This window comes from Orbicella faveolata, unplaced genomic scaffold (assembly GCF_042242905.1).
Source record: "Orbicella faveolata isolate gen_17 unplaced genomic scaffold, um_ofav_v1 contig_14, whole genome shotgun sequence".
Lineage (NCBI taxonomy): Eukaryota > Metazoa > Cnidaria > Anthozoa > Scleractinia > Merulinidae > Orbicella > Orbicella faveolata.
Genome location: NW_028301541.1, coordinates 2,166,827 through 2,288,722, shown reverse-complemented (window position 1 = coordinate 2,288,722; position 121,896 = coordinate 2,166,827). Strand labels below are relative to the sequence as shown.

General features: G+C 36.8%; 9 protein-coding genes, 2 long non-coding RNA genes and 1 other non-coding gene across 20 annotated transcripts in view; 6 read left to right on the top strand and 6 right to left on the bottom strand.

Annotated features, from left to right (window-relative positions):
• The first annotated feature begins 587 nt into the window (after positions 1 to 587).
• On the top strand, positions 588 to 31,492 carry LOC110055651 (low-density lipoprotein receptor-like). Of its 6 annotated transcripts, none has more exons than XM_089286190.1 (19): positions 5,774 to 6,039; positions 9,567 to 9,671; positions 10,131 to 10,244; positions 12,958 to 13,083; positions 13,512 to 13,628; positions 14,579 to 14,710; positions 15,601 to 15,840; positions 16,325 to 16,441; positions 16,886 to 17,014; positions 17,165 to 17,290; positions 17,801 to 17,926; positions 18,849 to 19,239; positions 19,861 to 20,261; positions 20,695 to 20,850; positions 23,207 to 23,291; positions 26,530 to 26,657; positions 27,123 to 27,216; positions 27,432 to 27,552; positions 28,621 to 31,492. In XM_089286190.1, exons 2-19 carry the CDS (start codon positions 9,596 to 9,598, stop codon positions 28,657 to 28,659), a joined length of 2,718 nt encoding a protein of 905 aa, XP_089142316.1. In that variant the 5' UTR covers positions 5,774 to 6,039; positions 9,567 to 9,595; the 3' UTR covers positions 28,660 to 31,492. The 6 variants fall into 6 exon arrangements, with proteins under 6 accessions (XP_089142315.1, XP_089142314.1, XP_089142313.1 ...); XM_089286191.1 differs by having other exon boundaries at positions 5,775 to 6,039; positions 14,594 to 14,710; XM_089286189.1 differs by lacking the exons at positions 5,774 to 6,039; positions 28,621 to 31,492 and adding an exon at positions 588 to 606 and having other exon boundaries at positions 27,432 to 28,415.
• Positions 4,632 to 7,357, bottom strand: LOC149113623 (uncharacterized). Its single transcript, XR_016206312.1, has 2 exons — positions 7,249 to 7,357; positions 4,632 to 6,896 (listed from the first exon to the last, which is right to left on the bottom strand). It is a non-coding gene; the product is annotated as an uncharacterized LOC149113623 (long non-coding RNA).
• Positions 31,493 to 33,168: 1,676 nt separating the features above from the next.
• Positions 33,169 to 43,612, top strand: LOC149113622 (uncharacterized). Its single transcript, XM_089287367.1, has 6 exons — positions 33,169 to 33,229; positions 33,799 to 33,871; positions 34,427 to 34,496; positions 34,699 to 34,745; positions 34,947 to 35,018; positions 43,137 to 43,612. Exons 1-6 carry the CDS (start codon positions 33,169 to 33,171, stop codon positions 43,393 to 43,395), a joined length of 582 nt encoding a protein of 193 aa, XP_089143493.1. The 3' UTR covers positions 43,396 to 43,612.
• Positions 43,613 to 44,552: 940 nt separating this feature from the next.
• LOC110055672 (uncharacterized) lies at positions 44,553 to 54,638 on the bottom strand. Its single transcript, XR_016206540.1, has 8 exons — positions 54,114 to 54,638; positions 53,617 to 53,690; positions 53,464 to 53,530; positions 53,144 to 53,213; positions 52,824 to 52,886; positions 52,536 to 52,592; positions 52,021 to 52,093; positions 44,553 to 44,696 (listed from the first exon to the last, which is right to left on the bottom strand). It is a non-coding gene; the product is annotated as an uncharacterized LOC110055672 (long non-coding RNA).
• Positions 54,639 to 54,718: 80 nt separating this feature from the next.
• LOC110055671 (N(6)-adenine-specific methyltransferase METTL4-like) lies at positions 54,719 to 62,846 on the top strand. Of its 2 annotated transcripts, none has more exons than XM_020762057.2 (9): positions 54,719 to 54,961; positions 55,220 to 55,285; positions 55,685 to 55,793; positions 56,196 to 56,297; positions 57,087 to 57,251; positions 57,836 to 57,911; positions 58,698 to 59,623; positions 61,975 to 62,063; positions 62,641 to 62,846. In XM_020762057.2, the coding sequence occupies exons 1-9, from the start codon at positions 54,719 to 54,721 to the stop codon at positions 62,713 to 62,715; spliced, it is 1,851 nt and encodes a 616-aa protein (XP_020617716.2). In that variant the 3' UTR covers positions 62,716 to 62,846. The 2 variants fall into 2 exon arrangements, with proteins under 2 accessions (XP_020617716.2, XP_020617715.2); XM_020762056.2 differs by having other exon boundaries at positions 61,972 to 62,063.
• Positions 62,847 to 73,936: 11,090 nt separating this feature from the next.
• Positions 73,937 to 75,203, top strand: LOC110055674 (transcription factor atoh7-like). The gene has a single exon (XM_020762060.2). It carries the CDS (start codon positions 74,008 to 74,010, stop codon positions 74,491 to 74,493), a length of 486 nt encoding a protein of 161 aa, XP_020617719.2. The 5' UTR covers positions 73,937 to 74,007; the 3' UTR covers positions 74,494 to 75,203.
• A 7,075-nt stretch (positions 75,204 to 82,278) lies between these two features.
• Positions 82,279 to 83,472, top strand: LOC110055643 (uncharacterized). The gene has a single exon (XM_020762021.2). It carries the CDS (start codon positions 82,508 to 82,510, stop codon positions 83,054 to 83,056), a length of 549 nt encoding a protein of 182 aa, XP_020617680.1. The 5' UTR covers positions 82,279 to 82,507; the 3' UTR covers positions 83,057 to 83,472.
• A 4,895-nt stretch (positions 83,473 to 88,367) lies between these two features.
• Positions 88,368 to 121,896, bottom strand: part of LOC110055645 (spliceosome-associated protein CWC27 homolog) — a 33,992-nt gene continuing 463 nt past the window's right edge. The window contains exons 2-15 of the mRNA XM_020762023.2: positions 121,158 to 121,293; positions 119,421 to 119,462; positions 118,633 to 118,664; positions 118,010 to 118,153; positions 116,926 to 117,024; positions 116,681 to 116,781; positions 115,742 to 115,811; positions 114,817 to 114,906; positions 96,695 to 96,745; positions 96,055 to 96,188; positions 93,897 to 94,015; positions 91,177 to 91,283; positions 90,248 to 90,357; positions 88,368 to 89,365 (exon numbers count right to left, since the gene is read on the bottom strand). Of these exons, the coding sequence (XP_020617682.2) occupies positions 89,209 to 89,365; positions 90,248 to 90,357; positions 91,177 to 91,283; positions 93,897 to 94,015; positions 96,055 to 96,188; positions 96,695 to 96,745; positions 114,817 to 114,906; positions 115,742 to 115,811; positions 116,681 to 116,781; positions 116,926 to 117,024; positions 118,010 to 118,153; positions 118,633 to 118,664; positions 119,421 to 119,462; positions 121,158 to 121,293 (1,392 nt within the window). The 3' untranslated portion in view covers positions 88,368 to 89,208. The remainder of the gene's footprint in view (positions 89,366 to 90,247; positions 90,358 to 91,176; positions 91,284 to 93,896; positions 94,016 to 96,054; positions 96,189 to 96,694; positions 96,746 to 114,816; positions 114,907 to 115,741; positions 115,812 to 116,680; positions 116,782 to 116,925; positions 117,025 to 118,009; positions 118,154 to 118,632; positions 118,665 to 119,420; positions 119,463 to 121,157; positions 121,294 to 121,896) is intronic.
• Trnag-gcc (transfer RNA glycine (anticodon GCC)) lies at positions 91,772 to 91,842 on the bottom strand. Its single transcript has one exon. It is a non-coding gene; the product is annotated as a tRNA-Gly (tRNA).
• LOC149113621 (uncharacterized) lies at positions 98,971 to 102,033 on the bottom strand. Its single transcript, XM_089286170.1, has one exon. The coding sequence runs from the start codon at positions 101,828 to 101,830 to the stop codon at positions 99,701 to 99,703; it is 2,130 nt and encodes a 709-aa protein (XP_089142296.1). The 5' UTR covers positions 101,831 to 102,033; the 3' UTR covers positions 98,971 to 99,700.
• LOC149113620 (uncharacterized) lies at positions 105,647 to 108,416 on the bottom strand. Its single transcript, XM_089286171.1, has one exon. The coding sequence runs from the start codon at positions 108,200 to 108,202 to the stop codon at positions 106,103 to 106,105; it is 2,100 nt and encodes a 699-aa protein (XP_089142297.1). The 5' UTR covers positions 108,203 to 108,416; the 3' UTR covers positions 105,647 to 106,102.
• The window catches only part of LOC110055644 (lipoamide acyltransferase component of branched-chain alpha-keto acid dehydrogenase complex, mitochondrial-like), an 11,784-nt gene continuing 8,015 nt past the window's right edge, over positions 118,128 to 121,896 (top strand). Inside the window, exons 1-2 of one of the 3 annotated variants that reach the window (XM_089286172.1) lie at positions 118,128 to 118,233; positions 119,108 to 119,488. In XM_089286172.1, coding sequence (XP_089142298.1) covers positions 119,398 to 119,488 — 91 coding nt within the window. In that variant the 5' untranslated portion in view covers positions 118,128 to 118,233; positions 119,108 to 119,397. Of the gene's footprint in view, positions 118,234 to 118,292; positions 119,489 to 121,896 lie in introns of those variants that run through there. The other 2 variants (XM_089286173.1, XM_020762022.2) reach the window with 2 other exon arrangements.

The window sequence follows — 121,896 nt, the reverse complement described above, 5'->3', positions numbered from 1 at the left end:
AATGCAAAGCAAACAATGGAGTCATGCCAGTTTGCACGGAAACTTGAGCACGTCTGTGTTTCGATAATCAGGAAATTTAGAAAAGTGGACACTTAAGAAATTACAAAGAAAAATGAAAATCTCTCATTAATTTATTTCTTATAAAAACAAGTCTTCGTTCCTTTTTTTGGTGGGGAGGGGAGGGGGGTAAAATCGACCATGGCCTTGCACTATGATCAGATAAACTAACAACAGATACTTAGAATACAAGAACTGTTATTTACGGTGATGCTGAAGATTACACGATCTATAGACAGAAGCCTTTTATGTTTGATCTCAAGATTTCTCGTCACATCCTCTCGAGTGGGGTCGCTTCTGGGTCGCTTTCGATCTGGAATTAACATTTTGTTCCATAGATATATGTATTTATTCTCCTTATTTGTGATGCGAAACACGTTTTCCAAGTTTTAAAACTCCTGAACTAACAAACAACCAATCAATACATAGACATAAATAAATAAAATTTATCAGTTGTACATAAATTATGTTCTAAGTATATTAAGTCTACTACTTACGTTGCACTTAGATCGTTTTGGCACAGCTCTGTTTCACTCGAATTCCGAACTGGTAAGTTGTTTTCTCTGGTTTTTGCTCTCGTCCACGTCCCTGACAAGGCCGGGGAAAGGGGCAGCTGAGGGAAGGGGGATTTATCCCCCTCGGAGAAAAGCTGCCAATCCCCTTGATGATGGCCTTTTACATATTTTTTTGGATACATGTCCCAGTCAGTTCGGCCATTTTCAGGGGATTTTTGAATTGCTTAATCGAAGGGGCTTTCGTTTTGTTTTGTGCTTTTAATTTGTTTTGTTTTTCTCGCTCGTTCGATTTTCATGGTCGACAAAAACCTTCGTGCATATATCTATTTTCCTTACTGAGATTTCTTACTAAACGTGTTTAAGTATATATTTGGTTTATAGACTCATCAGTAAATAATGCTTTGAAATCCGATATTTTAACTTATCGTCTTCCTCTTGTCCTCGCGCGATAAAACTGATATTGTTATTTCCAAAGTATTTCCGCCTTATCACTTACACAGAGGCAAGAGACGACTTGCACGCTGGTAAACAATGAAAGAGCTTCCTTTTTGCACTTGAAAGGAATGGGGAAAAAATGCTTAAAATTTCGAATGTTTACACATCTAGTCTTTCAAGAGCACGTACCTTGCACAGACAAACTGAAACGACGGCCCGACTTTGAAGCCCTGATGTCAAAATTCAATTTTTCCCTGTTGTTTTTTCGTAGGTTTATGTAGTATCGGTTGGAGGCATTTTCTTTTAGTCCATGATCGCTTTCCAGGTTCTCGTAACTAATTATTCTTGATTATGTATTAAAATTGTGAGGCGAATTTCAATGTTGATCACTTTAAGGTTATCCTGGTTTCAAAATCACAATTAGCTGCATTGAAAAAGATACAATATATTGATAATTATATTTTTGGTTCTTCGCCACCATTGTGATGAGATCGGCGAGGACGAGAAGTTATTTTGTTCAATATCAGCGGGTCAAGAGGTGATGCGTGACATGCACGTGCAACAATGAGTGCGTGACTTGTAGAGGATTAACGTGACGCGTGGATGTGCGAAAAAACAGTCGTGAAAGTGGGATCAGCCAATCCCCGCTCGTCCGCTCCGAAACATACTGTCAGACACATAAAGCGACCGCGAGAACAAATGTCATGAAGAACTACCGTGAAGTTCAGAAACTAACTGATCTCTTTACTTTAAGATTTAGTCGAGTTTTTCCAATCGCTCCTTCGCTTGTTCTCGACTGACAACTTTGAAACTGAGCTAAATGACTAACGGTACGCTATCCCATTGCAATTAGGGGAAAATTTTAAAAAAAGCCATTAAACTTGGTCGTTTCTTTGGGAGGTCGATGTATACTCTTGCATTTGAAAACAACTGTGAAATTTTATCACTCCTTTCAGAGGCCAGCGACGTTACGAGCTTTTAAAATAAAACGGGTCGATACTTTCGACAGTTCACGGCATATCGTCACAAATACAACATGTAGAGCTATAAAATTGTTGGAATTGCACCGCCTCGGAAATGAAAGACATTTATTCAAAGAGTTTTCGGGCTTTTGCAGGACTCAGAGTTTTAAAAATAATAAAAATACAAGTCTGTGGTAGAAGTTTGTTGTTTGTAATCTGAGAACTCATCTTCCTTTCACGCCCTTGACGCATGGTATTGATGATCACGTAGAATATTTACGCCCAGGTCACTCAGACACGTTGGCGGAAGTCCTTTCTTAGTGTCTTCAAATTACAACAGAGTTAGTCGAGCTTCGTCGTTCGATCAGCAGAGCATTCAAGAATCAATTTGCGTAGGTTCTTGATAGAAAATCTAATCCTGTCTGTCTACTGCTGATCCTGGTAACGCTTCAACTCCCAATTCCAGTAAAAAACATGAAGTAGGATGCCTAAAAACGAAAGTTCTGCATAAATGGTCACACACTAAGGTCTTAAAATTTGACTAGCCGAGCCACAGACAGTGAAAGCTAGGACCACCTTATACAGCAATGATAAACTGTACTACATGACAATACTGCTCAGTAGCTTTCTTTTCTTTTAAATGGGCACACATCGGGGTTTGAGCCTCAGACGGAAGTTATAATTTATATAAAGGGACTAAAAGCAAGATCACCCTGAACAACATGAATAAAGAGTACTACATGACAGTATTGCTCAAGGGTTTGAGCCTCAGACGGAAGTTATAAAGGGAATAAAAGTAAGATCACCTTGAGCAAGATGAAGAAAGAGTATTACATGACAGTGTTACCCAGTAGCTTTCTTTTGAGTGGTCACGCACTAGGGTATAAGCAAATTAAGATCAACTTGTTCCACACAATTAAACAGTACTACATGAAAGTCCTGCTCAGGAACTTTTAATGGTTCATCCCAGCACATAATTACTTGTTGACAAATCATTTTTTAAACATATATTTGATTAAACAGGCTAAAAAGTAAGTGACGACGTTTTCGGGAAATCTATCACGTTTAAACGTTTTAAAAATAGAAACAAAATTAGAACAAAGCAAGCAATGTTGGGCAAGACTAGTGAGGCTTAAAAAATCCGTCTGCGTGGGTTCAAAAAAATGTCCAACTTCCTTCAACGGAAATCTCTGTTTAATCTGGTATTGAGTTCTATAATTGGTTCAGAAATGCTCCGTCGTTGTTTCCTATTGAGCTATAGCACAAAATGACTATGTTTCATCGCCGTCTTCAATGGTGTTCCGGTTGCTAAAACGACCTTGATCTGTTGCAGGATTGAAGGTCTAGTGTTTCATCAGTGTCAGAGCTGTTACTGAGATGTCCTGAGATGCTATCGCCGGTTGAATGTGTTCTGTGGTTTCAGTATTACCAAGAGAATATGATCTGAGGATCATAATCTCTTTGTTTTACTTTGCAGTTGGAGCTGAAAGGAAACCCCAATATGAGAATCTGCCAAAAAATAGCGTAAACCAGTTTGCCTAATAAGTCTTCCTGTTATTAACCGTAAACCCGTGGAATACAGAATGTTTAACGAGTATATTTTTACTAGCTAGGTTGGCAAAAGTACTCTCTTCATTTCTGACTAGCTATTAATTAATTGCATCCAAATTGTCCAAAGCTCCGAACGTTTGTTGTTGTTCAAAATTCAGGTGGAGATCCCATAGTTGCCATGATAATGAGAATTTCCTTTGTAGCAAAATTCAGGCTTCCAGGTGAATTTTTTGGCATTTTAATTCTGTGTAGTCCTCCGTGCTATTATCACTTGCTCTTTTTGGTACAACTAACTGTCATAAACGGCTTCGGTAAATGCTGAAATAATTTTGATGCAAATAATTAGTTTCTAAACTAATTTATGTCACTGGAAAATGCATTTCCTTCCAAGAATTTAAAATGATATAAAATTATTAAACACAAAAGAGCTACAACAATGATTTATAGTTTCAAAATTGTGCAGTTTTCGAAATGTTAAATTATGTAAAAGCAACTTTATGCCCAAATTCTGATGATAGAAATAAGTACTCCTTGATTTAATTTAAACATCACTAGGTTCTTTTTTTTAGAAGCATGTCGTTATATTACTATATTAACTTATTTCCAAGAGACCGTTGACCGTTGCGGGCAGCCTCGAGCCATGCGCGAACGACAGGAAATACATTCCAAAATTTGCCCGCCAAATTGGCGCCTACACAAGGAAAACCCTCATGTTATTGTTTCCCTCGCACGAAACCCAAACACGAATCTACTAAATCTTAGTCACATTGTACGGAATATTTTAAACACAGCTGAGTTAACAAATCCGTGTATTGGCTAAAATTCTGTCTCCTGACTTCTCGATTCAACCGAGTTGAAGATACGCCCCCGTTTTTGCCCCCGATCTGCTCTGTAAATTGGCGATAGATCTCAAATTCGAGAATCGCCTTCCGCAGTGATTTAGATGTAACAGTTTCCGCCTAAACATACAGCAGAGAAGAAACACTGTTCCACATTTAGTGACAACATTCAAGTTTGGCGAAATAAGGCGTAAGTAATTCGCTCTTGTGTGTTATATTGGTAATTTAACGGCACTAAGTGCTTTCAGACCTAAACCTTCTTGTTGAGTACATAAGTTTTTACAAATAATATTTATATTTTTCTTACGTTAAAGTTCAACAATACATAACTCCGAAAAATCTATTTTAGAAAGTCCACCCATGTAGATCCCCATATTTTTAGTGTGTTCTATTTGTTTTAAAAACTGTCGGATAAAGAACACGAATTGTACAGTTTTCTTTTACTGTCGTTCAGATATTTTTTATATATACAATTAATATTTTTTTATCTCGAAGAATAGTTTGATCAATTTTCGATAAAGAAAAATAACAAAGTGCTAGGGCTTTATTATTACTACCCTCTCTCTGTCCGATTGCGAAATATTGGGTAGAATCAAGCTTGAGGCTCTGATCGCTTGGCGATAAGACTTTTAAAAGAATAAACCATGGTGAGCCCTTTTGTTTTGATAAAGATACACAAAGAATTGTTGGTCGAAGAGCGTTGAAATTCTTTAGAATCCTTTCTACACTTGAGCGCTTGGGACAAATGAACTCGACTGACAATGGCTGGTCTCTGATCGTGTATGCAACGACGTGAGTTGATTTCAAATAAGACTGAATGTTCTATTGTTAAACAAATTAACGGCGTCATGCATATTTATATCAGCACATGGTCCTTGCTCGAGCGTGTGTTGTAAAGAAGCAAATACTCGAGGATTTTTCAATGAATTAGCAGAATTAAGATGCGTTAAGACTCGTAGAATAACTGATCGAACATCTGTGCTCTAACAGAAGTGAGGAAAACCTCGCCATAGCAAGTTCCGCTCGCGTTTTCCATTCGCTCCGGGTTGCGGATTGGACAAGGACTACCAACAACAACGCGTAAGTCACAAGTTTCTTTTCGTCGTTTTGAGACTGTTTATCGATTTTATCCAAGTGTTCTGACACGTTTTCGATGCTGTTCATGCACAACTCTATAACTCAAAAAACCTGATGCTGAAAACTACTCAAACATATTCTGAGCAACTCATTCGAAGTCGCATACTACCCTAGAGGATTCCGTGTTTTCCATCAAGTAAGGCGCAAGCCTTGAGTGGCGTGTACTTGGTTTTGTTATCAATATTCTGACCTCAAATGTCATTTACGGAATACCTTCTATATTCGTAAGTATCATATCATGTGAAGCTTGCGTCATAAACTCCTAATACCGGCCCCCGGGGAAGTGAACCAGAAAAGCCAAGAATGTCATATTACGTTTCATGTTTATGAACTGTGCGCGTTTTTCGTGGATCAAGCGGCGTATTTGTTGCAAATTCAGCGTCAAATCCATGATTTCAGCTGTTTTTAGCGTTAGATCTTGAATCTGGTGTAGTCTCCAAGTGACAGATTCTTTTTATAGCGCTTTCGTGAGCGCACGTGATTTCCAAATCTTGTTACATCTCGTCCAAGAACGTTGCCGAAAATCTACAGATCTCCGCTAAGGTACGTACCTTGCTCGTTAATAATAACTGTTAAACGCAATTCTAGTTGTATAGACGGCTATATATAGCTGACTTATTTTAGTCGAGCAAAATCGTTGTGTACAATTCAGAAGTTCTTTGCAAATGTTAGAAGCCACTTGAATTCATTTGAGCCATCTCAGTGCAGCGTAACGAATTCGAACACAAGTCGCTTGCAAAGAACCGTGTTGCTGCACAGACCAATTCAGTCTACTTCAAGAGCCTTAGCGTGTCTTTTATTTAACGTCTTTTATTAATTAAACACAGAGGTTGATTATCTTTCTGACGAAGAGCTATTTCGATCTGAGGTCCGAGACAGTCTAGAGATGTGAAGATTTGATAACTGTTTGAGCCATGTTTGATATGTGGACGTAATTTTAGTGAGGCACGTACTTAAAAGAAGTAAATTGAGCACCGAGGAAGGTTTCGTCGTCTTCTTTCCTTCACTTTCGGTGGTCTTTTTCCTTTCGATTGGATAAACGTGCTTGAGGAAGAGCTCCCGAATTGTGTAAACAACATTAACATGAATTGTTCTCACGTGATGTGAAAAAGCAGGTATTTAACAGCGTCCAAGTAATTCAAACTTACCTAGTTTCACCTTTGATACGCCAGTACAAATAGAATAATTTGTTCTTTCCGACTGATTTTTCTAAATAGTTATGCAGGTTCTCTCTTTTATTTTTTATTATTATTTTTTGGAAGTGTACATATTTACACAAATCATAGTTTGTGCCATTTAATTTCTTTTTTGTTGTTGTTCACGCAATCTGCTGCTGTGACATCGATTCTTATTTTCACCCATCAAGGACAGCCAAGTCTGTGAAACTGGATCTTCTTCTTCTGTTTATTGAAATCGATAAGAATTGAATCATTTTGTTGTTTATTTACCTATTGTTTTCTTTTAAAATAACTGATAAAATTTGATTAAGAACTTTCTCGAAATTAGTGACATTATCTTTATATCCTGGTTTCAAATTCTCTTAACGTGTGAAAGAAAGGCCGGTTTTTTTTTTTCCTTTTGATCACCAACATCTTCCCAAATTTTCCATACCTTGCGGCTTGTTCAAGGTCTTTAACACAAAGCGTGCGGTAAAAAAAAAACATTAAAAATGTTTCAGTTGTGGATAAATTTATCGAAAAGACCACGGCAGGGAAATTTGCTATGTTACATCGATTATCATTGACGACATACCTTTGAATTCTTCCGTTGTGTTTGTCGAAGTACTGAGCCTTGCAATAAAAGCTAATAAATTGGAGGGATTTACATAAAACCGCATACACGTATTTCCGGTACTCACTCTATATTCATGTAAACAACATTGTTAAACCGGTCAAGCCGGTACAACAGGGATAAGCGCTCATGAAGGAGAACTCGAACTTTGATTCTCGTTTGTTCGAAGTTAAAATTTTCAACGTCTTTTAAAAAATATTTTTTTCGTTTTTCTTTTTTTTTTGGAAAAGTGCTACGCCATTTCACAATTCGTGGCTGAAGTTGACAAACACAATTTTCTTTCTCCAGATGAGAATAGTCGAAAGCGACTCTAATAAGCGAACTCATTGCAGCAAGAGGATTACTTGCATTATAATGATTACAAGCGATCACAAGAAAGCTTGTTTTATGAAAACTTATGCTCAGAAGTTATACCCCGATGTCAAGTTACTGTCTATCCCTATAATTTTTTTTTTTTTTTTTCACAACGCAAATATTTTTTTCTTATCGTTTTTCATCGTCAGAGCAGAAACCTTGGCATCAAGTTTCGTAAAATAACACTGAATGACGACTTTTATGAGAAGAATTTCTTTTCACTTTGTGTCTGACTTGGTCTGGCTGTTGCTTTTGAGTTTCACACACGTTTCAAGACAGCAAACTGATTTTGGAACACGTTGTTTGAATTTCAAAACACAAAGTAGAAATTGTGACAGAACGCACGGTCCTCTATATTAAAACTCGAATGGGTTCCTTGCATTAAGTGCATAAAACTTGAAGACCACCAACAAAAAGTTGCTAATATCTTTTTCTCGTAAAAGTCGGAAAAGTCGGAAAAAGTAAGGCAATGGAGACTTGATATGATCAGTGCTACAGTTTCCTGGTTAAGTTTGAAGATGAAACTCTGCCCTCGATGCAGAAAATATCTTCGTGACGGACACCGAGTTGTATTGGCTCGAAATGTTTTAAATGCTATGACGGGAAATACTTCAGTGCAACTATTAATATACTGCTTTGGAGAAAAAAGACGAGGGTTATTTTAATATAATGAGTAGAAGGTCCTTGTCGGCTAAATTGGTGCTTTAAAAATGTAACGACATCACTCCAGGGTAAAAAGTAACGCAAGCGATAGAAAACGTTCAAAATTAATTTTCTGGCTTCGGTTGTTTACTTTGTGGTTTAGCTAGGCGAGACAATAAATTTTAAATTTCATAACAAGAAATTAGAGAACTTAAGATGAAAATTGTGCCCTTTTTAAAACTGCGTATTAGCTTTCTTATACAAGGGTGCCAGTTCATTGTGCAAAACGACAACCTGTTTAGTTCTTCTGATGGAAATCCCCTTCTTATATTCAAAACAAAAGTCTTAGTTAGTTCAGCTTTGGTATGTACGTTTTAAGGGGGCTGGGAATTTGAATATATATATTTTTTAAAATTGGACGACTCGGGTTTTTTCTTCATTAATAATAAAATAACATCATTGGTGTAAATATCGCTGATGTTAGAGTCACAAGACACTGCTAAAAGAAAGAGATCGTCATTACATGTAATATTTCGGGAAATATAGTTATACATTTTTCTAATCGTACAATTATCAGAATTTATTTTCGCCATTTTATTATTCGTTTTAAATAAATCAGGACATGTGTGATATTAAAAAAAAAAATTGGCCAAAGAAAGAACAACAACATTTTAATCACGGGAATGAGCTTCCTGTGGATACACATCCGTCTGTCATTTGCGAGAGAATTTAGCAGGCCGGGTGCAAGGAGAGACGATTGTATTCTTAAGCTAAAGCTTCAAAGAAGAACTTTTTTAGCACCTGGTTCACTTCCAAGCATGAAAACAAAAAAAAAGTAGAGTTTATAGATGAGTCCTGTTGAAGCTTGGAGATCTTTGGGTCGAAAAATCCTTGCTAAATTGTCATCCAACTTCGAGAAAAGTTGTAACAGATAGTAATATTATATCACCTGGCTTACTTTATGTCATGCGCAAATCACAATAAAATTGTTTACTTTGGTTTTCACGTTTTCACATATCTTCGGTCTCCGAGGAATTAACGAGATTATTCCGGAAATACCAGTGACAAACCGCCATTTATTTTCGATGTTGTGATTGGTCACTTATAATCACATGACTCCAACTTTACCTTATTTGGAATTCAGTCGTCGGCTTTGGCATTTTTCCCGCCAACAGGTTGGTATGTGTGACAACAACACAAACGTCAGATTCTTGGATGGAGTTCTTGTGTTATTGTGCGGAAATAGTAGTTAAATGTGGTTAATTCTGTTTCTTCGCCTTTAGAATATATCTTCCTCAAGGGAATCTTGGATATGGCAAGATTCAGAGGGGCTTTGTTTGGGATTTTGATCTGTCTGCTGGCCGCTTTGGATTTTTTTCAAACAATAGGTAAGCGCATATCTTTCAGCTGCGTAGTGTGCTAGTTACGTTGTGTTGTGGTTTTCGTTGTCGTAAAATGTAATGTTGACAACGATCTCGATCTCTATTCCCCATACCAAGAATGTACTATCCCCTACTTTCCTGCGTTTAATTCACGATTTTTGTACAAAATCTTCCGGGATAGGCTGGAAAGTGATTCAGTTCGACAACATGCGTGCGACAATCTTGTCGACATCTATTACTTCCCTTGGCTAATCGTGTTTTGGTTTCAAAACATCAGAAAATCGCCTTGTTGTATTTCCTTATTAAACATAAAGACTAAGACAATAGGTCTTGAAAAGTATTTTCGTTGTTTTGAACGACTCGACAAGCTTCAAACCGTGTTGAATCTCTGCTATAAGCGTACTATGTCTAAGCTTGTAAGAACCCTCATATTACCGTGTACTAACGACCATCCTTTTATTTCAGCGTTTCGTTGCGGTGAAGATCAGTTTGTCTGCGCGAATCTCACATGCATACCAGAAAATTGGCGATGTGATGGTGATGATGACTGTGGAGATAACTCCGATGAGCAAAACTGTCGTAAGTATTTCGATCCCTGATGATGTGTAATATAGAACCCGCTTGTTGTTGTTGTGAAGGAGAGCGAGACGGAGCAGTTTTGTTGGTCGTGTTTTTCTCTGTTTTCTGTCCCATCGCGTGGTTCTTTTTATTTTTATCTGTGGTGATATGTCTCTTAGATTTTATAGATTTGCTATCACGGCAAATTTGTGCTTTGAATCGAAGTTGAACAAAGAACAGCAAATGTTGGTTTACGTGTCGATGTGTTTATGCGTGAAGAGCCCGCCATTAAGCTGAATACCCGATGAATGAAAATCGTTCGAAAATACTTTTTTAGAGGATAAGATTGAGACAAATGTAATCTGGAACTTATTAATGGTATGTACTGGCGAAAATGCCGTTTATTTGAGGAGACACAGGCAAAAACATCAAGAATGATCGTGAATAGTATGGACGCTTCATTCCGCTCGCTTATGGGTGCGTGGATTGTACAGGCATCTATTTGTGGTTGTGTCTGTGTTTTTGCTAGCCATATTACGGGCTGGAGATTTTTTTATATTTTCATCTCATCTTCTACAATTGTCCTCAAAGGTTTTGTGATCAATTTTGGCCGGACATAAGCAATCGCGATTAAACTGAGAAATTTTTAGTGATTTTCAGGTTTCCGAGTCTTCGCTTGTTTTTGTTCGTCGTGCTGATTTGCATACATGACTAGGAGCTTAGGCGGAACATAACACGATTGGTTGAGAGAATGAAAAACATTCGTAAACAGTTGAACCAACTTGTTTAATTTTTTCTTTGCCCAATGGGATTTTTTGTTCTCACGCCAAATGTGCGAACGTAACACAAAGCCCCGCTGCCCTCGCTTATTTCATAAACCGAATTTGTGCGCTGTTTCGTCTCCGCTCATCTTTGTTCCCACGCCATATTTGCGCTCAAATTCAGTTGTTGTGGTAACATCGGAGTCGTTTTCGAGGCGTCGTTTTCCGTTTTTAATTCGTCTCCATTAACAAACTTATAAATTAAAGCTGGAAACTTTTCCGAGGCTTCAATCTTCTTGATGGACATTTATACTTTTAGTTTGATGTGTCCCGTACAGTAACTATATTACCTGTCGAATAGCCCGCGACTTGTCCAATACCGTATTTATTTTACGGGGGATAAATTTGTGATGTGCACGTGAAAGTCGCTGGTGGTAGGTACAAAGGTCCTGTTCTGTCGTAGATCTGTCCACTTTCTGTAATGTGTGCTAGACACGTTTCAACACACTTTCTAATTCATTCATTCATTTAATGATCCAGACGAAAAGAATGTCAGTGCAAACAATGGAAAAGAGTGCTTTAATTTTGTTCTGTGTCGCTTTGTCATTAGCCAAATGTAACTCTAGGAACCTGCTCTTGGTATACCATTAGTTTTCACTTGTATTTTCAAATTTCCATTTCAAATAGTCCTATTTTTATCCTATGGAGCGGACAGGAACAAGAAGTTCATCAAATTTAATGACAACATGTCAGTCACTTGACCAGACTGTTTGTAGCAAGGCGATATGAATGCTCTATTTAAAATGTAAATTTGCCATTTTCTTGTCCGAGTGGCCCACAAAGTCATTTTCAGGTTTATCCTTTCTGTTCAACCTAGTCCACATCATCTTTCTTTTTTTTTCTTTCTTTTTTTTTTTTGCGGAAAAGCGGGGAGAGGTCTAAATAAGGGTCAGCTTTTTTTTATTTCTATATAAAACCTGTACTGTGGCAATGATACTACATCATTGATTGTCTTTGAAGGAATGGGTATGAAGGCCTCACACTGAGTAAGGGAGTAAGACATTAGGTGAAACAGCAACATTTTTAGTCCAAAATCCACAGGAACCCTCTAAATGTCAACTGCGGCACAAATAGTACTTTCAACTCTGAGAGCACATGGCAAATATGGCAGTGCATAAAATAGACTTTTCTATATGTTGTTTCACTGGGTTCCACAGCATTAAGCATACCTGCTTCAATTGTTTTTCATTATAAGAAATTATAGGGGGTAGACTACACAAGTTTGTAATGTTATTTGAATAACCTGGCTCAGGCAAGTGGTTTGTCTCACACTACATGCACAACAGTAACTCACCATGGACAAGTTTTCTGTCTTGTCTAGTGTGAAAATAGGAGGTACAAATAGAACAGTTCAAATTAGACAAGTTGGCTGAGTTACCCCTCTCTGGTGTGAAGTGGCCAATGGGATGTGCTCATCATTCACTTTCTGAGAAATTAAATCCTTTAATCAACTGTCGCTCACACATACACCCTGTAGTGGGTTGATGTGGGTGAATTAAGTGCTTTAACAACTTTGAAAAGTTGACATTTCAAGGGACAAAGTGATGTCAAAAGGTTAATGGTACAAATGTCAGCTTTTCAAGTTTACCACTGTTGTACCTTACCCCTATCAAAGTTCTCAGAGATGATGGTAACATTAGCCAAGTGCTCCATGTACCCGCCTCTGCAGCACAACAGTTTTGTCAGATCCTGGCAGTTTTATGTTAGAACCAGGTGGCTATATTCTTAGAGTGTTGCTTTCCACACAGTAATACAAGTTGCTATTGGGAAGCTGTTAGGGAGGTTGAATTGATACTTATGAGCAGTCCAAAGGGAGTGTCAAACTCCTACATGTAGCCGTTTGACAATGCTGTGGGTATGGAAATGGAAGTTAAGCAATTTAAGTGTAACTGTGTGTTTGCTTTCATTTTTAGCTGTTACAAAGTGTGATCTTTCGAGCAATTTCCAGTGCAGAACTGTTGATCGTTGCATTCCTCTTAGATGGGTTTGTGATTATGACAATGATTGTGGTGACAATTCTGATGAGCCCCCGAATTGTGGTATGTGAAAACAGTGTCTAGTAAATTTGTTTTTGATTGTGATCACAGAAGGGTCTTGTCATGTGTACTTTTAAAAATATTTGTGGAAGTCTCAGAATTTGGCTTGGTTAAGTTGATCTTAATATAAAAGCTTCACAAGTCACAATGCATCTTAAAGTTTGCACTGTGTGATTTAAAAATTGACTTGTTTCATGTTCTCTCCATTTTGTCTGTCATGTCTTCGACTTCATTCATGTGTTCAGCACGAAGGCAACTGGTATTCACAGGCAGGCAAAACGTTTTGAACTGAACTTCTTTATACATGTACAAATAACTTTTGTTCAGATGATCAAATCAGGCAGGCAAAGTAAGTCTTACAGTGGTCAATTTGCGGGGTACCTGGCCTTTAATGAAACCTGTGATAATGCTTAACATTTGTTTCCTTCTAGCCCAAAGAACTTGTTCAGACAATGAACATGCATGTGGCAATGGACAGTGTGTTCCAAAACGATGGCTGTGTGATCGTGACAGGGATTGTGAGGATGGTAGTGATGAACAAGGATGTGGTAAGGTGTTGAAATGACTTGTTCACCAGGCATACGAGAGGAGGATGACAAAAATGAACAATTTTAAATGAATGATCTAAAACTTGAGCTTAAATAGGAACACAAATCTTGATTTTTCTGGTTTGAAAATTCTTGCTAAAATATTTCCACTGATGTCATAAATTCGGTCAAAGCAGCTTTTATTTCAGATTTAATCAGTCTGAAAAAAAATTGCAAAAAATAACCTCCTCAGTGCAATAAATACATGTAACTGTAAAATAATTGGATTAAATGTATCATTTAACCAGCATTTTTCATTTCTCAATGACGTTACATGTACATGTATTTAGTGATTTATTTTCCATAAAGTAGTATTGGACATTTAAATTAACTAGTGTTGCTTATGGATTTGTAATTCTTTTCCTTGAAAGTTAACTTAATATCTTTGTTGTGTTTGTCATGTTAATATTGTTTTTTTAAAAAATAATAATTATAACTATTATGTTCAGTTATTTTGAAATTAAACCCAGTGTTTGTTAGCAGTGTCAGAATTTTAGTTAAGATATCAGCCCATTATTGTTTACCAACCTTTGCTCTTCTGAATAAACAGGATTAAAGCAGTTTCACTTAATGACATTCAAGAATAATCAATAGCTAGGGAACTTTTGCTCAGAGGGCATCCTTGTAAACTTTAAACATTATTCCCCATAAGGTATTCTGTGCATTACAATTGAAATTGTTATAAAAAGAAAACAAGTGACTTTTTTCCCCAAACTGATTATTTAATTTTAATGACGCAGCAATATACTGTAAAATATTGACCCCTTTAAATAAAAATTAATCCCCTAACATTATGGTAATAAATACTAAAACATTAGGGAAACGTCCTCTCTGTGTCTGGTGTTGGAATTTTCATTAATTTGTTGTTTTGTTTTTGCTTTTATTTTACCCTACTATTCTCTGAAAAAAAGGAACAATTTCTTCAGGTAACAAGACGTGTAAATCCAATGAGTTTACCTGCGCAAATGGCAAGTGTATCACGCACACATGGCATTGTGATTTTGACAATGACTGCGGTGATAACTCTGATGAAACCCATTGTCGTAAGTGTTTTTTATTATTATTATTATTATTATTTATTTATTTATTTATTTATTTGTGCGCTTTAGTTGTCATTTACGGCCAACAACAGCTGTTTAATTTTTTATGCACAAGTGGTTTATGGCAATCAAGTCATGTACAGTTGAATTCCAATTTTGTGAACTTCCAAGAGAAATGAAAATATTGGTTTGAAAAATTGGGTAGTTCTAGAAATCGGGAGCGCATATAGTATTGGAGTGAGGGTAGGAAAACAACTTTTGGTTGGAGTTATCAGGAAGTTTGAGAATCAAGGATTCAAGAAACCAGGATTGCACTGTTTATGAAGATTGCTATCAACTAGCATTATTTTCCTGTTTTGTTCTGGGATCCAATTTCTCCTCCTCACGAATAGTTATTATAATAATGTACTTTTTTAGAGTTTTCTTCTTAAAGGTCATCAATAAAACTTCTTTTCATTGACTAAATCTGGGTTGTCATAAAGTTTTGAGTCACCTGTTGTCTGAATCTTTACACCCAGATCAAACTTGTTACATTGTGGGTGAATTTTATCAACTGTTGGCAAGTTCACCCATAACGTTAAGCGCCAATTTATATAGCATGCGCAGTTATAACGGGTGTTACAGGTTACAGCTGTTAATCACTTTTTCAGAATGTTTAAAATTTCCTTCAGCTTGTACATCTGTCTATAAACTGGCTACATAGTTAGAAAATTTTGTTGTCCTAAGCATGTATACATGCATGCGTTGGACAAAGAAAAAGTCTTAGTTACCTGACTTGTTTGAGAAACCAGAACAGTAACATGCCAATCTTCTTTTCTTTCTCATTCCACGCGCTTTGCTGTGCCATTACTGAGGAAATTCTGGAAGCTTATTTTACTCTCTCCCATTTGCAGCTAACAAAACTTGCAGCCCAACAGAGTTTACCTGTAATAATGGACGGTGTATAAGGAAGGCCTGGCATTGTGATGGTGACAATGACTGCCAAGATAATTCTGATGAGATGGGCTGCTCGAATGGCGTTACCAGATGTAAGCATGCTGAGTTTCAATGTGACGATGGCGGTTGTATCCATCATAGTTGGAAGTGCGATGGAGAAAATGATTGCAAAGATGGCTCAGATGAGAGAGGATGCAGTAAGTGTTGAGTGCTTCAGGTGTAATGAGAAGCAGTTCTAGTTTTGTTTTTACTCTTTTTGTGTGTGAAAGATTCGAAGGTTTCGTGCCAGATAAAGGACTGTGCTGTGTAGTAGCCAAGTTTAGTGAAGTGCAGATGAGACATATAATTACTTTGTTCCCCTCTGACTTATTTGCATAACATGATTGAAAGCCTCAAAGTGATATTGATATTGTTTCCTATCTCACCACTTTGAGGAGTCAAGAGACTTACTCCCACAGTGCCTCTCTCCACCCAGGTGTATAAATGTGTACTGGAAAACTTAATGCTTAGGGTAACCTTGCGATGGACTAGCGTCCCATCAAGAGGGGAGTAGAAATACTGCTAGCCACTTTGTGCTACAAAAACTGGAGATAAGCTCAGCTGTATGGGCTTTACTCTCTTTACTGTTGCATCAGCTTGTATGTTTTATCTTCTGATTGTGTTCCATTTGCTGCTTTACAGATCTTACCTCCTGTGGTACCAGTGACTTTAGTTGCACCAATGGAAGGTGTATCTATTTATATTTGAAGTGCAATGGAAACAATGACTGTTTGGATAACTCTGATGAACGGGATTGTCGTAAGTTGATTAATTAACCTGATGGTTTATAATTCTTGCTTTTGAATGTTATTTACCGGTACCTGATGTTTACCTGTAGGTAGTCTGCATGGTTTGTTTATTTGACGAGGTTTTGTGCATTGTAGCTATTTTTGATACTTGTACAACTGTAGGTTAGTTTTTAAGGAGGTTTGGTCAGAATTTTCAACTATCATTACATGTACATACTAAAACATTTTGTAGAACCTTGTGAAAAGTTAATTCCCCTTGAAATATCGACACTTTCTCAAGGTGACAGCTAGGGAAAGTAAGGAAATGATGTCTTGATGTACCACAAAATTGATTTTTTTTTTTTTGAAATGTCATTGAAAGATGTTGACGACAATCTCAAACATGAAAGTGGATTCAATAATTTTGTTTTGAGTATTATAAGTAGCAGTTCATGTATGTTTTCTGTTATTGTAGCTGAACCCACAAAAATTTGTAAAGATGACGAATACCGATGTGGAGATTCACGCCAATGTGTTCCGTACAGTAAAGTTTGTGATAAGCGCTACGACTGTGCTAATAAAATGGATGAGCCCATGTCTTGCGGTTAGTTCTTTTCTTAGTGGATTTGTGTATGTAGGAAAGCGGAAAACATAACCCATTATGTGCTGAAAGAATAGAGTGAATGTTTGCATTGTTAACTGAAAATTTGTATCGATGTTTCTTTTTTAAATGTAACTGGTTCTCTCGTTTCAGGAATTGATGAATGTATTGATCACAATGGGCATTGCCAACAGTTCTGCAATGACACAAAAACATCTTATGTCTGCTCCTGTCGTGAAGGCTTTGAAATAGACAAGGACAACCACAGAGTTTGTCAAGGTACATGTTTGACAAACAAATGTTCATCAAACAACTTTTGATTGGTACCCGGTTTGATTGGTCACTGTGGTAAATTAACATGGTAACTGTGTCCTTCGGAGTTCCAGATAAGTTTTGAAAGCAATGGGAATTAGGAATGGAAATAGATTAAAAGATAAGGACCAAGTCAAATTGTCCTGTAAAGCCCCTCTAGGTTAATAAATAGTTACTCATCCAGGGCTCAAAAAAACTTGAATTCCAGCTTGCCCTTGGGACTAGTATCTCTCAAACATTGCTTGCCCTGGGCAAGTCTTAGTTTGCTCTTCTAATGACTTAGTTGGCAGACGACTTGCCTGATCCCTTGCCCATTGGGCAAGTTAGAATGAAAAGGTACTTGCCCAGAAGGAGCATCTACTTCTCCGGGACAACTGGAAGGCACCTTTTTCTAGCCCTGTAATCTAGAAGTCACACAATGATCAATATTTCAGACTGTGTACCCTTGGTAATATTCTCTGATTGTTGTTCTTGTAGATGTTGATGAGTGTAAAATCCCTGGAATGTGCAGCCAGTTGTGTTTCAACACAAAAGGAAGCTTTAAATGTTTTTGCCGAGCAGGCTATTTCATGGAACCGGACAAACGCAGCTGTAAAGCAATAGGTTGGCAGATGTTCATTTGATGCATCACAATTAGTTAATAGTTAACTTAATTGTACTTTTATGGTCGACATAAAATACATACGATTTTGTTTCTTTCTCTGTGACATTGCAAAGTATCCTTTGGATAGCATGTAATAAACCAGACACATTAGAGAGCCTTAGTGTTCATGCAATGTGTCCTATGTGAAGGGTTTGAGATTCGTCAATAAGCTCTTAATGACTGGCCCCAAGGGAAACAGTGAGTTTTTTTTTTTTTCCTGAGACCCTCAATGTTCCTGGAGGCGAAAGCCGAGGTGACAGCCAAGGGGAACATTGAGGTTGAGGGGAAACAAAACTCACTCTTTCCCACAGGACCAGTCATTAAGTGTTTTGTTGAACCTCCCAACTCAAAAATAGAAAAAAAAACTGCATAGAAATTGTTTTCTTGATGTAGGCCGGCTCACAAATTTGCCTCGGTTTCAAGGAGCACAACCTGATCACGTGGGAGTCCAAACTTGTTGTTTCCTTAGGGAGTTAGTGAGTTTTGACTCACGACACATGGCACGCTCTCCTCTAATCGAAAACGTATTTGAGTTGGGAGGTATAACAATATATTTTGTCATGTTTGATGTTTTCATTCTAGTCAGGAAACAATCAAAAAACTTGTTCCTCTATTCAAGAAGGCATTCAATCATTTCAATCAAGTTTGCCTTTTTCTTTCACATGAACAGATTTATCTCAACCATGTGATATGCTGCTTTTCAATTTAGTTTGCATTCAGTAAGTGTGGCCAAATTGTGATGAGTAAAGGAAGAATGTTTGCTTAGTATTCAGAGGAAAAAAATTTTTTCGGGGGAATTGGCATTGGTATTTGGGGTTGGCTGAATGCTGACATTCATTTTGTTGTAAGTTAACTCATAGAGTTGGATCCTTGTTCCTGCAGGTGAACCAGGGTATTTGATATTTGCAAACCGTCAAGATATCCGGCGCATCCTGTTTGACTCTTCAGACTATACGGAACTAGTACCAGGACAGCGAGGTGCAATAGCTTTGGATTACGACTTTGAAAGTGGATACATATTCTGGACAGATGTCAGTAATGAAACTATCAATCGTGCCAAGATGGAGGAGAACCCCAAAGTAGATGTTCTGGTTAAAATAGACTTGGATACTCCAGATGGAATTGCAGTTGATTGGGTTAACAAGAAACTGTACTGGACAGACACCGGCACAGACATGATTGAGGTGGCTGATTTCAATGGCACCAATCGTCTTGAACTGATTACGACAGGGCTGGAGGAGCCAAGGGCTATTGTGGTGCATCCTGCTCTTGGGTATGTTGAAGTGATCTGTTCCTGGCAATCTTCAATTGACAACACTGTTTTCAGTGCGTAGGGGTAGATTCCTTAATTACTTGTGTTTGCCTTCCTCAGCACTAAGTTAAGTGATGGGTATGTTGGTTGGTGCATTCCAGAGAGCTTTGAGCCCCCCCCCCCCCCCCCCCCTCTCTTTCTCTCTCGTCCCAGACCTTTCTGAGATCATTGGTGTGAGCAGAGGTGCATGTATGAAGTGGTCCTTGTTTTGTGACCCATGTCCTCCATTATCAAGAGGAGTGTGTATACTAACTGAATGTGTTTGCTCTTGCACGTCTTTTTCTTATTTTCTTTTCTTGTTTGACCCAAATAAATAATTAGTTTAAATCACTAAGGATGGCTGCTCTGTCTTATTAGCCCATTAAGGTTATTTTGGGCAGCCATGTACTCTTTTTATTTTGACTATTTTTTTTCATCTAATTTCTAATTTCTAGCTGAGTGCAAATAAAGTTGTTGTTGTTGTTGTTTAACTGAAGATTTCTAAGTGTACTATTTAAGCAATGGAAAACATATCCCTGTTTTATTGAGTTGAAGAAACATGTGCACTTTCTTACAGACTGTTTTTTTAATTCTGTTTTGCAGCTATATGTTTTGGACTGACTGGGGTGAAACTCCCAAGATTGAAAAGTGTGGAATGAATGGTGATACCAACACAAGGCAGGTTTTGGTCAGCACAAACATCCTCTGGCCCAATGCTCTGGCCGTAGATTACACCATAGACAGAATCTGGTGGGCAGATGCAAAACTTCACACTATTGAGTCATCAGATTTACATGGAAAAAATCGGCGAATCATTCTGAGTGAGAATATCAACCATCCATTTGCCCTGACAATATTTCAGAGCCACATTTACTGGACAGACTGGCATCACAATGCAATCAACAAGGCGAATAAGTTCACTGGCGAAGAGCGATCTGTTGTGATAGAGAATTTGTTTTCACCAATGGACATTCATGTTCATCATCGACAGAGGCAACCAACAGGTAGAATTCACTACTAACAATGTTTTTAATTTTGATTTGCTTGTTCATGCATACCCAAGTTTCCAAATTTTGTTTTGCTGCAACATTATTTTGTCCCTGTTCACTAAACTATTACAGTTGTTTTGGCCTTTTTTGTGACTGTGTGTGTAATAAAATTATCAGGTCCATGGTCTTACTCCTTTTTGGGACGGAGTTTTTCCTTGTTTCATTCATGTGCCAAACTGGACTCAGTTACAGTATGACCCAACTTAGAATGTGTTTTAACCAGAAATGCTGCAAAACCTTGTATCGGGTGCTGATGTCAGTGGTGTGACATTTCACTCATTTTTGTTTAATAACGAGTTCACAGCTACAAATGTAGCTGTGAACTCAAGGGACAATCCAAATGGAGCTGTGATGCTGATTATTTACTGTTTTGCTCACACAACAACAGGAGAGAATCCATGCAGTCCCACGTCAGAGCTTGACAGCTGCAGCCATATCTGTTTGTTAGCCCCTAGGGATATTGAGATCTATCAGGATGGCTATTCTTGTCACTGTCCCCCTGGTGTTCAGCTGCTTTATGATCAGAGAACCTGCAATACAACAGGTACCAGTTGGGTTTGTTGATTGATTCTCAGCAAGCACAGTTTATATACATTCATTGTTTCCATGATGAAGATTCTGTCTCTGTGTGCATTCGTTGCCTCCTTCTCTTCTTTTAAGTGTGGTAGGTATTTGAGTAAAATGCCTGGCCTTTCTCCATTTCAGTACACATTTGTACAAAAAGGTACAACAAGCAAGTGTCTTAAAATGTGACAGAGTTACGTCTTCAACTCTGCTACTTGTGTCACTGTGGTTTCTCTAATTTTCAAACAACCTGACCTTCGCTCCATACTATCCCACTAGACAGTATTACCTGTGTTTCTTGCAAATTAGGGGTTTATTTAGGTTTCAAATGAGCAACAGAGCCAGTGCATGTTCAACAATAGTATTCTCTTTCTAATAGGGGATCTAGCTAATGCCATTGTTTACATTTAGCTTCATTAGCGTATGCCTTTTAAGGTGGTTCAATAGGGGAATCATTTATGGCGTTGCTTGTGGAAGTGTTATGTTTTGGATGCTGTTCTTGCATTCGCTTTCACACCTACATTTAGTCCTCTCAAACTTATTACATGTAATAAGCAATGTTTAAATAATGTTTTGCTATCATCTCTGTTAAAATTTTGGGATTTAGTCTTAAATTATAAATGCCCAAACAAATGTGCTTTTTACTGTTTTTACAGCTTTATTTGTGATTTTCATGAATTTCCTTCAGTGAAATCTTCCAAAATTTTTATATCAGATCGCTTCCAGCTGGATACGAAGTTTAAACATGAAAAAAGTAGGGTTTGTAAAGGCAGTTTTTGCGATATTTTCAAATTTATGTCTTTTACCACTGCAAAAAATCTGGTCTTATAGATTTCCCTGAAAAACGAGGTCCGACTAAAGTAAAATATTTACTAGCAATCTGCCAAATTTTACAGAATTTCACCAAAGGAAACACGAGAAAATTCACTGTCAGTTTTGCTTTTTGTGCTCATCTTGATGTAATAAAATATTGAAAAACACTGAAGTTTTCTGGGTTGCAAAAAGTGTAGCCTGTGTACATCTGCTCCCTCCTCTCAAAAAAATCGGGGGGTGGGGGAGACATTTGTGTAGTGGCATTGTTTATGAGCTGTTGTAAATTTGGAGTTTGGAGTATTTAATATATCTTTGGACAGTTCATACTGCCATTCCATCTCAATGTTCAGAGTCGAAATTCTCATTACTTGATCAGAAACTGAAGCAAAGATTGTAGACAGTGATTAGCGCATTCAATGACTTGGCAAGGTCTCCAACTTAGCATTGTTTTCTTAAAGGTATACAAAATTAAGATAAATAGATCTCATGATTCATTCATTTTTTAAAAGTGCTTAATTATTAAGGTAACCAATTGTCTGAATGTGCCGCCTCTTGCTGTCTCTTTGCTATTTTTGGGTGAAATAAAAGTTCAATTTTCCAAGTTTTGTTATGCACATTTGTGACAATTCATGAAAGAATTCAACAGCAGTGAATTCATTTCCCTCAAGACAAATGGGATTTGTTCTAGACCAAAACTTTTTTTTCCATCTTTTCTATTTCAAGTTCTAATTTGCTGCTTAATTTATCAACCTTCTAAATAACCAATATCGCATGATAATATTCATACAACTCCATAATAAGTCCCAGAAAAAGTTTTCATTACCAGTTATTTTTAGCTATACACCACTAAAAGTAGTGGCTTGCTAGATTATTTTTGTTTTGATTGCTTGGAAGCTCTGACCTCATACTTACCGAAAATAATGTATGCTAAGGAAAGCCCTGAAACTGAAAGAGCGAATATTAATTTTAAAACTGTTGATGTGTGGATGAATTACTGACAGCTGAAACTGAAATTTTTTTTTTTCGACTATTGAAAAATTATCACACAAGGATGTCACTAAAAGCCTGCTGCCAGCTAATTTCACAGGCTAAAAAGGAAAGTTGAATATGGCTGAAATTTCACATTCGGTAAACTTTGGAGTTGCCAATAGGCCACAAAGCCAGTTGGGCTTGTTAATGAGCCGGCTTAGTGTTTTTGTAGCTGCATCCCTGATCACGTTATTTACAGTGGACCCTTACTTGTACCATGACATTTTAAATAACTTTGAATAACACAAGTAAATTATATCTTAGTGTTTAGATTTATAATTCTGGGTCATATTTAAACAAAATATGTATAAATGAGGCAGCCATTTATTCTGCAGATAATTACAACTTCCTGTCCTAATGTACTTCCTCTCAGGAAGTTCTAACTCTTGCTTTGTTGTCCAGCTGTTAAGCGTGTATTTGCCACTTCACTGCCTATCATTTTGCAATGAAACCCAGTAAATTAAGTTTGCTTCCTTTATGCTTCCTCTTTACAGATGCTTTTAAGTGCACTGAAAATACTTGCCTTCATGGTGGAACCTGTGTACCTGGAAAAGAGAATGAAAAATTACCCACATGCATGTAAGTTCTTAACATTAAACCAATTTTGGTAAAGACAAAGCAAGTTGAAGGCCGCATGACCTAAGAATAATCCTCTAGTGTTTTTTGAACCACATGTGGACACTAGACAGTAAGGTGTACAGACACATTCAGTACCGCTCAAAAGTAAGTTACCACCTCTTGTCTCGTTTCTCGCGAGACGAGTCTCGTTTCTCTCGAGACGTTTCTCGTTTCTCTCGAGAATCACTGAAGCGTTTAGTATGGCGTATATTACGCGTAAGAAACCGGTTACGGGTAACGATTGCCGCTCTGCAGTTCGTTGTCAAATCGATGGGACCGTCCAACATAAAATATGCATCGATTGTTTGCTCGATTCATATCGAACAAAGGTAATATCAAACATCGAACGTAACTACAAGTAGAGTTACATGCGTTTCAATTCGTGCGATCACGGGGGCAAAGAGTTGATTTTGCGAATCTTGCTCACTCTGAATGATTCAGTTACCTACATTTGCTCGCTCTGCAATAACCGCTAACTCAAACAAACATTTAATTTTGCATAGGAGAAAAACGTTCCGGCTTTCGGCATGCGCCAGCGAGTCAATTGTGAATGGGAGTCATGAAAGCGTCACGGAAATTGTTGAAAAAATGATATCTCCGGTTCTATTTGGCATAAATCGTTCATTCAAACGCTGAAATACGATATCTTTGAAGACAGGAGTTTTTATCAAGGTTTCTGAGATACGCCGTAAACATTACATGTAGTTTTAAATTTTTCTGCCAGCGCGAGTTTTGTCTAGCGGCACGCGTCAACAAGTCGACAACATACAGTAATGAACTTTTATTGTTCTCCAAAACGTCAAGGCAAACACTAAAAATATATTTCCAGTTCTATTTGGCATAAATCGTTTATTCAAACGGCAAAATACTATATCTTTGAAGACAGGAGTTTCTAATAATGTTTATGTGATGCGACGTTTACAGTAACTCAATGTTTTTGCAAGGGAAAGTTCTGTCTAGCGGCAGTCGATTTAATACGCAAATGAAGTTTGTTTTGCAAAGCGTCGCGGCAAAAACATCGCCGGTTCTATTTGATATAAATCGTTTTTTTCCAATGGCACAATACACTCTCTTTAACAGATAGAATTTTTGTTGCTCGACAACGAAGATCTCGAGCGGTATGTGAATAAACATTTTATATATCGGTCGATACAGCGGTCTAGGCCTTCCATAAGATACATGATCCGACTTCTGAACACTGAAACACACTTTTATTACCACATTTGCACATAACTATTATTATCATTGGCCAGCTAGTCTAAGAGTCGTGATCTTTTCTAAATTACATTCATGACAACAGAAACTTTCTCTTCGAACGGCAATACTGTACTTGAGCGCGCTCAAATCCACGAAACTATGTTGTTATCTCTCAGTCTTTCTTATATGAACTTGAACACGTGAGAATCTCCGATTTTAAGACTGATGAATAAAAAGTTAGTCGAGGTTTCATGATCAAAACGTGGTTTAGCATTTTTACGAGTATGAATAAAAAGTTAGTCGAGGTTTCATGATCAAAGCGTGGTTTAACATGTTTAAGAGTATAAATAAAAAGTTAGTTGAGGTTTCATGATCAAAGCGTGGTTTAGCATGTTTACGAGTATAAATAAAAAGTTAGTCGAAGTTTCATGATCAAAGCGTGGTGTCGCATGTTCACAAGTTTGAATAAAATGTTAGTTGACGTTTCATGATCAAAGTGTGGTGTCGCATGTGTTCACAAGTTTGAATAAAATGTTAGAGGTTTGATGTGGCAAAAAGCGTGTGAACACAAATATGGATAAAAAGTTGGTCGAGGCTCAGTGATTAAAGTGTGTGTTCAAAAGGTAGTCGAGATTCCTTATGTTTACAAAGCGTGTGTTGTCAAGCGCACACAAGTATGAATAAAAAGTTAGTCAAGTCGGATTTCATGTGCAAAGCGAGCGTTCACAAGTTCGAATAAATTAGTTATTCGAATGTAAAGTGAAGTGAAGTATGATCAAAGCGTGGCGTGCTCGCAACTTTTGAATAAAAAGTTCGAGGCTTACATGTATGTGCAAAGCGTGTGCTCGCAAGTTTGAATATTAAATTATTCGACGGAACACTTAGCGTCGTTTCGTATGTTCGCAATCTTTGGATAAAAAGTTCGTCGAGTTTCCCGACAAATCAGTTGGGAGCGATAGTTGGCAAAACATAGGCAGCGCTGCTGTGTTGACTTGGTGATCTCGATCGCTGCTTTAACTTCCCACACGTAGATCGGGTGACAAAACTCCACAACTTTTATCGTGAATGTATTTACAAAAACTAAACGTTAAGCAAGTCTGGCTGGAATAAAAAAAGGTTTGGCCGATGTATATGAAACAATACTGGACGCTTGAGAATTTATAATAAACACATGGTACACACGCATTGCTGATGAAAATGAAAATCGTGTCTACCACGCTAATCGATACGATACGATACGATACAGACGTCTTATTAACAAAACAGGTTTCGAATACCGACGAATGCGTAGCATTGGTACTTCCAGTGCACTCGCGAGAAACGAGACTCGTCTCGTTTCTCTCGAGACGAGTCTCACGAGAAACGAGACGCGTCTCGCGAGACGGTGGTAACTTACTTTTGAGCGGTACTGTATATGTGTGTAATTAGAAATGTTGTAGCAATCCAATTAGAGTATTTATCTGATAACAGTCTAATTTTGTGTCTTGAAATCCAACTACAATGACAAGAATTTCGTATCTCAAGAACAAAAATTTTATGAACCACTTTTTGGCGACCAAATTTTTTTCATTTGGCGATTGAAAAAAATTTTTCAGTGGCCACTTGGCACCTGCATAAAAAAGTTAATTTCGGACCCTGTTGCACAGCTTTTTAGCACTACTGCCTTCTGTTTACGTGTATAATTATCTCAAGAAAGTTCTATTTATCCAACTTGAGTACAGTAACAAGACATCAGGAATTGTTTCTGATGTCTGGTAACCATCTTATCTTCTTTTGAGAGTTACACGTCTTTAATTAGTGTTCTTGCCTGCTAATTGAGACTCAATTTATTGTTACCTGGTAGTTTAAGACGAGCACAAGTAACAAGTAACTGCCATGTGAACTCACTACAGAGAATGCTTCCGATCAGATCTTCAAGAAGTCTTGTGGGGAATTGATTGAAAGGGGAAGGTGTAGTACGTCTGATTAGCAACGCTTAACTTGGTCTATTACTTCTTTGCAGATGTTCACGGTATTACACAGGAAGACACTGTCAAGTAAATCGCAACTTGCCAGTACCTCCAACGCCAACCACTTCTGCAACTAGCGATGGTCTTGGATGGCGACAAGGCCAAGAGGAAGAGGATATTGGTGAGTGAAGTACACTGTTGGGAGGAATGAATGTAGCAATAGTTGTAGTTGTATATGAATATTTGTGGGTAAGTTAGTAAAAGAACAGAGAAATGAATTCTGGAGGTGGTGTCTTCAAGTCCCACCAAGCTCCAATATCTTTTCATCATATGGTTTCACTCTCCAGCATGCAAGTGCTGTCTAATTGAATTTGAGCAGATGCAGAAGGAAGGGGGTATTTGGTAAGCCCCTATGGTAATTGAAATATAGTTTGTTCCATTATCATTCTGATGCAGCTTAAAGACAACTGCATGTAAAAAACACTTTTGCAGATGTGTTTGATGTTTTGCGGGGGGAAATATAGTTTTGTATGTTTAGTGAGCTAGTTTTATTTGTGGCTACATGTACTGCATGCACAATAGCCATTATGGAAAAAAAATGATCAAGTTGTTTAATACTGACTCTTTTTTCTGTCTAATTCTTCAGGTGTGACTGTAGGTATTTCAGTAACAGTTGTGATACTCATCTTAGCCGTTGGAGTTCTTGTTGGATGGCTGGTATACAAGAGAATACAAAGAAAGTAAGTGATTGTAGAACATTTAGTTTTCTTTTGAGATCTTGTTTGGCAAAGTTGGTGTCATCATTTTCTGTGCATGATGAATGTCTGACATGGTAAAGTCCTAGCAAAGCCCTGCTGCTTCCAAGGTTTTGGATTGATTTTATTGTTGATTTTACAAGTGTGCCCACAAAAATGTTCCCCTTCACATAAATAATTACTCTTTCTTCAATTTGCAGCAGTCGTAGATCAATGAACTTTGATAACCCTGTGTATAAGAAAACAACGGAATCTACTAGCTCACTGGATAGAATTAGTATACACTTTGGACATTCACATGGAAAGTGTCAGTCATTATTGGTGAGAAGTTATTGTTTGTCTTTAGAAAACAGTCCTAAGAAAATGGGCGCTGATTGGGTAAAAATGGTACGTCTATAACTCGATAGAAACACAGAACTAGCATGAGCTGTTGACGTAATGATGGCGCGAGCAAAGAGAATTTACATAAATTAATAAAGATGGTGAATTTTTACATTTTGATAATCAGAGTTAACAAGTTGTTTTCCTTTTTTGGTCGTGGTGTTTTCTAAAATAAATAGAAAACATGTTCTCTGTGTTTCTATTGAGTTATTAAACACTATGAAAGTTTGGGAGAACTCAAAAAAGCTATGGAAACACTCGCCTGCGGCTACTTTTCCCACAGCATTTCTCATTCTCCCAAACTTCCACTTGTGTTTCTATTAAACAATTAGATTATGAGCTCAAGATTTCTTTTGCGTGATAGTTGACAAGGGCGCAGCCCAAGTCAACTACCACGCATAGAAATCGAGAGTGAACAATCTAATTGTTTTAGTATAAATCAACTAGTCCTTCAAAACTTTATCTAAATACTCTTCATAGACACCTCGAACACGCCAAACTAAAATTTAATATTCACAAATACATGCAGGAGCATGCATGAAGGTTGGAATAAAGCTTAGAGTTCAAAGATGACAGTTCACATTTTCTTTGGTATTTGTAAATACTTTATTTCAGTTTGAGCCAGCACTGTACAGATTCATCTTCAGTGTTTTTATTCAGGGGTCTTGTTTAACTCGGCAAGTGGGCTATTGTGAGTTTTACTGCTGACCTATTTTTTAAAAGGAGAATTGGTTTGTTTGTGGAAGAATATTGATTGTTGATGGAAGTAGACTCTAACTGGCAAAATTAGAAAAAAAAGACAATTTGTTACCTTCAGTAAGTGCTCAACAGGTAGCTCCAAGTATATTGTGAGATTTGATTTTTTTTTCTCTTCATCTTGCCCTAAAACAGAGCTTGACAAGAAATAATAGTTGCTCATACTTTGATATCCTTTGTATCGTTTGATATTGTTTATATCTGAGTAGTTCTGAGTAGCCTCATGTTGTTTTTTCTTTTTTGTTTCATCAGGGATCCTTCAGAAATGAAGTAGAAGTGAGCAATTGCTAGCATTTCCATGGATATCCTGTCAGCAAAGGTCAATTCAGTTGCATGAAACTGTCACAAAGTTTGGTTTCTCATTTATTTATATGCTCTTCAAATATTGGATTGACTGACACCTTGTGAGCAGAAGTTTTTCCTCATCTGTCACCAATTATCCAATAACCATAGAAGAGTGGGAGCGTTTGGAGAAGCACATCACTCCTGTCAGTCTCTTGAAATAAAGAAGGAACCTTTGCTGACTGGGTAACAATTCTTGTCCTAGGTTATCAAATTGAGAAGTATATATAATATTATGTAACTAGTTATATAGTTTTTCATAAGCCCATCCTGGTGATGGTATGGCTTCACATTCAGATGCGTAATTATATTTAAATTATAATTCTACATTTAGGGTCTCAGTATTATTTGTCTGTTTAGAACCTTTCATTTAGGGTCTTTCTGATCTTCATGTAATGTGGTATTACATGAATTTGCTTTTTTTTTAATAATCTGGTTTGTTTCTTCTTGGATGTGGGAAGGGTGGGAATGGAGTATTCATTGAAATAACCGCTGTTGCAAAAGTGAAATATATGGTTCATACCAACAGACAAATAATGCTAAAGAACTGTTCAGTGAGTCGAGATCCAAATCAGCTTGTGCACGTGCAGAATCTTGGTTGTTTACTGTTGTTACTCGAAGAAGCCTGCCTTGATTAAGCACCACCCTTGTAAATATCAAAGCACTGTACATGGTAGCTCCTGGATATGCTCCTGGATCAGATAAACAGCGTACCACTGAAAAACAACGCAGTGTTTGTGTGTACAGAGTATTGGATCTTGGCTCTTTCCATTGACAACTTTCAAAAAACCTTCCTTAAAATAATTAATAATTGATCTAAGGAAATTTAATTATCCCTCGGTTTTCCCTGTTTCTGCACTTCATTTTATCTGTCTTGAAACTGTGTAGTTCAAGCAATGCTTTGAACGTTTTGGCTGTACAAAGTTAGAGTTTATATCCCTGTTACACATCTACCCACACAAAAAAAAAAAAGTTTTGTAAATTTATGTAATTTTGCCAGCCATGAGATAATTTCTAATGATCAAACCCCCTGAATATATATCTATACATATATAATAAATATTTTGATGCGGTTGGTACACTGTATTCTAATGTCAAATTTATTAATGTAAGTGCTGACTTTGAAAATGTTTGAGGAAGGTTGCTGTGTTATTTATTAAATGTATCGTATAAGAGGATTATATTGAGCAGTAGCCTATAGCAGGCTGTATTTTTGTTTTCTACATGAATATTTTTCAAGAAAAATTATACCGCATCAATCATGTCATTAAGCGCATTTCAGTGTACCTGTATACAAAAGAAAATCTTTTCCTCTATTTTTGTTAGTTTTGCTGAGCTGTAAACCTGCTTGAAATCTCCACAGAGCATTTTGCATTCGAAATGTGTGCTGCATTCATTTTGTGGATAAAATATCAGTTAAATTGCACCAGATGTCAATTTGTGTGCAGTTTTCCAGAGGAACAGACTTGAGCATTGGGAACAATGTGACACTGGTTTGGGTTATTCGAGATTTGTACTCTTGGTTATTATTATTTCATTCTAAATGTCCTTAGAAAAAATGTTAAGCAGGTTTTAACTTTGCAATTGTTCTGTGCACATTTTTGACTAAGAAAAGCAGACGAAAAGATTATTATGCGGTCTACACTAAACATGCTAAACTGTAAATGTGTAAATAGAAAGATGAATAACCCTGACATTTGGATGCCATTTGTATATTTTGCTAAGAAAAAAAGTGATTTTGCTTGACATTCTCCAGTCTTAATATTGTGGAGGACGTTTGACATTGTCATAATTTAATGTTGATAAGAATCATTGTCATCAAGACCATATCATGTTAATCGCTTGATTCTGGTTTCTGTTTTGAGATTATTAAGCTACTCATAAGTTCTGTACATTGAAATTCAGGATTAGTTTGTCCCAGGTAATGTTTGGTAGTTAATATCCTCAGGATAGAGTAATGTTAGACTTTGTAATTGCACAGATTCACTATTTCTTTGTTATTTGAAACTCCTTTTCATGTTTATAGGATTTTAACAATAGTCATGTTAGAGAAACCTGAAGCTCCAATATCACCATCTGAATTCTCCTTACCATCCTATACGTTGCTAACAGCATAAGTCGGGAGAATTTGTAAATAGTGCATGGTCTTTGGAGCTGAAGGGATTCGAAACTTACTCTTACAACTTTACCTTACTGGTTAAATCTTAAGCTTCTGGAGAGACAGTAACTCTCTTGAAAGGTTATTCTTAAGATCAACGTGAAGTCTTATTACGTTTTGGCAATTCGGGTTATTTTGGTCTGTGAAGTTAGGTCAGCACTTTATAAGGGGACTCAAAAACTGCAGGAGGTCCCTTCTTTTGTATGAGATTTAATTTTTTTAAACCTACTTCAGAACCATCTGTAGATACTGGCTTAATTTTCATTCGCAGGATTAGGTTGTAGTCTATTCAATTAAAATTTTGTAACACGAACTCTACATTCAGCGTGTAAAGTAGGTTTTGTTCAACATGATCAGTTAAAATGTTACTTCATGGTCTTTTCACTGAATTGACCACTTAACATTATCTTTAGAGTTTGTTTTGGAATGTTTTAAGCACGGTAATTTGGATGTTAGCAGTAAGAAACAAATAACATATAATCTGCTCATATTTAAAATGTAGAAAATTTGTTCTCTTTTTTCCTGTTTGTACAGTAGATATGTAAATAGTCCAGAGAAGTTAAAAATTGCCAATACCTTTGTACTTTGGCAAGTATCTAATAAAATTAATGCTATTTATAGAAACGATGTGTTGTGTGAGTTTGATAGAAGCAATATGAGTTTCATGTACGTTATTTTGTGGACAACTCACATCCCTGTTTTCAAGAAACAGGACGGATCAGATTTCTGTTTTTTTGTGTACTTTCTATGAATGAAACGCCTGATATTTAAAAAGCAAGAACCGATTAATCAATATCTTGGAAAAGTTCCAAGACTCCATAGAGTGAACTTAGACCCATCAGAATTAAGGTGGCTCGCACTAGCTTAGACCTGCCATCTTTTGAATCTATTTCAACTTGTGACGATGGAATGAACAACAATATTTCACGAAGAATTTATCAATAGCCAGACGTAGACGTTGAGAGTTATTGTGAATGTCAAGTACATTCGAACCTCCGGTTGCGACCACCTTTCATAAGCGACCAGTTTTCCAAAATACCAAAATTCGCCGAGTCAAATCACTATATTTGGAACCTCTTGTAGGCGACCAGCTCTAGTAAGCGACCGCGACCACCTCACAGATAAGAGTGTGGAAACTGGATAATAAGGTGTTGTAACATTATCCCGTTCCTGGATAGTACAGGGGAAGGAAATGTCTTGATGGGAAGAATCGGATTTTTTCTCGAAATTAACTTTTCCAGTAAATAAAGCATTTAAAACATGGGGTAAGTCTCTGCAGTTACAATATGCTAATGAGGCAAAATTTTGACCCAGTATGGTCTAAGCTCTCGTAAACGACCACCTAGGCTTGACATTTTGGGTGGTCGCTTACGGGAGGTTCGACTGTAATTCAAAGTTTTCCCTCTGAGTACATTTTGTCTCATTGGAAAAAAAAAAATCAGTTGTACAATTTGCTCAAATACGTTTGCGATGGAGTTCAGAGCTACCGTAAGTTTTTTATGGAGTTAACTTGCCCTTTAGGCCTTAGAATGTTCAAAACGTTTCCAGAAATGCCTTTTGCGTCGAGAACAAAGTTTATTCGTTGCTGCTGTAGTATGGCAAAGAAGGGGAGGTTTAAACTGGTATCAGCTCCTTAAAAGCGAACGTTCGTATCACCCCTCCCTCATGTACCTACCTCTTTCCTCTCCCCCCCCCCCTCCTTTAGTTTTGTATGACTGGCTGACGGACGGACAGGACTCTGCAAAACAATAGATGTTGTCAACTTTCTTTGTCTTCGATTACTTGGAGGTGTAAATCCAAACAATGCATTTTGTTTAATTTCTTCACCAAACACCTTGGGGTGTTTCGTTATTAGTAATTAGCACATATCACACAAGTAAATACTGCAATTTGTGCGCGCTTTTTGGCTGCAAGAACTGTTCACCTCCATCCACTTCGGTAAAGAACTGTAATTATTCATGTGAATTTAGATTTGCAAATCAATTAATTATGCAGGCAACTTTTCATCTCACCATACGTTCACTCGAAGAACGTTGCCGTTGAAGTGATTCAAGCTATGGACGAAAAAATATCACAAAGCTACGGGTTTACAAACTTGGATACCTTTGGTTAGGAGCAGTACTTGGAAAGTCTACTAGTAGGTAAGTTCAAACGCAAACCGTTGAATTTCCATTTCTCTGTCTTACTTTAAAGCCTCAAGTTTATGTACAGTATTTGATTTGCTACATTATGTGCTTTTGAACAAAGTTTTAATTTTTAGTTTAAGAATGTCTGGGTTTGCATTATTTTGGAGATGAAATATGTCGACAACTTTCAAAGCTGTAGGAGTTGTATTCGCAACAGAATCTCCCGCAAATGTCGGTCTTTATTGAAAATACTTCAGATATACTTTACAGATTTCTTCGCTCTAAAACAATAGCGTTATTTTTCAATGAAGACGCTAACATTGAACTGTTGTTTTGTACACATGTATCTTCTCTATCGTAGGCTGTGTTGTACACATTCTTGGCGCCGTGAAATTCTTCATTACTGAAGAATCGGTGAGTGCTGCATTTGTTCTTATCCCTCGAACAGTATCATGTTAACCGTGATATTTTGTACACAGATAAGTATTTCCAGTATCTACCAGAAGACATTAACCATTAACACTAAGAGATGTTTTGGGGTTACCTATTTAAGAAGCAAAACTTCAGTATGATTTTTTTTCTGATTTTATCCACAAACGGGATTTAAAGGCTTTTAGCTGAACAGAAATTACTGATGCAGGCATTTAGAATGAAAGAAGAAAACTGGTGGAAGAAGGCTGTTAAAATATGAAGTTTAACACAATAAATTGAGTTCTTTTTGATACCATGTTATGCAAGGTCTGTACTTGGCTTTTTTTCTCCTTTATCGTGATTGTTTTCAATTTGATTCTTTCTCCCTTGTAGTACTCAAGATCATCTTCGGTGATAGTGCTGGACAGCGGCCACAATACATAATCAAAATAGACACATCATTGCGGTGAGTATGCTTACAACTTCTTCTGGTAATCTTATTTCAGGAAAAACAATCTAAAGGAAAACTGCAAACTTTAAGACGGATAAATTTCAACTTTGGATCAGTGACCATGGATCGCTCCACATTGTATGACCCACCTTTTGCAGTTCAAAGTCCAGACCTTCTTGAATTCATTCCTGTTCAGGAAATCAAAAGTGGTATGATATCTTGCTGAATACTATTTAGAATTTCAAGGCTTTGAGATTAAAGAATTGTACATTGAAAAAGCAAAGAAATTGCTTACAGTTTTTATATCCTCTGGTACATATGACCGAAAGATGAGATTGTAAAATTGAAGCCCGGAAGTTCAGAAAGGAATCCGGGTTTATTGGATTTATTTCGAGTCAGGGTTTGCAGGTTAAGTTCGAGTTCCGAGTTCTAATAAATGGAATTATAAGACTGAGTTGCGTTTTCGAGCTTGAGTTCATAACGTATTCACTTTTCATGGAGGATAAATGCATTCAGGACCCCTTGCAGATCAACTTTGTTTTCATTTGAGTTTTGTTGTTTTATTTTCAGGAATACTCACCGTGGCAATACGAAGAAAAATCAGGGGAGCATTACTATCAATAATATAAAAGGGTACAATGTAAGTATTTGAACAATTTCTATTCTCAATTTTGATTCATCGATCGTGCAGTTGAACCTGCCGTAGGTGACTAGACGTTTTGTTAAATCGAAGTTGTAGTCTATGGGAGGAATGGTTTTACGGACTGATATATTTCACTCAATTTTATTTGGCTACAGTGGAAAACGTCTGTAGTTAATCACTTTCTTTGCCTTAATTTCAGGAATGCACATTGCAGCAATGCAAAGAAATATCAGGAAAGCATACATTGTAAGTACACCAACAATTTCTTTTTTTATTGATTCAATGTAAAGTTGAAACTCCCATAGTTGACTAAATATTTTGTTAAACCGAAGTTGTAGCTTACTAGAGGCGGTTAAAGTTTTGACATTTACTAAAATTTTCAGTCAATACTATTTGGTCATATTGGAAAAAGTTTAAAGTTTAACTCTTTGTTTGTCTTAATTTCAGGAATACACATCGTGGCAATGCAGAGAAATATCAGGAGATCACTGTTCACAATCAAACAGGAAAGGATAAATTGTAAGTACAACAACTTTACAATTTCTAGCTATTCTTATGCATTCATTTTACAGGTGAACTCAGCAGTTTTGTTAAACTGAAAACAGTAGCAAATGGGAGGCGGTTTTGGTATGGACTAAAATTATCACTCTATATTATTTGGCTACGCTGGAAGAAAAAGAGTGTGGATTAAAATTTTCAGGGGAGGGGGTTGTTTAATGGAGGATCGACTGTATGTTTACCCAGGGTGGGTGAGTGGGGGAGGGAGGGTAGTACTCTTAATTTTTTCGACGCTGTCGTTGTTAAGATTTTCATAAAGTTGAGAAAATGCACATTTTAAGAACTAGGAGAATTGTCTGCTTGTCTTAAATTTATTACTTCACAAGAGAGGAGGAAAATATTCTTCTATCCCTGGCATCATGAAGTCTTTTCATTAGTACAGGGGACCTTTGCATTTTCGAAATTTTTTTTTAAAAGTCATTTTGAATTTAGGTACATGATTTGAAACCTTGAACTAGAATTACATTAAAAAGAAACTGTTGATGCAGCGCAGTTTCATGAATACTTCAATAATCGGCCCAGATTTCTTTTCAGTTTGATTTTATCCTGACTTAGGAACTATTGTTTCATTTTTTGTTTGTGATTATACCAATTGTCTTGCAAAGATTCTTAAGAATATTCTATTTAAATTCCGGCCTGCAGAAATGGTTGACAGGATGCACATTTTGAGAAATAAGAAAATTGTCTGCTTGTCTTCAAATTATTACTTTACAAGAAGAGAGGACGGAAAGATTATATTTAGTCTTCAGATTAGTGCAAGGGACCTTTGCATTTTCGAAAATTTCCAAACATTTCAAAATTTTCATGTTGAAACACAGAGCAATTTCATTAATACTTGAAAAATCGGCCCGGACTTCTTTGTAGTTTGATTTTATTCTGACCAAGAAACTCTTTCAAACAAAATTCATTTTAGTGGCGTTTTATTTTTTGTTCGTGATCTGACCAATCATGTTGTAACAGCACGAATTTTCTCCATTGGAACAGGCAATTTTGATTGGCTGCTGATACGTTCAATCGCACAACGTAACAAACGAGTGATTGACACTTATCATGCACTCAGCTGGGTTCAGATTTGTTTTGTGGTAAGCTTGAAAATTATTTTGCAGGGGATATTAGAGGTTGTTTTGCTGTTGTTGTTAAAAGAACTATTTGTGCCTAGGGTTAAAAAAATTCTTCACGCCGCTGGGTTGCGAGAAGTACGATACTTTTACTGTTGTTTGTTGAGAATTGCTGACTGAAAATTTTCTGTTCGTTCAAGATTCGAAATTATTGTATTGCTGGGATTTGAAATTGTTTTTATCACTGGAATGATCTTTTTAGTTCGTGTTCAAAATTATCCTTTTTTTCGCTGTTCCATGATGTTTCCTATACGTTTTCTTTTCACCGATGTTTTTTACGCGCTGGGTTCAGGTGAGATTATTTTCGGTTTGTTGGACTGCTCTTGGCCACGAAATTTCTACGTAATCAGCAGCCAATCAAAATCACCTGATCCAACGGCAAACAGTGACACTGCTGCAGCATGGTTGATCTGATCACAAACTAATTCAGATTTTTTGTTCCAAAATCGAGTTGTGATCAGTTGAAAACTTTAAGGTGGCTGCGGTCGACGTCGTTGCACTTTAAGGGCGATTTTAACATTTAGTAAAATGTATTGTCAGGCATCAGCAGTTTGCAGACTGCAAACCTAATTAAACTATGTTTTACCAAAATTATTTTCCGATCTTCTTTGGTCAGTCTTCATGTTATTTTAAAAAGGCATACAAGTTTTAAAGTTAGAGCTCTTTGTTATATGTACAACATAAATTAATTTTGACCAAGTTGGCAGAAATTCATTAGTTTTCCTTGAAAGTTCTGTTAGGCAGAGATTTTTAAGAATGCTCTATTCAAATTGCGGCCTGTTGAAAAGGTTGAGAAAATGCACATTTCGAGGACTACGAAAATTGTCTTCTTGTCTTCAAATGATTACTTTACGAGAAGAGGGGATGGAAAAAGTATTTCCTTCTTGTTATCCTGAAGTCTTTAGATCAGGACAGGGGATCTTCAAATTCTCGGAAATTTAAAAATCTTCATTTTTATTCCTGTTAATGTGAAACCTATCAATTGAAGATATCAAAAGATCGACTCAGCGTTCCTTTTAGCTTGATTTCAATTGAAACAAAATTATTTTTTTGTACGTGATCCGACCAGTCATGTTGAAGCTGCGTGAATGTTTTCCATTGGAACAAACAATTTTGATTGGCTGCTGATTACGTTCACATTTCGCGGAACATTAAGATAACCATGTATGACACTTGCCATGCACCCAATCCGGTTCAAATTTGTTTCGCCGCAAGCTTGAAAGTTAGTTTTGCAGGGGATATATATCAGAGATGTTGAAAGAGTTTTTTCTGCCTCTGACTAAAACTTCTTTTTGTCGCTGGGCTAAGAAAAGCACAGAGCAATAAACACTAGGGAGCAAAATTATTAAATTTTCTGTTTACGCAGGATTCGAAATTTTGTTTTGTCACTAGAATGATCTTTTCAGTCTGTGTTCAAAATTATCACTTTTCTTGCGGTACCGTGATGTTTTTTATACGTTTTCTTTGTATCGCTGTTTTGTACGCTCTGGGTTCAGCTTAACAGGCCTTTCCACAAATATCCGCCTATTTTTGGGATAGTTAGAAGTATTAACTCTTAGTTATTTGGGGGCTTAGTCCTGTGTTTTGCTCGCTATTTTCTTTAAACAATACTCGGCTCTTTGCCAGAAACAATCCAGCTCAGCGATTTCCTACTAATATATATTACTAAAAGTAGTAAACCAGCAATTTTCTAAAATGGCGGATCGATGTTCCTGAATCTTCTTCCTGAACTCCTACTACTGCAAGAAAATCTTGTACATTTTATAGAAGTGATTCAAAATCGGTTTATTTTCAAAACCAAACTAAGAGATATCTTAAGGGTTTTAGGAGAACATGATATTCCTGGAAAGGCTTATAAATGAAATTATTCCATTTTTTTCGTTGGTTTGTCGGACTCCTCTTGTCCACGAAATTTTTACGTAATCATCAGCCAATCAAAATCACCTGATCCAAAGGCAAACAGTGACACTGCTGCAACATGGTTGGTCTTATCACAAACTAATTCAGATTTCTTGGTTCAAAATCGAGTTGGGGTAAGTTGAAAACTTTAAGGTGGCTGCGGTCGACGTCGTTGCACTTTAAGGGGGATTTTAACATTTTGCAAAATGTATTGTCAGGTATCAGCAGTTCGCAGACTGAAAATCTAAATCGACTATGTTTCACCAAAATTATTTGCCGATCTTCTCTGGTCAGTCTTCATGTTATTTTAAGAAGGTATATAAGTTTTCAAGTAAGAACTCTGTGTTATATGTACAACATAAATTAATTTTGACCAAGCTGGCAGAAATTCATTAGTTTTCCTTGGAAAGTTCTGTTAGGCAGAGATTTTTAAAAACGCTCTATTGCGCTCTATTCTATTTTAAAAACGCTCTATTCAAATTGCGGCCTGTAGAAAAGGTTGAGAAAATGCACATTTCAAGGACTACAAAAATTGTCTTGTTGTCTTCAAATTATTACTTTACGAGAAGAGGGTATAGAAAAAGTATTTCCTTCTTGTTATCCTGAAGTCTTTAGATCAGGACAGGGTATCTTCAAATTCTCGGAAATTTCAAAGTCTTCATTTTTATTCCTGTTATTGTGAAACCTATCAATTGAATGATATTAAAAAATCGAGTCGGCTTTCTTTTTAGGTTGATTTCAATTGAAACAAAATTCATTTTCGTGGCTTTTTATTTTTTGTTCAACCAGTCATGCATGTTGAAGCTGCGTGAATGTTTTCCATTGGAACAAACAACTTTGATTGGCTGCTGATTACGTTCACATTTCGCGGAAAATTAAGAAAATCATTTAAAACACTTGCTATGCACTCAATACGGTTCAAATTTGTTTTGCCGCAAGCTTGAAAGTTATTTTTGCAGGGGATATATATCAGAGATGTTGAAAGAGTTTTTTCTGCCTCTGGCTAAAATTCTTTTTTGTCGCTGGGCTAAGAAAAGCGTAGAGTGATACACATTAGGGAACACAATTATTAAATTTTCTGTTTACACAGGATTCGAAATTTGTTTTGTCACTAGAATGATCTTTTCAGTCTGTGTTCAAAATTATCACTTTTCTTGCGGTACCGTGATGTTTTTTATACGTTTTCTTTGTATCGCTGTTTTGTACGCTCTGGGTTCAGCTTTACAGGCCTTTCCACAAATATCCGGATATTTTTGGGATAGTTAGAAGTATTAATTCTTAGCTATTTGGGGGCTCAGTCCTGTGTTTTGCTCGCTATTTTCTTTAAACCATAATCGGTTCTATGCCAGAAATAATCCAGCTCAACGATTTCCTACAAAAATACATTACTAAAAGTACTAGACCAGCAATTTTCCAAAATGGTGGATCGATGTACATTTTATAGAAGTGATTCAAAATCGGTTTATTTTCAAAACCAAAATAAGAGATATCTAAAGGGTTTTTGGAGTTAACATGATATTCCTGGAAAGGCTTATAAATGAAATTATTCCATTTTTTTCGTTGGTGTGTCGGACTCCTTCTTGTCAACGAAATTTGTACGTAATCACCAGCCAATCAAAATCGTCTGTTCCAACAGGAAACAATCATATTGTTCCAACATGGTTGGTACGATCACTGACTAATTCAGGTTTCTTGTTTCAAAATCGAGTTGTGATCTGCTAAAAGCCTTAAGGTGGCTCCGGTCGAAGTTTTTGCATTCTAATGGTAATTGTAAATGCAATTGCCTGATATCTGGTAAAATATCTTGCCACATATCGTGAGGTTACAGACTGAAAGTCTAAATAACTACATTTAATAAAAATTCTTTTTCGATCTTATCTGTCAGTTTAGATTACCCATGTTATTTTGTTAAGGTCTATAAGTTTTCAAGTTAAAGCAGTTTGCTATGTGCAACATAAACTAAAATTTCTGCAAGCTGGCAGAAATACACTTGTCTTCTTTTAAATTAGTGTTGCTATACTCTATTCAAATTCCGGACTGCAGAAAAGGTTTTACAACATGCACGTTTCAAGAGCTAGAAAAATTGTCTGCTTGTCTTAAAACTGTTACTTTACAAGAAGAGGGTACGGAAAGAGTATTGTTAGTCTTCAGATTAATACTGAACACCTTGGCATTTTTGAAAATTTCCTAAAATTTCAAAATTTTCATTTTGAATTTCAGATAATGTGTAAACTGTCATTTAAATGATATTGAAAACAAATTGTCTGATGCAGCGCAATTTCACTGATGGTCGAAAATCGACTCAGATTTCTTTGTAGCTTTATTTCATTCTGACCTAGGAACTATTCAAACAAAATTCCATTCATTTTCGTGGCGTTTTCAGTGTTGATCTGACCAATCATGCTGCAGAAGCGTGAATGTTCTCTATGGGAACAGACAATTTTGATGGCTGTTGATTACGTTCACTTGCACAGCGGAACCAACGAGTTACTGACACTTGTCTTGCACTCAGTTGGGTTCAGTTGGCTTAGAGTAGTATAGAGCAGTGCAGACAGTGAAAAAAATTGTTGCAATACTTGCAGTACTGTGGAGACAGGATGCGAAATTGTTTTTGTGACTGGAATGATGTTTTTAGTCCGTGTTCAAAAATTATCATTTTGTTCACTGTATCGTGGTGGTTCCGGTTGAGGTTGTTGCAGTCTAAGTACGATTTTAAAGGCAGTTGTTTGACATCTAGTAAATTGTCTTGTTAGACATTATCAGTTTGCAGGCTGAAAATCTTAATTATTTTGCTTGTCAATTTAATTGTTTCATCGAAAATGCTATTTTTTTGGCAGACTGTACAACTAATAAATTTATATCTATTGCTAAACTGGTCGCAATATTTTCAGTTCACACATATAAGCTTAGTTTGTTGCCATGAATACATGATTAAATAGGGGAGAGAAGTCATGCTTAACTGCAGAAAGCCTTTTTTTAAGTAAAGTAATTCCAGGCTGTTCTGTTATTTTAAGAGTTGTGTCCGAGAATAGTTAATTTTTGTGATAGTTTTGTTGCGGCAGATAAAGGACCTGTATGGGTTTTCTCCAACGTATACTTGAAAATTGGTCGAAATTGTAAGTTTCAGCTGAGAAATGAATTCCAATTTTTAACCGCTAGCCAAGAAGTCGTCCAAAAGTTAATTGATAACTGATTCTAGTAGTTTTTTGTTCTTGCCATTTTATCCAATGTAGCTTTGTGATGCTTATAAAGAACTCTTCGACAAAAACTGTAATAAATTTATTTGTGGAAAGAAATTATACAGACAACCGAAATGGTCGGCATGGCAACGCGATTAATGGACAAATTTTTTTATTTCTTTAACTTCTCTGGCAAATGGGGAATGTAAGAATACTAAACACAATGTTGTTTTGAATACATGTTTTTCTAATGAACACCACGTAGATTTTACCAAATTTTAAAATATTCTTTGAAGGGGTTCGAAGTCAGCGTATTGTTTTTTCGTTTACGATTTGAAATACAGTCATTTTGTTTACTTTCATTCACTGGAATCCTGCAATTTATTAAACGAAATAGTGATACTGATTTGATTGTACGAAGACCTCAGAAAAAGAAGATATAACAGAGGAACTGGAAAAGAATTACTGGTTTTCACTGTCATGCCATCAAAAATAAAAATCGTAACCAATTAATAAATAGTGCAATACCACTTCAGACACAAGAAATAAAGCCGATTTTTCCATCGATGTTGTAAATTATTGTCAAGTTTCTTAGACAGTCAATTTCGTTCTGTCTTTTCACTGTTCCAAATTAGTTGGAAATCAAAGATATTGTTAACCAGAAACAACATGTTTTAGAAGAAAATAGGCTCTTGCAACTAATTCTCGTTTAATAGAGACGTTGAATCATGCTTTTTAGTTGAAAAATGAGGTGTTAAGTTTCAATTTACAGGCAGGAAAATTTTTCTTTAGTTTTTCTACAGCACAAGCTGAATTTATTTGTTAGTAAAACCAGGTTTCCAGTATCAACACTGAATTGTTGTTCTGTAATTGTACTGTGTTTATTTACTGCTAAATTCTTGTAACAGACATCAAAGAAAATTAAGGAGAAGGAGAATTAATGTTTTATCGTTAGATTACTGTTTTGCTGAGTTTGTCGTCGGTCTGTTTTGATCGTATTTGTTTTTCAAACAGTACACAATATTTTGAATTTAACGCTATTTGTCCAAAAATGATCCGTGCGAACTTAATTTGTTTTCTTTTTGTAGTTGAATTCGTCTCCAGACTTTGTGGAAACTTCTTTTACCAATTTCTTTCAGCTCTTAAATGTTTGCGTCTAAGTTTATATATGTTAACGGAGGTTTATTTTCCTGAAAAGTTAACGAGGGAATTTACAACAGCTTTGGTAAGCAAAACGCTTTGCTTTAAATACTTCGAATTTATTTTTGTTGACGGTGGTGTTGTTTAAGTTCGGTCGAAATGCAAAGGTCTCTCTTATGTTTTGTATGTCATTTTAGAAAACAACCCTGAGAAAATACGCGTGCTGATTGTTTAAAAATCGTGTTTCTTTAACTGGATAGAAACATAGTACATGTTTTTTATTTCTTAATTATTTAAGCTTTCATTTTGTAAGGAGTTAAATTTTTTCCTGGTAACTTTTCGAAGAAATGGAAATCTGAATAATTTTAGTAGCCCTAAGATTTTTTTCTGGTTAATTTTCCAGAAAAATACATCTTAGGGCTTGTAAAATTGTACAGATTTCTGTTTCTTTAAAAATTAAAAGAAAAAAAAAATCGGCCGACGGGGCCTCTCGGCCCACTGTGGTTGCGAACTCACAACGTAAATGAAACGACGGCAGGGGATAGCGGCCGTCGACGCCAACGGGTGTGCGTTACCACAAGACCACGTTGACGATTTAAGAAATACAGAGTAAAATTAACGTAGAAGTAGGTTCGCTGCTATTGTTCATTGAAATAATCGAATTATAAATTCTTTTGATATTGTAATTAGTATTATACTGTGGATATTTTGCATTATATTGACGCTGTTGTTTTCTTCTTCAGAGTTTACATTTTACGGATTGATTGTGGAATACAAAGTTTATTCCGAGGGGTGTCTATGGATAATTCTGCCTTTTTCTTCTGGAAGAATGTTTTAAATGGGTATTTAATTGTAATTCAATACTGTTGTATTCAAGAGTTGAATTTTATTCCAATTGCTTGTACGATTGTAATATGTTGTTTTATATGGGAGGAATTTCTTTTTGTTTCTGTGGTATTTAAAAGTGTATCGAATAATTTTGTGCGGGTCTATTTGCTTTGAGAGGAAAAGATTTAATTTGAGGTGTAGGGAGATATTTCTGGTAAGTGTATGTGAATGTTGCATTTGAGAAAAAAATTTCTAAGTGTGGAAGTGTATGAAAAAAAATTTGCTATCTAGTATTTGAAAAAATTTTCTAAGTGTAAAAGTGTATGAGAAAAATTTTGTATCTACTATTTGAAAAAATTTGTAAGTGTAAAAGTGTATGAGAAAAAAATTTGTAAGTGTAAAAGTGTATGAGAAAAAAATTTGTAAGTGTATGAGAAAATATTTTCTAAGTGTAAAAGTGTATGAGAAAAAAATTTGTAAGTGTAAGTGTATGAGAAAAAATTTTCTAAATGTAAAAGTGTATGAGAAAAAAATTTGTAAGTGTAAAAGTGTATGAGAAAAAAATTTCTATCTACTATTTGAAAAAAAATTTGTAAGTGTAAAAGTGTATGAGAAAAAATTTTCTATCTACTATTTGAAAAAAAATTTGTAAGTGTAAAAGTGTATGAGGAAAAAATTTGTAAGTGTAAGTGTATGAGAAAAAAATTTGTAAGTGTAAGTGTATGAGAAAAAATTTTCTAAGTGTAAAAGTGTATGAGAAAAAAATTTTCTATCTACTATTTGAAAAAAATTTTCTAAGTGTGAAAGTGTATGAGAAAAAAATTTCTATCTACTATTTGAAAAAATTTGTAAGTGTAAAAGTGTATGAGAAAAAATTTTCTATCTACTATTTGAAAAAAAATTTGTAAGTGTAAAAGTGTATGAGGAAAAAATTTCTAAGTGTAAGTGTATGAGAAAAAAATTTGTAAGTGTAAGTGTATGAGAAAAAATTTTCTAAGTGTAAAAGTGTATGAGAAAAAAATTTGTAAGTGTATGAGAAAATATTTTCTAAGTGTAAAAGTGTATGAGAAAAAAATTTGTAAGTGTAAGTGTATGAGAAAAATTTTTCTAAGTGTCAAAGTGTATGAGAAAAAAATTTTCTAAGTGTCAAAGTGTATGAGAAAAAGTTTGCAAGTGTAAAACTAGTATTTGAAAAAAAAATTAACGAGACCAAAAGTCAACAGCGATTCTACCCACACTACGCGTAAAGACAAGCTGCTACAAGTTAACTCCGTCCAGCATAACGTAAGCAAGACCAAATCAATGTACAAGACGATAATTTAGAGCGAACATCATGTTATACGGAGCAATGTGTCGTAGCAGCTTGTCTCCTCACGCGTGTGAGAGTGAGCCGCAGAACAAGCGATTTGTTTCAAAACTTTTATTTCATTCAAGGCAGTAAATAATGTTCCTCTTGTGTCTCTGTTCTTGCTGTCCTGCAATAAAGCAAAAACGTATCAGCTACAGAACGGTATTAAAACAAGTAAAAATGCACAGTGTAAAAATATATTTCGAGATCAAGAAATAAAAGTTATATGGTAATTTTCTTTGCACGCTTTCTCTGGTCCCTTGTGTATAAATAGAGATTGAATTTTGAATACTAATGAGTATTCTACACATATTTTCCTTAAACAATAGCTCCGAACCTATTTATATTAAAAATTGGCCAAAATGTATCCAACGTCACTGTGGCCTCGCGGTGTAACGCGCGCCCTCTGGCGTCGACGGCCTCTCCCTCGCCGTCGATTTCTTTAAGTTGTTTCTTAACAACTTCCACAGAAAGGGGCTCGAGGCCCCACCAGACCAGTTCTTTTTTCTTTTTTCTTTTTAAAACAACAAAATTCTGTAAAATTTTAGAAGCCCAGAGAAGCATTTTCTTTTTCTAGCAAAAGAAAAAAATTCTTTTACCAGAAAGAAAAAGACATCTCTGGGCTCCTAAAATTTCACATAATTTTGCTTCTTTAAAATCAAAAAGAAAAAAATTGGTTCAGCAGAACTCGAGCCTCTTGTAGGAAGTTGCTAGGAAAAAACGTAAAGAAATCGATGATGAAAAAGAAGCCGTAAACGACAAAGAGTGCACGTTACACTGCAAGGCCACAGTCTTGGCAAGAAAATATAAATCAACAACTTTCATAACCGCTTTTAGACACACAAAAGTTATGCAGAAAATTCGTCCCGTATTTTTCATTATATTATTTATCGATGTTCTCATATTTAAAACGTCGCCAAAATATTATTTTGTCACCCAAACTTTTCCTTCTCTTTCGAAACAACCGCTGCAATTTAGATTTAACTAAGAGAGCAACGCCAAGAAAAAAGTGAACTTAAATGTTTTCATACAAAGAAAGGCAATAATAATTTTCAGTTTCATCAGAAACAGACAATTATTTCAAGGCATGTTTGATTTTTATTTCCGATCTCTCCTTCGATATGAATAAAACAGTCAATCGACTTTAGGTTTCTTGCAAGTTTTGGTGCTATAATCAGTGAAACTTTACATTGTTTGACCGGAAACATTGAGGCCGCAAAATAAGATTTATCTTTTGAAAGGCAATATTATTGGACATAGAATAATATTTCACATTATAATGGAGCAACAATTTTGATGTGCCTTGCATGCACATAAAATAATGTTAAGAAATCATGAAGTCATCAAATCGTCAAAATGTGACAATGTAATTTGATCGGGATCAACATACAAACTCTCCTCTATAGTATCCATCCATTTCTTACTCCAAGGGTTGGGAGATTTTGCCCAGTATCGAGCAAATTCTTACAAGTATGTTTGGTACACTGGTGTTTTTACAGATAGCAAAACCACGCCAAATAGAGAGGAAAGAATTTCTTATGCAGGGTTTATCCCTCAAAAAATGAAAATTACCTTAAATTGACAAGGTTCTCGCCAAGTGGTACCGTTTTTAGAGTCTCAAAGTGAGTTGATGCTAACCACTGAGGAATCAATGATAGTTTAAACTAAGCTTTTGAATCTGAAACATTGTTCACAACACTAATACGGACAATCTAATTGCAGGAACTCGAGTGAATAAAACTGTTTGATCTCTTCGCGTACAAAACAGGTGCTTAATACATGATCAATGGGATCAAAAATTTCCCACTTTTATAATTCAACCAAGCCAAAATCTGTACTATCAAGTATGTTTTGACACAATCTGCCGAAAAAAACCAGTTCAGTTTCTGTATAAGTGTACACTCAACACATAAAAAATTCGATCAAAATGATATAAAAATAAAAATCTTTGGTTTTCAGTTTTCCTCGACATAAAATGATTTCCCAACTATTTTATCGATTGTTAAACTGAACGTTTCAAAAACTACGTGTTGTCAAGTAAAATAGAGTACAATCTACAGACGTCTAATGTATCCGAATGAATTAGGATTATAAGCAGTAATCCTCAAATGATACCACAAATGTATTGCAAAATCTGTGCGTAGGCTTGCAGAGTAAACAAATTTGCACTAAAACACTGAAAATGGAAAGAACATAACGGTTTCAGCCTTAGATTCATTTCGAGTTCAAAACGTTCTTTATCTAGGTTCATTTAAAGGTTTTTTAGTTAAAAAAAGGTATTTTCGTTGCAAAAGTTTCATTTGGAATTTAAAAGTTCCATGTTCAATTAAAAAGGATCTCTTTTAAGTTGAAAAAGTATTGTTTTCGGAAAAGTTTAACTTTGAGTTGAAAGTGTTTCATGTTAAGTTATAAAGGATCTCTTTCGAGTTGAAATCCTCTTCTTTTTGGAAAAGTATCATTTCGAGTTGAAAAGTTCCACGCTGAGTTAAAAAAGATCTCTTAAAATGAAAAAGTCTTCTCTTTGAAAAAGTTCCCTTTCGAGTTCAAAAGTTTCATGTTCACTTAAAAAGGATCTATTTTAAAAAAGATCTATTTTGAGTTGAAAAAGTCGTCTTTTGGGAAAAGTTTCATTTTCAGGTGAAAAGTCATCTTTTGGAAAAGTTTCATTTTAACTTTAAAAGTTCCATGTTTAGTTTAAAGGATATCTTTCGAGTTGAAAAATTCTCCTATTTGGAAAAGTTTAATTTTGAGATGCAAGTGTTTCATGTTAAGTTATAAAGGATCTCTTTTTAGTTGAGAAAGTCTTCTTTCTGAAAAAGTTGCATTTCGAGTTGAAAAGTTCCATGTTGAGTCAAAAAGGATATTTTAAGTTGAAAACGTCTTCTTTCTGGAAAAGCTTTATTTTGAGCAGAAAAGTTCCATGTTGAATTAAAAAGGATATTTTGAGTTGAAAAAGTCTTTTTGGAAAAGTTTCATTTTCAGTAGACAAGTTCCACGTTCAGTTAAAAAGGATCGCCATAGGGTGAAAGTTTTTGATTGAAAGGTTTTATCTAAAACGTTCTCTGCTAACTTAACAAGGTCTCTTCCGAGATTAAAAAATGTTTTTGCAAGGAGAATTTTAATCTTCAATCAAAGAAAGTTCCATACTAGCTTAAAAACTCTCTTTTCTGTAAAAAAAGTATCATACTTACAGAAAGAGGATTTCTTCTGAGATGAAAGAGTATTTTTGCTTGCACAGTTTTATCAGTAACTGGAAAAAAGTTCAATGCTTACGTAAAAAAATCTCTTATGAGATGAAAAAAATATATTTTTGTTTTTGAAAAGTTGCATTTTCATTTACAAAAAGTTCCATCGCGTTTAGTTGAAAAGGATCTCTTCCGAGATTAAAAAAGGTATTTTTCTCTTGGAAATGTTTAATTATTTGTTGAAAATAAAGAGATCCATGTGTACTTCAAAGGATATCTTTTGAGACCAAAAAGTATTTTTGCTTGAAGAAGTTTCATTTTCAGATTAAAAGAGTTCCATACTTACTTTAAAAAGATCTCTTCTGAGATCAAAAACTATTTTTTCTTTAGAAAAGTGTCATTTTGAGTTAGAAAAGCTCTAGGTTTACGTAAAAAGGATCTCTTTCGAGATGACAAAGTATTTTTCCTTGCAACAGTGTCCAGTTGAAAAAGTTCCAAGTTTTAATTGAAAGGCATCTCTTTTGATATATTTTTGCTCGGAAAAAATCATTTTCAGAGTAAAGAGTTCCATACTTATTTAGAAAAGATCTCTTCTGAGATGAAAAAGTATTTTTTCCTTGGAAAAGTTGCATCTTCAGTTGAAAAAAGTTCCAAGTTTACTTGAAAAGCATGTCCTTTTAGATAAACAATATATGTTGGCTTGGAAGTGTTTAATTTTCAGATTAAGGAGTTCCACGCTTTACGTTAGAAAGATCTCTTGAGAGAACAGATTTTGGCTTGGAAAAGTTTCAGTTTCAGTTGAAATAGGTCCATGTTTATACGAGAGGATGGCTTGCGTTTTGATGTCAGAAAAATATTTTTGCTAGTAAAAATTTCGTTCTCAGTTGAAAACGATTCACTGTCACATCAAAAGGATCCCCTCTGAGATTAAAAAAAATTTTGATTGGAAAACTCTCAGATTTAGTCTAAAAAGTTCCTTGTTTACTGAATAGGATCTTTTTTGAGTTGAAAAAATTATTTTTCTTTGGAAAACATTCAATTTGAGTTGAAACACTCCATGTTTAGTTTAAGAGGATCTTATTTGAGTTGAAAGTTTCATTTTCAGTTGAAAAAGTTCCTTCCTTACTTAAAAAGAATTTCTTCTGTAATGAAAAAAGGATTTTTTGCTTGGAAACGTTTTGGAAACAGTTGAAAAAAGTTTCGTCTTAGTCTAAAAAGTTCCATTTTTACTGAATAGGATCTCTTTTGAGTTGAAAAAATTATTTTTCTTTGGAAAACATTCAATTTGAGTTGAAACACTCCATGTTTAGTTTAAGATGATCTCCTTCGAGTTGAAAAAGTTCCATTTTCAGTTGAATAGGTTCCTTCCTTAGCTAAAAAGGATCTCTTCTGTGATGAAAAAAGGATTTTTTGCTTGGAAACGTTTTGGAAACAGTTGAAAAAAGTTCCGTTTCAGTCTAAAAAGTTCCATGTTTACTAAATAGGATCTCTTTTGAGTTGAAAAAACTATTTTTCTTTGGAAAACATTCAATTTGAGTTGAAACACTCCATGTTTAGTTTAAGATGATCTCCTTCGAGTTGAAAAAGTTCCATTTTCAGTTGAATAGGTTCCTTCCTTAGCTAAAAAGAATCTCTTCTGCGATGAAAAAAAGGATTTTTTGCTTGGAAACGTTTTGGAAACAGTTGAAAAAAGTTTCGTCTTAGTCTAAAAAGTTCCATTTTTACTGAATAGGATCTCTTTTGAGTTGAAAAAATTATTTTTCTTGGGAAAACATTCAATTTGAGTTGAAACACTCCATGTTTAGTTTAAGATGATCTCCTTGGAGTTGAAGAAGTTCCATTTTCAGTTGAATAGGTTCCTTCCTTAGCTAAAAAGGATCTCTTCTGTAATGAAAGAAGGATTTTTTGTTTGGAAACGTTTTGGAAACAGTTGAAAAAAGTTCCGTTTCAGTCTAAAAAGTTCCATGTATACTAAATAGGATCTCTTTTGAGTTGAAAAAAATTTTCTTTGGAAAACATTCAATTTGCATTGAAACACTCCGTGTTTAGTTTAAGAGGATCTTGTTTGAGTTGAAAAAGTTCCATTTTCAGTTGAAAAAATCCTTCCTTACTTAAAGAGAATCTCTTCTGTGATGAAAAAAGGATTTTTTGCTCGGAAACGTTTTCGAAACAGTTGAAAAAAGTTCCGTGCTTACTTAAAAGAATCTCTTCTGAGATGAAGAAAGTATTTTTGCTTGGAAAAGAGTAATTTTTAGTTCAAAAAGTTCCATCTGTACATAAAAGGATCTAGTCTGAGATGAAAAAAAGGATTTGGCCTGGAAAGTTTCTATTTCAGTTAAAATAGTTTAATGTTTAAAATATGTTAATGTTTTTAACCTTTTCGTTCTGATACCACAATAGTATTTTTGCTCAGAAAAATTGCATTTTCAGTTGAAAAAGTTCCAAGGTTACTTAAAAGGATGTCTTCTGAGATAAAAAGTAGTTTAGTTTGGAAATGTTTCTAATTCAGATTAAAGAGTTCCGTGCTTACGTAAACGGATCTCTTAAAAGATAAAAAAGTATTTTTTTCTTGGAAACGTTTCATTTCCAGTTGAAAGTTTTCATGCGTGCTTAAAAGTTTCTCTTACGAGATGAAAAAGTGCTTTGTTTAAATAGAATCGTTTCATTTTCGGATTAAAGGGTTCCACGCTTATTTGAAAAGTATCTCTTCGGAGATGAAAAAAGTTTTTTTCTCTAGGAAAAGTTGCATTTTCAGTCGAAATAGTTCCATGCTTACTTAAAATGCTTAGAAAAGTTACATTTTCAGTTCAAAAAATTTCATGTTTACTTGAAAAGAATCTCTTCTGACATGAAGAAAGGATGTTTGCTTGGCAAAGTTCCATGTTCAGGGAAAAAGGCCCATGCGAACTAAAAGGATCACTTTTGAGTTGAAAAAATTCTGTTTCGCTGCAAAAGTTTCATTTTCAGTTGAAAAAGTTTCATGCTTACTGCAGAAGGATCTAGCCGGAGAAGAAAAAAGTATTTTTTCCTTGGAAAAGTCTCATCTGGAGTTGAACAAGTTTCATTTTAATTCAAGGCGTTCCATGCTGATTTGAAAAGTTACTGTCCATTTTGCAATATTTCATTCTTCATTGAAAAGGTTGCCTACTCGAACTAGTTAAACAGTTAGTTAAAAAAATACCCTTCAGAGTTGAAGGAGTTCAGTTTCAATTGAAATAGCAGTTCCATGTCTTTTACATCACATGAAACTACTGCATGTGATGTAAAAGTTTCAATTTTGGTTTAAAAACCATTTTAAGTTAATTGTAGTAAGTCCAGGTTTAGTCCACCATGTAAACATCCAGTTTTATAACGTCTATTTGAAAGGAAAAAGTTCCACTTTAGTTTGCACGACATCATTTCGACTTGAAGAAGTTTTATTTATATTGAAAAAGTTCATTGTCATTTTAAAAAGGTTCTGTCTTTCATATACAAAATTTCCACTTTTAATATCAATAGTTCCTTATGGGTTGAAAAAGTACTACGCGTTTAAAAAGTTGAAAACGTTTTCTTGTGATTTGAAAGGAGTTGTATTATGAATGGACCAAGTTCCATTTTTGCTTATAAACTCGTTCATTCCATTTTCGAGTTCAAAACGTCGAATTTTTAGCAGCAAATTTCCTTTCAAGTTGAAAACGTTCGAGTTGGAATTTAAATGGTTTCATTGTCAGTTTATAGAATCTCGTTCCAGGTTGAACAATTGCCATTTTAAGATTAAAAAGTTCCCTTTTGCGTCGCACGAGTTGCGTTTAAAGTTAAAAACGTTGACATTCTTTTAACTTCAATTCTCGGTCACGAATTTCATTGACTACACTATAGGAACAAAAATTGAAAAAAACCTATTCATGATTGATCACACAATCGATTGTTGCTTTATTCAAACGACCTATTTTTCCTGTTTCAACTGTTTTTTTTCTGTTCGCATTTTTTCGCCAACATTTGCAGTCCAAAATGCAAAGGTCCGTTGGAGATACAAAACTGCAGATTCCTTTAGAAATAAGAATTGTCATTTTTCTTTTCTTTTTGACATATCTAGACTATTGTGTTTGACTTCTGTAATAAATATAGCATTTGATCATGTTAATTAGTGGTTTTGCAGAAGACGGTGACAAAATGTACCAAAATATTTGATGCGTGTACAGGACCGTTGAACGCTTATTTGGAGTCGCCTCGTTGCAGCAGATTGACACCCTTAATATAACAAAATCCAAAAAATGAGTTACTTACATTTTGCAGAGTTCCTTTGCTTGCTCCATGTGTTTTCCATTCCAAGTTTTTGTTCCGGTCCATCCTTGCAATCCTACAAATTGAAAAATACTTTGATCAATATACGTTGCTTCACATTACAATGAAAAACGAAAGCTGACGTTTTAAAGAGCTTCATTAAACTTGTTAGACTAGAGATAATCAAAATATTTTGAAGGTAGGGGGTGAAAAACGCTCTCAGTGAGAATTTTTGCGTTTTCAGATTGTCCAAGAGTTTTTTTCGATGCTTTTTTTAGTTGTCTCGCGTTGCAAGATTTGTTTCTGTTTCTCTTTGTTGCAAGATTGTTTTGGTAATTGCCCCTCTTCAAAAATTGAACAATTCATGCCTAATTAAAACTGCACAACATTCTTATTTTTATTATTTCGTGGCGTACCTGGAAACTAGCTTCCACCATCTGAGCGTACTGACCACGTTAATAAAGCGATTGATTGATTGATTGATTAGTTGATTGATTGATGAAGTCAGCTTAACTTACATTTTTCTGGGTTCTTTTGGTTTCCTTCTGTGAATCTTGCTCCTCATTCCAGCTATCCTGTAACATAAAATACAAGTATTATTCCATTAATGAATATTAGTACCACCAAAAAAGTACTGCTGTTGTGCTAGCTTTGTCGTACAGCAAGCTTAAAACTTCAATATCAAGCCTTCAACTGGACAGTTCTTTTTCCGATTATTAAAATCGGTACCTTGATTTTTTAGAGTTTTATAATTGCAAACATTTGATATAACTGGGACAACAAAATTTCAAGTCGGCAGCACTTACATTTAGATTGTTTTTTTTTTTCTCTTGTCCACATGCTATCCCAGGTCGTCCATCCTTTCAATCCTGTAGATTAGAAAAATGATTCATCACCAAGTTTTTCAACAAGAACAATTTATCAGCATGAACAATTTGAGGAACCTTACTCCACACAGAGGGCTGTCAGCAAGCTCATGGATTTGTTCAGCTGCTTGGCTGGCGTTGTAAGATTTTTTCACTCTCTCTTTTTTCTTGTACAGTATTTTTTTGGCAATTGTAACCTTTCAAAAATTTAATAGTTCACACCTAATTAAACTAAACAACGTGGAGTCAGCTTAACTCACATTTTGCTGGGTTTGTTTGGTTTCCTCTGTGTGTTTGCCTCTGTGAGCCTTGCTCCGCATTTCAGCTATCCTGTAATATAAAAACATCACTGATAAATTCAATCGAAATATTCAGCACAAGCCAGTGCTCTTGAACGGAGTTTATCTCGTTATATGCAAATATTCTTTTCAAGCTAAAACTTCAACATCGAGCTCAAAACTGGATAGTTTTTTTTTTCAATTTTGAAAATTAACGGCAAGTTCTTAAGAGTTTTGAACTTGTGAAAGCTTGACTGATATAGCCGGCTAGGACAACAAACTTCGAAGTCAGAAGCACTCACGTTTAGATCGCTTTCGTTGCCTGTCCACATGCTATCCCAGGCCAGCTTATCGTCCATCTCTACAATGCTGTAGATTACGAAAAAGAAAAACGATTGCATTATCACCAAGTTTTTAAACAAGAACAAATTATGAACAAGACTAAGGAGCCTTACGTCACACAGAAGGCTTTCAGCGGTCTCGTGGACTTCTTTAGCCGCGCAGTGGTCGAGCACAAGGCATCAGAAAGCTGGAAAAAAAAACAGAAAAAAGAAACGGTTTGATGACAAAGATGTTGCTATACGTTTTAAAATGTTCCCAACTCAAATTTATAAAGTTAACTAAATTTTTGTTCTGTAACGAGGCTAAACTGGTTGAAAGCAAACACATAATAAACCTTGCTACAAGTCAGTTGCCAACGGTGAGCAATACAATAACCCAAGACATTCGTTTGAAGCGCAAGAACACGACAAAGCATATAGCAAAAGTATTCGAATTTCTTTCTAACCAATTTGGCAAGTTGAATTAAATTTAAAACGTTTGAAATCTTAGGAAACGCGTCGAGCGTGGCGTGAAAAGTATATACGGTAAACACTGTTCAATAAGGCAGAAAGAATAGTAAATTTCGTCTACAAAAGTCATTTCAAAATTTGTTTCAACAACATTTTTGTACCTTCGAGAAAGGATGTGAGCTGTTGAGGAACGGTTCTTCTTCTTCTTCTTACCCCAAGTGAAGACATGCTCTGGTCTGCTAAATGTCTTAAATTTCGCCATGTACTGTTTCTTCAACTGAAGCAGAGTGTTCTTGTGTCTTGGAATTAACTTTCTAGCCATTTCGAAGTCATTTTCAGGCAGGAACGGGCGAAAGAAATTGGATTTCTGCTTGAAGACGTGAAGCCGAGTAGGTCCGTGACCACATGTCACACTGAACTGAGGTGAGATGAAAAGATGAATGAATAATTAATTTATGATAATCTTAACTTTGAATAATTTAACACTGGTACATCCGAGACCGTTAATTTTGCCGAATTAATTTATTTGAAAAATTGATTTACCATTTTTTCCATAGTACCCCAAAATACTCGTTGGTTCAACCTTGGACCTAGAAAGGTTCGTTTTAGTTTTAATTTAAGTCTTCTTTCAGCTGGACTTGTCTAAAAATAAGAAAGAAGACTTAGTAGGCTTTTCAAATTACAAGCAATCTAGCTATTATCTCTCTATTCCTCCCTTCCAGAAGAATAGCTGGCTTGTACCCAGGCCCTATACGTTTAAGTAAACATGCCTAGTATATTTTTGCACTCACACAGATTTTTCTGTTGGGATAAAAAAAACTTTACTTGTAAAATGGCTGTGATCGGCCGATGCGAAAGCGGATTTCTAATCGATCACAAGAAGAGTATTACTGAATCAGTTTCTCCGTTGTTGTTGTCGTGTAAAGAAACTTTATTTGCACTTTACGAGCCCTACTTTCGATCTTCGACTGAAAACAGCTGCGAGCAAAATGGTACCAGAAAGAGAAAGGTAACCGCTTAATCCTGATCGCAAGATCGAGAATAAACTTAAGTTTAATTCCGTTGATACAGATTTTAAAGATCTCTATGACTTAGAAATGAGAAATCACCACTTACCTGAGACTTAATATTTTGAAGATCTAGCGAGACAAAATATTTTACAGCGTGGTTTGTAAATAGAAAACTACTCTAAGGCTTGATCAACAAAACTTCTTTAATTAAGTTATAGTAAGTACCCTGGAAATAAACATTTTGTATTTCTGCGCAGCGAAAGAAATCTGCTCAAGTTTGTCGAACTGACGAGGAATCAGAGGCTGCTCTTCAACATCGCAAGGTAAACAATTTTCATCAGCAATGCATAACGCGCGTATTCCGTTGAAATCCTTCAAAGAAGAGTTAATAAGCCAATTATTCTCCTTCGCATTGTAATTGATCTCTAGAAATTTAGTACTGAGAATGTAATAATTCATCAACACAAGATACCCTGGCCGGCTTAGAACATTTTCATTTGATTATTCTAGCTTTCCTGGAAATTCAATGTAATTTGTTGTTGGAACAAACTAAACTCTTTGGATGTAATAAGTGGTAGTATCAATAATAATTAAACATAGCACCGGGTTGTCTGAAGTCCAGTGAGACGTTTTTTCCAGTGATTAGGCATTCAACCCTTATCTCCAGCATACTTTTCACCTGGTTTGATTTTTACTCAAAATCTTTATTTCTATAACTAAAGATAAGAGACACAATTGCAGCAGGAGTAGAGAGGCTTGTTCAGATTGGAGTGGATAAAAATTATTTTCTCTCCGGAAGCGAGCATGTTCGACAAAATACTGCAATTTCAGGTAAATAATCAGAATTAACTGAGTAGATCAAGCTTAATTCAGAAATGTTACAAATTCAGGGAAAATAGGACAAAGTATTCCGATACGACTGAAAGATTCAATTAGTCAGGGAAAACAACCACCTCTCATCACTTTTGGAGACAAAAAAAAAGTATTTACTCACACCAAAATACAATTGCTAAAATATCAGTAGTGGTATTCAGCAGTACCAAGTAATAACAGAAAAAATGTACGAACCCCAGCTTCAAGGTTACAACAACCACAGAATGTTAGTGGGAACCATGGAATCCACATCAGACTTCAAGTAATTTTATCTCCATGCCGTATAATGGTACTATATACTAACTTAATTAAAAATTGTTGTTACTATTAGACACAGTACCATTATTTTCACTTTTTCAGCTATGCCAGAGGACAGGAAGGACTTTGCTGGATTATTGGCTGATGTGTCAAGTTGTACCAGATTGGAATCCAAACATTTTTTGGAACCTCTTATTATTAAAGGTTGTAAATAAATAATAAAATTTAGAATTCCAGAATTAAAATAGGCCTTCAAACCAAAATAATCTCATGAGCACAAAGCCCTTGGAAAATAGCTCCAATCCACAGCCTTCTACTGAGGTTCACGGCATCCAAACAGTGACATGCTGACTGATAAAATGATGAATAACAACGTAACTCAGGTTGAAATTCTAATAGTGGTGTGAGGACCTTCCTAAAAAGGTTTGAACTACAGATGGCAGACATGCTACCCCCCTTCCTTTAGAAGGGTCTCTCTATTGAATGTATATAAGCCTGTGGAATTATAATTGCTTTGCATTTATATGTTATTGGGGACTTTTATCGTACATTATTGGATTCTTATCACAGAGTACATTTGAATATTTTTTCTTTGACAACTGTATTAGTGCAGGACTGGTATAAGTTACACGTTTTAGTGGTCTGAATTATGTCCAGTAGAGCTTGCTGTTTCATGATTCATAAAATTACAACAACAAGGGTTTACCAAACAGTATTCTTATGTATATTTGCTCCAAAAAAAGGGCATGAAAGATATTTTGGCCAATCAATTTTTGAATAAAAATTCCTCCTAATAAATGAATTATCCCCCCAAAAACACAAAAAAGTTTTTTGAATAAAAATTAAGTCCACTTAAAAAAGAAGAGTCTCAGCTAGCATCCTATGCATTTTGTACATGATTGAAAGGAAGATGTAAAGACTGAACTCAGTTTTGGATATTACCTATTAATTGCTTTTAAAACAAGAATTAAACATTGTTGCCATTTCTCTCAGGTGAAAATATTGCTGTTAGTGAAAGAGATTTATTGGACCAAATGATTTCTTACCCATGCGATAATCCAGCAGAGCTAAATATCTCTGGAGACAAGTACATTTTACCTGCTAATTGTAGCTTCTTGATGTCGAATGCAAGTAACTTAAAACCTCTTATTAATCATGGTATGTGAATTTTATTACTTTCTATGCTCAGTAATAATCACTTGGTCTGGTTCCTGGTTCCTTTCAATTTTCCTTTCAGCATGGCAGGAAAAAAAAAATTAAAATCTACTGGGCCAGTAAATTTCAGTTTTCAGTTGCCCCCACTTAAATATTTCTTGCCGACATGGCAGCCAGTATGGCAATCAGAGGACAAACACAAACAAAGCTTGGATTCCTAACTAATCCATGCTTTCAACTCAATGGTTAACTAATCTTGCAGTCTTTTTCGAAATACCTTCTGACTGGAAATTATTATTTATCAAGCTGACATTTTTATTCAGACCCACAAGACTACTAAAGCTAATTTCACTTGCCTACGGCGCCACTGAAGTTCTATAAATTCACTTGCCCAAGAGCGAAATTTACTTGGCCCGGGCAATTGGACCTGGGTTTTTTCCTGCCATGACTTTCCATAACTATGTCGTTCAGATGTACAGTTTTTTTTGTAACAAAATGTACAGTATCTGAATAAACCTTTTTACAAGTTTGTCTTTCGGTAACTTTGTGAAATACTGACAGAAGATTGTTCCTTGAATCACCCACAGCCCAGCATAATGGACTTTATAACTTGTTAGTGTTGGATCCCCCCTGGTTCAACAAGTCTGCAAAACGTGGATCAAAGTAAGAAGGCTTTTAATTGTGCAGAATTATAATGCAAAATGCCAAGTACCCCTCTTGCACAAAGTATGGTCCTCTGTCCTTTCTTTTGCACGTGCCAGTTATGGTTGAGTTTAGGTGGCACATATATAGGCATCACCTATCAAAGACACATTTGAGGAACACTGACCTAATTACTTTGTTGTCCTTGTCTACTATCATTTTGACAATACGCTTTGTTCTTAAGGTGTCTTTCTCTAACTTGGTACATCAGGTTTACTGGTGAATTGTTGGGTTAACCTCTCAAAATGGAAGGCCTAACCTGGAAACTTTTGGATCAGCAGAAATCATTTAAGGTTTTAAACAGTGCTACATATGTAGTGTGGGATGGGTTAGGTTGACATGAACCGGTCCAAAAAATTGCCATCTGACCTTCACACATAAATAATTCATTCAATGCATTCAATTCAGAATGTTCCCCAAGATATTTGCACAATTTTCAGACAAAATTAAGCTCTACATGTATTAGTGTGGTATGATTAAACGTTTTGACTGATCATGGTTTGACTCAGAAAATATATTTTGGCCTTCTGTCATTTTGCATGCTCCTTTGTGGACTTTGTCCATCTTGCATGATCCAGTGCCTAATGTATTTTTTAATTTGACCCTTCCACTCAGTCAATACTGAACTCATTTTTTTTCATATGATCATGATTTCAGAAAATTTGGGTGGCATTTCCTTTGGATTATTTATCTTACTTTATGTTTAATAAATTTAATTTTCATTCTTTTACCTTTTTTGTTCTCAAGGTATTCCTTCATGTCATTGTGGCAGATTAAATCTCTCCCAGTCCCTGATCTTCTTGCTCCTGGAGCTTTGGTGGGGATCTGGGTTACCAATAAACAGAAGTACTTGAGGTTTACAAAGACAGAGCTCTTTCCTCATTGGTCAGTTGAGCTAGTGGCAGAGTGGTATTGGGTCAAGGTTACAAGGAAAGGAGAATTGGTGACTGATCTAGATTCACCACATAAAAAACCTTATGAGCCACTGTTGCTAGGACGATTCATAGCAAAGAAGGATGCTCCAGGGATGTTTGGTTTAAGTGTAAGCAAAAGCAATGAACCTGCTAAGGAGAGGTCAAAATTTACTCCTCATGAAAATAAATCAAATGTTTTATCACTGCGACAGAAAAGAAAAAAGATGAATGAATGTGATGATGATGATGATGAGGTTAGCATGACATGTTACATCAGTGACAAAAATGTAGCTACTACAATGCCGCAGGAGCGGACATCATTATCATCCTTAAAACCAACAACTGGTTTAAACTGTGCAGCATGCAGTGATCATGAATATGAACATCTAGATAATTTCCTCCAAACTGTGCCACTTCAGAGTCCAAGAAATGACTTTCTAAGTTGCTGTGAACGATATCATAAAAATAAAGTGGATCTTTCAGATGACATGGAAAGTTTGAGTGACATTGTCATGCAAAAAGAACATGATGAACAAGACGTTCTGGAACTGTATGAGAGCAAATGTCTTAGAGTCACTGCCACAGATTTGAAAATTGCAGAAAATGTTCAACACACTGATTCTATTATGAACAGTACTAGTAAACACTCAGAGTTATTACAAAGGGATACGAGATCAAAAGATTGTCAATTGTTACCACATCAGCAAATCATCTGTAGCGTCCCCTGCAAGATCCACTCCAGGAAGCCTCCATTGAATGGTGAGTTGAAAATTAACCCTGTAAATATCCCTAACAATGAATAGGTGCTAATTTCCCTTTACTATTACCTGATCCTTGATTGTTGCCTCACAGATGAAAAAGATGAAGTCTGTAAAGGGCTAAGTGGTCTATACCATCAGAGTGGTCTATACCATTAGAGATTATCCCAGTTTCTGAAGTGTGTCAAGCGACTACAAATTTTTCTATTTTCCCCTGTATGATATGTTTGTCCATCAGAGTGTTACCTCCAAACTTTGTATTCACCTGTCCCGGTTTAGCTTCATTCATACAGCGCTATGAGAGTGAATTGTCTTGCTCATGCAATGGCCCCAGCCAGGGCTTGAACCCTGACTGCTCGATCCTAAGTCTAGCACACTAACCATTAGGACACTGCATCTTCTCCTCCTCAGTGACACAATAGACCAAAAGAAGAATATTAAAAAAAAAAAAGATTGCCGTTGAGTTTTAAATAATGGCTAACTTAAAGTGCCTATGAAGTAAAAGATAATTGCTGCTGATTTGAAAGGTTTTTCAAAGTAAAGAAGAATGGCGTTTTCCTTTTTGGAATATCTTTTTTCATTTTAGAGATATTCACGTTTTTGTATTGTAAGTGATGACGTCATAGGTGGTTCCACTAAAACAGCTCAACCCTCAATCAAGAATATCTCTAGAAATATTAAAGCAGTGTTCTTTAAACTTGGCACCAGAAATGTACATCACAAAAGAAACAAAATGACACCCGTCATGCTGTCGCCATGACAACAGTTATGCCACTGGTCCTGTTTTAAATAAAACTAACATTACCAGATTTTTTCTTAAACAAGGATCATCCACTCCCAACGATTTAATGGGGAGGGTTAAGACAATGTGGGAATCATGTGTGTTCTGAGCAAGACCCTCTGTCCCTTTTCGAAGGGTTGCAAATTGGCATATTTGGTTTTTCACAGAAAGAGACTGGAGCCAAAAGTGTTGCCATGGCAACAACACAGAAAGTGTCATTCTGTTTCTTTTGTGATGCACATTTGTGGTGTCAAGTTTGAAGAACACTGCTCCAATATTTCTAGAGATATTCTTGATTCAGTGTTTTACTGTTCAAGTGGAACCACCTGTGACGTCATCACTTTCCTCATTTGCATAATACAAAAACGTAAATATCTCTAGAACGAAAAAAGATATTCCAAAAAGGAAAACGCCATTCTTCTTAACTTTGAAAAGCCTTTCAAATAAGCAGCAATTATTTTTTACTTCATAGGCACTTTAACAATGGCAAGTGTTTTCTCTCCAAACTGTGCCGATCTGTACACTTAACTATCAATACAGTCGAACCTCCACTAATGGCCACCTCCCTACACCAGCCCCTTTTATTCATCCTGATGATGGTCTATACATTCACTCTTATTTACACTCTCTACATATGCCTCCTCTCCATAATGGCAACAGCCACCAAAGCGCGTCCCAGACTACCAAAATAACCTCTCTACAATGCCAGTTAATCAACGACTGACGAATGGTACATACAAAACTCCATGTTATATTTTAAAAGGTCATGAAACTTTATCTGTATCACTCAATGTTGGTCTCTGTTTCTGTTTGGTTTCTGTTTTATTGATATATTTTGATTACTTTAGTTATTTCTATGCTAAAATAAGCATTTTTAAAATATAAAAATGTTGTCCTCCAAAAAAGGTTGGTGTGATATATTACACTCCTACCTCCCCATAAGGGCCACCTCTCAACAACAGCCACTTTCCTCTGTCCCCAAGGTGGCTGTTATGCAGAGGTTTGACTGTGATACTACATTGCAACCTCTCTACTGTCAGTGCCAGCTCTAGAGGTGCTCAAAAAGGTGGTCAGGAGACAAAGTGAGGTACTGTTGACAGGAATTCTAGGGTACTCCTGTAGATCTTTCACTGACAATAGCCACTTGATACTGCCTCAGATTATTGTAGAGTGCTTCAGTTGACTGTATACTTTTACTTCACCCAATATCCAATATATAATGATTATTTTTATCATGTGACCCGTATGGCCCCCATGCTACTTCCTTGTAAAACCATAAGGGAAATGGTTTTAAAATAGTCATGATAAAATGTTTATTGACTGAGTCAGGTCTGGGTGTACGGGAAAAAAATTGACTCTCGGTCATGGCACACAAACCTTGCTGCACTTGGTCGTATGTCCTGACCTTGAGCCAAATATTTTCCTGTCCAGCCCTCCCACTCAGTCAATAAGTACATAATATCCTATCATTCTTCACACCAGATTTGCACTGTGCATGATAGCTACTGCTGTTGTTGTATTTATATGTTATGAACATTACACACTCATTATAGTGTTTTTTTTTTCAGAAGTTCTCTCCCAATATGTTCCTCACAATTCACTATGCCTTGAGATGTTTGCCCGAAATCTCACACCACACTGGACCAGCTGGGGAAATGAGGTAAGCATTCAATGTTCTGAAATATAATCCTTCACTTATGAAATTCTCTGAAATATTCCACACAGGTGTATGTGGTGCAGCTAAAAAAGTAAGTTAATTTACAATACTTAGAGAGGAAACCACATCAACCTAGCTGGTTTTCATGCGGGTTCTCTATCCTGGTCGAATTGGAATTCTGAGATGTTGGTGTTTGTGGAGGGAGGAAAACTGGAAAACCTGTAGAAAAACACTTGGAGCAAGGCAGGACCCAACAACAAACTCAACCCACATATGGCATCGGGTGGAATTGAACCCAGGTCACATTGGTGGGATGTGAGCGCTTTCACCACTTCGCCATCCCTGCTCCCAATAAAAAAAGCTAAAACCATGTTTTTCCCATTAGGCTTGAAATAGAGTCATAGACCTTGTTTCACCTCAGCAAGATTTGACATAGTTAAACATGAAGCTAATGAGACCTAATGATGAAACATTGCAACATGAAAATATACAGAATTGTAGTTTTGAGACAATTATCTATTATTATTTGTTTGCTTGTTTGTTTGTTTCTTTATTCTTTTTTATTTACTTTATTTTTCAGGTGTTGAGGTTCCAGGGTATGCAATATTTTGACCATTTGCCACCCAAGCAAGAAACCAATGAAAATGCTACCTAACTACGAAATAGTTCTGAGATTTCTTTTACCATACATTCATGTATCCCTTTGGATACATAAATGTATGGTAAAAGAAGAAAAAGGATTTTAAAGCTTTTTAAATAAAGTATTTGTTCAAGATAAAGATGAAATGTTCATTGTGTCACAGGTTTACAGAACTGTGAATGGTCAGGGGTGGACCCTTTGACTTTTGATGGGGTGTGTGAGTGATTTGGTACAGGCACAATTTTTTCAAAACCCTTTCATGCACTAGGCAATTTTTTTCTTGGGACGTGTAGGCATAGTAATAATAATAAATTAATATTTTAAGAGGAGGCCTCCAATCACTTAGAGGTGGCTTTCAGGAAGGTCCTCTAAAAAATAAAGTCTAAAATATACATTAAATGTCTAAAATACAGAAGTAATAAAAGCTAAAATCTTAAGACTAGAACTAAGGTTTAAAACTAGAACTACGATTAAAAATACTACAACTAACGAAGGTTTCAGTTTGTCTTTAAAACTCTTTTTTGGCATAAGTTTCTTAAGCTCACTCCGCAATCGGTTATTGCTTTAAAGCATGATATTTTTTTCTCTGTTTAACATGCTTTTTTTGGCTCGCTGAACGTGTGCTAATTGTTTTTGGCAGTGGCTGTATGTATGAATCTTTTTTAGCACAAGTATGCTTGCAGGATATTTTTTTTTTCAAAATCACCCAACCCTCTCTTAAAGGTTAAATGGTTCAACCCTTAGGGAAATTAGTTACATCCAACTCCTGCACCCATGCTATATTTAGCACTAAGTCAACACTCCATTACTGATAGGCTTAATTCTCATCACCTGTTTGCTTATCAAATTATTGATTGCGATAGGAGAATTTCCATGTTGGTAATTATTGATGTTTCTTTTCTTGAACAAGAAGGCATTTGTTGAGTAATAAAACAGGCCTGTGGATTTTTTGTTTAGCAAGCGACAAGCTAGTATTACAGTTTAGAAAACACGTCAGTTTATCACAACATCATGCCAGATTGTTGTAAACCCTTTGACCTCGAAAACCCCGAAATAAACGTGTCTGTTAACCTGTTAAATTCCCTATTTCTGATAAGCCACAGCTTGTACAGCAAAAATCCTTAAAATTCTAGTCCTAAAGAAAACAGTCACACAATTATTATAGATTAACTGCTAAACTTTCGCGAACTGGAGATTCGCTGAAACAAATAGATTCCGACTTCGACGGCATCGATTTCAATCATTTCATATCACTGTATGGGCGCATTCGGCAATTAGACTGAAAGACCCCCCGTATGATTACGGCCTAAGTCTTTCAAAATGTTAGATAGTTAGATAATTTCAGTCTGTAGGGTAAAGGAACTTTGTCTACAGTGCAATAGAGACGTTTTGTGGCGCACGAACGCCAAATTCTCTCACGATCCAAACCGCCTGCTGTACAGATTGCAAAATACACTATTACCAAAAAAGTCTTCAGTCCTTCGCGTCTTTCAGTCTGATAATCTGGAGTAAGTTAGAGAAAACACAAGACTTCCCTTACGTTCCAGAAAATCTGTAACGAGTTTGAGGCCGAATCCGCTCCCGTATCTCTTAATTAAGGTTGTTGACAGTTGTCATTAATAAATATTTAAGTAATTAAAAACTGTTAAAGGGCGTTTTGCGACAGTGACATTTAATAAGGACTAACCACGTCAGCTTCACCAACTTCCCCCTTTAATGGCCTCTGACGCATTAAAATTGTGATTTCTGATGTTCCTGTTTATTTGATTTGTAATAACGAGCGATAAAGAAATTTGTCTTTGAAGCATACGAAGAAATCGATCTAGTTAATAAGTAATGTTCATTTCGGAAATTCTTGAACTCAAGGTTATCAGGCAAAGAATCTTGGCATTAAGCCTATGTATTTGCCAGAACTGTTGTCCATTTTTGTTTTTCTTTATCGCCTACAGTTTGAAAAGTTTCCTTCTTCTTTCCCTTCCAAGTAAGGCTTATCCGAATAAATTCGATTTTTTGTGTCACACTTTCAAAACTCACGCACAATTGGTACTGAACAAGGCTAGACAACTATTGTGAACTGTACAAGGTCCTTGAGGCAAGTCAAGAGAATTTAATCTATGATAAGAAATCTTTATGGTTTGATAACGAAAAAAGAAACGGGACATCTCAAATGATCTCGGTAATCGATCGGGAATATAGAGCTGTAGTGCACATGTTTTCGTAAACTGAATGATTCCGGAAGGAAGACAAACTTCATACATTTTATTGGGTTTCTTGTACAATTAATAGCGAGTGTTTTTCCGTTATCAATCTCAAGTTCTTTTGCAGATGAGTTACATACTGTTTCTGGTTAATTCCGCTTTCGTGTTAGTTTGTTTTTCTTGCAGTGATATGTTTCAGACCGGTGTAAACTAGACATTTAATGTCTTGAGCAGGTTCTGGTCTTTTTAGCTTCTTATCAACAAACATATAAATCGATATAACGCTCGCGTCTCAGCTTTCCTTGTTTAATCGTTCACTCCTCCGCACTTTCTTCTCACCTAATTTGCAACCTGTAACAGAATGCACCATTCCTACACAAAATCCCTGGAATTCAATCGCCTTCTTCTTCGAGTCGTATCTGGGATGTTAACGAGTCTACACTGACATGTTCCAAATCTAATCTTGCTGATAAAATGCCATCGCTACTGGAAGTAGCAGAGCTTGAACTCGGGGAACACTTTGATGGATCTATAACACAATCAGGGCAAAACTCGGCTTGGTTTGAATCCATTCCTTTTAACACACCGCTTAAGAATGAGATGTATTTCATGGACAGTTTCAGAATTTCGTGTTTGGAGAGTTTTTTATCAGGAGGGTAGGTAGGCAGGAGCTTCCTCAGCTCGCCAAACGCCATGTTGACGTGATGTTGTCTCCAACGCTCGCGACTGTTCGTAAAATTCCTTCGGTTTTGGAATGGAGCTTCGAAACCAAACCCCACTGGTCTTCTTCGTATTGTGGTACCAAAATATCCAACGGGAATTGATGAATTACTGTAATAGTACGCTGAGACCATTGGCTTGCGAGCTCGCGTGCAATTAGAACTTGCAGCGTTTCTCCAAGACATCATTTGTTCATTTGCGTGATCCGCATATAAGATGATCTTTGCAAGATAACTCCTCAAAGACTTAATATGGGGGATATTTACCCTCAAAATCGACTTACCAGTCTGGTATATCGGTGGTTGGTTGTTTAGACTCACAGGTACGGGCTATACGTGGACCTCGTGTCCGGGCGATAAAACAAAATGTCAGACTGCGGACGTGTTTACGAGTTTCCCCTGGCTAGTTTACTTGAAATAGCAAGCCCTTGAGATAAGTTTCGCTATTTGTCAAACCGATATCTCGCCTTGTTTTGATAAATATCGAAATATCGTCATTTTGAGCCAATCCGATGTCAAAACAGCAAGGCCTATCAGCAAGATCTAAACCCTGAGAAGGGAATTAATTACGCAAGTCCCTCGCTTTGTAAATGCTAAAGATGACCTAGTTTTTTTTCTTTTCACCAAACATAGAAGCAGCCCAAAGCACACAAATGGCTGGTTTACTGTGAAAGTTGACATATTTAGAGGAAAAAAGAAACAGTTGCAAAGAAGAACTTTAAAAATGTTCAGATGTGTTTTAGGGAGGGCAGAAATAGGTATTTGTACAATGTTTAGTTTGCGGTCGACAATGAAATTCAAATGACTCATTATGAAGTTGCTTTTTTGTTGATTTAACCTTATAAGCCTGAAAAGAGCAATTATTTCTGTTTGACGAGCACGCCGAACCGCGGTCATTCTTTAAACAAACTACTTTAAATATTTGAAGTAGAAAATGGATTTACATACTTGAACTCCAGCCACGCAAGTATTCAGTAATCGAGTATAATGACTTTAAGGATTTACCAAATACCATCAGATAAATGACTTGTAATTAGCTTAGTGTCTTTTATAATCCCGACTAATTAAGGGAAGTTTGTTATTCGCTTATGAAAACTATGTACAGAAGCTTATTGACCGTTGTAGAAGTCCATAAATGTACTGATTTCATTGTGACGCGTGCATATTCCGGAAATTCATGTCACGAACCTGGAAGTCCAATTGTCTTTAAAATAAGTTATATATTTATTTTCAGGGCTTTTCCTGTCTTAGATTGCGACAAAACCCTATTCGACCTAGTGGTTTGTGTTCCTAAGAATCAAGTATGAATTACATAAGTAATTCCGGTCCACAATTTAGGGGATATGTGATAATGACGCAATTTAACAGCATTACTTGATGAAATATTAAGCTTTTATATTCGCTCTCTCACATGAAATGTCGGCTTCGTTGGTTTTTTTCATCTTATTATTGTACACACACAAAAGCGAACCTTGCAACGAACGATTCCTAGAAGGTTTTGAACGATAAATTGGCCTCTTCACTGATGGCTTGTGAACACAGGGATACTACACTGGTGGAATGCACCACAGGATACCATATCTCAAAAAATACTCGGTGCATTGATAACGGCAGCCAAGGTATTAGTGACCTTTTAAATCTCGATCATTCGAGTAATTTCTCTTTAACATTTTAGGGTAAATTCTACTAAGCACGTACCGAGAGTTAAGAATCAAGTTCTCAAGTTAGTTGATGCTGTTCTTGTTTACATGACTGAAATCGTTCTTCCCGAACAGAAACATATCTACAAAAAGCTCGTCATATGTGTGTGGAATGGCTGTAATAGAGTTATAAGCCAACTCAAATATTCCTTTGTGGTCTGTTCGCAGTGCAGGCAACACGAAAACACGAAGCTACTAACTTTTTATCATACCATTTTTGACAGGGAGCCGTTTCTAGTTAGCCAGGACAAATTGATACATGTAAGATAACCGATAACCTGTAGATTAGCTAAATGTATCGATTACTCGTACTCCATCGGTTTTCTGATCCAAAACGTTACTGTGCAATCTTAGGTCTCAATTTAGCCGGGGACATTTTCAAGCAACTCTTTTTTCTAACATGTAAATGATGAAATATTTCTCAGTTGAGTGTTTCGTTTCCACCGTGATTCACTCTGCAGGTATCAAAGGCCTGTAACCTAGAGCAGCCTACAACTAGCCCAGTAAGTAAGATTGTGGCCACATTTTCTGGTAATAGATGGTCCACATAAATACAAAAAGAGAGGAAAGCCATCAACTGTAAACTTGATGAATTCATCTGTAGTTCCAGTGACAACAACGTGCTTCTGTTAATTGTAATAGCTCTTGCTTCAGATAATGTTCTCAAACAACTGGCATTTCATTGGAAGAAATGCATACGTAGTAAACGGAAACTTATTTAAACCGGGAATTTATGTTTATTGGATTTGCTTTTCCTCGCTACTTTTCGGCAATAAGCATGTAATCCATAAGAGTTAGACAGAAATAAACTGAATGACTACCGAATTGATTATCATCGTAGTGAAATCACACAAATGATTGTTGACAATGATTGTTCAGTTCTTTCTTTTCCCATGAGTTAAACTTTGAATTTTCCGACTGAAATCGCTGCGTTTTAAACTGACCAACATCTACTCAAGCCTTCCGTACAGAACACGACAGACTATTGCGGTCAAGGTTTCCCCACAGGGTCCTACAGTTGAAGCTGGTTCTCTGTGTGACTACAAGGATTCTTCAAGTACTGATTTACAACTTAAACCAGTGAAGGAATCGATTGCCTAACTTATGGAATGAGAATTCAGTTTATGAATTCTTGAAAAAGGAAAGCAAGTTATCTCTTGAAAGAAACTTGCTTTAAGATCTTTGAAAAAATGTGCAAGTAATCGGAGTCAAACTCACATTTCAAACAGTTTGTCCAGACTGCAGTCTATTAATTCCATCCTTGCCATATTGTTGAATGTTACGTTATTTTACGATACCAAACCTATGACGCTCAGTCTGGAAGTCATGTTCAAAAAAAAAAAAAAAATTACAATATTTAGAGAGGAAAGCACATCAGCCACCTTAGTTTAAATGTGGGTCCTCTATCCTGATCAGATTGGAGATGTTGGTTTTTATGGAGGGAGGAAAACCAGAGAACCGGGAGAAAAACACTCGGAGCAACAACAAACTCAACCCACTTATGGCATCGGGCTGGAATCGAACACGGGCCACATTGGTGAGAGGCAAGCGCTCTCACCACTGCGCCAACTCTGATCCGCAAAAATAGATGCCGGCGACCCCTGTGCGCTCAAGTCTACAGTACAGGAACATTTCTTTTCTAGTTCCTAATTCTTGAGAGTTCGAGAAAAATAAATTAGGGCATGATCTCTATCAGATAAGCGAAAGCAAGCGTAAAATATTTTCTTGACCTCACAAATATGACATTATTCCACAAATAAAACAGTCTACTTTAGCCTGCATACCGGGCGGTCTTAATGCCGAGGGAAAAAAGAAGACCGTGTTTTGAGCGCTTTGCCTCGCAGGAAAAGCCGCCTACGCATTTAACTAAGGATGACACATTTTGAACCATTTCGCCTAAATTTATCAAGTTCATTGTTGCTCAGTAAATCTAAATAAACCATCCATGTTCGATTTTGGTTTGTGATTTACTTCCTTTGTGTTTAGTGGACTATTTTACAGGTTTTTTTCCACTTTAAAGTAATTTTCGACAACGCAAGAGGAGCTTCATCTATCATCATCTATCCTGGAGTGTATCTTAATGTGTAATGTTTACTTTGGAAACAGTTTCCAAATCTGAAAAACACATACTTAAGATGTTCGTGAAGACACACACTCAGGCCTAACATTGTAATATTCTTCTTGAGCTGCACGTTGGGTCTGAAAACACAGCTATATATTGGTGCCTTGTTTTGACACTAAGCCCAGGTGGGGTACTGTACAAGTTCCAGTTAACTTAATATATCTCTTCCTAATTACAGATAACCTTTTCAAACAAGCTCATCAAATTCTTCACCTGCTAATTCCAGTGCATCACTTTACATGACTTTTCCATATTAACCTCCGTAATACAGTATTAAAGTATTAGCGTTATCTACTCACTTATCTACTGGTCGCATCTCTGTGATGTTGTGGTATTTCCTTCGCTGTGTCGCCTGTGTGTCCGCGTCCCCAGTAAATAAGCAGACGGTAAATAACAGGGGTCCATAAGCTAAATTATCACCTGGATATTCATTTCAACCTCTCGACGTATGTTTTGCGTTCTTCATTTTTGTTACTCGAAACTCAAAGTAACACATCTCAGCAAAGAATACGAAAACAAATCAAGGAATTTTTCTATTGAAAAGCTGAACACATCCTATTATCTTGTAACGGCGAATTCGTGCGGAGCCGTCTAGTAGTATTGGGGAACTGATCTTTAGCAGAAGCTAAGTCACGGTTCCCGCATCTTGAAAAATTTAGCCTAATTTTTTAAGTTTGTCGTTTGTAATCCGTGTTAACCTTCTCCATCCTTAACCATCCTTGTTCCTTTATGGTTTGTTATTATCTCTTTGGTCTTTTTCTATCTTAGTAAACTACTATTTTCAGGCTTCCTTCAATTTAAAGGTAACTTTGTACGTGGACAAAATAACTCAAAATACCGTGACTGAGCTTAAAGTAGGAGCTCAAAATAATGGACTCCTGTCTCAAACTCTCTCAGCAATCAAAGGCAGAGAATCAAGCAACAAGAATTCTCTGCTTGATGCCTAGAAAACTTAAAATCAGGCCACACAATTTCCCTATGTGCTACTTAGCTCTGTGTAAAATCTAAAACTCTGAAGCGATCTTTTGAACTTGTCTGGATCAAAAATGAACGGTGATTGGTGACATAATTTGTCCGCTTTTCTAAGCCCATCATCAGGATTAGTAGTTTTAAGCCAGCTACAAAAATACTTTGTTGATCTACGTGTTTTTTAAACCTTCCCTTTTCCAAAGTAAACATAAAATTTAATTAAAAGGCAACTTTGATCAGAACTGTTGTCAATCGACTGTGCGTTTATCCGTTAAATTAAAGATTGTTGTTTGCTCGAGATAACTTCATGTATTTTGTACTTGATTCGAGAACGTGTTTTATTTCAGTCTCTATAACCTTGTCTATTAATGGAACGATCCTTTCACAAGTTTGACACTTTCTAAGTTTCTACCCGTGACAACAGATCTCGCGCCAGACTATACCGTGTGTGTTTGATGGTAATATTGCGTGCGGATCAGTTCAGTATCGCCTCCTCAGTCAACAAGTACTTGACACCGCCTTATATTGACCGCTAGTCAATGACGCAAGGTATCCCAGGGTGTATACAGCCTGTCAAGTTTCTACAAGTCTAAACCTCCTGCGCGGGCAATTCTTTGGACACGTCACGCAATCTTTCATCCCCAAAGTTAGGAAAACATTGCGTGACAAGCCCGAGAGGCTATAAGAGGGGAGGAGAGGGGAGATTTGGGAGGATTATCGTACCATGCTGGGGAAATTATTATTTGCTGAGTCAGATATCGAACAGTGACGTCACCGTAAACCTGATAACTACTTTACTACAGATGAATAGTCATTTGAATCGTTTCGGTCTCAAATCTGATCAACATCTGAATTCTTCCTGCTGTCTGTCACACAGTTGCTATTATTTGCCTTGGGAGAATTTGTTTCGGGTCATATTTTGCTCCTTGAGATAATTAAGTCCTTCATTCTCCTGACATACCAGTGACATGATAAGTTAAATCTATACGTTACAGGTTTCACACCTGTTCTTCAGCTTTCTTTTAAAACTAATGCACATTCCAGTCAATAGAACGATAAAAGAAAACACGTCGAAAATCCTCACCTTACCGGGTTAAGGCGGGGGTTAACATGAAGGCCATATTTTTGCTGGGTATTATGGTTTGAATGCAAATATCTCGTTCACGTTTCAAGCAGTGAAAAATCTCTCTGCTCATTTCACATAGCCACGTTTTGGGCTGTTTTGTAAATTTTTTGGTGATTTTTGGGTATATTTGGGGATAAATAGTTTTTCTCAAAGGATTAGTAAAATTTATGGAAATAGGAAATTTTGAAGATTTGATGTTGCTTTAAAATTAGAATTTGAAGTTATAAATTGGTAGACGTACACCAAACAGTTGCCCACCAGCCCGTGGTGCCCTTTTGGGGGCAATCAACTGTCTGGTGGTGTTCCAAACCCCTTTTTATCCTTTTAATCCCTCTTTAAACTTCCTAAAATTTCACTTAAATTCATGTGTACCTCCGCCTTAAGCCTGGGTTACACTAGCGACATAACGATATAACAAGGACGTTATATCGTCATGTTTGTAGTGTGAACATCCTGACATGATGACATAATAGCAACATAACAGTATGCACATGACGACACAAGGAAAAACCCTGATCTTTTCTCTATGTAGATGTTCACATTACCGACACAAGCGATTATGTTGTTATGTCGCTAGTGTGAACCAGGCCGTACTGTGACAAAATCCAACAGCTTTTTAGAGTCTATGCCAGGGTCATTGCGTTATGCTCTTAGACAAGACCCTTCACTCTCACAGCTTCACCCAGCGGTTGTTTAAAGGATGGAAAACGATTTCAACCAGACAAATCACTATCCAGTGGATAGTATAGTTTTCTTTGTCAGCACTTATCCACCGGCTGGAGATTTATGTGCAGCAGGAACCAATTGTCCAAAAGGTGGATAACACTTCCCAGTGGATTAGTGTTAATAAACCACACTATCCGCTGGATAGTGATTTATCTGGTGGATAGCGTCATCCGCCTTTTGCCCCACTGATCTGGGTCAGGTGGACAGTGTTAACCTCTCTTTGAAGAACTCGTCCCACTAGTGTGAGAACCGGGAAATTGCTTAAAGCAACCTGGCAGACTGGGGGATGGGGTGGGGCTGATAATATGTCGATCCTTTATGTTGACAATGGAGCATGGTGTAAGTACTGAACAACTCGATCTGTTCTATCCCACCTGTTTAATGTCAGGGCACAATTCAAACATATTGTCGAATTATTTGATTTTAAAAATAACGTGCTGCATAGGTTAAGACATTTCATTCATCACAACGCATTTCTGGTCTTTTCTAAGCCTAGATCTTATAAAAGATAGCGATACATTCTAACATACTTCTTTGTTTAAAACTTTGCCAAATTACATACGATAGCCATGTTAAATGTTAGGTTTTTGTCATATCGTAACAGTTTATTTTTAAGAAGATTTTCTTAACTCGTTCTTCAAGGCTAGGTCTGTAGAAACATTTCAAATCAGAAGCTACTAAATTTCGACTGTATCTGTGTTTAAGAACAAAAACACAAATATTTATGCAAAACATTGTTTTGGAAAATCCTCTTAAGGTTTTGAAATAAATTGGTAATATTACTTCCATGGTTTTGATAAATTTAAACTGAACTCAGCTGTTTATAGATGTACTGCAAGTACTTGTCCTTCGAGCGGAAAACTGTTCAACGAATGGTGGAAAAAGCTAACGGGAACCATCGGCCTTTTTGATGTAATATGGAAATATAATTATATCTCTTTGAAAAGCAAATATTTTATGCTATATAGGATGATTAGGTTGAGTGTTAAATCGAAGCAGAATTTGGAGAGTCTTGTCATATCATAACCAGAGCTTGACACACCTTCACCAACTGTGTTATTAGTTAGCAGTTTAGCACGAGCAGCATGGACTTGGGATTTCACATTGAACCAGTTATCGTCTTTAGGCGGTTATCAGAGACAAAATGTAAACAAAAGTAGCGAAAATCCTTTAATGACAAAATCTTAATGTCAAAATGTACCAGAGCTTAAAATTTATGATTCTGGATTAATGCAAAAGATAGTGTTTTAACATGGAAGTATACGTTTTCCTTCAAAACTTGTGAGATTGACTAGCTATAGCTAATATTTCTTCATTTTTATTTAAACATCTGCTAAAAGACATGTGGTTAAACGCGTATTGTAGTAAAAATCTCTTGAATAACTTTGCTCCATATAACAGGCTTCGGCAGATTTTTATCGCAGAGATAGTTCGTTTTGGACTTCCTTTTTCCAAACAGAAAAAACATGCGATATCAAATCAAGGTTCCCATGATTTGGTGAAGAGTCGCAAAGAAGTTAGATCGCGTTTGGCGCAATCAAAATACAAGAAATCAGTGAGATCGCGTCTCTGATTTTTGTTGCAAGTTCCATTTTGGTTCCAGCTTTGTCAGACCGCACGCGCGGGTAATCAATTAACTGGTGTTAAAATGTTATTATTATAAGACCTGAGGACTTTAATTGGATTAAAGAAGGCGATTATATCATAGGCAATCACACAGAATAATGAATCAGACAAGTGAAGCTTGATGGCGATGAATAGCAACATTACTGCCAAGAAACTCTCCAAGACACACAAGTTTAAAGGTGCGGGAAGTGTTCCACGGTATCTTGCAGCTTCTGTCCAAAGTCTTGATATCCCGACTGCGGATATCGAAAACCACATCGGCGTTGAAAGGAATATGTTTGCCATAACCAAACGGGAGCGCTGGCGACAACAAAATGTCAACATGGCGTTTTCTGAACTGAGAAAACTTCTACCTACCTACCCACCTGACAAAAAGCTCTCCAAAGTTGATATTTTAAGAAGCAGCATCAGGTATATAAGGTTTTTGGATAGTGTACTGCAAGAAATGGATGGAATAAAGGAAAGGGAAAATAGCACAGAGGCCAACAGCGCTGAGGAAATAAATTCCTCTTGTCATGAAAGTGGGGATGGAATGATTTCGTCCGAAAATGAAAGTTGTTCTTTTGGAACAAGGCCTCACTGCTGCTTTGGCAAAGAGAATTCATAAACAGTTGAACAACCCAATCATGATTCATGTCAAAAAGCAAGACAACTCGCCGGGACTGAAGTTCAAAGACACGAGACATAAGCTCACATTGTAACAAAGTTGGAATTTCGTTGCAACAACAAACTTAGGGCGAAAAGGTACACACAAGTTCTTCATTATAGCTGCCCGAGTTTATGCCTTGTTGGAAAATAAACTGAATTCTCATTTCGAACAAGACTTGTCCTACAGCAGCGCAGGTAAAATCATGTATAGCACTACTGAATTTGTAGTCATGTTTTACACAAATATTCTCTAACGAGTGAGAAGATAATACTAAATGTTGTAAAATAACATGAACAGGATTTCCCGCGTTCGGTGTGTTCAGCGAAGACACTAATTACATTACAAAGATACATCTCTTAGCTTTTTCTGTTGTATGTAACTAAATATCCTTGATGACATTTAAGAATTAAAAGATTACACTTGTTGAAAAATTGACTCTAAACTCCGATATCTGAACTGATTCAGTAATATTAGCGATACAATTGAACTGAAATACTGCTTTCAACGAGGAAAGTCTAGTTTACGGTTTCTATTTGAACAACATTACTATGAGAAGTCGAAAGATAGTATACCTATCGTAATCTTCGTATGGAACAACAGAAATTTTAAGTGGTCTTTTGTTTGTAAGGTATAAGCAGTTAGCTTAATGGAATAAAAACCTGTTCATTTAGTCACGAAAAGTGCGTTTATGGATCGCTGTCAAACAAAACACTTAGGAAGCACACAAGAATACGTGACGAACCGAGACAAGATATAATTCAACCGTGCCTAAGTTTGATTTTATCCTAAATATCTAGAAGTTTACCTATGTTCAATCATTTCATTATTTCGCCGTATCTTTCACTATTCAAAGATTTAAGAATGCTCGGAATGGTGATTAACGGATCGAAGAACCGTAAATGTAAAAACAGATTTGCGGGCAGTTTCTCTCCCTTCCCCCTTAAAAAACTTACCACATCGACATTTTAAATATATTCGAAAATCTGTGCCAAAAAACGAGAAGCCTGAATTTTGATTTCGCAAATTTTAACCTGTCGCTTGTGTTTTCGATGAACTTTCAAACCAACACACCCCAAAATGAACAAGGTTAATGTACTAAATCATTTTGTACCATAATTAACTACACAGCTTTCAAAATTGTTTTCTAAACGGTTTAGTGTAGACGAGAATTTACCGCAACAGATGTGTTGTTTAATCCAAATTGTAACAGGTTCAAAGAAAAGCTAGCCCCCACCCCACCCCACCCCACAGTGAAAGACCGTGGCATACAAGCTTGAAATTCTTGCCCACAAAGCTTACCTTGGAACAAGAAAGCTTTGAATTAGAAAGTTAGATTAGAAGATTAGTTCACAAAAGATGCGAGACATGCAAGGAATTCGACATATAAACTTTAACTGACTTTGATGGATTATAACCATCAGTTTTTTGATAGCCGATTAATTCTTCTGAAAGAAATGTCAAGGTCTCGGCCATTATTTCAAGTTTTCTATGTCGATCTTCACCGTCTTTAAAGTTTTCATCTGTTCATATAAAACTAAGTATTCAAGTCATACATAGTCCAAAAATCAGAAGCAAACAATTTGACCGTGAAGTTTGTAGCAGTGTAACCCTACCATCGGAGATCACATGGTTAAATAATCAGTAGAAGCCTTTATTTTGTGGAAACGAAATGGGTGCTTGTGACTGCCAACGCCGGCAGCAAGTGCCAACGCTGGTATAAGGTGCAAAGGGTGATATTTCAGGCGTCTCCAGTCATGTTTAACTCCAGAATAGACAACAAACTTCAAGCTATTTGTGCAATGTCAGTTTTAAAATGAACAGTGATTTCACGAAACATTTTCATATGTAAAACTTAAATGTAACAGGAGTGTAGCAGCTCTGCTGAGCTGCTATTGTTTTATTACTGTAGCAGCTGTTATTGTTTTGGGGCTAGGGGCATTGTTTCTGTTGTTTTTTCTATTGTCCTCTCAAAAGGTATCAAGCCATTCATATGAGACCTTGCCAGAGCTGTCACCCGAGCCACTTGTAAACAATACAGCTTGTAAAGAATGCAGTGTTTCTGAAAATATGACCTCTTATATTCGGTAACTGAACTAAACAAAGTGTTCCTATTGCAAAAGCACGGGAAATAGTCAATCGTTTTTCAAGCTTCTCCCGACTGACCATGCATGGAAGGTAATGAGATGTGGTAGGGTTTTCGTTTCTGCGCATGTCACGCTGGCCTGACATGCGCAACAAAAAAGGTCATTTCTTCAGATCTTCTGCCAAATTAGAATAGTTTTCCAAAAAACGATGACCTTGCCCAAGATAGCTGTCTAGATATGCGCGTTTTCTTCACGTCTGAGCTGAAGACCCGAGGAAGCGGGAATTACTAACACAGAAGATTTGCAAATTGCTTACTTCCATTGTTTTAGTTCCATCATAACAACCAAGAGAGGTGCAAGGATATTTTGAGACAGGAAGTACCATTTATTCCAAGCCCCGCCGTAGAAATAATTCCACAGAGAGAATGAAGTTCTAATTGAGAAACTTTGGAAGTTGGCAGTGAACCAAACCAGTGACTGTAAAAAAAAATCTTGGCCTGCTCACATTTGACACTCTTGTAATGACAACTAGCAGTCAGACGTATCTGTTGTCCCCATAGCAACCGTTACCTGGGTCGTCACGCACTTCTTTTCCCAACGACGGCGTTGCGTGACGACTCAATAGACGATTGCAAGGGAGACTAAACACATGGCGTGACTACATGACAGCGCGTGTCACTGATCTCTCTGTCATGGTCATTATGTTTTTAGCCCATGTCACGCGTGATCTTTGTCGGGAAGCGGTGCGAATAACCAGGGTTTGTTTTTCAGAGGTCCTAAAAACTCTCTGCGGTTTTTCACTCACCATATTTCACATCCCCTCTCCCTTAAAGAGACACTCTGAAAAGCATCCAAATTGTACACGTACTTTATATATATCAATGTCAGTACCAGGTGCCAATTGACAATCTTGGTTCCAGGCTGGACCTGAACAAAAGTTGATTGTTTTTATTCACACTGTAATTCTCAACTTGCTAAAAAATGGCAAAAAAAATTGTTGCCAAAATGACAGCCTCGCGTACGTCATATCTTAACATGTTCTTATTGTTTGTGGTCATTCTCGTCCTTGAAACATTCTTATAAGAAAACAGAGAAATGTGCGAGACATGTGAGAGGCAAGAGAGAAAGGAAAATGTATGCTGTTTTTTAAAATTGAATAATTCTTGAGGTAAGTAAAACCTCCCTGTGCGAAACAAAAATAGTTTAACCAAGATAAGTGATTTGCTAAAAATCAATCGTTTTGTGGACGAAACTTTAAACTATGTTCAATTCTAGTGTTTCGTGCTAAATGCCGAGACTGAAAGCGATAGACTTGGAGACCGAGGAGGGAGTGTACGTCATGGATCAGTCACGGTATTTTGAGTTATTTTGGCCACTTACAAAATTACCTTTAAGTTGAACGAAACCTGAAAATAATAGTTTACTGAGATAGAAAAACACCAAAGAGATTATAGTAAACCATAAAGGAACAAGGATGGTTAAGGATGGAGAAGATTGACACGGATCACAAACGACGAACTGCCTTAATTTTTTAAGATACGCAAACCGTGACGTAGCTTCTTTAAGTACCTCACTGAGTTACAAAGTAAACTAATTGTAAAACTTTGAACATTATTCAGGAAATGTTCAAATTTTAACAGAAAGAAGTCGGATGAGGAACAACGTCAGAGAAGTCCACCAAATAACACGCCGTGATATAATTTGCAGTATCACTTTCATGGGCGATACCTACGCCTTGGAAATATCAAACATTCTAGAGTCGATTGTTATGTCAGGAGTAGCAACTGCTAATTAACATGGATCAGACCAAACTTACACAACGGCACGCGAGCGATGGGTGCGGTCGGTCGTAAAAGAAGTCATAAATATTGCTACGTCCACACTAATTCAAAAAAATTTGAAAATGGATTTGGATTTGTGTTTGAGGAAAACTCAGGCAGGGAAATCGAAATTTTTCGAAGAGTTCCATTTTCAAAATGTTTTCCGCCCACACTAAAACGCAAAGCTCACTGGCGTTTTCAAATTCCTCAGGTTTGAAGGGCGTTTGACGGTAGGCCTAACCATAGAAATAGAGCTGCGTTTTCTCCGGAGTAGTGTGGACGAAACCTAAAAGCAAGAAGTTAGAACTAAAAGAAATAACATCTGGACTCTTTAAAATAGCGGTTAAGGGTATTAAACTAGAAACAAAGGCGTCGTCACTTTATCTCCTATAGCTTATATCCTACCAAATCCTCTTTACAAATTCAGCGATACATTTGTTTACACCGAAGTGGACTATTAACTATAAGCAAGGAACCAAAGTAAGTTCTATCTTAGACCTGGCTAGATCCAATAGAGAGAATAAAAAAATCGTTAATTGACAGATAAATCCAAGACATCTTCATAGTGTTAGCCTTCTCGCAGACTAGCACAGAGCACTGCAGCTTTCTCTCATTTAGACATTTCCAAACATTGTAAATCAAAGTTCAACACATGTTTCAAATAAAGCTAGTCAGTGAAGCTACACCTAGTTTGTTATTCTCAATACAAGATCCAATTTTGTGAAAGCATTGTTCACTTCACATTCGCCACATCTCAAAAAGAAAGACATTGGAAATTCTCAAAATCAGCAAATGTCGAGAACGGAACAAACGCGCGCACTGGAAATTAAGGTGTAGTTTGTTCAGTTTTAATTAACATATTTTGCTCTCGACCATGGATATTTAAGACAAAATTTAAAAGTTAAAACTCACCGAATCATGGAGTCAGATTGATATTTCAAAATTTATCACGGTCAGTTATCACTGACTGTTTCTTTTTTTCAAAAGATATGACAATTAAGGACAACTTAAATCTCCCGAATTAATCTCAAAGTATGAAACGTCATTTTAAAGCACATTCCATAGGCTTGTGATGTATTTCATCTGATTGTAATGTAACCCGAAACTTAATTCTACGGAGTGTTCCAAATTTCTCCTGATAAGTAATTATATGTCAGTCCTTTACCCCAATGGCTAAAAAACTGCTATGGACAGTATCTTATTATTTTTTTTATAATTTTCAATTGGTCTTTCCGTTCACCTGTTTTCACACGTTTAACCGTCAAAATTGAGCGGATAATACACAATCGTTTAACGAAGAAATTTAATCTGTGCGGCAATGAAAAAGGAGCAATCAAATTAAATAAGAGCAAGTGCATTTCCAATTTCTTGTTTTCGCCCTCGCCGGGAGCCTGTTTGAAGCTTCAAAGGTGAAACGGTTATAAAGCACCACAATATCGCAAACAGGGCAAAAATAGAAACATATTCACTGATAAAGAGTTTAAAAATATCGACATTGGTAATCATAGAATATCATGTTTAAATTCCCATGTCTGGCCTTTTTTGTCAAAAAAAACACACCCAATTGTGTGTCTATCAGTCTTAAAGAACCTCACTGAAAAAGGAAGGCTGAAAGATAACTTTTTTTTTTTATCAGAAATTGTATTTTCTTACGGAGGAAATTTTCAAACTTGGTTCGATTCAGGCGAAGGTCTATGGCATAATTAGGTAGACAATAATATATTTAGTCATACATTAGTCAGCCGATTAGAATACAAAGTCCGAATGTTAATTTATTCATTTCCCTTAGAATACACTAGATTGAAAAACAGTTTAAAGAACTCGTTGTGTGGCATTAAAAAGCTTAAACGCACCTGCTATCACAAGACTGTGACAAGAACCATTACAGGCAGAGAGTAAAAGACTCCGATTAATCCAGTTACCAACGAGCCAAAATTAGATTGACAAATATAAAAACAATCAACTTTACAACCACAACAGATTAAAGTTTAAAACATAAGCGGGAAGTCAGTTCCGACATTTAAAAAGGCCAATTTGTCATGTGTCGGAAACGCCTTGGCAGATAGACGAGCCGACGATGAAATTTTACAATTGTTTTACTTGAAGAAAAGAAGCTATCAAATTTGAGGTCGCAAAGATAACTTATGCGATTACACTCTTTTTTCTATAAGAATATTGTTTTTCCGGCCCAGGCTGAACATTCTTTTTTTTCTGCCGATTTTAGGCAGAGAATATTTTTAGGCAGAAAATATTCTTGGGATGTTCTTAGATTATATAGCGTATGATATTTCTGTTTTCGAATGTATTTGGTGTCTGGATGGTGTTAAAGTGATTTTGGAGCCAGTCGGCTGCAGACATTAAAGCCTGATGTGACGTACATAACTTCTTGCAGAAATGTGCTTGGGCTGTTTCTGTGGCCGTTTTTCGGCTAGTTTTGCCTTTTAGGGAAAGGAAGAATTTTATTGTATTTACAAACTTTCAACACAAAATTATATTCTTTCCAAAATCTCAGCCTCGGGTATATCCTTAAAATTTCGCAAATTTAATCCTCGATATTTTTTAAAACATATTCTTATAAAAAAGAAAGAGCGTAGCTGCTCTTGTGTCTTCAGATCGAAATATCAATTCCTCTTACTAATCGCTACAAGTTTCTTTCATGTTAGTCAGGGGAATTGGCGTTAGATCACGACAAAAATTACTTAACTGATGATTTTCGTTATTCTCATCACCTGCCGTTTTGGTAATGAACTAATATGTTAAAGAGAAATCAAATGTTGATCAATCTTGGGAATTAAAGAATGGAACAATATTCCAGACTATCAACCGAAAGGTAATTAAAGACGCCGCAGTTAAGTTATGAAAAGCTATGGATCCCACAAATCGCTAAATTCTAATAAGATTTCCGGGTGTTTATACAAAAACACACGATAAGAAATGTAGAACGACAATAACTGAAAAGATAATCGTGTTGTGGTCTTTGCTGAAGTATAATAATCAATTTGTACTTAAAAAGTAGGAAAATTTCAGAGCCTTTTTTGGTGGGATTGTGTGCAGTTGATTTCTTCTGAACAATAAACAAGATTGTAAATAAGAGTGTTTATGACATCACGGCGTTAGGCAGGCACTCCTTTGGAGGAAATGGGGTTATGTGAAAAGCGCTTTCTGTCGCATTTTGGCGCGCCGCAGGCGTTAGCCATTTAAAGATTTTAGAGTGGTTAGCGTATGTCATGGCTGGGATTTGAAAAATCCCACCACGAACACCGTCAAAACACTTGAGGCCTGCTGAGTGTAGCATGAAAATCTCTTCAAACGGCGAGAATAATCTCACGAATTCTGTGAAAATCCTTCGCATGAATAAACAAGACACCTAAGTGACACTTAACAAATATATCAACAAGACGCTTTGCTTGTAGAATAAGCCCGTCTTTAGAAAAACACGGCGCACTCGCTTGAAAATCGAAGCAAACCGTTCTGGTTTTGATTACGACAAGAGAGCATCAGGGCGGGCAGAGGGTGTGACGCAGTCAAGGGCTAAGTGCTGTAACATAAAACGAGGATAACTTGAAGTGATTTTGTTCCGAAATTCCTTCCACGCCTGGAGATAAAATATCTGTTTTATTGAAGTGAATGGTTTACTCTCAGACAGGACACATCATTAGGACCACACAACAAAGGCACTACTCACTAAACGGCTACTAACTATCGTCTTAAATAACAATTTGACACCGCCAGACATAAGTGATTTAATCGCGCGCTGATTGGTCAATCGAGGTGTCACGTTACGCGAGCTGTAAAATCCTTTGAAAGGCCAATTTCCTGGTATGGGAAACGTAACAAGACACTGGAAAAGCCACACCGCTTGGCTAACACCGAACGTTCTGGGACAGAGCGCGGTTCATAAGGTTATCGCTGAACTATTATAAATGAAAAAGCAATTACGCTGATCAGTAAATTGAAGGCAGATTGGTCACAAGTTTGACAAGAGCCAGGCAAACTGAACAGGCGATCACCGTGCGCGCGTGTATAAAAGCGGTTGGCGAGAAGTGTGTACAGTTATTTTGCAGAACCATGGCGTATCAGCCTTTTGAAGCACCAGCACTAGAGTCGTACGCTCACTCTCCTGTAGGATCAGCCTGCAGTTCTAGTGGATCAGAAACAAGCTTGAGCCCAACACCATCGCCACAAGCCCTGTATTACCCTGCAGGGCGAAGAGTCACACTCTCTTATCAGAATCACTGTCAGTCGTATATGAAAAGACTCTACACAAACAGCAGAGAGAGATGGCGACAACAGCATGTTAACCTGGCGTTTGGCGAGCTTAGAAAACTTCTGCCTACTTATCCGCCCGAGAGGAAACTCTCAAAAAACGAGATCCTTAGACTAGCGATGAAGTACATCGGATTTCTGGACAATTTGCTCAAAGACATGGGCGATGAGACTGAGCCGCAGAACAAAGATTCACGCCACGATGCTTCCGATCCAAAGTTTAAGGAGGAAAAACATGAAATCGAAAAATTGCCCTGCGAAGGGCACACGAACTACTGCCGTTCATCGATGGACGAAATGGACACAAATAAACACGACTCAAGCACTGTGTCGATATTTGATTCGTCTTAGACTTGTGAGAAGATACCTAAATATATACCACGAACAGACATGTCACATTTCCCGTGTTAATATCGCGGTCTGATATTAAATGATATCAATATGATATCTCACGGAGTAGCAACGACATGCAATACTTTGACAAAACGAGATCAAGACATTTTGTAACTGAACTGGGACAGTAAATACTGTAGTTATTTCTATAATGCTGCTCTCTGTAATCGTGTTTACTGTTATGCTTAACTTGTGTAAATAGGTTTTCATTCATGCTGTGTTTTTTGCTGGTTTGTTTATTTAAGAACTAAAATGTCTCTCCTGTGTAATAAGTAACGATGTTGAACCTTTTAAAAGTATTATGTTTATCTGTCCAAAGATTTGCCATCTAAAGACAGTGAACGGTGTAATTAATAAACACTTTCTCTGATCAAGATCTTGTCATTTTGTGTTATCACCAGCCTAAATTCCGTTCCTGTTTTAGTCATTTTTGTGATTTTGTGTAAATACAAACACAAAATCTGATCTAGCGGAGGTGTTAATCAAATTTTCACACGCAACGCGAAGGCGCGAGGATGTTACAACTACTGGATCAAACAAACAGGGCTGACACACAAACCGGGGGAAAATTCGAACCGCTATCACAAACAAAGAATTCTGTTTTGCCTATTTTCGTGCCGCTGGGAGATCGGCTACGATTGAAAACATCAACCTACTTCATTCAAGTGTAATGTTTCTGTCTAATTCGGAGATTGCAAAGCTGATAAACAGAGTAACATTAAATTAATGAGGGATCAAAGACGACATATCTGAGAGAGAAAAGATCACTTTGACAGGAAGGTCGCCAAAGCACGGCAATGCGTTGTAAAAACAGCACTAGGAATGATCGATATATGGGCTGTTTAGCTTAACTGTTGTAGATAAAACTCACAAATTTGCATCTAGATTGCCTCTTTACTTTCCCGGAAATTGTCCAACATTTTTTCATTTGCCCACACCTAATTTTTTTCCTACAAAACCTCCCCTACAGAGAATTTGAATTTATTAGTAAACTTTTCATCTTGTAAAATTGGATCACTTTGCAATTTAGCCTGTCTAAAATGTCTTTGTTTGTACATTCTCGTCTGGGTAAACATCACGAGATATTTGTACAACCAGGCTGTAAAAGACCGTATCGACTTTGGCTTGGAGTTGTAAAATTCTAGGAACTATATCTTTTGCAATCAGTCGTTTTCGATCAATTTAATAGGGTACAATAACTCGAACAAATAGATGTTACTTCTATTTTGAAAACTATGCAACTAAAAATAACCAAGTTGAAATATCCACAACAGAAAGTGATTTCAAAACAAACAGTCAACTTGTTGTATTTGTAAATCTTTGCGAATAAAAAGGAAGGCTCTAGGAAGGAAACCAGCAGGATTTGACAAATGAAACTTTACGACGCGAAAGAAAAAACCTTCAGCTATCATCCTTAAAGGAAACGGAAATGGTTGCGATTAACCTTTGGGGTAGTGTTAAATTCCCACTAATAACTTTACAATAACAAACGACTGGAATTTGAAAACCTTTCTGAATGTCTAATACAAACAAACAAGAGTGAATTATTATCACATGTGAGATGTACGAGCCGCCGGAGGCGAATTAGTGCGTGCTTGAATTTGACTCGTGTGCCAAATGAAGAGGATAGTGTTGACAACAAAGTAAAATGTTGATAAATGAAGAGCACTGCTTGCCATTAACAGCTGGGAATGATTTTAAGAGCAAACTTGAGTAAAATATTCCAATCCTCCAAAAAAAAAAAGCCACAACAACAACAAAATGCGCTCAAAATTGAGAAAATCTACCTCTTGCGAATGTTTAACTTTTCATCATCCGTTAACTAAAAGATACCACTGAAGATTCTTACGGGATGAAAAATCTTCGCAAAACCGTGAGAAAAGATTACCACGATAGACTCGTTCACTTTTAGGTCACACAGCGTAGGTTACAAGAGCATTAAGAACCTCATCCTTCTCTTTAAAACAAAGATCTGAATTTTGAAGTACATTTACTCATAGATGTAAGATGAATTTTCAGCTATTTTCCCAAAGTTCAACCCTAAATCAGCTCTGATTCACCTTACGGAAACGTTATATTTCTATCAATGATAGTTTGGTGAACCAAAACAATACGAGTTTTCCTACATGTGTTTTTGTCACCATCCAATGGCAACTAAAGTAATCCACCGCTTTTCCGTGGAAACAAAAATGTAGAGACAAGTTTTACACAGCACAAAACTGGAAAGATATTCTAAATGAAGTACACAGTCAAGTCAGGAGTCTTCAAAACTAGCTAAAACTTGAGAAATCTTTTAAAGCCTCAATTTAAAAAGTTTATGGACATTATATATTTTAAGGCAGACAGGGTGGAACTTTGAAGTAATTTGCCGATTTTTTCATCTCAGAGTTTATCCGGCTCTTATAATGCGCACTCATTTCCTAAGAATAACAAACACAAGAAAGTTTTTTTGTTTAACAAAAGGCTTATACTTTGCACACAATAACCACCCGACAAAAGAAAATAACATTTGCCCCACTCACATAGTTAAAATAAAAGATAAGCAACGGAAATTACTGCTATTATAAAGGATTAAAAGATGAGAACCGTTTTTGAGCGCGGCCGAACAGAACAGACAACTAAAACAGCTGCTTTAGAGTCGCTTTTGCTTACTTCATTGTTTCTCTGAACACATAACTGACCATAAGTGAAAGAAACTTTGACAGTGTTATCGTCTGTTTTACGACCACACGTTTTGCATGTCTGGAGAATATGGAAAAGACATTGTTAGGAAATTTACTCAGTCGATAAAACACAAGACTGACCAGTTGTAAATTATTTGGCAAGCGCACACAAGTGTGTTTTTGTTTGATCAACTAACACTTCTTTTTGAGCACGCGACTAATTTGGTATTTTTGTATTCATTGGCCCTTTATTCAACTCTGTTTCCTTTGTAATTTTGGAAACAATTGTTTCAGGTCTAGACATTTATTCTCTGCTACTTCCCTCGGTAAAATGATCGAGTTCCTTTCATCGTCAGCCAAAAAGGAAGTTACCCACGCGAAATGTGTTATCTCTTGTTGTCTACAAAATTGGAACGATAGAAGTTAATATGCCTCTTATTTCATCAGGTCGTTTGGGTTCAAGGGCAGAATGTGCGGAAACTACAGTGGAAATTGTGACAAAGAATAAATGTTGCCAAACCACGCGCCGACAACTTACCGAATACTAAAGAAACTCCGGGCACGAAATTGCGCCGCGCGGCGCGTGTCACGCGAGTGCGTCTCTTGCCAAACACGTGACCGCGCGCAACTACAAGAACCAGAGAAGTTACTCAAGTATTATTTTTAGCCGGGGGGGGGACGGGAGTAAACACACCGGGAAGGGGTAGCTTTCTCAGACTGTAGGCAGATACAAGTCAGGGATTTAACAAGTGGAAGCGTAAAAAAAGGTTATGAAAAACTGTCATTTTGGCATCTTAAACAGGCCGTTCAAAATATCGCGAACAAGCGCACGCACCTTACGGCTGAGGAGTCATTGAACCAATACAAGTCATGTAAGGGTCACTCGAACGAAAATAAAGTTTGGAGAGGGGATACGATATTTCTACTTTAAATATATGGGGAGTATTATTTCCTATGGGAGTGTATGAAAGGTTTATTTTCCTTTCAAAAATCGTATGTAAAAGTGAAAGAGTTTAGACTTCGTAGCGGCAGAGCCTTCTGGCATAAAACTTTGTGAAGTAACCATCCCCCCACCCCTCGTCCCGGGGGCAATTTCAACTGCTGTATTCAAGTAATCATTGAGTAGCAAAAGAAAAAAACACCATTTGCTCAAATTTGAGTGATTACCAACACAGTTCTTTCACACCACGTTATTTGGAATAATCGTAACAGTAAGCATACGGAGTCCGTCAGGGGGACCCAACGACCGTTTCCTTTTAAACGCTGTTTTAGGCTATCTGGAGTACTTTTAAAGCTCTGTAGGTTAATTTTAGGTTGCGCTAAAAAATTTATCTGTTCGGTTATTCTAGGGGAACTTAAGTATTCTCGAATTTATCAGGGCTTTTTGTCCATTTCCCGAAAACCTTAGGTATTATCGCCTTTCCGAAAATGATAGCCGACCTTTTTTCGGTACCCAAAACGACATTTTTAACAATCCGAAAACAACAGACATTAAATTTCTCATCTCAGGAAAGTTCGAGGTGACAATTCTCTTCAGAAAATCAGAGGGGATTAAAGGCCTTCCGAACAGATAATTTACCGAAACGATTCGTTGAGTGCCCTGGTCCGTCACCTTGACGAACAACTGTGCAGATTGTTTCACCAATGTACAAAGTTATCGCTGCTGATCAAAAATCCTCAGTTACTTTACTATCAGGTATATTTGCATGGTGCGTACAATTTTTTGAATGGGAAATTGTTAAATTAGTCAGTGGTATTTTTTCCGGCGTTGAGCAGTTTATATAACAGGATGACTGTTATCTCTTGGGTATCACTTTTAAAGCCGTCACCGCAAAAGTATTTCTCATTAGCGCAATAATCGGCAATTACTTTAAAGAATTGATCAGTTTGTTAGTTAAAGGTAATAGCTTTTACACCTTTCCTTTCCAGTCATACGTGTGTGGGCTGAAAAACAATCTAAAACGCCCGCAAAGTCAACTAAAAATATACAAAATGAATTTCAAAATACTGTCGTTTTTCTGTTGAAGTTCCATTGATAAAAGAAGCTTATTATCAGTTCAAAATCTCTTTGGACTATAGCTTAGTGAAATCAATGTGTTTAAGTGGTTTTCAGTACGTTCAATACGTGATTTATTTCCCTACCCCATTAAAAGATAAAAATCTTGCAGCTATGTCGGGTTACGCGCTTTTATGTTCAGAGTTCTTCCTAAATAAATATTTGCATTATTTTACAAGAGTCGTATTAACGGTAATAAAACTTGTTTACACAAGCAAATCACTATTGAAGTTGGATACTTTACTTTGAGGAACAAGGTGTGGTGATCAACAACATGCACTATCAATACGTTGTCAAGGAGACGGGTTACAAAAACAACAAAGATCATCAACTAAGGGATATTTTCTTGATGTACTACCAAGTTCTCAGATCTGACATTAAAAGAAACCTTGAAATTGTTAAGGAGAATTGAACTTTTAAGCTTTTGACTCGAGCAAGACAAAGACTAAGACCTTTAGGTTGTCAAAAGTGCATCTCCTTATTTGTGTCGTCACGCAATGCGAAGAAAACCATCTTAAGTAACGATCGTTACTAAATAGAAGTTTCAGAGTCGATGCTGTAGTAACATTTATTATGTTTAAAACTTAGGTGATTCAAACTTTTACCAGCTACAAATGACTTCTATACAACGCACAGAACATTCCTGTGCCACTGATTTCAAGCGCAAATAAAAACAGTCTTCTTTCTCGTCAGATACACACGAGCTTCGCTATTTCTACACCAGCAAATGGAGTGTAAAAAATATATTGTCTCTTGAGCTCTAAATTCGTGCAAACTAAAGTGATTGTGATACATAAAATCTATCTTGTTATATGACCATCAGGTTTCCAGACAGGAACAAATGACATCGGATTGTTTCTATTCCTCGCGTAAGGAACAGTTTGGAATTGCTTTGTATCGATGCATTCGGTGCAAGCTTTCTTTCTTCTCTTTTTTCAGGATGATTTTCCAGAGTTTTGTCAACTGATACCTTGTTACTACAATGTCAAAGTTGAGCGGGTTGAATATAAACAGAAATCGTTCAAACCAGCAGGCCAGTCTTCTATATCAGGATTTATACAGTTTCAATCCAATACTTCAAGAAAACAGGACAATTGTTGCTGAAATTTGTAGCGCGCATATCCATGAAGAGTTGAACATCACTCCTAGCACACAACTAAAAGTTACTTGTCACACAGTGGAACAAGGGCCTTTTGGTCGCAATCCTGTTGTTTAGCAAGACGTGTCGTTATGACGATAAGCTGACGTAATAGCTTGTGGTGTACGAGTAGTTATCTGATTGGCTTACAGGACTCGGCAACTCTTCGGGTGTTTTCACGAGGATTTACGAAAAAAACGGCGCTTGTTCCCTGGACTGCTTTACTTACAAATCTTCCAGCTCTGCCTTAGTGTCATCTTCGTTTGTCTTTCATGGCTTTTTTGCTTGCTTCCCGTCGCCTTTTATTGATGGGATTTCGTGGATCAAATATTTCAAACGTGTCTTCGTCTTCGATGTAAGCATCCCTGGCCAGTTTTTGTTGAGTTTCGCATCGCAGAGAGTGAGTCATCCTGAAGAAAAAGAACACAATCAACAGTTACAGCAAATGTGATAACATCTAACCAATCACAAGCGGCTTCACGAACCAATCATATCGCGACAAAACTGACCAATCAGATCACGCTACAATCAGAAACCAAACAATACCACCTGACAAACTGTTTCTAACTTAACAGTGAGTCAGATATCTAGAGGCCCAGAGTTTTCTTTTAGCCTGAAAATTTTAAGACCTGGAAAGCACAGGAAATATATTGTCTCCGTCCCCACTGGAGCTGGAAAAGGAAAAGGAAATAGACAACAAAAGGAGCTCGTTCATTTCACTCCTTTCGCCAACGCCAACCTGAGCGAACATGGCTCAGATTTCGAAATACTGAATGACAATCCCGGATTCAAACTATTCACTACGTAAATGCAAATTCTTCCTTCATCTCCCCTGTCCTACAATTAATCATAACTTGGCTGGAGGCTAACTCGAAAACGGTTCATTCAGCCTCCAGTCTCACTGAAACAAGATTACAATAGTCACCTTATATGTAATATGCGACGTATATCAGAAACGCGTATACTAAAAAATGTAAAATATTCATATTTGTATTGAGGAAATACAGATGTTGCTGTTGTTGTTGTTGCGTCGCGGACCAACAATCTTCAAAAAAGGTCAGTTTTGTGTCTTGGTCTTTCCGAATCCTAAGTAACGATCCTTGTGTATTTTCGGCAGCTATTTTCGGCTTATTCCAACGTCTTTGTTGTTGTTGTTGTTGTTGTTGTTATTGTTGCTGTGTTGTTTACCTGAGACAATTATCATTTTGAGGATCTTTTTGCCTTCAAAGTGATAATTTTGTAGATAAGTTACATGACATTAATATTTTGTGACATGGTTTCTTGTTTCTTACCATCCTGTGTCATCATCTTCGTTTTCTGCTTCGTTATCATCGATTTCTTCTTCCTCAATTTCCTCAGACCCATTCAGTTTGGTTTGAAAAGACGCCAACAGCGCGAGGGTCTGCATGAAAGAAAAATAAGAAGCAAATAACACTGCTGACTGGAACTAATACCAAAAAACGAACAAACTAAACAGTGAATCAAGGCCTTTATGAAGCACAAACGTATTTGTACATAATCATTTTGTAGGCAGTAAGAACTTCACTCTGTTGATCATATTGTAGGACATGTAAGAATTTTATTGTAGCTGGAATATTGTACTGTAAGTACAACGTATTTTAAGTATTGCGAGGAACGGTATGTTCTGCAAGTCATGTAAGTACTTATTGTAGGTAGAGTACTGTATTGTTAGTAGTAGTGTAAGTAGCCGGTAATGGAAGTAATTGTATTTTCTGCGAGTAATGCCAGTAACCAATTGTAAGTAGAGTGTTGTATTGCCAGCGTAAGTTTAACAAACTGACGTCAGTTTTTCATGCGTCTGTCCTGTTATTGATCATAAATTTCGTCATAACATTGTCAAAGTAGCTGTGGATCCACGAGGCGATAGCCGACTGGATACGCAGACTACTTTGACAATGTTATGACGAAATTCATTAGCTTTCATTGTCAATAACAGGACAGACGCATTAAAACTAACTTCAATTTGTTTTTTACGATAACAGTTCGTTCTCACTCGTTGACACATCGAATGAATTATACATTCATGTGTCTGTCCGCTTATTGACAATACAGATTTGCCAATGAGCGCGCAAGAAATTCTGCAGTTATCGTAAAAAAACCCTATTGTATGTGTCGGATGGTGGCTAACGTAAGCGTTGTGTTACGGTCACGCGCGGTTATATGGAAAGCATTACGTGACAAGACAAGAACCATTGTCTACCTGTTCATCTCTCCCTTCTCCTTTTCTCTTTTGACTCGTTTTCTTCTTCTCAAGATAAATCTTTTGTTCAGCATGAAATGCGGCCAGGACATCGGATTCTTTTGACTCTGGTCATCAACAAAAAAAGAAAGAATAAGAAACAAAAATTACAAAGTGCAATGCTCTTTCCCAGCGGAAGAACTTCTTTCTCAGTAACCTGCTTCAAGGTAAATGATTTGGCCCTGTAAGATGAAAGTAGTTTATATATTCTGACAAAACCACAAAACCACCATTGAAATGGAGTAAGCTGTCACAGCACACAAAACTCAGTTTTTGTACCTCAAATAGCATGAAATTTGCGTTCAAAAACTGCTATAGATGACATGGATTTTTGATTTGATTTATTTCTGTTTGCGTTTCTTTCACTTGGTTTTGTTCTGTTTTTATTTTCTTTTTTGCTCTTATTTGGGTACTGCCTTATATCAATTCCTACGTCACAAACCACAAATTTCCTCATTTTTTTATTGGCTACTTTTGTCGGTTACTCTTTGCAAGAGCAATTACGAAATAAAGTTCTAAAACAGAAATTATGAAAAAGAAAAATGAAAAAGTCAACTGCACTGGCCGGGAATCGAACCCGGGCCTCCCGCGTGGCAGGCGAGAATTCTACCACTGAACCACCAGTGCTCAACTTACATACATCATGATCTGAACAGTAGCCATATTTATGACGGACACATGTAACAATAGGTTCCTTTTTTGAGTGTTCCAGACTTTCTATATCTCATATTTCACCACACAAATTGGATTCCAATAGGGCAAAAGGCCGTACATTTCACGTTTGTCAATACGGACGCGAATGCAGAAAGACCTGACGCTTTCTCTTCAAAAATCAACTGTCAGTGGACGCTAAGGTGAAAGTCGTTGTAGAATAAATTTAATAGTCACAGTCAAAGCCCAATATTTCAATATTGACCGGCTTCGACTGCGGCTGTCAAATTTATTCTAAAACGGCTTAAGCGGCCCAGTATAAAACAAACAAAAACAGCCTGATTAAATAAACCAAAAGAGAAATGAAAAGTGTATTTCGTTTGCAGAGTTTTGCCAGAATTTACCGAAACATAAAGAGTAGAAAAGAACATTCAAAGAAAAATCTTTTTGATCAAAATGTAAATTTTTGTGTTTTTGTAATATTCGCCACGTTATTTTATTTTATCTAATTTTTTTTTTTTGGGGGAGGGGGGGGGGGCTTCAAGTTAAATTCTATTTTGATATCTCGTTGGTTTTTCAAACTTAAAGAGAATATCAAATGACCAACCACAAAACGTAGAATTTACAAATTCTCCAACAATTTGAGAAAAAAAAAAAAACTACCAACATAAAGATGTCACTCAACATGAATCACATAGTTCATCCACTAACTAGACCGCAAGGTGAGATAAACTGTAAAATTGCTAGTTTGAAGCGACCTAGAATGAAATTTCTCCTGTCCTTATGAGCTCTGATCCTCTCCAACGCAGTGTTACAAACTCTTCCATGGGAGGGGGGTGGGTGGACGGGGGTACTCCCAGAAAAGTTGGGCAGGAGTAGGCGGCCCGCTTCCCAAAACCCTTACCCTATTTATGACCAAAATCTGCGATTTTCACTACCCTATCTATGACCTGGCCAAAAATTCAATACCTTATTTATGACCTTTGCGGCTGGCACAGTTACCCTAAACATAAGTTATGGAGGGCTTTTGTTGACGGTGTTATTGATAATGATGAAAAAGTAGCTTCGTCTAAGAAACATACCCAATTCAAGACTAGAGTGCTAAAACCATACCCTATTTAAGACCGAAATGGCCAAAATCGATACCCTATTTATGACCAAAACGGCTTAAAAACCCTACCCTTTGGGGTTGCACATACCTATATAGCCCATATAAGGGAGTACCCCCCCCCCCCCCCCAGGGAAACTCTATTTGCATGTCATTTTTATGTGTATACACCCTTGCTTTTTATTCTAAGTTTATATGTTTTATTAGGTCTTATTCGAACATCAGGCTGAAATTTGAGAAATTTTAAGAATAAAATGGGGGTTGAGATTTTGAAAAGAATACTAACTTTTTTGTGTTAAAAATAGGTAAAATAAAATACAGTACAATTATAAGCTCTTCACTAAACCGTATAAAATTCTTCCTTTCCCTAAATGGCAAAACAAGCCAAAAAAACAACAAAAACAGCGCTAGTCGTATGTTCGATACTGATAACATTTCTGCAAAAAGTCATGTGCGTCATATCAGGCTTTGACACCTACAGACTGGCCCCAAAATTACTTTAACACCATCCAGACACCAAATACATTCGAAAACAGAAATGTTGTAGTATAATCAAAGAATATTCACAAGAATATTTTCAGCCTAAAATCAGCAGAAAAATAAGAATATTCAGCCTTGCCTGATTCTTTTTAAAAAGGCGTGTAGTTTCCATGTTCCCCTTGCTTTGTTATAATGACACTTAAACACTCCTCAACCCTGTAACGTACTACTCAAACCGGTGCGTAAGCTGCCTATAATAAACTATTCTATTGCAAAAACAGCGTCACTAGCTTGAGGAACAAGTGACTTAGCTAGTAGTTCCACGCAACAGTGGAGACACGCGCGAGACGCGACGCGCGTTTCGTGCTCGTCTCGAGCTTCCTTGAGAAATAGTCCTCAAACCGTATTCAACTCTGTATTGATAAATTCAAATGGTTTTTACCCGAGGATGTCTTCTCTTTTTCGTCTTTCTTTGTTTTTGTCTCCATCATCTCTTGCTTAAGGCGTTTATATTCGGCACGGGCAGAAGGGATCTTGGATCCAGAATCTTCTTGCTGCTTGCTAAAGGAAAACAAATTGCAATGTCGCTCAGGCTTTATAATAGTCTAAGGAGCAAATAATACACTCATATCAAGACCTTATCACACAGAAGCCTTGTGGTTTGTCTAAGGACTACTGGCAACTAATTTGGCATACATTTTTATTTTTATTTTTTTAAATTTTCATTGTGATCTATAACATTATTTTGAGGTGCAAGAACACAAAAAAATGCACAGATGTTCACTGGATGGCTACAAATAATCTTATACTCAGGACCGGATTGTTTGAAAGCCGGTTAACGTTAACCCAGGATTAAAAGTTACGTGGGGTATTAATTTTTCTTGTGTAAAAATGTTTTTCACTGCTTTTGTTTTGTGTAGTTTGAGACTATTCAAACTCAAAGTTGAAGGACAAACAATATAAAGTGAAAACCTAATCGAGAAGTTACAAAAATGAAATTGTAAGTCTCGCTAATCCTGGGTATCTTAATCGGACTTTGAACAACCCGGCCCAGAGCTTCATCTATCATTGCAGACTGGCTGCAAATGAGTGAATGGATCTGCTGCTGATAATCCATAGCAATGTACCAAAGGTGCAGAGTTTAAGTCTTGTACCAGGAAGAGGGGAGATATGGGGGGAGGGGGGGGGGGATGGGGAGGGTTATGGAGTTAAACTGGGCGTTCACACATTTTCCATTTTTTGTCAGGGCAGGTAGCCAATCTTGTTGGGTTTCCTATATGCCCTCCTTTTTCTAGAACTCAACACTGTAAGTACAAGAGTATCTCACTGCAGGAGAGGGCGCACCAACATAACAGGACAAGGACAAGGCACTATTGAAGCCCTGTGTAGAGATGAAGAGGAGTTGGGCTGGCACAGAGATGTTGGTTAAGGACAGACAGGAATGGAGATCACTTGTTGCTGGTTTTAAGTGTTACACTAGCAAGTAAGCAATCAGGGCAGTTTGGTCTGCAGCAGCCTGCATGTAGATGCCTACTGTAGTCGAAACTCCGGTTGTGACCACCCCTTGTAAGCGACCACCTCTCCTCAGTGGCCAGTTTTCCAAAATAACAAAAGCTTCCAAGTCAAATCACTATATTTGGAACCTCTTGCAAGTGACCACCTCTTGTAAGCGACCGTGGCCACTTTTAGAACTAAAAGTTTCAAATTTTCTTTTGTTTTAAACCTCCCGTGAGTGACCACTTGGCAGATAATAGAGCGTAAATTGAATAGCAAGGCGTTGTAACCATATCGCATTCCCTGGTAGTACAAGAGACAGAAATTTCTCAATGGGAAGTACCAGATTTTTTCTTGAAAATTGACTTATAATATCAATAAAACAGTTCAAACATGGGTACATCTCTGCAGTTACCATTTACCAATTTGGCAAAATTTTGACCCTGGCTGGTTCACAAGCTAGGTTTGCAGGTAACTGTTAATCAAGTAGTTCCTCTCACATGCTAGGCCCAGGTAACAAGTGCAAATGAAGGGTCTGCTGTCCCTGATACAGGGCTCACCTTTAAAATAATCCCAAGAAGATTTTTCATAATCATACATTTCCATGTTACGTGGCAGTTTACATGAGAAATCTTAAAGTTGGCTAAGAAGCAGGTTCATACCATTGAAGAAGGGTTGACCCCGAAGGTGAGCCAAAATGATAAATCAACATTTTGGCTATTTTAATTTCACCTACAAGAGACAAGTCAAGACATATGTAGCATGCATGAACAGGAAAGGCCCAAGTTACCTCTCACTGAGCAGATATGTTTTTTTCATACACATGTTAACACTGTGTAAAAAATACTTGAGGGAGTGGGTGACTCTCATGGACAACTTTTCTACATTTAAAAAGGACCTAACCATGCCCTTCTTGAATTACAGCCTACCACATCTGTATCCATGGCAACAGCTCAAGAGGGTCCCAGCCCTGTGTGCTCAGTCTATTCTGCCAACCAATTAGTTCTCCTTTTTAAATCCCAAGCATTTCATATTTTTTTCAATCTCAACAAAACTTCAGAGAAAATAGAGGATATATGAACAGACTACAGTTGTTGTTTACTAACCTCATTGCAGATTGTTGTTTTCTTTTAATTTCATCGTCATCATTATCATCATCATCATTATCTGCCTTTCTTTTCATTAGTTTATTTCGCACATTATCTCGCATGTGTGAGTCAAAATCTTGTTCATCGATATTCTACAAATAAAATACAAATGTACACTTAGGAAATAATCCAGAGTTACTATTAACATGTCTAGAACTAGATTACTATGAAAGTGCAGCAAACCAATAAAGTTTTAATAAAAAAAAATTGGTAAAACTTGTTGAATTTGCTATTGAGTTGACTAAATAACAAATAGTGTGAAGAGAGTCACAAACTGGTATCAACTTGGTGACAGGTTCATTGCAACTATTTTAATTTGCACCCTCTTAAACCTGCAATGTAACCTTTTTTCCTTGATTAACCACCAGTGTTCTTTTTTCAAATTTCAAGCCTGTTTCTCTTGTCAATCTCAATGTCTCAAAAAACAAACAATTTTCCAGTTATCCTGAGTTGTTGTTGGGTCTACTGTATAACTTCAAAAAAGAATGAAATATGGAAGCTAGATCTATCTAAAGACAGTCCTGGGTCATATGACCTGACACTGAAAAGGGATTTGCTCATGTCAAACTGCAGCCACCCTCCCCTCTCTAATGCATACCTTCTCATCACTGTCATCATCTGAATCCACAGGCTTAGCTTTCTTCTTGTCCTAAACAGATATAAACAGATAACACATAGTGTCACTACATGGATGTGATTTTTATAATTTAACAACAGAGACCTTTTGATCCAGACCTGCCCACTGCAAAAACGTCCATCTGAAGTGCTGTACTAGCTACTAGGAAATCGAGAATTTGTGGTCATTGCTAAGAAAGACGCTTAGAATTGTCAGCAGGTTTCTTGTTTAAGGCATACATCTCTTTATAAATCAAATACATGTCATTCGGAGAGCTTGCAAATAGATCACCTAACCGTAAGTCTAATATGTTGCTTGGCAATTGATAATTTGACGTAAATAGTCCAGAATAACATCAAAACTGAACAGTTTTCCCCCTGACTAATGGCAAATCACAATTCAGTTATTATCAGTCAATATATTATTTTTCAATAACTCTTATAGCATACCTAGCAAAGCTGCAATGTCAAACTTAGTATGTGTATGAGTGCATCAAAATCCAACACCCACGATGTGAGCAAAGTTAACTTTGCTTCAGCAGAGAAAATTATTTCCATTGGCAATGTTATAATTCATGCCCTTAGTTGTGCTGTGCATCATTGAGTTATGATGCACTTGGGAAGTTTGGAGAGCACTCAAGAAGGTAGAGTTGCTCTCAGCTGCACCACAAGCAACTATTATCTTGTGTACTTAAGTCATCTGTCGGCCAAGTATTGACAGACACTATCGGTCCACTGAGTGTTGGTCAACTTATTGGCCAATACTAGGTTATGTCGACTTACACTCTGTTGACATGTCGATTGACATTGGTTGCCTCATTATGGACATGCAAGTCAGACAATATTTGGTCAATACTTTACCGGCACTCAGCCAACACTACTCTCATGAAATGATGGCTATTTGAGCTGTATCCTTGCTCAATCAATATTTGGGCATGGAGACTCTTCTGTCACATCCCCTGTTGGTAAGGGCAAGGGGCTAGGAGGGCTGCCATTTCAGCAAAAAAACGGTTAACAATACACATTTAGAAAACAGTCCTAAGAAATTGAGCATGCTGATTGGTTAAAAATTGTGTTCTATAACTTGATAGAAACACAGAACTAGCACGAGCTGTTGACGCAATGATGGCACAAGTAAAGAGAATTTACATTTTGGTAATCAAAGTTAACAAGCTGTTTTACTTTTTTGTTGTGGTGTTTTCTAAAAGAAATAGAAAACATGTTCTCCGTGTTTCTATCGAGTTACAGCAACACTCGTGAAAGTTTGGGAGAACTTGAAAACACTGGAAACACTCGTCTGCGGCTTGTGTTCCCACAGCATTTCTTGTTCTCCCAAACTTCCAATCTTGTTGACTCGATAGATACACGGTACACGTTTTCTATTTCTTAAATAACAGTGACACTCAACCGATACACCACCGACAGTTGAGCAATGGTATACCAAGTTGAACAACATGGAGACCGACACTTGGCTAACTCTCGGTCAACATATTGACCAAGTGTTGGCCAATATATCGACTTACACTCAGTTGAGATGTCAACTGATAGTATCCACTGATACTCAACTGACAGTACACAAGATGTTCGCAATATCCAACAACTCTTATGTTTCTCTTGTGGTCTCCAAACTTCTTAAACGTATTATCACTTGATGATGCACTCTAAACTATGAATCAGTTGTTAACTGAAAAGCATTGCCATTTGAAAAATGCTGTGCTTTTCAGTGAGCTCATGTATGGATTATATTCATTTGTACTCCCCCCTGGATGGGATGCTAGTCCATTGTAGGGTTACCCCACCCTGGTATTAAATTCAAATTCAGTAGGAGTGAGCAAAAAACTCATAAGATGCGTAACACTGCTGATAAATTAGATACTGTATAAGGCTCAAAAGGCTCTTACAAGTGTCAAATATTCGCTGGTAATCTAAATGTTTGGGGCTTAGCACTTCTTCCACCTACTGAAGAGCTAAGCCTGAAATGTTTAGACTACCAGTGAATATTTGACACTTTTAAGAGCCTTTTGAGCCTTATATCTGGTATTAAATTTGTCAGTACCCATTTATACACCTCAGCAGAGAGAGAAAGAGGGAGGCACTGTGAGAGTTAGTTGTCTTGCCCAAGAACACTACATGGTGACCCCACACAGCAAGGCTTAAACCAAGAGACAGCTTGATCTGGAGTGTAGTTCGCTTACCACAGGGCCACCATAGACACTAATGGAGAGAGGAAAAGTGTATCTACCAACACTAAGGACATGGTTTGTGGTGCTGATTTCTTATTTATTGTTACTTTTCCTTTGTCATACAAAAAGGATTTGAAAAAAATACCAAACTATGAACATATTAGAGTAATATTATTACAAAATTACTGCTTTTGTACCTTTGAAGTATGATAATTTACAAAAAATGCAAAAGATTGAATTACAAGGACAACATTTAAGATAATGCTTATTAAGAAATCAATAATTAATAAATAAAGTACAAAGTGTCATTTTCATCATCATTCAATTGCACGGACACTGCAGTGTAGGTCCTAAGGTATTCAAATGTAGAAGGAACAGGGGGTCATCTTAGCCATGGATGAGATGGCCCAACTTTGATCACATGTATTGGACAACCCTCAAATTTCTTGCTCCAAGAAAGAAAAGCAGGAAGGAGGCAAAGAAATTTTTTTAGGGGGTAGAGCTTCTTCCTAGGCCCACCACTGCAATTTACCTGTCACTGAAGTTAAAAAATATCTGATTACATGCTGGTAAATAGATCTTTGAAACCTTCAAATCTTGATATATTTGATAAACTGACGGAATTATTTTTAAATGCATTAATATGTACCACAGCATGCTAATAAAGTAGCCATTGGTTTAGGACATAGTTAAAACTCCCTCCAGTGTTTAGCCATGTTACAATTATTCAAATGAAGATTTATAATTTTGTCAGTAAAATAATTAATAACAAAAGCTACTGAAGGATGTGTCTAATGAGCAGATATTTACTGTTCATTAGATGCAACAGTATGAACAGACTGCAAAGTGTTATCAGTATTGTTGGCCAGTTTAACTACCTCAGCCAACTCCTCTCTATGCTCTCCTGCATATTCACTGATAGAATCTTTGATAAAGTCCACCACCAACTTTCCTGGTAAGGCATTACCTAAATTAAACTGAGAGTGTGTTTCCAAGGCATCATACAGTTTTAATGTCAGTAATTCCATTGGAGTCCGACGAGTCGTTGGGTCCTGGTAATAATCACTTACTGATCTATCCTGTAGTTTGACATAATCTGGCAAATCAGAAATGACATGGGTTTGCAATGATTCGCGTATATTTTCAATAGTTTGCCTTTCTTCCAATGTTAAAATCTCTTTGAAATGCTTCTGTGTTGCAACACCAGTCACCTTTAGTTGACCATTGACCCAGCACAACACTGGTCCACCTGAATTGCCAGAGTTTAGTGAACAATTCAATACAATCATTGAATGACCTGCTAAGGTGCTCTTGGAACCAGAGACATTGCCACTCACAAAGAGAGCTGTTTCTTCTGTGTGACTCACGGGATAACCAAAAGCAAAAACTGACATGCCTGGTAGTAATGACTGGTTAGATAACTGCAATGGACAAATTCCACACTGCTCTAGATTAAGATCTTGACAATAAAGTAATGCCAAATCTTTCCCTGGATCATAGTGAATGACTGTGCAGGGCAGAACATAAATTGCTGCATTTGAAATGCAAATTTCATGCCCCCCAGTATCATTCAAATGGGTTTCAATCACATGCCTGTTAGTGATTATGAAATGATTATGAATGATAAATCCTGAGCCCTGATCAATTCCAATATTTCTGGTGGCCTCTTCATACTCTTTTTCAATCCTAGCCCTTTCCTTATCAACCTTTTCCTTCCTTTCATCATATCCTGGCTCTTGCTTGTTTGGATACTTACATGCATCTAGGAATGTTTTGGTATCGAAATGATCAATTGCCTTTTTAATATCAAAAATGTCATAGGTCTGGTCACTTTCATCTTTCTCCTTCTCGGGAAATATTTCTGTATCCCACATGAGGGTACCTGCAAAGCAATCCCTCACTTGACGCTCTGCCTCACTCAGGGAATATTGACGTAGACTGTTATCACCAACTTCATGGTAATAACAGTAAAATGGTACATGGCTTTTGGCTTTCTGATATTCTTCTTCCAATTTTTCCCTGTGTTCATCAATTAACTTTTTCAACTCATCAGATCCAGGCCCTTCTTCTGGATACTGTTGAAGCAGTTTTTTCCCACCAAATTGAAGAAATGCTTTGTGAATGTAGAAAATGTCATAATTACTCTGAATTGACTTGCCACTTGCATCTACTTCGCGAGGAAAGAAATTTAAATCTGATTTGCCTGGATAGTCAAAACTACAGTCACTCAGGCGTTGTATTGCGTCATGGGAAGAATATTTATGAAGTGTATGTTTTGCATCAGCATTGGCAGCAGTTTCATACTCTTTTACTAAAGCCTCTCTTTTTTCATCCGCTTTTTTTCGTTGTTCATCCCAAAACCAAAAAGCATTGTAAATGTCAATAATTGTGAACGATTTTTTCATTTCTGAATTCGATAGTGCATGAAAGAGTGTAAATCGATCCCCTGGAAAGTTTCCAGCAAAGCAATCCCTCACTCGGCGCTGTGCAACAACCCAGGAATATCTGAGTCGACCATCTGGGTCAGCCATGGCTTCCCTGTACTCTCTTTCAACATCAGCTCTTCGTTCATCAATTAAGACTCTCAGTTTGTAAGATCCAGGGCCTTCCTTTGGGTATTTTTCAACACATCTCCTTTCATCAAATCCAACCAGTACATCGTGGATATCATCAATATTGTATGTACTGTTCGTTAGAGGATTTCCCGACCTGTCCATTTCAGTAGGAAGCAAGAGCTGTTGAAAATGTTTAGAACGCCATTGAAAGTCCTGGTTATGATAGTGAGATGGATACTGACCCACATAACAACCGCACAATCGGTTCACTGCTGTCTTCCAGTCATATCTCCGTGTTTCTGGCTTGCCGTAAATCTTCACCTTTACACAAGCGTTCAAAGCCTTTCTTCCCTCATCTCCTAGTACATCACCGTTATGCATGTTTCATACACGTCGAAGTTTACAGGAGGAATTTTTCCAGCATGCCAGTTCGTAATGTGTATTTAGCGACGAATGTGTCTGATCAACGTAAGCTAGATTTTCGTACAGCTTGATTTGAATCACGATGAATCCGAAAGGCTTCAAGAAGAAATGCCAAAGCTACGAAATAGCTTACACACAGTAGTGTTTATCACTTCCATCTTCTGGAAAGATGGTGCAATAGCTAGGTAACCAAGCCTCCCTCCGTCACGCAATGCTACGCTCTTGGGTAAACGCTAATTCAGTAATTAATTTAAAGATGGATAACCGTTGCATGAATTATTCGTCTTGATGTAATTTTTTTTTTATTGAATTCGAGACGGATAAACTCTTTCAAGTTATTCCCATGAGACGGATGGACCAATAGCTACCAATGGGTTTGTGCTTAGGCATGATTACAATTTAACAAATTGGCGTCAGTTTTTCATGCGTCTGTCCTGTTTCTGATCATGAATTTCATCATAACATTGTCAAAGTAGTAGACCACTTGTCAATAACAGGACAGACGCATTAAAAACTGACATCAATTTGTTTTTTACGATAACAAATTGTCAAATTGTCCGCTCTCGCTTGTTGACGCATCGCATAAATGATAAATTCATGTGTCTGTCCGCTTATTGACAATAAAAATTAGCTAATGAGCGTGCAACAATTTCTACAGTTATCGTAAAAACCCTTTTAAATACCATGCCATTTTCATCAGAAAAGATGTAAACGAAAAATATAGCAAAGGTTACTCCTTTCACATACTACCTACGCTACGCTTTCACTGACCCTAGAAAAGAGTCCCCTCTGCTGGAGGAAATGGTCAACCCAGAAAAGATCTACCAGAATTTTTACTCTAAACATGTACAAATCATTGATTTCAAACCCCCAAAAGGCCTTTGCACCTCCCTGTCACATATAAAATACCTAAATGACTGTTCTTCTTCCCTTAAATTCTATACTTCAACTTATAAATCTCCAGCCTGAAAAAGGACCCCTTCTGAGTGGAGCCTGCCTGTATGGTCCATTAATAGGGTCAGTACATGTATTGCCCCTTTACCAGCACCCCCCACTACAGGGTCTCTGTCTTCCAAAGAAGACAAAATGGTTGGGAAAAGGAAGACCTTATCCTCTTTCCAGGTGTTCTGCGCTGTCTTTTGTGCCTTCTTCTTCCCAACTTTAGGCACCATGTTTTCTTTCCCAGAACTCAATGCACCCTCTCTAGTTCCAGGCTTTATTTGTCATCCGTCTCAAAATCCATTGAAATTGACAACCAGTTACACAGATAAGGTACGACACATTATCTGTCTGTAATGAACACCATCCCATTTTCCCCACGGGAAGGGAGACACTCCCTTATATGGGCTATATAGATATGTCCAGCCCCAAAGGGTTGGGTTTTTCAGCTGTTTTGGTTATTATAGGGTACCAGTTTCAGCTGTTTTGGTATTAAGTAGGGTACGGCTTTTGCACTCTAGTCTTGAATTGGGTATGTTTTTTTTTTAGAAGAATCTAGTGTTTTATCATTATTGATAAGACCATCCACAAAAGTGCTTCATAAATTATGTTTACAGCAACTGTGTCAAGTCATAAAAAGAAAATTGAATTGTTGGTCAGGTCATAAATACGGTTGGGAAAATCACAGATTTTGGGGAGTATCCCCCATGGGCCATTTTCACACTAAGATGGTTTGTCCATCCATCTCTAGTGGGAAAACACTCACTAGATCTCACCAACTACCACTGATTTCAACAGTGTAGGCAGTTCAAGAAAATATGACATACTAGTTAACCAAGTAAGAAATTCATTTGAGTAACAATAAAATTAAATGACAAAAACATTTATGAAAACTACCTATCATTAGTAGCGGCTTATGCATCAGTCAATAGGCCACATTCGTATTCTCGGTACTGGACTGGAATTAGCTTGCAAATGAGGCTAACATGGGGAGTCCTTTCAAATGCAAATGACATTTATCTATTTTTAATGATATTCCCTCGCACGAGCCTCCATTGCAAGCTAGTTCCAGTCAAATACCGGGAATATGAATTTGGTCTATTCCAGTAGTGCCCATGGGTTCAGCTTTTTTTTCCAAAAATGGCAAAATTCCCTGGCACAGTGGCAAAAAAAGGATTAAATGCCCCTAGATGAGCAACCATAACAGTTTTCTCCACAAAAATAAGCTGGCTGCACTGCAGAGCATACAATGCATTTTCAGAATTTCAATTAACTACTTGTAAATTGGCAAAAGTTGTTATATCTCAGACTGAGAGTACATTAATTACTGTTAATGTTTTGGCCAATACACCACGTGATGTAACAGTGGCCATATCAGGCTTCTTAGCCAGCTACATTTCTCCCTCATTGTTCAAAAACAGCAGTATGTACACTTTGGAATGCCAAATTATAAAAAAAACACCTTTAAAAATGCCTGTTTCCTGTATGACACAGCATAATGTCAAAAACAAATGCAAAGACGTTAAGCAGCTCAGATCCCAGTGCAATAAGCCAAACACATGCCAAGCCTTTAAATAACTAAGGCAAAGTACTTTCTCATTATCTCAATACTCAGTAATCAGTTTTGAAAAAGATCCACTTTTAACATCACTGTTCATGTAACTGCAGTTATAAAAACTAACTCAGTCAGTGTTTTGTAAAACCGACAGTTCTCTTAACCAAATCAAAATATAATAAAACTATCTAAGCAGAGGTGCTTAATGACATAAAAGAATGTTGTAAACCTGTACATAATGTACACACAGTCAGGTGAAAGATCACTAACATCCACAATTGATAATACAAAGATATGCCATTGGAAACTTACCTGCTATTTTGGTACAAAAAAAAACAACAAAAACAACAAAAAAAAAAAACAGCAGCAACAACAAAAGGCAGTCAATAACATTTTGAAAAGACATCACGTGAAACATACAAACGCTTCTGGCTTTCCCTATCTCAGCCTGCATGCCTGCCACTTTGATTATGAAGAAAACACACAAGCCATATCTTACTTTGTAAGACATTTTAGCTTGTCATCCAGAAAGTTTCAGGAGCAAATTTCTGGCTAGAAACTATACCAGTATTTATGTGATTTAAATAAGAGAAAAGAAATCACATCAGCATTTGAGAAATGAACATAACTACTAATCTCGTTTTACTTCCCCATTAGCCTCAGAGATGTGTAAGAACTTCAATACTTTGAAATTCAAAGGGCAGGCTAGGGCTGTTACTTATGGAAATTCATAGGAAGAGTTTTTTAAAAATATTTGTTATCAAACCATAATTGATAAGCTTTTGCATGCATGAGAATATTTGCTACTCCCTCCCATTGCAGCTAGAAATTAAAATGCTTGCGAGCGATTGCAAATCACACATATGAAAGAAACTGAAACCTGAGTGATGAAGTTCAATCTTGTTTTTCTTTCACAGTCATGGGTAAACAACATCTTGAGAAAACAGTCACGAGGGTCAGAGATTACTGTCTGACAAGTGCCATGTATTCCCTCCCCTACATGCAGCCTTTTACCCTACTGACCCCTCCCCACACACGTCAGTCCTCACCCTCCCAACCATCTTGTCCTGCTCCAACTAGTATGTGCCCATAGCTGGAGAATGTGGCTCACCAACTCCCTCTATTTGCCTCCCCTCACCCTTTCAACCCACCCCCTATGTATCAATATGGATGCAACACCAGACCGTCCCTTCCCAGTGCTGTGTTGGCCCACTGGAAGTCTGAAGACAATCACCAAGCAACTAAAACAAGAAAGTGAATTGTGACCCCACGCCACCTGGTTAATACAGTGATCAATGTTTATTTAATTGTAAGTGGCTTCTCCATCTAGGTATAAAAATAATACAACTTACATATCATAAACAAGGTCTACAGAGTACAGCATTAGCAATAATTATTAAGAAACCACGTACAATAAAATTTCTGAATTTAGCATAACTACAGTAATATTCCAGAGACTATAATTAGTCAGCTAATTGCATGCTGAACAACAGAGTATTGATTGCCTGATATCATATTTAATTGTGTACACTTAATCTAAAAATTATATCTGAATGAAAGGTTAAATGGCAGATGTAAATTTAAACACAAACTATTATTGCTCATTCATTGATCTAGGTATTTAACAAGGAATACATATCTTAGCTGTTGAAATTAGTTACAACAGATGACATATTTTGATTTGAATAAGCCTACCTAATGAAGCAAAATGTGTTTGAAGAACAGGGATGCAATGCTCACTGAATATAACACTGAGAAGCAGAGAGATGGCCAGATGGCAAAATGTTTACATGATCCTTGGCCAGTTCAACCACCTCAGCCAACTCCTCTTTATGTTCTCCTGCATATTTCCCAATAGAGGTTTTGATAAATTCTACCACCAGATTTCCTGGTAAAGCATTACTTAAATTAAACTGAGAGTGTGTTTCCAATGCATCATACAGTTTTAATGTCAGTAGTGCCATAGGAGTCTTATGATTCCTTCCGTTCATGTAATAATCACTCACTGGCCTATTACATTTTTTGAAATAATCTGGCAAATCAGAAATGGCATGGGTTTGCAATGATTCCCGTATATTTTCAATAGTTTCCCTTTCTTCCAGTGTTAAAATTGCTTTGAAATGCTTCTGTGTTGCAACACCGACCACCTTTAATTGACCATTCACCCAGCGCAGCACTGGGCCACCTGAATTGCCGGAATTGAGTGAACAATTCAGTACAACCATTGAATGACCTACTAAGGTTTCCTTAGAACCAGAGACATTGCCACTCACAAAGAGAGCTGTTTCACCTGTGTGACTCATGGGATAACCAAAAGTAAAGACTGACATGCCTGGTAATAATGACTGGTTAGATAACTCCAATGGACAAATTCTACACTGCTCTAAATTAAGATCTGGACAATAAAGTAACACCAAATCTTTCCCTGCATCATAGTGAGCAACCTCGCAACGCAGATCATCAATCCCTGCATTGGATATGCAAATTTTATACCTCTCTTTCTCATTGCAACCTTTAGCCCCCTCTTTCTTATTTAAAGAGGTTTCAATTACATGCTTATTAGTGATTACAAAATGATCATGAACGATAAATCCAGAGCCATGCTCAATTTCAATATTACTGGTGGCTTTATCATACTCTTCTTGAATACTAGCCCTTTTCTCGTCAACCTCTTGGTTAATTTTATCACAGTCTGGTCCCCCTTTACTTGCATACTTAAATGCATCAAGAAATGTTTTGGTATCATCAAAATGTTCAATTGCCTTTTTAATATCAAAAATGTCATAAGTCTGGTCACTGTCATCTTTTTCCTTCTTGAGAAATATTTCTGCGTCGTTTACAAAGGTACCTGCAAAGCAATCTCTCACTCGACGCTCTGCTTCACCCCTGGTATATTCCGGTAGACTTTGGTTACTATCTTTACAACTTCTGGCTTCCCGATACTCTTCTTCCAAGTCAGCCCTGTGTTTGTCAATTAGGTTCTTCAATTCTTCAGATCCAGGCCCTTCTTTTGCATATTTTTGAAAGTTTTTTCCATCAAATTTTAGAAGTGCTTTGTGAATGTCAAAAATATCATAACTCTGAGTTGCTTCTGGTAACCATGCTCTATTCTGAGTGCATTGCAGTTTGATAGGAGAAATATCATGTGAAAAACGACATAGGTCACCATAACAATCGTTCAGGAGCTTCAATGCTTCATCTCCCGAATATTTATGAAGCGTAACATTCACATTTTCCCTGGCAGCCGTCTTAGCTTCAACATATTCTTGTTCCAAAGCAGCTCTTTTTGCCTCAGCTTTCTCCCTTAATTTATCCATACCAACAAAAGCATCAAAAATGTCAATAATGTTGTACGTGTCATTGTGTTTGTAAGCGAGGATCCCTCCATCTTCTGCAAAGTTTCCAGCAAAGCAATCCCTCACTCGGCGCTGTGCAACAAGCCAGGAATATCTGAGTCGACCATCTGGGTCAGCAATGGCTTCCTTGAGCTCTCTTTCAACATCAGCTCTTCGTTTGTCAATTACGTCCCTCTGTTTAACAGACCCGGGTCCTTCTTTGGGGTATTTTTCAACGCATTTCCTTTCATCCAAATTAACAAGGGCATCATGAATATCAATAATGTCGTAAGAACTCTTGAAACTTCCATGTTTATCAGGGGGGAGAATGAGCTCATCAAAGCACCATGTAAGATTACAATACGCATGACAACCCCTCAAACGCTCCCGCGATGTCGCCCAGTCATATCTGCGTGTTTCTGGTTTGCCGTAAATCTTCACCTTTACACAAGCGTTCAAAGCCTTTCTTCCCTCGTCGCCTAGTACATCACCGTTGTGCATGTTTCATGTAAGCTTAAGTTATGTCGAGGTGTAAGCAGAAGTGATGACATTTCTCCAATAAGTTCTTAAGGAAGTGTTTGTGGTGACAATCGACGCTGATCAACGAGCATGTACGCTCGTTTTTCCTACAGTTTGAATAAGATTACGATGAACCAGAAAGGCTACGAACATTAGAAAATCGTGTTCAACCAACAACAACTGTGTTACGTACCTTATGGTGCAACAGCTTGGTAACCACACAATTATCCCGGAAGTAGCTGATTTTGGTGGACAAGCGAGCGTGTAATTTCAAAAAAATTATTTCAGAACTTGTTTTGAGCGAAAACTTCAGTAGAGTTTTCCATTACCATGAGTTTTACAAAGGAAACAGAAAGGAAACAGAATAAGGAAGCCATTAAAAGTAATGGTTGTGATTGGATACCTGCAACTGCAAAAAGGAACAAAGTGATTTACCTGAATTCGACAACATGATCTACGATAATTTGAGCCACATTCTTTGCACATGCAGTGAAGTGGAAAAACACCTAAAAGCACTAAACATTCACAAGTCCCCTGGGCCCGATTTGATCTCACCCCATATTTTGAAAGAATGCGCGCTAGAATTGTCAACTTCATTGTGTGTATTATTCAACAAGTTTTTCTCGACTGGGATGTTGCCAGCTGACTGGAAAATAGCAAACATAACACCGATTCACAAAAAGGGAAACAAGCATAAAAAAGAGAACTATCGTCAAATTTCCTTAACATCTATTGTCTGTAAAATAGCCGAGAAGATAGTACGTTCTAGAATTACAACCTTTTGGTCCACCCACCATGTCTTAAACCCAAATCAGTTTGGCTACTTGGAAGGAAAGTCGACGCTCGCACAACTTTTAAGTTGTTTCCACGATTGGTGCTTATCCAGAAACAACTCGAAAACAACAGATGCCATTTTCCTAGACTTGTCGAAAGCATTCGACAGTGTGCCTCACGAGCGCCTTCTACTTAAGCTTAGCCGCTAAGGTATTGATGGGCCACTGTTGCGATGGTTTAGAAACTTTTTAACAAACAGGCATCAGAGGGTCGTAATACGTGGCACCTACTCTAGTTGGTCCCGGGTAACATCTGGTGTGCCCCAGGGCACAATTCTCGGACCTACTTTGTTCCTGATTTATGTCAACGACATACCAAATGTCGTTACATCTACTATCAAACTGTTTGCTGACGATACAAAGATCTACCGTGAACTCAACAATGTCGATGATACGTTTGCACTACAGTCTGACCTGGATTCTCTAGAAAACTGGACAAAGAGTTGGCAAGTTAAGTTCAACTCTGAGAAATGCGAAGTAATGAGAATAACGCATAAGCAGGACAAAAGTACACATCCTTATTACCTGTCAAATACAGAATTAAGATTTGTTGACTCATATAACGACCTAGGTGTTAACATGTCAAGAGATTTATCCTGGTCGAATCACGTGGACGTAATTGTGAACAAAGCAAACAAAGTGCTGGGCTTGTTAAAGCGTACAGTTGGCAGTAAGAACAAAGAAATTTTCTCTATGCTTTACAAGTCATTGGCGAGACCGATCCTAGAATATGCATGTCCTGTATGGTCACCGCACCTAGTCAAAGATATATTAGCTATTGAAAAAGTACAACGAAGAGCATCAAGAATTGCTCTTGGGCAAAAACCCCGTGAGATGCCATACGAAGAACGATGCAAATTACTAAATTGGAACTCACTTCAGCATCGACGAGAGTACCTGTCCTTAGTAGAATGTTATAAAACAGTGTTCGGATTAAATGGTTTAGACTTTAACGATTATTTTGAGTGTTGTAGAAGCAAAAGCACTAGAGTTAACCATCCGTTTAAGATCCAAACGAAATCAGCAAGAATTAATGCCTTCAAGTATTCCTTCTTTGTTAGAATTATTAAGGAATGGAACAATTTGCCAAACCACTTGTTCGGACACGACATCAACGACATTATTGCAAACAGGTTCAAATCAAACCTTAAAAAATGGATGAATATTCATTAATTATATGCCACAGTACCTAATATTATAGATATCATAGATATTTTAGATTTTAAATCTTGGACTGTTAATTATTTACATAATAGATATTTCAAATCTTTAAATTTTAGATTGTCAATTATTTACTTAGCAGATATTTTAATTTTTTAAATTTTAAATTGTTAATTATTTACGTAATAGATATTTTAAAATTTTAAATTCTAGATTGTAATTTTAGTTAGGGGACCTAAATAGGGATAACCTCATGGTCCTCCTTTTCAAATACTCTTTGTACTCTGTATTTGAATAAAATATTATTTCATTTCATTTATTTCAAAAGTTTAAGAGGTGCTTGACAAACTCGTACAGTAAATTTAAATTTCTGAAAATTCCCTCATAGATATTTCCTGATATTTGCATGCTGTGGGATTCTACTCCCACAATTTTCAGCATTCTCACTCCCCTCCCTTCACCCTTTCACCGAACCCCATCTCCAATACTATGTATGCAACATTCCACCCTCCCTTCCCAGTGTTCTGCTGGCCCATAGAGAGTCTGGAGCCAATCATTGACCAACTAACACAAGAGTGAATTATGACCTCAGGCCACCTGGTCAAAACAGTCATCAGTGGTTATTTCATTGTTTGTGGATTCTCCATCTACGTTTAACACATCACTTTCATATCATAAACAAGATTTACTAGGTACAGCAATAACGATTATTACTTCGCCTGTCAATAACATGCGGACTCTAAAATTCAAAGCTCAACCGACAAATGCGTTTTTCGCTACCGTCAATCAAGTGTTTGGCAGCTCCTCCTAGCTTCCGACTACTGCCAAGCATGCAGTAATAAAATCGTTGAGCACAGTTCAGACCACGAAACAGTGTTCCGCAGTAGTCGGAAGCTGGGAGGAGCTGCCGAACATTTGATTGACGGTAGCGAAAAACGCGTTTGTCGGTTGACCTTTGAATTTTAGAGTCCGCATATTATTGAAAGGCGCAGTAAGGAACCAAGTATATTGAACTTCTGAATTTACAATACCTAATCTTCTACAGACTGTAATTAAAGTTACTTATTGCATGCAAATTAAGAGAAATGATTACCTGATATCATATTCATTTATATACACTTAAATATCTTATAATTTTACCTCAACGGAAGGTTGAATGGTAGATGTCAATTGAAACACAAATATTATTGATCATTGATTGATCCAGGCAACTCCCAAAGAACACAGTTTTAATGCGTTAGCTCTTGAACTTAGTCACAAAAAATGATCTATTTTGATTTGAAGGCATAATGATACAAAGTGTGTTGAACAGCAGGCATACAATGCCCACTGAGAAGCGTTGAGATGGTCAGATAGCAAAATGTTTACACAATCAACTACCTAAGCCAACTCTTCTCTGTGCTCTTCTGTATATCGCCTGATAGAGTCTTTCATGAAGTCAACCACCAGACTTCCTGGTAAGGCATTACTTGAATTAAACTGTGAGTGTGTTTCCAATGTTGGTAATGCCATTGCAGACTGACCAGTCCTTGGGTCCATGTAATAATCACTGACTGGTGTATTAAATTGTTTGATATCATCAGGCAAATCAGGAATGGCATAGGTTTGCAATGATTCCCATATATTTTCAATAGTCTCCCTTATTACTATCTCCCTTATTTTATCCCAACGAACAAAAGCATCATAAATGTCAACCGTGTTGAACGAGTCACGCGCTGTATGACGTTTGTCACTGACGGTCCATTGACCTTCAGTAAAGTTACCAGCAAAGCAATCCCTCACTCGGCGCTGTGCAACAAGCCAGGAATATGTGAGTCGACCATCTGGGTTATTTCTGGCTTCCTCGTACTCTCTTTCAACATCAGCTCTTCATTTGTTAATCAAGTCCCTGTTTAACTGACTCGGGTCCTTCTTTGGAGTATTTTTCAACGCATTTTAGCAAGTGCATCATGAATATCAACAATGCCATAAGAACTCTTGAAATTTCCATGGTTATCACATACGGAGCAAAATTACTGAATGCTGATTGCCTGAGTCAGAGGGCATTTTTTCTTAATCACGAGGACACTTTTGGTACTCAAGAGGGCATGATTATTTGATGCTGATTGGCTGAATGCGCCTGCATTAAGTTAGTTTCCCAATTCAAACAGATTTTGAAAAGGAATTTCAGAAATACTTCACTTCTGAGTTTGATCTAAATGCAGTTATTTCATATTAACGTGAAAGGAAATCGACATGGAGCAAAGCGCAGTCTTTTGGTGGAAAAGCAAAGGATTTTTCCATCCAAAAATGTATTGTTTCACACGCAGCCTGAAAATACTTTGTCAATGTGTCGGAACGGCTGGTGTTCGAGGGCCGCACTGTAAGTTACAGACTGAGTTTTTTCCCCCATCGATTTAAGGCTCAATTCCAAGCGCAAGCGTAGGTCATAAATCGAAGGGGGAAAATGAGGATCCATAACTTACAGTACAGACCGAGAAGACGAGGTTAGTGAGATATAATTATATCTCTTCTGCCGGGTTCGGGAACGATTTCTATTCACGCGGAACGGCTTCAAATTTCTGACACATGTCAAAAGCAAAACGAGTCAATTTGAAATCGTTAAGTGACTCTTAAGTCGTTAGCAGGTTTCAATACACAATTTTAGAGGTAAAAGAAACTTTTAAACTTTAACTTGCTGTAAAAGTTAAGAACACTTGGCGATAAATCACGAAACATTTTGGCAACAAAAACAGCTTTAAATTTTAGCAGGCCATACAATAGAATATGGCCCGCTAAATTGACCAATCACAGCGGGCGTATTAACTGAGATATATAATAAAGGATTTTAGAGAAGGTGTTGTGTCCGTGGGCATCCTCCCTCAGAAAATTTTTCAACAAATAAAATTGTTGCTCTCTTCCTTTATTTGGTCTGATTTCTAACTATTTTTGTGGAATTAGGTGGTGTAATTGCTAAATAATTTTGTCCCCAATTGAAACGAAAAACGTATAAGTAAAGACTACGCATCAATATTAACATTAATCATGTAAAAAATCTTCGCCTGATCATGAGACCCTCGAGTCAGTCGAGTGTGAATCTTCGTTCATCATAATTTTTTTAATTTTCTTTAAAAAAGTCCCGCTGACCTAGTAGCCCAGCTGCATGCATTTTGCACCCATGATCTGCCTCAGTGGGGAGGGGGAATCTGGCTCCTTTTTCACAGGAAATTCATAAATTGTCTACTAAAACATTGTGAAACATGAAAGTAAGGCCAATTTAAGCACTAACAGCTGCTCTGACTTCTCAGAATGGGTAGAAAACTAGAAATTGTTCAAGATGCAAAAAGTTGCTCAAAACCGAAAAAAGATGCTCGAAATATGAGTTGCCAAACAACTTGTGGAAAACCCTATGTTATGATGTTTTCTAATTTAGGGGGGGTCGACCAAACCCCCCTGGGCTAGATCTGCCCCAGAAAATGCTAACTTTTTTTCAACACTTTTTTCATGTATCATGCGCCAGAAGATCATTAAAAACAAAAATCCAGAAAAGTGCTAAGTAAAAAAGAAAAAAAAAAATGCTGGGTTCTTGTTATCGCCGGAAAAAGACTGTATTTTCAGTCCTCAGAAAACGTACTTTACAGGGGTTGGAAAACTCTTGTTTTCACAACAATGGATTGTTCCATTTTAAGTTCAAGCAAAAAAACAAATGTGAAATCCATTTTTTTGGGCTTCTTTTCAACACGTTTTGACTTCCAATTTCAAATCTGTAACATACTTGTAAGACCCTGAATAAGAAATGCTGAACCTTTGAAATATTTTAATTTGTAGGATTATACATATTACAGTTGATAACGAGCTGTTCCAGAAAATAACCACATGCCTCCCCGGAAAATCTTTTTAGTTTGAAGCTCCCACCCTTGCCCTCTTGTAATGGCCTGGAAGAAGCACTGAACGACTGGAAGTACTGCAAAGAGCCAGCCCTATATAAGCTACATACATGTAGCAGATCATGTTTGGCTGCAATTTTTACAAACCCCATTCTATGCGAGTCACCAAAAATTCCTACCCTATTTGAGATTTCAGAACTGCCTGCCCACAGGCAGCCCAAACTAAATACGTGACTGTTGTGACTAAGTGTGTCAAAATAAATGCTTTATAGAATTTCTTATGAGTAAAGGTATAAATAAATGCTTTATAAAATTTCTTATAAGTAAAGTTTTTTAAAACAATTTGAAGTAAAAACTAACGGTAAAAGCGTGCGACGTTTCGACTGAACGTCAGTCATTATCAAGCTTGAAGGTGAATATAAAAATTTTTGCATTTGCAGTCAAACTTGAAAAGTTCCTAACCATGAAATCCTAGGTGCCCAGCACTTAAGCTTACATGAAAAAGGTAAGTTTTTCCAGCTGCCCAAAGACAAAAGTTAGTCACCTGTGGTACCCTGGTGCTTTCAGAGTACAGCCCTACTAATTTTTCTTGAATGAAAATTAGCCACAAGGCAGGGTATTGCTGGTGGTCTTTTATCTCAAACATCACCAAAACATGCGTTTGCTACCCTACCCTCCTACACATGATCACAGTGTACCTGTATTTGGGATTCTAGGAGACAAAATATTATTTTACCTTCACCACTGAAGCTGTAGTTTCAAGAACTGGTTGTGAGCTCAGCTTTGGATCCTTCAGCACATCATGACTGCTTTTCATTTTCAATGTCTGAGAATCAGAAATTTATAAATTTTCCATGATAGCAGCTACATTGATAAGGTTAATATCTTATTTCTTAACACAACATCCATATACATGTACAGTTGAACCCCTCTATTTTGCATTTGGTTGTTTTGAATTCCCCATTGTTTCGAACTTAAAACCATGTCCCTTTCAGTCATTTACTATCAGCTATTTCAAACTCCTGCTATGTTGAACTATTTTTCATTTCCTGCGAGGTTTTAAAATAGTGGGGTTAACCCCAGGGGGTGCTCCCTCATATAGGCCACATAGGTATGTGCAGCCACAAAGGATATGCTTTTTTTAGCCATTTTGGTCAGGCATAGGTTATCGATTTTAGCCATTTTGGTCGTAAATAGATATTGATTTTGGCTATTTTGGTCTCAAATAGGGTATGTTTTGGACTCTAGTCTTGTATTAATTTGGTATGTTTTTTTTAGAAGAAGCTACTTTTTCATCATTATCCATATGACCATCAACAAAAGCCCTTCACAATGGCTTTCATATTGGTCTGAACTAGGAAACTAATAAGGAAGGTCTGGACCAGGGTATTGATTTAGGGGTCAGGTCTTAAAGAGGGTTGGGAAAATTGCAGATTTTGGTCTTAAATAGGCTAAGGGCTTTGGGAAGCTGACTGCACACCCCCACCCATGGGGGGAGGGGTTAACTGTGTTGTCAAGGTTACAGGTAATGTAAATAAAGAAGACAATCTACTGCAGCTCCAGTATTAACTTGCCTTGATATACATGTGCTATCATATTCTCAAAACTACCATTGAATAAAAATGAATAACAATCTGAAAAGAGAATTTAAACCATCCAACCTTTGCTACTGAAGCCACATCTGATTCATCTTCTTCTGCCTCCTCACCAAATGACAACAAGCTAAAGTTTCTGTTAGTGAAAAGAACTTCCTCTAAGCAATGGCAATGGAAAGACCGTTTGTCAAATAGAGGTCTAAACTTGGCAAGACAGCACTTTTAGTCCAATGTTGTAGGATTAAGTGTACTAAAGGCATCTGCAGTCGAGTGTTGATTGATACCCTTGATTGATACTCAAATGACACTCGATCAACATCTCGGTCAACAGTCAGTTGAGAGTCGACTAATTTTTGTAGACGTGCCATTGAATGTTGATCAATACAAATGAGTCGGTCGACTTTGGCCAACCATTGACCGACTGTTGATTGAGTGTCAACCAAGTGCCAATTAAGATGTCAATCGAGCGTTGATCAATCCACTCTTGATTGCCGATGCCTTTAGTACACGCTCTCAAAATTACACATGATCCATGTTGTACATACTAATTTTACATCAGCTAGAAGTATTGGTATATCCAGATTTTAAACATTTTTACGAGCTTTATAGCACTAGATTATTAGAGATAAAAGAACTCAGACACTGGTGTAACATATTGTTAAAGTTTAAAGAACTATATTTAATTAACATTTAATTTATTATTACGCAAAGAATACTATCCACTCAGGGAGGAAAGTACTATTCAATTCTGTTCAAATGAAACCTAGCAGAGTTTAAAAAAAGTGCTGTCCAGTTGTCCAGGATAAGTACATGTAGATTTTCCTGTGGGGCAAGTAAGTTTTTATTCTCACTTGCCTGATAGGCCTGGGCAAGTATTCTGCCAACAGGTAAATAAAAAAAGAAACCTAAGACTTGCCAGGGCAAGCAAAATTTGGGAGTGGCCTGTCCAAGGGGCAAGCTGGAATTAAAGGTTTTTGAGCCCTGAAACAATGGAATTAAACTCACTTTGTTCCTTTAACTTTTCTCTTTTTTTGATCTTCAGGTTTTGGTTTCATCTCCTCCTTTTTCTGCCTTAGAACAATGTCATCAAAGGGGTTATGTAACACCTGATAAAATAAATAAATAAATAAATATATATATATATATATATATATATATATATATATATATATATATATATATATATATATATATAACTCATGAACAATAATAATAATAATAATAAAATAAGAGAAAGTATTTTATCACACCTCTGTTCTTTTAATTTTTGGTGGGAAAAGAGGTCTGTCATCTCTGTCAACTTCACAATCCTCCATCTTAAGCATGTTATAGATTGTGTCTCCTGCAACCTTGTAATTCAAAATATCATAAAAACCATTTCATATGTTTATGAAAAAGCATCTCACAATGTTTTAATCTTCAAAAAAATAGTCGATTGATGTCGTTACGCACTGAGTAGGTGGTAATTTATGAACAAGGGTTAACAGATGCCAGTTAATACTCAGTCCCCTGGCATCATTGTTACCTCAATATAAATCATTAAACCAATTTCTTCTAAAGGTCAAATGGACTACAAATCTTGCTACATAATATATTACTATATTGTAGTTTGTCTTGTGTGATTGTCCGGGTGAGGGTAGTTGTGAAAAGAACTGTTGTTGTCAAGTAAATAGTGTTAGTCAGTTGAGATGTTACAAGTCTGGTCTGTTTAAAGTGATTGGTCAGTTTAGCTGTGATGGTATTGGCTGAAAGACTCAAGTATAGTCTGCGAACAGGCTCCCGGCAAGGACGGAAAAAAAATTTCGGTGAGCGTGAAACAGAAGAATCACTGAGAGCCTGTTCACAAGCTAATTCAAGTAAAGTTTGTCAATAGTCATTGGTCGGTTCTAATAAGTTTTGATTCATCTACTGTTAGTCAAATTAAGTTGGTTTGTTCGAGGTCCATCTACTGTTTATCAATTAAGTCTGTCTGTCGGTTTTGTTTACGTTGTGAATAAGTTGTTTGTAAGGTGCCGGTAGTTGTTGATATCTGTTAGGAGGCATTCACTCTAAGTTAGCGTACCAGCTTTCCAGAGTCATTTGTTGAAAATACATGTAGTTTGTACTGTAGGTTAAGCATTGAGCAGAGTCCCAGTCAATTCTGTGGTTCATCAGCTCATGATGCACAGCACTGTGATTGTTGGCATCACCCATTCTCATCGCAGGTTGTTGAATGCCAGTCACAAACAACAGTTCTTTTCAGAAATACCCTCATCCAGACGATCAGACAAGATGACCTACCGATCCTCCAGGCTTCAAACCATTTACTACATGATAGAATATTGTTAGCAATACCTTGCCAAAAATAGTGTGCTTGCCATTCAACTCAACTGTGGCTCCAAGAGTGAAAAAGAACTGACTCTGATTATCATTAGGACCAGCATTGGCCATTGCAACCAGTCCCCTTCGCACAAAACGAAGCCTTTGGTGAAATTCATCCTGCGAAAAGATAAACCTTTATTACTACAACCTGGCAATAGAAGCAACACTGCTAACAGATATGGAGCAGTAGATGTCAAGTAATTACAATAATAGAAGTACTATAGTTACACCTAGAATAATGAATTACTAATCTAGAACAGGTTAACATGGGTGGGGATGGGGAAAGATTGGATTGAGGATCAATAGATCTGCACATGGCCAAAAATTTCATTAACTAAAGATTCACAGTTTAGTCGAGAGTTTACAGGTAATCAGGATCTTACTGTTACAAACGCAGTGTGCTGTGGATTTTGAAATATCCACAATTTTGGACTGGATGTTGAATTTGGGTTGTTATACTTGTTTAACAGTATTAAGATCAGGGATTTTATATTTACCCCTCCCTATTTTCTAGAATTGAAAAGATGTTGTGGATTCTGATAGGAAAAATACAGATTGACAACACCACTAACACTTTCAAAAGCTTATGCCATTACCTTGAATGGCTGTCCATATATGGATTCTCCACCTGATTCAGGAAGAGAAACATTGTAATAATTATTATCACAGTAGAGCCTTGCTGTTTCAGACTTGGTTATCTCAATCCTACCCACTAAGATAAGATAAGATAAGATAACTTTATTTATACATGATTTTACCATCAGTCAGCAAAGTTACTGGACTATCTACCCATCTGCCCGACTACTTCAAATCATTTTCCTTGGATATACTTTTTCAGTCACTTACTATATTCACCATCTTGAGAGTTTGAGATAGTGCGGTTCAAATGTAATTATAACAAATCCAAACAAACTACCACATTCAAATAAATAAGCTTGCATAATTATGTGAACTCCAGTTTTTGAAAAATAACTTGTTGGATTGAGAATTTAAACATCACTACTGCTATAGTGTACACAAAAGCATCCTTTATATCACATAGTAGTTTTATTGTAATTTTCATCTAAGTAGAAGAGTTCATGGAAGATCATCTGCCACTTTATGAGGAAAGGGCGGAACAAAGACTACTGTATGGATTGAATGCCAGAAGGGTACTGAAGATGGGGTAGGCCCAAGACACAATTGGAGGAGGACAGAAGAGGAAGAGAGGAAAGAGGTGGGTGAAGGAAAATTTTTGAGTGAGTTCTGCATTGCAGTGGACGACAGAGCTGGTTGGTGGTAGAGTGTAGCCTGGCCTTATGTAACCACTTGGCATGAAGAACATATGTGAAGGAGAACCAATTTGATTAAAAAACTGGCTGATGGTCACAAGTCGTAAACTTACCTGTTCCTGTTCCAGTTGGGTCACCTCCCTGAATACAAAAACCTTACGAACAGATCAAAGAATAAATGGTGAGGTCCAGTTAGTAATATACCAACATATACTAGATAATCCTGGTCTAAAAGGTGGTTTGTAACGTGTAAATTATAGCTACTAACATTATTTTAACTAACACTGGTTGCAGTTTTCATGTATCATGTATGGCTCAATGGATTTTAGTCTGTAAATGTTAGGCAATTTAAGATTGGACTACTAGTACGAGATTGAGTGCAAGTCTGATTATTCAAATTACTACAAAGTGACGTTTCCAGAGTCCTGGCTCTTCATGTTGGTTTTAGGTAGAGAGGGTAGCTCATTGGATGAGATGGGAATGTGACGTGATAATATGAAGCCTAAACAAAGGAAAACAATCCGTTTAATTACTTTCTCAAATTTTGATACACATACAAGTCCTTTGTTTGCTAAGTTTAACCTTCTTAAACTTCAAGATTATATTAAGCTTCAAACTCTCCTTTTCATGCACCAGTTTAATACTGGCAAACTACCAAAGATCTTTGATTCTTTTTTTTGTCAAAACATCTTGTAAACATAATGTAAATACTCGCTTTGCATCTAGATCTACTTTCTATCTTCCAAAAATTTGAACAAATTATGGCAAATTTAATATTCGATTTAATGGACCTAAATTATGGAATGAACTCGATGAAAGATTCAAGTTTTGTACTTCTAATCAATTTAAAAAAGAACTAACTTCGCATTTCATTAGTCTCTATTAATCTTTACTGATATTTTGATGGTTTATGTCTATTTATTTTGTTTTGTTTTGTATATTTAATCTTGTACCAAGTTTGTGATACTTATGTGTACCAATGTATTTGTTGTGCCTCTTTCCTGACTCTTACATTTTTAATTATTATAATTACGGTCACCCAACTAGTTTAGCTTTTTAGTTATCTTGGGTGTCCCACTACTGTATGTACTGCACTGTTTATTTATATATTTATAATTACAATCTTGTAAATTCTTTTAGTCGCTTACAGTAGTAGAAATAAACTGTTGTTGTTGTTGTCTAAAAACTAGAATTGAAAGATTGAATTCCTACTCAGTCTCATACGAGTTTGTACTCAAATCTTAAGTCCCCTTTTATAAGGAGGTAATGTGTCCAGGGTATGGCGATCGATCAGAAAGGACCATTCAGCACCCTGGTTGAAAAAGCGTTCTCTTGTCTATTTTGATTCTCAATCAAATATGAGATGTGAAAAAAAGTTGTGAGAAGTGGAGAAAATGTGAAAGAAGGAAAACCTCTTGGACCTGGGTAATCATGAAAATCTCTCTGAGTGTGATCTAATGGAAAACAGTATCCTTTAGGTGCTAACATAAGATAAAGTTGGCTTTGCAGTGAATGAGATGTGTAATACACATATCAGGGAGCAGAGAAACTTTGCCATCTGGTGCTGGAAAACAACTTGTCATTAAACTTATGGACTGATGGAGACATTGCGACAACCTCAAAGTATTTCATTTTCAGGACAATTTTTCTCTTAGTCTGTAGTTTTCATTATTTGCTTGCTCTCTGTCTCCCTGACGATGGGCTGAACTAAATATCTACTGTGTTTGAGTAAAGAATTAAGCCCCTACAGAAGTAAAAAACTGATTGATCTCTTCAGAGAGTATGTTTATGTCTCTTAAGTGCCCCAAAATGAATTTAATTAAAAATTTCAGCAGCTTGTAAGGACCTACCTTTGACAATTCTGTGGAAAATAGTGCCATCGTAATATCCCTCTAAGCAAAGCTGGATGAAATTCCTGCAGGCTTTAGGAGCTTCTTTTGACCACAACTCAATATCGATTTCTCCACATGTTGTGATAAGGAGTACCTACGGTAAATACCCATAAAAGATAAAGCAACAAAAATCCAGTCATGCCTGGAAACATCAGGGGAGGGAGCAAGTGCTTAAGTGAACAAGTAACAAGAGAGGTAAAAAAACCTGGCGAATTTAAGGAGTTTCAGTTTGGGAGCGGGGTAAATTGTCAATTTCTATATACTGTATATCTTTTATCATTCCCACCTCTCAAATTAACTCCCTTTTAGGAGCAAGAAATTTATTAAGCATTCCTATCATTAGGTACATGTATTAATTAGCTATGGTAGGTCCACATGTATCAGCTTTATTAGTTGCCATAGTTTGACCCTATTCAAATAAAGTATGTATGTATGTTTGTATGTATGTATTCTCTTGATGTACCACCAAGTTCTCTAAACTTACAGTAAGAGATTGTGAAGCAGTCAGTAAGGAGAATCACGATCTTGAGCCTGGGATTGAGTATGACTGCATCAGCTGTTCACAAACCAGCTGATGCTCATACTAAAAAAAAAAGTGTTAAAAACTTTGCAAAGAAATAATTACTTTGAAATGATCGTAAATTTATGACGTTTTTATGGTCAGCAGAAGACCTAATAATAGTTAAACTTTCTATGG

Coding starts and splice junctions, on each gene's coding strand:
- LOC149113620 (XM_089286171.1), bottom strand. CDS start 108,202: ATGCACAACGGTGATGTACTAGGCGACGAGGGAAGAAAGGCTTTGAAC.
- LOC110055674 (XM_020762060.2), top strand. CDS start 74,008: ATGGCGATGAATAGCAACATTACTGCCAAGAAACTCTCCAAGACACAC.
- LOC110055671 (XM_020762056.2), top strand. CDS start 54,719: ATGCCTAGTATATTTTTGCACTCACACAGATTTTTCTGTTGGGATAAA. Junction 57,912..58,697: donor TCTGCAAAACGTGGATCAAA/GTAAGAAGGCTT, acceptor TTTGTTCTCAAG/GTATTCCTTCATGTCATTGT. Junction 59,624..61,971: donor CAGGAAGCCTCCATTGAATG/GTGAGTTGAAAA, acceptor TTTTTTTTTCAG/AAGTTCTCTCCCAATATGTT.
- LOC110055643 (XM_020762021.2), top strand. CDS start 82,508: ATGGCGTATCAGCCTTTTGAAGCACCAGCACTAGAGTCGTACGCTCAC.
- LOC149113621 (XM_089286170.1), bottom strand. CDS start 101,830: ATGCATAACGGTGATGTACTAGGAGATGAGGGAAGAAAGGCTTTGAAC.
- LOC149113622 (XM_089287367.1), top strand. CDS start 33,169: ATGTCGACAACTTTCAAAGCTGTAGGAGTTGTATTCGCAACAGAATCT. Junction 34,497..34,698: donor ATAATATAAAAGGGTACAAT/GTAAGTATTTGA, acceptor CCTTAATTTCAG/GAATGCACATTGCAGCAATG. Junction 35,019..43,136: donor CAAACAGGAAAGGATAAATT/GTAAGTACAACA, acceptor TTTCTTCTTCAG/AGTTTACATTTTACGGATTG.
- LOC110055651 (XM_089286189.1), top strand. CDS start 9,596: ATGGCAAGATTCAGAGGGGCTTTGTTTGGGATTTTGATCTGTCTGCTG. Junction 9,672..10,130: donor GGATTTTTTTCAAACAATAG/GTAAGCGCATAT, acceptor CTTTTATTTCAG/CGTTTCGTTGCGGTGAAGAT. Junction 17,015..17,164: donor GGATGAGCCCATGTCTTGCG/GTTAGTTCTTTT, acceptor CTCTCGTTTCAG/GAATTGATGAATGTATTGAT.